Below are 121,896 nucleotides of genomic sequence, written 5' to 3'. Positions count from 1 at the left end.
ACCTTTTGGCTATTAGGAATAGTGCTGCTATAAACATTCATGTACAAGTTTTTATTTGAACACCTATTTTCAATTCTTTAAAGCATATTCCCAGTATATTCTTTAGAGTGGAATTGCTGGGTGGTATGTAATGTACTGAGGAATCTCCAAACCATTCTCTGAGTGGCTGCATGATTTTACATTTCTCTCAGAAATGGACAAAGATTCCAACTTCCCTACACACTCACCAACACTTATTATTTTCCACCTTTTTATTATGACCAGTCTAGTGGGTATGAAGTGGTATCTCACTGTGGTGTTTTTTTTTTCTTTTTTTTTTTGCGGTACGCGGGCCTCTCACTGTTGTGGCCCCTCCCGTTGCGGAGCACAGGCTCCGGACGCGCAGGCTCAGTGGCCATGGCTCAGCGGCCATGGCTCACAGGCGCAGCCGCTCCTCGGCATGTGGGATCTTCCGGGACCGGGTCACGAACCCGCGTCGCCTGCATCAGGAGGCAGACTCTCAACCACTGCGCCACCAGGGAAGCCCTCACTGTGGTTTTGATTTGCATTTCCCTAATGACAGACGACAGTGAGCACCATTTTCTGTGCTTGTTGGCCATCTGTATATCTTCTTCTGAGAGATGTCTATTCAAGTCCTTTGCCCATTCCTAAACTGAGTTGTCTTGTTGCATGAAATCTATCTTAACTCCACAAGGCAACTTTCTTTTTTTAAATAATTTCTCCTTATTTTCAATACAGGCATACCTCAGAGATATTGCAGGTTTGGATCCAAACCACCGCAACAAAGCAAATATCACAACAAAGTGCGTCACATAAATTTTATGGTTTTCCAGTGCATACACAAGTTATGTTTACACTATACTATAGTCTCTTAAGTATTGCATTATGTCTAAAAAAGCAATGTACCTACCTTAATTTAAAAATAATGCTGTTGCGGGCTTCCCTGGTGGCGCAGTGGTTAAGAATCCACCTGCCAATGCAGGGGACATGGGTTTGATCCCTGGCCCAGGAAGATCCCACGTGCCGCGGAGCAACTAAGCCCGTGCACCACAACTACTGAAGCCAGCGCGCCTAGAGCCCGTGCTCTGCAACAAGAGAAGCCACCGCAATGAGAAGCCTGCGCACTGCAACGAAGAGTAGTCCCTGCTCGCCGCAACTAGAGGAAGCCCGCGCGCAGCAACGAAGACCCAACGCAGCCAAAAATAAAATAAAATAAATAAATTTATTTTTTTAAAAAAATAATAATGCTGTTGGAAAAACGGTGCTGATATGCGTGCTCAATATGGGGTTGCCACAAACCTTCAATCTGTAAAAAATGCAATATCTTCAAAATGTAAACAATAAAAGGAGGTATGCCTGTGTTTGTAGTTTTAACTTAATAAAAGATAAAGGTTTGCTTATTCCAACATGCAATATTTTTAAAAACACGGTTAAACAAAATATGTGCACTGTTTACGTAAAAGGATCAACTTTTCAGATGACATTATTCTAGTTTTCAGAAAAGAACTGAATATCCTGATTAGAAGGCATTAAATTAAACTGAAATTCAAACCTTATTATCCTATTATCAGAACAGGTGGCAAAAACACTATTCTTTTTTTTTAACGACTTTATTGGAGTATAATTGCATTACAATGGTGTGTTAATTTCTGCTTTATAACAAAGTGAATCAGCTATATGTATACATATATCCCCATATCTCCTCCCTCTTGCGTCTCCCTCCCACCCTCCCTATCCCACCCCTCTGGGTGGTCACAAAGCACCGAGCTGATTTCCATATGCTATGCGGCTGCTTCCCACTAGCTGTCTATTTTACATTTGGTAGTGTATATATGTCCATGCCACTCTCTCACTTCATCCCAGCTTACCCTTCCCCCTCCCCGTGTCCTCAAGTCCATTCTCTATATCTGCATCTTTATTCCTGTCCTGCCCCTAGGTTCTTCAGAACCATTTTTTTTTAGATTCCATATATATGTGTTAGCATACGGTATTTGTTTTTTCTCTTTCTGACTTACTTCACTCTGTATGACAGACTCTAGGTCCATCCACACCACTACAAATAACTCAGTTCCGTTCCTTTTTATGGCTGAGTAATATTCCATTGTATATATGTGCCACATCTTCTTTATCCATTCATCCGATGATGGACACTTGGGTTGCTTCCATGTCCTGTCTATTGTAAATAGAGCTGCAATGAACATTGTGGTACATGACTCTTTTTGAATTATGGTTTTCTCAGGGTATATGCCCAGTAGTGGGATTGCTGGGTCATATGGTTGTTCTATTTTTAGTTTTTTAAGGAACCTCCATACTGTTCTCCATAGTGGCTGTATCAATTTACATTCCCACCAACAATGCAAGAGGGTTTCCTTTTCTCCACACCCTCTTCAGCATTCACTGTTTGTAGATTTTTGGATGATGGTCATTCTGACTGGTGAAAAACACTACTCTTGAACGTAACAGGAGATGTTAAATACAATGGAGAAATGATGAATCTCCTCAATTAAACCTAATTAATCCTCCAAAATAATATTTTAAATGTGGGCAAAATTTCATCAAGCTATAGTAAGAAAGCTAAATTTTAATACTATTAAAATTAATCAAAAAACAGGCCTTGGCCACTATAATTCTAGGTAGTTTTTTTGCCTGCATCAGACAAACTGTATCATAAACAGGAAAATCATACCCAACATGACCAATTGAGGGATTTAACTTTTCACATACATACCAAATTGCAAACACCCAAGAGTCAGGGAACACACGAAAACTAACTCCTAGTAAATACTAACTGAATTCAACCCAGTTAGAAACCACAATTTCTCAAAGTAGAAAAACAGGCCAAAGCAATCCAACGGACTTCTTTCAAGTGCTAAATAGGTGGACAGAAAACATGTAAACAAGGATAAAATTTATTTAGTCTAGAAAAATGAGTACAACTAAGCTTTATACCAAAATCTCTTTTAAGAAAATAAGAGGTTCCTTGGCCTAAAGGAAAATTTTTCTGGAGAACTGCCTTAGAGATGAGAAACAGGGCAAGAAAAAATGGACTTCTCTTTTGATCTCAGGAATCAGGGTGCACACTTGTTTCATTTAACATATTGGTACTAAATCTGGGAGAGGAAGGTCATAGTGACATATTTAGGTTGTTTGATGAACCCAAATTGTTGTGTTATAAAAATGTCAATCAATAAATCAATAAATGTAGAAAGAATGATGGAATGAAAAAAAAATCGCAATTTGGCAACCATCTTAATAATTGATTAAGGCAAGAATCATCAATAGATGCTAAAATTATTGGGTGAAGTTTTGAAGAGTGATAGGATATTTGTATAGTCTCAAAGTATCTCCCTATAAGACATTTATTAATTACAAAAAGAACTACAGTATCTGCACAATGAAGAAATCTGGCTGACACCACCTTAATCAAGTGACCAACAGACATCATACTGAAATAATAGATACCACATACCTCCTAAGATGATGTACTGAGAAGCAGGGCGGGTACTCGGTTGAGGCAAGCAAGGCATTTGTAGTTTACCCTGTACTAGCTGAGAATGAATATCTCCTTAACTTTTGTGCACTGGGTACCTCCTTTGCCTCATCCAAGGCCCAGCCCTGCTAAGAAGAGCACGTTGCTTTTGTGCTGTTCTGGCCCGAACTGCATAACCACCTGAATCTAATCAAGAAGAAACATCAGTCAAACTTAAAAGGAAGGACGTTCTAGGGCTTCCCTGGTGGCGCAGTGGTTGAGAGTCCGCCTGCCGATGCAGGGGACACGGGTTCGTGCCCCATCCCACATGCCGCGGAGCGTCTGAGCCCGTGAGCCATGGCCGCTGAGCCTGCGCGTCTGGAGCCTGTGCTCCGCAACGGGAGAGGCCACAACAGTGAAGAGGCCCATGTACCGCAAAAAAAAAAAAAAAAAAATGAGGGACATTCTACAAAATGAGTAGCCTGTACTTTTCAAAAATGTCATTGTCACTAAAGACAAAGACTGAGCAATGGTGCCAAGTGAAAGGAGACTAAGAAACATGACACTGAATGCAGCACACAATCTGGGATTTTCTTTTTCTGTAAGAGACACTGTTGTCACCATCAGTGAAATCTGAATAAGAACTCTAGATTAGCTAACAGGATTGTGTATGATGATTATACACGAGAATATACTTGTTTTTAGGAAGTTCTGACTCAAGTATTTTGGAGCAAATGGGCATCATGCCAGCAACTTACTTTCAAATAGTTCAGAAAAACATACAGGTAAATAGATAAATAGAAAAAGATAAACTTAATGTGGTAAAATGTTAGCGTTTGGGAAATCTGGGTAAAGGCTATATAGCAATTCTTTGTGCTATCTTGTAACTTTTCTGTAAGTCTGAAACTGTGTCAAAATCATTTTTTTAATCAAATATCTAATAGGAGAAACTAGGGAGGCTAGGAGGAGGCAACGTGTACAAAGCAGTACATTTTCCAGAACTGAAGACCCAGGTCTTCAGTCTGAAGGATAAACTAAAAAGAAGACCACACCTGTGAAGACCAGAACACTGAATCTGAATAGAAAATCTTAAAGGCACATGAGAGAAAAGACAAGAGTACCCACAAAAGAATGAGAATTAGACTGGCAGCAGACTTCTCATTAGTAATTACAGCTAGAAGCCAATGGAACAATATTTTCAAAGTGCAAAAGGAAAAGCTGTACACTAGTATTCTCTACCATGTCAAACTATCTTTTAAAAGTGAAGATATATGTGTAGCTATTCAAAAACTGGGGAAGTTCACTCCCCAAGGATCCTCACTGAAAAGAACTACTTACTTGTATCATCTGAGAGAAAGGAAACTGGCTTAGAAAGATGGAAATTGAATGAGATATGAAAGGCAATGCTGGGAAAATAAATTGATCTACATGTTGCTAAATCTAAATACGGAGACTTAGAGAGACAGAGAGATGTGCACATTCTCAGCTGAGCTCAGATAAGATGACATTCTGCCTTCTTCTTTCAGCCTTCATACTGTAAACAGATGTCCTTTCTACTGTCTATTTAGTGCCGCATTTTTCACATGCTTGTGCTTTTTGTTGGTGATTTTGTGTTTAAAATGGCCCCGGCATAGTACCAAAATGCTCTGAAGTGTTTCTAAGCCCAGGAAGGCCACGATGTGCCCTGCAGGGAGAATACATGTGTTAGATAAGCTTCACTCAGGCATAAATTATAGCGCTGTCAGCTCTAAGTTCAATGTTGATGAATCAACAATATATATGAAGTAACATGTTTTTAAATAGAAACACATATTGAACAAGGTTATGTACTGATCAGTCGTTGGAAATGTGACCAGAGGCTGCAGGAGCCTAACCCTATATTTCCTCCAGCAGAAATGATTCAGTATTTGCCAATTGTGTTGGCCATAACTTTATAGAACAGTAACTACTGCAAATAATGAGAGTCAACTGTAATTCTTTTTCAGTTAACTTAAAATCTGCTGGTTTTTATGGCTCTTTATTTCTAGTTTCTTTACTTTGTGCTCTGAATTAATTAGATTTTATTCTGAGTTTCATCTCCTTTATAGTTAAAGGATCTATCTTATTAATAAAGCATAACAGAGATTATTAAGGCACACTATCTAGAGCTACAATTTGTGAAATACAACCTGTAGTAACTGTATTTCAAAACAGGGCTTTTCCTTCCTTGACAGGATAAAATGTAAGCTTGCCAACTGAATGTTCTCATTGCTTAGAATCACTTCAAGTAGTGTGGATTTACTCAAAACATATAAAGGAACCAGGAAGTTTCAAGCTATTACACTTAGCTTTATGTAAGCATGTCATTTGGTGAAAACCCCAAGTCCACAATCTGGCCCACATGTCACGAGGACCAAGCTCATTTACAGTCAGTCTGGAACGGGCAACTTCTTTTTGGGATGGGTTGCATCTCAAATTACTGAGATCAATCTGCTAAATTCAAGAGTTCTGAGTTACGTATGCAGATGACATCACCTTATGCTCATAGTAAAGGATTCAGAGTACTGTGTGCAAAAGGGACTTTTTAGAGTGATGGAGATATTTTCTATATTAATGGTGGTGGTGATGGTTTCAGGGCTGCATATGTTTGTCAGAAGTCATAAAACTGTGCATCTCAATAAGTATGACTTCAAGAAAAGAATCCTGTGGGATCTGGGGAAAAAATAATGCCAACAGAGGCTAAGCAATATGTAAGGAGATGTTTCCTTCTTTATTCTGTCTTATTCTTAGCCAAAAGGCTAAGACAGAAATCTTTATTTTTGAAAACTTACCTCAAAAGTAGTAACAGTTACTTTTCTACATTTTCTTCCACAGTACCATTCTTTATTTTGGATTTAAAATTGACTTCTACAAAAATTCAAAATTTTTCCTCAAAAAACAAAGTTTTATTTGTATCCATGAATTCAAAAGTGTTTTCAGCCATTCTCTAACGTGGTTTAAATCTTAACTCACAGAACTCATTCATTTGAGACTTTATAATCTCCCTAGTTGAATAAAGGCTTCTGACCACAAGTGAAACAGGATGATTGGGATGAGGAGGGAGGTAGAATGCTTTTGTTTTGTTTTGTTTTGTTTTTGCAGTACGCGGGCCTCTCACTGTTGTGGCCTCTCTCATTGCGGAGCACAGGCTCCGGACGCGCAGGCTCAGCGGCCATGGCTCACGGGCCCAGCCGCTCCGCGGCATGTGGGATCTTCCCGGACCAGGGCAGGAACCCGTGTTCCCTGCATCGGCAGGCGGACTCTCAACCACTGCGCCACCAGGGAAGCCCTAGGATGCTCCTTTTAAGCCATGGCCTCTCTTCAGAACTTTCCAGCCTCTGGGTGTTCACAAACATGAGAAACCTGGCCACATAAGGCTTCTTCCCCTCCCACAATGTATACAGACAGGTGAGTGAAGGAAAAGATTTCCTGTCACTTAATCCACTTCAGGAGGGGAGAAGTTAAGACACGGAGCAACGAGCCAGCTCATGTTTCTGACACTGGATGCCTCAGAAGGGCATGGAGATGAGCAAATACCTGGGCAGGTGTGGCAGGTGTGGCTCTGGAAAGGACCTCAGCAGAACAATGGTGAGAAATGGGCAGGGTCTGGATCTTAAGTTGGCCCGGATGGAGGAGGCCAGGGCTTATAACCATGATTACTCAGAGCTGTGTAGGGAGGACAGACTTCATCAGCTGATGACAGTATTCAGGCGGTTCTGAACGGTGAATTGGGGACTATGTTACTCAGATTGCATGCCGACGGCATTCCAGACCACCACACTGGGATCCAGAGAGGAAGTCCTCCTGGCTTTGAGGACTATAGAAAAGTGGAGAGGGCTATGGTGTTTGGGTTTTTTTGAATTTTTATTGGAGTAGAGTCGATTTACAATGTTGTGCTAGTTTCAGGTGTACAATAATGTGAATCATTCATACATATACATATATCCACCCTTTTTTAAAGATTCTTTTCTCATATAGATCATTATAGAGTACTGAGTAGAGTTCCCTGTGCTATACAGTAGGTCCTTATCGGTTATCTATTATATATATATAGTAGTGTGTATATGTCAATCCCAATCTCCCAATTCATCCCTCCCCTGCCCGCTTTCCCTCCTGGTGGGAGGATTATGGTCTTGTGGGAATCGAAGCTTGTACAATTTGGAGGGCCCACTTTAGGAAAATAATACAGAAAGAATCCACTTTTGCAAATGCCATAAAGCACAGGATGCTGAACAGTTTGCTAGGGCTCTGCTCAGGGCCTCGGTAGGAGCCCATGCAAAGTGGGGGACATGAAGACATACTACGGTAAGTCTACCCCTGTGTTGAGGCCAGGGCTGCAGACGCAGTCAGGAGTGGAGCTACAGAGCAGGAAGCCGAAGAGGGAGTCCAACCCAAGTTCAGCTGAGCTCATGAAATAAGGGTGAAAAGAAAGGATGTGGTTTGACGCTCACGTGGGGATCTGGGGCTCAGTTCTGATGTTCCAGGCGCCAGGCTCAGGGCAGGCAGCCTGACCTCCCTTCCACATCAGAAGGGCTGCATCGGTGGTCAGATGACGACAAGCCCAGATGAAAGCAGACGTTAGGAAGGGTTCACTGCCCTCTGTGTCCTGTAGCCACGTCAGGCAGAAGGTAAGGTCTGATAAGGACTTGCAAACATTAATTTGTTTGTTCATTTAGTCATTTAGCAGTTACTTTGTGCCTCTTGGAGGAAAAATGACTAAGGCCCTGTTTCTGTCCTCAGGGAGCTCACTGTCTAAAAGCAGTGTCTGACACCTAAACATGAAGCAGCCAGCATCCCAAAGGAAGTCACCTGTGGACCCCAAGAGTCTCTGAGTGGTGAGGAGGACTGTTCTGGTTTTAGCATTGAATGTCCTGTGTTTCAAGAAATTCCTCAGTCCCTGGCAAATAGGGACAGTTGGTCACCCTAGGAGGGAAGGACAGTGATTTGTTTCCTTGGAGGGAGGAGGGCATCGAGTGAGGTCCCTGGACTCAGCCTTGAAGCACCATCCATTTCCCTTCAGGGAGTCCCAGGGAATGCTGGCCTCACACGCTTTCTGATCCAGCCCTGAGTAACCGCATCCACGTTTCTCAAGAGCCTGGGAGGCTGGTGCAAGTTGTAATTCTGGGCCTGCTGCCAGAGGAGAAAGGGTAAGGAGAGACAGTGGTGGGGAATGCGCCTGGGAGAAAGCCTCAGTGGCCACCTCTGGGCCAAGCCCAGAATCTAAGCCAGAGGCAGACCAAGGCCATCAGGTGATGGAGCTCAGAGCAGCAGTGGCCTCTGAATCCAGAACAATGAACTGACCCACTAGCACAAGGGACTGTCAGAGTTTCTGAGCTCTGTGCCCGTAGCCACTTGCTCCTTTCCCTGAGGGCGGAGCAGGGTAAGAGGCGCTAGCAGAGAACAATGAAGGAGGAGGAAACACAGTATCCCTTTGTTCCCCCAGGCCTCTCCTAGGCAACAGTCTGTCCAGGTTAGGGAATTCACTCTGGATTTTGAATCTGAGATATTCATGTTTAGTTTATCCCACACCCACCTGAAACCTCATGCCAAGTATTGTGTATATAAGCATGTTCTTGGGAAGATAGCGTCATCAGGATCTCAAAGTTGTTCAAGATCAGAAACAGATTAAGAAACACTAGACTAAGTGGTTGCTAAGCTCCCTGTTTTCACAGTCTATGATTCTTTGTTAATACTCGAGATCACTTGATGCGGATGTACAAAAAGAATCACAAAAGAAGTTACTGTAGGTGTCCAAGAAGCCCAAGAATTATCACTTTGAGAAATATGCTAAATGTTCATATCAGGAATACAAAACAGCTTTCTCTCTTGTGAAAGGGGACCCGGGATGGTTAATTTTATGTGTCAACTTGACTAAGCTAGTGGGCACGCTATAAAGGTGCCCAGTTGTTTGGGCAAGCACCAATCTAGATGCTGCTGTGAGATATTTTTTAGATGTGATTAACATTTAAATCAATAGACCTTGAGTAAAGCAAATGACGCTTCACAATGTTGGTAGGCCGCATCCAATCAGTTGAAGGCCTTAAGAGCAAAGATCGAGGTTTCCCAAAGAAGAATTCTCCTTGAGATTGCAACATAGGAACCTGCCTGCGTTTCCAGCCTACTGCCCAGCAGAATGTAGACTCAGACTGTAACATCAACTCTTATCTGAATTTCTAGACTTCCAGCCTGCCCTAAAGATTTCTGGGACTTGCCAGCCCTCACGAGCATGTGAGCCAATTCCTTAAAATAAATCTCAATCTCTATCCTATTGGTTCTCTTTCTCTGGAGAACTCTGGCCAGACTACGTGACTCATTAGTCATTTATTTCAAAATCACAATACTGGGGATTAACATAGTATATATGACTCACCAAAATGGTCACCACTGGTGAAGGCAGTCCTGGGGCCATTTGGAACGAATGAGTACTATCAGAGAGTTACAGGGTACAAAGACAAAGATTAAACACAAAAACAAAAACCATGCTCTTCCAGGTGCTTGTTCCAAGTTTCAAGTAATATGGCCAAAGAACCATTGGTCAAAGGCCATTGGTCAAATGGGCTGAAAGCAAGTGGGTTAACATGACAAATTGTTCAAAAGAACGATTTGGCTCAAAATGAATATCCCTTACTTTTTTTTTCCTTACTTTTTAATTGATATACCACTCTGCACTGTGAAACTTTTTCACAAAGAGCACATATCCATATTACTTTCATAATTTTACAAAAAGAAGACATTGAATATTTTCAGACACTGGTATTTTTGGACTGCTGGTGTGGTGATGGTGGAAAGGTGGCTGAAGCAGGCATTAACGCCTCCGCACTCCCCGCCTGTAAGGACCACCCCATGGGAATCCCGCTGGGCTCGAGGCTGGTGACCAGAGCTGCAGGAAACTCGAAATTTCCGCAGGCCTCCTTCTCTGTCCCCTGCGTGGAAGAGCCCACGCTCTTTGGGCAGGAGTGAAAGGTAAAGGGCCCTTGAGGGACTTCCATGTTCCTGAAAAGGCAGTCGTTGGGGTGGAGCTTGATGGTAAAAACAGCCACCCCTGGCTTTGTCCCTTCTTCCCCACCAGAGGGCTGGGGAATGTTCAACTCATTTGAGTGTTTATTTCATTGAGCAAGTATTTTTTGATGTGTATTATATGTGCAAACCTGACCAGGTTTTCTGAGAAGTCTTGGGGGTAAAACCCTCAGTTTATTAATGAATACCTTCGGCGGAATTTTGAATTTCTTTTCTTTTAATTTTTCTTAATAGAGATTCATAATACGTAATTGGGTTGAAAGAAATGCAGGCACTGCCGCAGGCTACGTGGAGTTAGGAGGGAAATCACGAAAATTACGGGCTAGGGCAACGTTGAGAGCTGCCGGTGTTTGGAGAACCGGGCGGCACGGGTGACCCGGGACTCCAGGGACCCACCACCTTCCTGCTCGCCTCCACGTAGCCCACGCTGCCGCCGAGACCGCGCTCTCTCCTGCAAAGGGTTCCTGCGCCGCCGTGACGTCACGGCGTCGGGGCGGAGCCCGCGGCGGGGGCGGGGCTGTTCCCGGATCTCGCGGAGGGGGCGGGCCGGGGGCGGTGGCCCGGCGGGGAGCGCTCAGCCTCTGAGGTACAGGCGTTTAGAGCGCGCCCGCTCGGCCGGAGGCAGGTGCGGAGAGGCGTGGGGGTCGGGATGCCAGGGCCGCCCACAGTCGCGGAGCAGACGCGCCCCGAGCAGAGCGCACCGGACCCGCGACGCGCAGGCTTCGTGCTGGGGCTGGACGTGGGCAGCTCGGTGATTCGCTGCCACGTCTATGACCGCGCGGCGCGGATCCGCGGCTCCAGTGCTCAGAAGGTGACCGAGGAGCTGGCGTCGGGGCAGCGGGTCTGGGTCGCGCGGGGCACCCGGGATCGGGTCGCGGGGGGGCGAGAGGGCGGGACCTCCTCATGCGGCTTGGACGCAGCCACCTGCAGCACCGCGGGCCCTCCGACCTGAGCGGCGCGCTGGGACCGGCCAAGTCTCCGCATTCCCTCCCCGGGCAGGGCTGAAACCTGCGCGCCCTTCCGGTCCCGGCTGAAGATAGCAGGGGCTCGGTTTGTGACCTGGGGTCGCTCACTCGCTTCCGCTCACCTGAGGATTCGCCTCTCTGGCCTCACCTGGGTGGGACTGCGGTGACTCCCGGGGCAGGGCAGGGCAGGCTGGCTGCGCGTATCCAGTCAGAGGGTGCTTTGTGACTTGCTTGGTTTCTCCTGTACTTCCTTGATAGGCATCCAACCCTGTCTTTATTTACATTTAGGATTTTCAAATCTTGTTGCAATTTAAGTTTATGTTCGTAATTCAGTTATCATCATTAACTGATTCTCAAAGTGCTGAGCAACTGATTCCCAGAGATATGAGAAGTATTGGACAAGTTTCGAAGGCTGTGTTGTCATTACTTTTCTCATTTCCATCTTTGACAATTCATGAAAGTATCTTTTTTTCTGGTTTGAGAAACCTATCAAGTCATTAGTTGTTATTAGTAAAGCAACTAACAGATTGGTATTCTTCTGTTCTCGTTTTAATGAAGTGCTGATTTCTACACAGTTGACAGCATGCCAAAAATAATGTTGATTCCATGTGATGTTTCTTATTTACTCTTCTTTCCAATACCAACATCTTTTTATGTTGGCGGTGTTGGGGGAACAGGAGCTATTAGTTACCTAACCCATTCCCAGCAGCACTGGACTCCCTCATTTGCTTGGTTCCCACCCTTTTCCCCACCCCCTTAGAAGTGTTTTTCAGCTGCAGGGGTTGCCCAGGAGCAGGTCCAGCCAAAAGACTGCTTTGAGCGTTTGATTTCAGGACTTCCTCATTCTGGTTTCAGGACCAGGACAGGGAGCTGGGACTAGAGCAGCTCCCTGGTCCCTCTTCTGTTCACCTCTGCAGGAACACTGCCCACCACCCACACACCCCACCTCTAAACCCACCTGAAAGGACCCAGCTGAAAGGCGGATTCTGTCCTTCAGCGACTATGTCCTCCTTATCTTTTTATGAGTCTTTATCAGAACACGATGATACTTTACATACAGTCTCCCTTACAATTCTAGACACAAAGTACTTTTGTTTAAAGCAGTGATTTTTTTTCAAAGAAGTTGAAGTGTTTGAAACCGAAGGGATGCAGGAATTGTTAGAAGATCAAGTTTCACAGTTGCTATATAATTTGGGGGGAATCATTATTTTTTTAGAAATGAGGTAAGAATCTCAAAGATGAATCGAGATTGCTGTGAGCAGCATTAGACTAGAATGGTTTGGTCAGACTCAAAACTGTGGCGAAGGTGTCTGGAAAGGTATGTGAGTAAATAAAAATACAAAAATTCCTTGCCCTCAAAGGATGAAGTGCTATGTCTTAAATTAGGAGTTGAAAGCAGTGCCTCCCAACCTGTGATAGGAGTTTACAGCAGTGCTTCTGAAAGTGTGGCTCCCAGCTGCTGGGGTTGAAGAGAAAAACTAAGATGTAGAAACTTGTGTAGCAACTTGGCAGAGTCATTTTATGTCTGTTGACCTCAATAATAAAACACTTGGGATTTTACTTTGTATGTCCTTTTTTCCTAGAAAGTTGTTTTAATTGTGTCTTAAAAATTGTTGGTTCACAATGAATTACAAATCAGAAAAAAACCCAAACAACAACTGGTCCTTTACTTCAGATGGCTTGAGTTCTTTGGGAAGAATGGTCTTGTTGGTCTACATTGCTTCTTAGCACCAGGCTTATTACTTCATGAGTACAGAATAAATAACTGAATTGCATTTAATCAAAGTATTAGGAAATCAGTTTGCTTCATGGGACTCTATGGATTAAACACGGAACTTGTGTTTATTTACTCAAGTGAAAATCACACCTCTGCTAAATTATGTTGGAAAGAATGTATAATAGAAACCCAAACGTCTTAGTATAGGATTTGATTGATATTGCTACATAAATAGATTAAAAAGGAGAGAAAGAAGAACTGAACAGATCACCCTTTAGAGATAAGAACAAAGTAGGTTTTGTTGGTCTTTTAATTAAAATTGAAATCCCAAACTGGAGGCTTTACATTAGAAGGCTAGTACTAGGTCTCTCAGAAGACTTTAATTTTATCTCTTATCTCATTTTTTAATAGCAGAGGCACATTTTTAGCCTTTTTCTATAAGTTGTATTTTTAAAAAAATCTTTCTATGGACTCTTAAATATTGGCATTATATACTAGAGTAGTATTCACAGTTAGAAACCCCACATGTGAATATTTGATATTTTTAGTTTTTCAAAATGAAGAAGGTTCATCATGTTCCCCATTGAAACATCATGCCATTGTGAGAAACCGTAAAAGATGATAACATCTTGGTTGGAAGAACAGGACAGAAAGGCCACTCCAAAGAAAACAGTGGACTCTCCAATACTGTGTACCCTCTGGACATTCTTGAAAAACACTGGTTGTTGTCTTGTTGTTTTTAATCAACAAAACACGTTTTCTTCTTAGCTTTGATTATATTCTTGATCTAATTTCGGTTTGGTCTTCTAAACTATTGTGACATGTTTAGGGATGGTGAGCTGTCCGGGTTGGTGGAGTCGGGGGAAGGGACCCTGAAGTGCCAGGGACCCTGGTTTGTAGGCTTGACGCGATTATGGCCACAGGGTACGCGGGCCTCTCACTGTTGTGGCCTCTCCCGTTGCGGAGCACAGGCTCCGGATGCGCAGGCTCAGCGGCCATGGCTCACGGGCCCAGCCGCTCCTTGGTATGTGGGATCTTCCCGGACCGGGGCATGAACCCGTGTCCCCTGCATTGGCAGGTGGACTCTCAACCACTGCGCCACCAGGGAAGCCCAAAAGTTGTATATATTTAAGGTATATAAATTGATGTTTTGGTATACGTATACATTGTTAATTAAATAACATAATTAATGTTAATTACTCATCATGAGTATACAGATGAGATACTCATCATCTCACATGGTGACCATTTGTGTGTTTGTGTGTGTGGGTGTTGAGAACACTTGAGAACTACTCTCTTAGCAAATTTCAAGTGTATAATACATTATTATTAACTCTAGTCACCATGGTGTACATTAGGTCTCTAGACCTTATTCATCTTATAACTGAAAGTTTGTATCCATTTCCCCCACTCCCCTAATAATTGTATTTTTTAATCCTGAAATTGTTAGAATTTCTTTTTTCTTTTGTTTTTTTTTGGCCATGCCGCTCAGCTTGTGGAATCTTAGTTCCCCGACCAGGGATTGAACCTGGGCCTTGGCAGTGAAAGCGCCAAGTCCTAACCACTGAACTGTCAGGGAATTACCAAAATTTTGTTTTTCTTCATGTCTTTTATTTCTTTGCTGAGACTTTCTATCTTGTTTCAAAAGAATTCACCCTTACTTCTTGGAGCATTTTTATAATAGCTGCTTTAAAGTCTTTATCAGATATCTGTGTTATGTTGGTATTGGTATCTATTATCTTTTCCCATGTGAGCTGAGATTTTTCTGATTCTTAATATACCTTGTAATTTTGGATTATATCCTGGGCATTTTGATTATCATGTTATAAGACTCTGGGTCTTGTATAAAGTCTATGACAAATGTTGATATTTTTCTTTTAGTAGGCAGTTAATGCAGCTGTGTTCAGGCTACCAATGCTGACCAGCCTTCCTTTGACTTTGGTTTCAATGTTAATTCTGTTTTTAAGATCTTGGAGGTACTATTTGGATCTGCCCTGTGTAGTATGTGCCACCTAGAGGTCAGTCTGGGACCTGGGCAGTGGTCTATTTTTTCAGTTCTGCTTTTAACATCGTTGCTATGCTGTCTGCTATTATATTCATATGTGTGCAGCTTCCAGGTGAGCCTAGGAATTCATCCACAACTTTCTGGAGTAGCTTTCCCAAGCTCTTCCCTCTCAGATCTTCCTGGGATTTTTGGTTCCCTGAGCCTCCCCCTTTTGGGTCCTCTTGCCAGAAGCTGGAGCTTTCATTATCCCATTCTGCTGGACACTTCCTATGTCCACAGCTGAGGCTAGGCATCAGGAGCACACAGAAAAAAGCCATCGGGGGTTCACCTTACCCTCTTGGGCCCCCAGCTCCTCTGATTAGAGAGGAAGTTTCACCTCCCTCAGTATTTTGGGTGCTTGTGGTTACTGCTGCAGCCACCACGATGGGATAGCCAGGATATAAAAGTATGGAGGCGGGTGTGGGGGGATAAAAAACAAAAGTGAGGGATTTCTCGCATTCCCTCTGAGTGTTAGCAAAAACTCTGCAGGCGTTTTCACTGCATCCTGATACCCACTTCTGGTTTTCGGGCTGCCTTGAGTCCAGGCCAGGGGGTATCAGAAGAAAAGTGGGAAACTCACCACCAGTTCAGTGGTATTCTAATTCTTATCTTCTTCCCCAGTCTGCCTGCCACCACATGCTTTTTGCAGTCCACAGATAGCTGCTCCATGCATTCTGTCCAGGTTTTATATCTGTATTCAGTGGGAAAGAGGGGTGGAGTGTGCTTACTCCATCATAGCTTGAACCAGAACTCAGTACTTTATTTGCTAATTTAAGGTTTTTTTTTAAGTTTGACTTTATTTTAAATTAAAAAACAACACATCTTCATTGTAGAAAACCTGAAAAATAAAGGTAAACTTAGAAAATAAAATAAAGCTAAAATCTTCTGTAAACTTATGAACTGAAGAAAACTGTTATTTTGGTGTATCCTTTTTTATTTCATATGTGTATTTTTAAAAATTAATTAATTTATTTATTTTTGGCTGCATTGGGTCTTTGTTGCTGCGCGCGGGCTTTCTCTAGTTGTGGCGAGCAGGGGCTACTCTTTGCTGCAGTGCATGGGCTTCTCATTGTGGTGGCTTCTCTTGTTGCAGAGCATGGGCTCTAGGTGCGTAGGCTTCAGTAGTTGTGGCACGCAGGCTCAGTAGTTGCGGCTCGCAGGCTCAGTAGTTGTGGCTCGCGGGTTCTAAAGCTCAGGCTCAGTAGTTGTGGCACAAGGGCTTAGTTGCTCTGCGGCATATGGGATCTTCCCGGACCAGGGCTCGAACCCATGTCCCCTGCATTGGCAGGCGGATTCCTAACCACTGAGTTACCAGGGAAGTCCCTGTATATGTATTTTTTCCATGTTAACAATAAAAATGAATTAGGTAATTAATAAAATCTTGTTTTAAATTATTTTAACCAGTAACCTTAAGACCCAGATGTTATTGACTTGATCTAATGTTGTTTATACTAAATCTTCTCTTTTCCTAAATAGGTAAAAAGTCTTTATCCTCAAGCTGGCTGGGTTGAAATTGATCCTGATATTCTCTGGCTTCAGTTTGTTGCTGTAATAAAAGAATCTGTCAAAGGTATTTGGATTTATAGAAGTAAAGATAGGCAGTAAATATGTTTTGTGTGTAATAAAGAGTTTTCCTCAGGCGTCTGTAGAATTTTGTGGGTTTCCTAAGTTACACATACAATATTTTATTGGGGTCACAGTTTCCCAGTAGTTTGGGGAGGGGAACATTTGTGGTTTACACTGAACCACTTTGTCAAGGAAAGGTAACAGCAGCTCTGTGCTCTGCTTTAACTCTTTTTGAGCTGCAGTATTAAAGTCTCTCCTTCCCTCTTGGTTCCCTGTTGTAGCTAGTGCCGATTTGATTTCCTGTTGTGTTTAAAATACCAGAGGGTTATAAACAAAGTTACAACACACAGTTCATGCTCTTAGGAGTTTACAACTGAGTTACCTTTATTGCAAAATAAGTTTTTTTGTTTTTTCCTGAGCAGCCTCTTAATGCAAAGTGCTCTCCTGGCCACAGCCAGGGTAAGAGATCTTAGCTCTTTAAGAACATTTGCAGTGCTGCCTTCTTTAAGAATATGGCGAAAGAGTACTTGTCAATTCGAAAAGGTCTTTTACTTCATTTTTCTGACTGAATTGCTTCTCCTTATCACCTTTCTGGCTTGAAATATTTCAAAACCTATAAAAAAGAGTTCAGAGAATACTACATTGAACAGCTGTGTACTTTCTCCTAGATTCAAATGTATTTTACAGTGTTTACATTACCATCCTCTACAAACTATTTTTCTTTTTGGCTGACCAATGTGAGAGTTGGTTGTGATGTAATAACCTGTCATCCCTAAATACTTCATCATTACCTCCAAAGATAAGGAGTATTCTCAAATGGAAACACAATGCAGTTATCACACAGGAAATTTAACATTAACCCAGTGATATTTTCTAATACTTGGTCCTCAATATTCCCCTCTTATCTCAGTCTTTTTTTGTTTTTAATCTTAGTCTTGAATAACTTTTTTTTTCAATCCAAAATCCAACCAGAGATAAGGCATTGCCTTTAGCAGTCAGTCTGTTTAGTCTCCTTTAATCTAGACCATGTTCTTCATGACACTAAGACTTTTTAAAAGTACGGAAGAGTTAAATAGACTGTCCTGCATTTGGAGGTTGTCAGATTATTTACTTATGATCAGGTTAGGTTAAATATTTTTGGAAGGAGTACTGAAAAATGGGGGGATGTGTCTTCCTCAGTGCTCAAACTGAAGTTGTCCCTATGTTGTTCAGTGGGATAAATTGCTTTTTAAAAAGAATATCACGAAAACACTTAAGCTGCTATATTTTAAGCCTTCCAAAAACCCAAGTTTTTATTTGCATTCTAGCATCTGTTTGTGTGGAAAATAAGATCTGTGCTTCAATATTTATACTACTTTCCCTGAGGACTTTCTCTTGTTGCCATCAACCAGCTTCCATTGTGGCTGATCTTTGCTTAAATTAAGATCCAATTTTTTAGTATCAGTATTATCAAGAAGAAAATACAATCTGACTTACTGTAAGTAGTGTTTGTTTTTTTCTAATCTTTAAAGCAAAAATGCCATTTTATTATTATTAGATTATAACCTTTTTTCCCTTTAAGTAAAAAAATACTAGAAAATCATCCTGGTAATGCTTTATTTATTAGCTCCAATTGTGTTATTAAAATGCTAAGCCCAGTTGTTTTTCTTAAAGATTATATTAAATGATTTCTTTTCCATATGATAATATTATAAAGAAAAACTTCCTGGGCTTTTAAATGTATCTTTTCTATCTTTATTTTTAGCTGCAGGACTAGAGATGAATCAAATTGTCGGTCTTGGCATCTCAACACAGAGAGCAACTTTTATTACGTGGGACAAGTAAGTGCATTGTGCAATAAGAACTCTAATGCTGGGTTCATACCACGGTGAACACATTGCTGAGAAACCTGTTTGGGTAGTTTTAAATTTTTGAAGTAAGAACAGTTTTGCTTGATTAAGAGGGATGAAGGTGGACCTACTTTCTGGCTTAATTAAATATGCTTGCTGCCAACATTGTTCTCAACGGTGAAAAACTGCAACCATTTCCACTAAGATCAGGAACAAGACAATGTTGCCCACTCTCACCACTGTTATTCAACATAGTTTTGAAAGTTTTAGCCACAGCAATCAGAGAAGAAAAAGAAATAAAAGGAATCCAAATTGGAAAAGAAGAAGTAAAGCTGTCAATGTTTGCAGATGACATGATACTATACACAGAGAATCCTAAAGATGCTACCAGAAAACTACTAGAGCTAATCAATGAATTTGGTAAAGTTGCAGGATACAAAATTAATGCACAGAAATCTCTTGCATTCCTATACACTAATGATGAAAAACCTGAAAGAGAAATTAAGGAAACACTCACATTTACCATTGCAACAAAAATAATAAAATACCTAGGAATAAACCTACCTAAGGAAAAAAAAGGCCTGTATGCAGAAAACTATAAGACACTGATGAAAGAAATTAAAGATGATACAAACAGATGGAGAGATATACCATGTTCTTGGATTGGAAGAATCAACATTGTGAAAATGACTCTACTACCCAAAGCAATCTACAGATTCAATGCAATCCCTATCAAACTACCAGTGGCATTTTTCACAGAACTAGAACAAAAAATTCACAATTTATATGGAAACACAAAAGACCCTGAAGCCAAAGCAATCTTGAGAAAGAAAAACGGAGCTGGAGGAATCAGGCTCCCTGACTACAGATTATACTACAAAGCTATAGTAATCAAGACAGTATGGTACTGGCACAAAAACAGAATTATAGATCAATGGAACAGGATAGAAAGCCCGTAGATAAACCCACGCACATATGGTCACCTTATTATTTATTTATTTATTTATTTGCAGTACGCGGGCCTCTCACTGTTGTGGCCTCACCTGTTGTGGAGCACAGGCTCCGGACACGCAGGCTCAGTGGCCATGGCTCATGGGCCTAGCTGCTCCGCGGCATGTGGGATCTTCCCAGATGGGGGCACGAACACATGTCCCCTACATCGGCAGGCGGACTCTCAATAACTGCGCCACCAGGGAAGCCCTGGTCACCTTATTTTTAATAAAGGAGGCAAGAATATACAGTGGAGTAAAGACAGCCTCTTCAAAAAGTGGTGCTGGGAAAACTGGACAGCTATATGTAAAAGAATGAAATTAGGTCTTCCCTGGTGGTGGCAAAAATGAACTCAAAATGGATTAAAGACCTAAATATAAGGCCAGACACTATAAATGTAAGGCAGAACACTCTGTGACATAAATCACAGCAAGATCCTTTTTGACCCACCTCCTAGAGAAATGGAAATAAAAACAAAAATAAACAAATGGGATCTAATGTAACTTAAAAGCTTTTGTACAGCAAAGGAAACTATAAACAAGGCGAAAAGACAACCTTCAGAATGGGAGAAAATATTTGCAAATGAAGCAACTGACAAAGGATTAATCTCCAAAATTTACAAGCAGCTCATGCAGGTAAATATCAAAAAAAAACAAACAACCCAATCCAAAAATGGGCAGAAGACCTAAATAGACATTTTTCCAAAGAAGATATACAGTATTCTATCCGCCGCAGATCTCTTTTCATCTCCACCATTCAGGCTCAGGGACCCTGCGACCTTGGAGCTCCTCCTGTCTCCTGTGAGCCAAGATGGGCGCTTACAAGTACTTCCAGGAGCTGTGGAGGAAGAAGCAGTCGGACGTGATACGCTTTCTGCTCAGGGTGCGCTGCTGGCAGTACCGCCAGCTCTCGGTGCTGGACCGGGCCCCGTGCCCCACCTGGCCCGACAAGGCGCGCAGGCTGGGCTACAAGGCCAAGCAAGGTTATGTGATATATCGTGTTTGCATGCACTGCAGTGGCCGCAAACGCCCAGTCCCGAAGGGCGCCACCTACGGCAAGCCCGTCCACCATGGTGTCAACCAGCTCAAGTTTGCCTGGAGCCTTCAGTCTGTTGCCGAGCTATCAGAAGAAACCCTGACACCCAGTGGATCACCAAACCAGTCCACAAGCACAGGGAGATGCGGAGGCTGACGCCTGCAGGCAGGAAGAGCCGTGGCCTCGGCAAGGGCCACAAGTTCCACCACATGATCGGTGGTTCTCGCCGCGCAGCCTGGAGAAGGCGCAATACTCTCCAGCTCACCGCTACCGCTAATATAAGTAATGTTTGTAAAATTCTTACCTAATAAACAGTTTAGGACATCCAAAAAAAAAAAAAAAGAAGATATACAGATTGCCAACAAAGTCATGAAAGGATGCTCAACATCACTAATCATTAGAGAAATGCAAATCAAAACTACAATGAGGTATCACCTCACACCAGTCAGAATGGCTATCATCAAAAAACCTACAAACAATAAATGCTGGAGACGGTGTGGAGAAAACAGAACCCTCTTGCACTGTTGGTGGGAATGTAAATCGATACAGCCACTATGGAGAACAGTATGAAGTTTCCTTAAAAAACTAAAAATAGAACTACCATATGACCCAGCAATCCCACTACTGGGCATATACCCTGAGAAAACCATAATTCAAAAAGAGTCATGTATCACAATGTTCATTGCAGCTCTACTTACAAGAGCCAGGACATGGAAGCCACCTAAGTGTCCATCGACAGATGAATGGATAAAGAAGATGTGGCACATATATACAATGGAATATTAATCAGCCATGAAAAGAAACAAATTGAGTTATTTGTAGTGGTGTGGATGGACCTAGAGTCTGTCATACAGAGTGAAGTAAGTCAAAAAGGGAAAAACAAACACCATATGCTACCGCATATATATGGAATCTAAAAAAATACATGTTCTGAAGAACCTAGGGGCAGGACAGGAATAAAGATGCAGACATAGAGAATGGACATGGGGAGGGGGAAGGGTAAGCTGGGACCAAGTGGGGGAGTGGCATGGACTTATATACACTACCAAATGTAAAATAGATAACTAGTGGGAAGCAGCCCCATAGCACAGGGAGATCAGCTCAGTACTTTGTGACCACCCAGAACAGTGGGATAGGGAGGGTGGGAGGGAGATGCAAGAGGGAGGATATATGGGTATATATGTAGATGTATAGCTGATTCACTTTGTTATAAAGCAGAAACTAAGACACCATTGTAAAACAATTCCAATGAAGATGTTAAAAAAAAAATGCTTGCTGCATGTCAGCTGGGCCTAACTTATATAAAGTAATAGTAATAAAAAGACTGTTGCTTTCATTAAAATTCAAATAAGCATGGATTGAAGATCTGAAAAATCAGTTTATACCTAAAGAGATTCAGGAGAACCTGAAAAATTTCTAAGACACAAGACTATATAATATGAGTTATATTTTCAGTCTACTCCAAATTTAATACTGAAGTACCTACAGCATATGAGGTATGTATGGATTAAACACAGTAATAATACCATAATGCCTACCATATAGTGATTACCTGTGATACTTCCTTCAGGTTCCAGTATCCTTACAACAAACCTGTTATTTAGTTGTTAAGTGTATTTTTACAGAGAAAGAAACTGAGGATCAGAGAAATAAGTAAGTTATTCAAGGTCACTCAGTTAATTAATCAAGCCAAGATTCCAAATTATCTTTTTGATCCCAAAGAATATGCTCTTTCCACTATCCCCATATCGCGTTCAACAGGTGTTTCTTGTCTTAAAAACAATAACAACAGAAATGCTGTAAAATGTTTCTCTGTTACAAAGCCCTAGATTCCAAAGGGCACCTTGAGCTTGGGGCAGTGGGGAAGAAAAGTGGTGGATGTGGAGATAAGGGTGAATTCGTGTGGACTTGGCCTTTAATTCAGTGTTAGGAAAGAGGAAGAAGTTTAAATTTTCCAGTATTTGACTGGATGGGATCAAGATGGTGGAGTAGGTAGACCCTGAGCTCACCTTCCCCCACAAACACATCAAGACTACGATGACATATAGAACAGCTCTCTCTGAGAACAGCCTGAAGACTAGCAGAATGGCTCTTCTACAACCAAGGTTATTAAGGAAAGTGGAGTCTGGTAGGAAGGAAGGAGAAATGATCTAATCGGGACCCACACCCCTAGTGCTAAGAAATAAGAAAATATTTATTTGAAGGAAAAATATCTCACTGATATATGTAAATATATTGTAAAGGCAGTTGATCAACCACTTAAGTAAGCTACTATGAAGGTTAAAAGACAAAATTGTAAAATCAACCATTAATCAACTATAACTACAATAAACAGTTAAGGGATATTCATAAAAATGTAAACTATGACACCAAAACATAAAATGTTGGTGGGGGGGCTTAGTAAAAAAAAAGTAGGGCTTTTAGAATGTGTTTGAACTTAAATGACTGTCATTCTAAAACAAGTAGATATATTTATAGATATGAACCTCATGGTAACTGCAAATCAAAAACCTACAGTAGATACACAAAAAGCAAAGAGAAAGGAACCCAAACATAATACTTAAAAAGTTATCAAACCCAGGGGCTTCCCTGGTGGCGCAGTGGTTGAGAGTCTGCCTGCCGATGCAGGGGACACGGGTTCGTGCCCCGGTCCGGGAAGATCCCACATGCAACAGAGCGGCTAGGTCCATGAGCCATTTGTGAGCCTGTGCTCCACAACGGGAGAGGCCACAACAGTGAGAGGCCTGCGTACCGTGTACTGCCAAAAAAAAAAAAAAAAAAAAAAAGTTATCAAACCCAAAGAGAAGAGGTTAAAAGAAGAAAAGAACAAAGAAATACAAAAACAACCAGAAAACAAGTAACAAAATGGCAATAGATACATACCTATTGATCATCACTTCTAATGTAAAATAGACTAAATGCTCCAATCAAAAGACATAGGGTAGCTGATTAGATTAAAAAAACCAAGATCCATGTATATGCTGCCTACAAGACACTCACTTCAGAGCTAAAGACACACCCATTGATAGTGAAGGGATTAAAAAAGATATTTCATGCAAATGGAAATGAAAAGCTGGGGTAGCAGTACTCATATCAGATAAAATAGACTTTAAAACAAAATCTGTAACAAAAGACAATTTAGGACATTAAATAATGATAAAGGGGTCAATCCAAGAAGAGGATATTAGACTTGTTAACATATATGCACCCAATACATTTATGCACCCAATATATAAAGCAAATATTAACAGACATAAAGGAAAAAATTGATAGTAATACAATAATAATAGGGGATTTTAATTACCCCAATCACATTAATGAATACATCATCCAGACAGAAAATCAATAAGGAAACATTGGCTTTAAATGACATTTTAGACCAGATGGACTTAATAGATATCTGTAGAATATTACATTCTAAACCAGCAGAATACACATTCTTCTCAAGTGCACATGGAACATTCTCCAGGATAGATTACATGCCTAGGCCACAAAAGAAGTCTCAGTAAATTTACGAAGATTGAAATTAAATCCAGCATCTTTTCTGACCACAGCAGTGTGAAACTAGAAATCAATAGCAAGAAGAAAACTGGTAAAAACACAAACAAGCGGAGACTGAAAACATACTATAAAAAAGCCATTGGGTCAACAAAGAAATTAAAGAAGAAGTCAAAAAATACCTTGGGATGAATGAAAATAGAAGCACAACGTCCAAAATCTATGAGACACAACAAAAACATTTCTAAGAGGGCAGTTTATAGTAATAGAAGCCTACCTCAAGAAAAAAGAAAAATCTCAAATAAACAACCTAACTTTCCCTCTAAAGGAATTAGAAAAGAAGAACAAACAAAGTCCAAAGTCAGTAGAAGGAAAAAAACAATAAAGATCAGAGTGAAAATAAATAAAATAGAGACCAAAAAACATAGAAAGGATAAATGAAACTAAGAGCTGTTTTTTTTGAAAAGATAAACAAAACTGATAAACTTTAGCCAGACTCATTAAGAAAAAGAGAGAGTGCTCAAATTTAAAACATAAGTAATGAAAGAGAAGTTACAACTGATATCACAGAAATACAATCATAAGAGAATAATGCAAACAGTGATATGCTAACAAATTGGACAACCTAGAATAAGTGGATAAATTCTGAGAAACATACAGTTTTCCAAGACTGAATCAGGAAGAAATAGAAAATCTGAATAGATTGATTATTAGTATTGAAATTGAATCAGTAATCAAAAGACTCCCAACACACAAAAGTCTGGGACTAGATGACTTCACAGGGGAATTCTACCAAATATTTAAAGAGGAGTTAATATGTATGCTTCTCAAAATGTTTCAAAAAATTAAAGAGGTGGACTTCCCTGGTGGCACAGTGGTTAAGAATCTGCCTGCCAATGCAGGGGACATGGTTTTAGCCCTGGTTCAGGAAGATCCCACATGCCACGGAGCAACTAAGCCTGTGCACCACAACTACTGAGCCTGCTTCTAGAGCCTGTGAGCCACAACTACTGAGCCTGTGTGCCACAACTACTGAAGCCCACGTGCCTAGAGCCTGTGCTCTGCAACAAGAGAAGCCACCGCAATGAAAAGCCCATGCACCGCAATGAAGAGTAGCCCCTGCTCACTGCAACTAGAGAAAGCCTATGTGCAGCAATGAAGACCAATGCAGCCATAAATAAATGAATAAACAAACAAACAAATAAATAAATAAAAGAGAAGAGAACACTTCCCACCTCATTCTATGAGGCCAGCACTACCGTGTTACCAAAATCAGATAAAGATACTACAAAAAAATGTACAGGCCCATATAGCTGATGAAATAGATGCAAGAATCCTCAACAAAATATTAGCAAACCAAATTCAACAATATGTAAAAAGGATCATACATCATGATCAAGTGGGATTTATTCCCGGGATGTGAGGATGGTTCAATATCTGCAAGTCAATTAACATGATACACCACAGATACACCACATTAACATAACCAAGGATAAAAATCACATGATCATCTCAATAGATGCAGAAAAAACATTTGGCAAAATTCAATATCCATTCGTGATAAAAACTGTCAACAAAGTTGGCATAGAAGGAACAAACCTCAACATAATAAAGGCCATCTGACAAACCCACAGCTGGCATCATACTCAGTGGTGAAAAGCTGGAAGTATTTCCTTTAAGATCAGGAACAAGATGAGGATGCCCACTCTTCCCACTTCTACTTAATATAGTATTGGAAGTCCTAGCCACGGCAATCAGACAAGAAAAAGAAATAAAAGACATTCAAATTGAAAGGGAAGAAGTAAAACTACCACTGGTTGCAGATGACATGATACTATATAAGGAAAACCTTTGACTCCACCAAAAAAAACTACTAGAATAAATGAATTCAGTAAAGTTGCAGGATACAAGATTAATATAAAGAAATTTGTTGCATTTCTGTACACTAATAACAAAAGAAATGAATCCCATTTATAAATCAAAAAGAATAAAATATCTAGGAATAAATTTAATGAAGGAGGTGAAAGACACATACTCTGAAACCTATAAGACATAGATGAAGGAAATTGAAGAGGATAGAAATAAATGGAAATATATCCCATGTTCATGGGTTAGGAGAATTAGCATTATTAAAATATCCATACTACCCAAAGCAATCTACAGATCTAATGCAATACCTATCAAAATACCCATGACATTTTCACAGAACTAGAACAAATAATCCTAAAATTTGTATGGAACCACAAAAGACCCTGAATAGTAAAGCAGTCTTGAGAAAAAAGCACAAGGTTGGAGGTATCTCTGCTCTCTGACTTCAGACTATACTACAGAGCTAAAGTAATCAAAACTGTGGTATCAGTACAAAAACAGATACATAGATCAGTGGAACAGAATAGAGAGCCCAGAAATAAACCCACAAACACATGGTCAATTAATCTATGGCAAAGGAGGCAAGAATATATAATTTTTTAAAAAGACTGTTCAATAAGTGGTATTGGGAAAACTGGACCAGCTACACATAAAAGAATGAAATTAGAAAATTTTCTCACACTATTTACAAAAATAAACTCAAGATGAATTAAAGACCTAAATGTAAGACCTGAAATCATAAAACTAGAAGAAAACATAGGTACTACACTTTTTGACATTGGTCATAGCTATATTTCTTTGGCTTTATCTCCTTAGGCAAGGGGAATAAAAGCAAAAATAAACAAATGGGACATAATCAAACTCAAAAGCTCTTGTACAAAGGAAACCATCAACAAAACAAAAAGGGAACCTACCAAATGAGAGAAGATATTTGCAAATGATACATCTGGTAATGGTTTACTATGTGAAACATATAAAGAACTCATACAACCCAATATGAAAAAAAAATAGCCAACTCAATTTAAAAAGGCCAGAGAATCTGAACAGACATTTTTCCAAAGAAGACATACAGATGGCCAAAAGGCACATGAAAAGATGCTCAACATCACTTATCATCAGGGAAATACATTTCAGAACCACAATGAGATATCACCTCATACCTATTAGAATGGCTATTATCAAAAAGAAAAAAAATAGCAAATGTTGGCAAGGATGTGGAGAAAAGGGAACCCTTGTGCTCTGTTGGTGGGAATGTAAATTGGTGCAGCCACTATGGAAATCAGTATGGAAGTTCTTCAAGAAATTAAAAATAGAACTACCATATGATTTAGCCATTCTACTCCTGGGTATTTATCTGATGAAAACACTAATTTGAAAAGATATATTTACCTCAGTGTTTATAGCAGCATTATTTACAATGGCCATGACATGGAAGCAACCTAAGTGTCCATCAATAGATAGAAGGATAAAGAAGATGTGTTATATATATAGAAACATAGGAATATATATATATGTGTGTGTGTGTATATATATATATATATATATATATATATATATATATAAGATTATTACTCAGCCATAAAAAAGGATGAAATTTTGCCATTGGAAACAACATGGATGGACTTGGAGGGTATTATGCTTGGTGAAATAAGTCAGACAGAGAAAGACAAATACTGCGTTTCACTTAATATGCAGAACAAATGAAACATATACAAACAAATGAACAAATAGAACAGATACTGAGAACAAACTAGTGGTTACCAGAGGGGAGAGGTGTCAGGGTTGGGCCAAGATAGGTGAAGGAGATGAAGAGCTACAAAATACCAGGTGTAAAATAAATAGGTTACAAGGATGTTATGTACAGCACAGGGGATATAGACAATATTTTATATCTTCCTATAGCATATATTTTATAAAAATATTGAATTACTATGTTGTACACCCAAAACTAATATAATATTGTAAGTCAACTATACTTCAGTTAAAAAAATTAGTTCAATTTAAAAAATTAACTTACCACTATTTCTGGTCTTGATGTTTGGGAGGACGTGAAAGAAATTATAGAGAACATAAGAGGAGGAATGAGTTAGGTGGTGATGAGGGTGGGTAGAAGGAAACATGATGAAGTGTTTGGTTTGGGACATGTGAATATGGAGATATCCCACAGGTTTAGGCAGGCATGGCTCATTTCCTCCAGAGAGGTACTCTTCCTTTTTCTTGTTTTGTTTTGTTGTTGTGTTGTTTTTATTTTTGGCTGCACCGTGGGACGTATGGGATCTTAGTGCCCCAACCAGGAATGGAACCCACACCCCGTGCATTGGAAGCACAGAGTCTTAACAACTGGACCACCAGGGAATTCCCTAGGTACTCTTTTTTTTTTTTTTCAGCTGCATTGGGCCTTTGTTGCTGTGCACAGGCTTTCTCTAGTTGTGGTGAGTGGGGGCTGCTCTTTGTTGCGGTGCGCGAGCTTCTCATTGCAGTGGCTTTTCTTGTTGTGGAGCTCAGGCTCTGGGCATGTGGGCTTCAGTAGTTGTAGCATGCAGGCTCAGTAGTTGTGGCACTTGGGCTCAGTAGTTGTGGTGCATGGGCTCAGTTGGTGTGGGATCTTCCCGGACCAGGGATCTAACCCGTGTCCCCTGCATAGGCAGGTGGATTCTTAACCACTGCACCACCAGGGAAGTCCTCTTGCTCATTGTTGAGAGAAAAAGAGAGACAGATTTGACCCTGTGGAACAACCTATTGTTCATCCAGCCCCAGCCAGCGCCTGCTGTTCCCAGCTCATTGTTTTTTCCTCCAGCGTCTATGGTGCATTCTGTCACCATGGCCATAGAAACTTTGTTTTCCTTAGAATTGCTGTTAGGATGTCTAAAACTTTGAACTTTCTTTTTTTTTTCTTTGTGGTACACGGGCCTCTCACTGTTGTGGCCTCTCCCGTTGCGGAGCACAGGGTCCGGATGCGCAGGCTCAGCGGCCATGGCTCATGGGCCCAGCCGCTCCGCGGCACGTGGAATCCTCCCGGACCGGGGCACGAACCCGTGTCCCCTGCATCAGCAGATGGACTCTCAACCACTGCACCACCAGGGAAGCCCTGAACTTTCTTTTTATTTTTCTCCTTGTTCCCCCCCACCCCTCAGATGCCAGAAAACTCTTTTTGTTTGTTTGTTTTTATTTCTATTACTCTAGGAGGTGGGTCAAAAAGATCTTGCTGTGATTTATGTCAAAAAGTGTTCTTCCTATGTTTTCCTCTAAGAGTTTTATAGTGTCCAGTCTTACATTTAGGTCTTTAATCCATTTTCAGTTTACTTTTGTGTATGGTGTTAGGGACTGTTCTAATTTCATTCTTTTACGTGTACCTGTCCAGTTTTCCCAGCACCACTTATTGAAGAGACTCTTTTCTCCATTGTATATCCCTGCCTCCTTTGTCATAGATTAGTTGATCATAGATGCATGGGTTTATCTCTGGACTTTTTATCCTGTTCCTTTGATCTATATTTCTGGTTTTGTGCCAGTACCATATTGTCTTGATTACTGTAACTTTGTAGTATGGTCTGAAGTCAGCGAGTCTGACTCCTCCAAGTCCGTTTTTTTCCCTCAAGATTGCTTAGGCTATTCAGGGTCTTTTGTGTCTTCATACAAATTTTAAGATTTTTTTGTTCTAGTTCTGTAAAAAATGCCATTGGTAATTTGATAGGGATTGCATTGATTCTGTAGATTGCTTTGGGTGGTATAGTCATTTTCACAATACTGATTCTTCCAATCCAAGAACATGGTATATCTCTCCATCTGTTTGTGTCATCTTTGATTTCTTTCATCAGTGTCTTATGATTTTCTGAGTACAGATCTTTTACCTCCTTAGGTAGGTTTATTCGTACGTATTTTATTCTTTTTGTTGCAATGGTGAATGGGATTGTTTCCTTAATTTCTCTTTCTGATCTTACATTCTTGGTGTATAGGAATGCAAGAGATTTGTGTGCCTTAATTTTGTATCCTGCAACTTTACCAAATTCATTGATTAGCGCTAATAGTTTTCTGGTGGCATCTTTAGGATTTTCTATATATAGTATCATGTCATCTGCAAACAGTGGCAGTTTTACTTCTCTTTCAATTTGTGTTCCTTTTATTTCTTTTTCTTCTCTGATTGCCATGGCTAGGACTTCCAAAACTATGTTGAATAATAGTGGCAAGAGTGGACATCCTTGTCTTCTTCCTGATCTTAGAGGAAATGCTTTCAGTTTTTCACCATTGAGAATGATGTTTGCTGTGGATTTGTCATATATGGCCTTTATTATGTTGAGGTAGGTTCCCTCTATGCCCACTTTCTGGAGAGTTTTTATCATAAATGGGTGTTGAATTTTGTCAAAAGCTTGTCTGCATGTATTGAGATGATCATATGCTTTTTATTCTTCAATTTGTTAATGTGGTGTATCACATTGATTGATTTGCATATATTGAAGAATCCTTGCATCCCTGGGGTAAATCCCAGTTGATTATGGTGTATGATCCTTTTAATGTATTGTTGGATTCTGTTTGCTAGTATTTTGTTGAGGATTTTTGCATCTATATTCATCAGTGATATTGGTCTGCAATTTTCTTTTTTTGTAGTATCTTTGTCTGGTTTTGGTATCAGGGTGATGGTGACCTCATAGAATGAGTTTGGGAGTGTTCCTTCCTCTGCAATTTTTTGGAAGATTTTGAGAAGGATATGTGTTAGCTCTTTTCTAAATGTTTGATAGAATTCACCTGTGAAGCCATCTGGTCCTGGACTTTTGTTTGTTGGAAGATTTTTAATCACAGTTTCAATTTCATTACTTGTGATTGGTCTGTTCATATTTTCTATTTCTTCCTGGTTCAGTCTTGGAAGGTTATACCTTTCTAAGAATTTATCTGTTTCTTCCAGGTCGTCCATTTTATTGGCACAGAGTTGCTTGTAGTAGTCTCTTAGGATGCTTTGTATTTCTGTGGTGTCTGTTGTTACTTCTTTTTCATTTCTAATTTTATTGATTTTAGTCCTCTCCCTCTTTTTCTTGATGAGTCTGGCTAAAGGTTTACCTATTTTGTTTATCTTCTCAAAGAATCAGCTTTTAGTTTTATTGATCTTTGCTATTGTTTTCTTTGATTCTATTTCATTTATTTCTGCTCTGATCTTTATGATTTCTTTCCTTCTACTAACTTTGGGTTTTGTTTGTTCTTCTTTCTCTAATTGCTTTAGGTGTCAGGTTAGATTCTTTATTTGAGATTTTTCTTGTTTCTTGAGGTAGGATTGTATTGCTATAAACTTCCCTCTTAGAACTGCTTTTGCTGCACCCCATAGGTTTTGGATCATCGTGTTTTTGTTGTCATTTGTCTCTGGGTATTTTTTTATTTCCTCCTTGATTTCTTCAGTGATTTCTTGGTTATTTAGTAATGTATTGTTTAACCTCCATATGTTTGTGTTTTTTACGTTTTTTCCACTTGTAATTGATTTCCAATCTTATAGTGTTGTGCTTGGAAAAGATGCTTGATATGATTTCAGTTTTTTTTTTTTTTAACATCTTTATTGGGGTATAATTACTTTACAATGGTGTGTTAGTTTCTGCTTTATAACAAAGTGAATCAGTTATACATATACGTATGTTCCCATATCTCTTCCCTCTGATTTCAGTTTTCTTAAATTTACCAAGGCTTGATTTGTGATCCAAGATGTGATCTATCCTGGAGAATGTTCCTTGTGCACTTGAGAAGAAAATGTAATCTGCTGTTTTCGGATGGAATGTTCTAGAAATATCGATTAAATCTATCTGGTCTGTTGTGTCATTTAAAGCTTATGTTTCCTTTTAAATTTTCTATCTGGGTGATCTGTCCATTGGTGTAAGTGAGGTGGTAAAATCCCCCACTATTATTGTGTTGCTGTCGATTCCCTCTTTTATAGCTGTTAGCATTTGCCTTATGTATTAGGGTGCTCCTATGTTGGGTCCATATATATTTATAATTGTTATATCTTCTTCTTGGATTAATCCCTTGATCATTATGTAGTGTCCTTCCTTCTATCCCGTAATATTCTTTATTTTAAAGTCTATTTTATCTGATATGAGTATTGCTGCTCCAGCTTTCTTTTGATTTCCATTTTCATGGAATATCTTTTTCCATCCCCTCACTCTCAGTCTGTATGTGTCCCTAGGTCTGAAGTGGTCTCTTGTAGACAGCATATATATGGGTCTTGTTTTTGTATCCATTCAGCTAGCCTGTGTCTTTTGTTTGGAGCATTTAATCCATTCACATTTAAGGTAGTTATTGATATGTATGTTACTAGGACCATTTTCTTAATTGTTTTGGGTTTTTCTGGTTTTTTTTTTTTTTTTTTGCGGTATGCGGGCCTCTCACTGTTGTGGCCTCTCCCATTGCGGAGCACAGGATCCAGACGCGCAGGCTTAGCGGCCATGGCTCATGGGCCTAACGGCTCCGCGGCATGTGGGATCTTCCCAGACGGGGGCACAAACCCGTGTCCCCTGCAACGGCAGGCGGACTCTCAACCACTGCACCACCAGGGAAGCCCTGGGTTTGTTTTTGTAGGTCCTTTTCTTCTCTTGTGTTTCCCACTTAGAGAAGTTCCTTTAGCATTTGTTGTAGGGTTGGTTTCGTGGTGCTGAATTCTGTTAACTTTTGCTTGTCTCTAAAGCTTTTGACTTCTCCGTCAAATCTGAATGAGATCTTTGCTAGGTAGAGTAATCTTGGTTGTAGGTTCTTCCCTTTCATCACTTTAAATATATTGTGCCAGTATGGCTTGTAGAGTTTCTGCTGAGAAATCAGCTGTTAACCTTATGGGAGTTCCCTTGTATATTGTCATTTTTCCCTTGTTGCTTTTAATAATTTTCTTTGTCTTTAATTTTTGTCAATTTGATTACTCTTTGTCTTGGTTTGTTTCTCCTTGGGTTTATCCTGCCTGGGACTCTCTGCGCTTTCGGGACTTGGGTGGCTGTTTCCTTTCCCATGTTAGGAAAGTTTTCGACTATAATCTCTTCATATATTTTCTTGGGTCCTTTCTCTCTCTCTTCTCCTTCTGGGACCCCTATAATGGGAACGTTGGTGCATTTAATATTGTCCCAGAGGTCTCTTAGGCTGTCTTCATTTCTTTTCATTCTTTTTTCTTTATTCTGTTCCATGGCAGTGAATTCCACCATTCTGTCTTCCAGGTCACTTATCTGTTCTTCTACCCTAGTTATTCTGCTATTGATTCCTTCTAGTGTATTTTTCATTTGAGTTATTGTATTGTTCATCTCTGTTTGTTTGTTCTTTAATTCTTCTAGGTCTTTGTTAAACATTTTTTGCATCTTCTCGACCTTTACCTCCATTCTTTTTCCAAGGTCCTGGATCATCTTCACTGTCATTATTCTGAATTCTTTTTCTGGAATGTTGCCTATCTCTATTTCATTTAGTCATTTTTCTGGGGTTTTATCTTGTTCTGGTACATAGTCCTCTGCCTTTTCATTTGTCTGCCTTTCTGTGAATGTCGTTTTCGTTCCACAGGCTGCAGGATTGTAGTCTGGTGAAAAAGGCTATCTAAGAGCCTTGTGCAAGCTTCCTGATGGGAGGGACTGTTGGTGGGTAGAGCTGGGTGTTGCTCTGGTGGGCAGAGCTCAGTAAAACTTTAACCTTCTGTCTGATGATGGATGGGGCTGAGTTCCCTCGCTGTTGGTTGTTTGGCCTGAGGTGACCCAGCACTGGAGCCTACAGGCTCTTTGGAGGGGCTAATGGCGGACTCCAGGAGGGCTCACGCCAAGGAGTACTTCCCAGAACTTCTGCTGCCAGTGTTCTTGTCCCCGTGGTGAGCCACAGCCACACCCCGCCTCTGCAGGAGACCCTCCACCACCAGCAGGTAGGTCTGGTTCAGTCTCCCTTGGGGTCACTGCTCCTTCCCCTGGGTCCCGCTGGGCACACTACTTTGTGCGTGCCCTCCAAGAGTGGAGTCTCTGTTTCCCCCAGTCCTGTCAAAGTCCTGCAATCAAATCCCGCTAGCCTTCAAAGTCTGATTCTCTGGGAATTCCTCCTCCCATTGCTGGACCACCAGGTTGGGAAGCCTGACGTGGGACTCAGAACCTTTACTCCAGTGGGTGAACTTCTGTGGTATAATTGTTCTCCAGTCTGTGAGTCACCCACCCAGTAGTTATCAGATTTGATTTTACTGTGATTGCGCCCCTCGTACCATCTCATTGTGGCTTCTCCTTTTTCTTTGGATGTGGAGTATCTTTTTTAGTGAGTTCCAGTGTCTTCCTCTCGATGATTGTTCAGCAGTTACTTGTGATTCTGGTGCTCTCACAAGAGGAGTGAGCACATGTCCTTCTACTCTGCCATCTTCTGCCTATTCACCGAAACTCATTTTTTTTTTTTTAACTCTTTTCATTCCTTGAGTTTTCTTCATATGCTTCAGGTTAAAATTTTTTTCAACATATTTGATCAGTGGTTGTGTTTAGCCTGTTTTCTAAAACAACTGTAAATGATAACTCCTCCATTTTGGTTGTTTTAAATTCACTTTGTTCTAAAAAAAAAATCTTGAGTTGTTTTCTTTCTTCTGACACTGTGTCTCTCAGGGAGGCTTCTGCCAACTAACCTCAGATCAGGGTGTGTGCCAATTAGTAGTATAAGCCATGAGTCCCTGCACCGGGATACACTTGGTAACTGTTTGAGGGCTCATCGCAAGTAAGGCATTGTGCTAGTTGCTGATTTGAATATAAAGATGCATCAGAATAGCAGCCCTCCAGGAATTTACAGTCTCATAATGCAAGTATCTAAATTAGTCTGCATTCACTCAGCACCAAATCTATCTTTTATTGTGGCACCTGCTACTTGTGTTAATGGTTCTTAGCAATTATTTATGGCACAAAATAGATTCAGAGCCAAGAATGGTACACTGTGTTAGAGAGGTTTAAGACAGTTCATTTACAATACTGCATTCTTGTTTTCCCTCTCTTTTTCCTTTTACTGTTGATAGAGCTAAAACAAACGTAAGTCACCACAAGTGAATGTTAAAACATGGGCTATTACTTGAGATCAGCATTATATATCATCTTCTATCCTGTTATGAGTTAATGATGCCACATTCACTTTGTGATCTTCTCCCCTCTTTGTTCTTCAGCTACACCAGCCTTTAACACATCATGCCCCATCCTGCCTTAGCACCTTTGGACATATAATACATTTTGTTGGGAATGTTCACCCTCCTTGTTTGTTCCTACTTATCCTTTGGAGCTCAGTTCTGTTGTCACTTTTCAAAGAAGGCTTTCCTGACCTCCCAGACTAGGTAGAGTCTCCCCGTTAAGACACTCATGGTACCCTTCATGGACTTGTTCCTTTTGTAAGTAAGCAACTGAGTAATTGATTATTTGTTTGACTGCCCTGGTAGAAAATATATTCATAAGGGCAACGATGCCATGTCTCTGTTCACAGCTGTATCCCCAGCTTCTGGCAGAAATTGCTGTATAAATATTTGATGAACCAGTGAAAAAATCAGATTTAAGTGTGTAAGTAGATGCTGTTGTAGAATGGCTCCAAAGAATCATATATCAATAGATTTCATTTCTGACAAACCCAGTCTGATAGTTCTCATTAGCAGAGCAGCGTTTATTCATTTATCAGTCAAATACCTCTTTCGTATCTGGGCTAGATGGTGAGAATCTGAAAGTGAATTCACTGTTCCCTCAGGAGGCTCACAGTCTAGTGTTAGATACAGACGTGTACATAGTGAGGGTGCAGCTGACAGACGTCTGCTCTGCAGGACTGCTTTATACCTTAATGAGGGAGCCGGAGGGGGTGACTGAATAGCCTAGAAGTGGGAGTTAGGGAACGTTTCACAGAGCCAAGTCTCGAAGGATGAGTAGGAGTTCCCTTAGTGGAGAGAGCAAACCACTGGCAGAGGCGGGAGATGCAAGAGCATGGTGCGTCTGAAGCATCTAAAGGACTCTGGAAGGAGTTCCCTGGCGGCCCAGTGGTTAAGACTCCGTGCTTTCACTGCTGAGGATGCGGTCCAGCCTCTTGTTGGGAAACTAAGATCCTGCAAGCCGTGCAGTGCAGCCAAAGAAACTAAAAATAAACAAGATAAAGGGCTCTGGAATTCAAGCAGTGACATCGGGAAGGCACCACACCCAAGTGTTCTCACTCCTTCCTGACTCTAACCTCATCTCTGACCAACCCTCCTGCTATGCTCTGTGCTGCAATCGCCCCACGGCCTGCTTCTTGAACGCTCTCCACCGATTCCTGCCTTCGAGCTTTCTGCCTGCTGCTCCCCCTGCCTGGAGCTCTGTTACCCAAGATCTTCCCTTTCTCATCATTTGGAGCTCACCTCAAAGATCACTTCTTCTAAGGGAACTTCTCTGCCCATTTTATTTACCTGTGACTTTACCATTTTATTTTCTTCCTATCACTCATCACTAAAATTTTTCATATCTAAAATCACTTCATGTCTAAAATTTTTATTTACTTGTTTACACATTTTAAAAACTACATCTCTCCCATAGAAGTAAGAAGTTCCATGAGTGTTGGGACTTTCATCTGCCCTGTCCTCACAGGGTCCTTCACACCGAGTACAGTACCTGGCACATAGTAGGCATTCAAGGCTTTGATTGCGATGAACCTGGAGAGGAACGCAGGGACCCAGACCAGAGAAGGCCATTGGTTGTGGTAAAGAGTTTACCCCTTATAAGCAGTGGGAAACTCAAAAGCTGTTAAGCAGGAGAGCAGTGTGACCAAATTTATATTTTAGAAAGAGTATTCTTAAAGCAGCATGGACAGTGGGTTTGAGGGGAATGAGGCTGAAACTGGAAGTCTCTTTGAAAGCTGTTGCTTATTCAGGTCTCTGATCTCATATCAAAAAGACACCTCAGGACTTCCCTGGTGGCACAGTGGTTAAGAATCCACCTGCCAATGCAGGGGACACGGGTTCGAGACCCTGGTCCAGGAAGATCCCACATGCCGCGGAGCAACTAAGCCCATGCACCACAACTACTGAGCCTGCGCTCTAGAGCTTGCGAGCCACAACTACTGAGTCTGCGTGCTGCAACTACTGAAGCCCGCGCGCCTAGAGCCCATGCTCCGCAACAAGAGAAGCCACCACAACGAGGAGCCTGCGCACCACAACGAAGAAAGTCCTCGGAGATCCAGTGGACTTGGCACTTTCACTGCTGAGGGTGAGGGTTCAATCCCTGGTCGGGGAACTAAGATCCTGCAAGCCACTCGGCCAAAAAAAAAAAAAAAAAAGAAAGCAATACTAAATAAATAAATAACTACATTGATGAACGTAGTGAATGTAATTTTCATGAATGATTGGGAATCTAAATTGCATTTGAATTGTATGTAGTTGAGGTAGTAGGAAGTGATACGGAAACTGAGAGGGCTTAGTTGGGTGGGGAGGTATCGTGGGTCAAAGATGGGGAGATTTAAGCAAGTTTAGAGAAGACAGTTGCAGGAATGTTTGCGAAATGAAGTAATAGAAGAGACAGGAAGGCATGGATAAAGAGAGTACAGGTGGAGGTGCCAGCCTTAGACTTGGAGAGGGAAAGCTTCTCCTCTGACCCAAGAGTGAGATGCACCATCGCTGTAGGTGTAGCTGGAGGAGTAGAGAGTTGAGGAAAGTCATTTCCTGTGTCCTTACTTCCCTTGAGAAACAGGAGGCAAGTGGTGGCCTAGGGCTTGAGAAATCTAGTGAAAAGTTAGATGTGCCATTGGTGGGGAGTGGAGAGGAAACTAATTAGGGACAAGAGAGAGACTTTCATCATTTTAAGTGACTTTGAGAGAGCAGACGAGCTTGTATCTCATAGGTATGGTACCAATTCACAAGGTTATGGGACTTTCCTCCAACTCCTCTCAATGGTTCTGACATTGAAAGTGAACCCAGAAGAAAGTTAGATTAATCCCAGATTAGGTATTGAAAAGGTACATAGTTAACTTGTAAGTCAAGGGGTAGAGAGTGACATCACCAAAATAGTGGAGTGGGAAGCTATAGGGGTTGGTCCCTCCACCAAAGCAATTGTTGATTTGGAGAGATTGGAATAAGCTCTTTCAGAACTCTGGAACCTGATCCGACCTTATAACAGCTAGGGGACTGCTGGATAAAGGTAGAGGCTGCTATCCTTGGGTAAGAGAGGACATGTGCAAACCAGCCACCAGCCTCCATTCTTCAGCCCTACTGCACATGTGGGGAAAGCGGCCCACATTCCAGGAATGAGGGCTGAGAACTTTGTCCTACCAAAATGTGGGCCTATGTACTTTGGTAGATTTTGCAATGCCCTGCAGAACTGGCACAGATGCTTACCTAGGTTCTGGCCCTCTCAGCTGCAGTTGCTTCCTTTGGCAGCGGCTGTTGGAAGATTTAAAGGGCCAGTATCTTTTGGGGGTTTGCAAGGCCACACATTTTAGAAAATGTTCGTCAGATCACTAGCCGATCACAGAGAAAACATAACAGACGTTTCAGAAACTTCAGCGACCACACACCAACAAGGAATACATACTTTGCCAAAGTAGTTTGGAAAAGTCGCAAATTGACAGCCCTCAGCCAGGAAGAAATGGCAATCCCTGAGGAGTGGGAAAAGCAGATTTCTAGAGTTATTACACTTATTTTCAAAGGAATAAAACTTGAAAAAATCTCACTCACCTGAGTTAAGTAATTAGTCAACTTAAGGAATGTTTGAATTTATCTGTTAAAAACTGAAATTATACATTAAGGTATAATACTACACATTACAAAAACTGTATAAAACCATACAGTTCAGGATTCATGCCTTTCCTTAAAACCTTTTCAACTCCCTTAATTACTCGGTCTTTCCTGTAAACGGCACCTCCCAGTATTCAACCTCACAAGTTATTAAAGCAAGGTGCATTTTTATACCTTAATCTAACAAAAAGAAAAATCAATGTGTGTGAGATTATGACAGATTTGTTTCACTCATGCATTACTCTCATATTCTATAATATATTCATGTTTGCTTTCATCTAAAATTAATGTCTCCAAATACTTATTAAGGAAACCTGTAGTTCCAAACACTGCCTATGCACCGTCTGGAAGGGGCAGCCTAGCTGAGAAGGCATTTAACTGTGTGGCATTAAAAGTGTTAAAACAATCAATATGCAATATTGATTATAAGAGCAAATATTGCAGGTTTCATCACATTTGAGGAGCTGGAAAATTGTCTTACTCTTTGACTTAGTAATCTCACACTTAGGAGCGAAGGAGATTTGGGGGAAATAACTTAACAGCAGTGCCTCAAAACGTAACCTTTGGAAATAGGGTCATTGCAGATGTAATTATTTAAATTAGGATGAGATCATAATGCAGGATGAGGTGGACTCCTCATCAAATATGACTGGTTTCCTCATATGAAGACTGCCATGTGAAGACAGACACAGGGAGAACACCATGTGAAGAAGGAAAGATTGCTGCAAACTACCAGATCCTCCCAGGCAAGGGAGGATCCCCTTACAGGTTTCAGAGGGAGGACGGCCCTGCTAACACCATGATTTTGGACTTCTAGACTCCAGAACCGTGAGACAATACATTGCTATTGTTTTAGTCACCCAATTTGTGACCTTTGTTATGGCAATCCAAGGAAACTAATACGGTGGTCACTTGGTTTTATACCAGGGAGCCATGACCAGACAATAGGGAAAGAACAGTCTCTTCAACAAATAATGCTGAGAAAACTGGACACCCACTTGCAAAAGGAAGAAGTTGGACTCTTACCATATACCACATACAAAAATTAACTTAAAAAAATGGATAAAACACTAACTTTAAAACAGAAAACTATAAAACTCTTAGAAGAAAACAGAGGAAATCTTCATTACTGTGGATTTAGCAATGACTTTTTTTAAAATTTATTTTATTTTTGGCTGCGTCGGGTCTTCATTGCTGCCCCGTGGGCTTTCTCTAGTTGCAGTGGGCGGGGGCTACTCTTCGTTGCAGTGTATGGGCTTCTCATTGCTGTGGCTTCTCGTTGTGGAGCACGGGCTCTAGGAGCACAGGCTTCAGTAGTTGTGGCTCACGGGCTCAAAGAATGCAGGCTCAGTAGTTGTGGCTTGCCAGCTTCAGAGCGTAGGCTCAATAGTTGTGGTTCATGGGCCCAGCTGCTCAGCGGCATGTGGCATCCTCCCAGACCAGGGCTTGAACCTGTGTCTCCCACATTGGCAGGCAGATTCCCAACCACTGCTCCACCAGGGAAGCCCCAGCAATGACTTCTTAAATGATATCAAAAATACAGCTAACAGGGACTTCCCTGGCAGTCCAGTGGTTGAGATTTTGCAGGTTCGATCCCTGGTCGGGGAGCTAAGATTCCTCATGCTGCACGGCCAAAATAAATTTTTTTTTAAAAAAAAGAAAAAGTGCAGCTAACAAATAAAAAAAATAGGTAAGTTGAATTTTATCAAAATTAAAAACTTTTGTGCATCAAAGAATACTATCAAGATATTTTCTTCTATTTATTATGAGTAATTTTTCTTTAATTTTCTTAACTATTGGAACTGTCCAAAGTAGAAACTGAGAAGAGCCCTAAATTTAGTACAGAATAATAAGAAATAAAGTCATGCTGAAATTATTTTGACATAACGTATAATTTGCATTTTAAAAATGTCTGAGGGCTTTTCTGGTGGCGCAGTGATAGATAGTCCGCCTGCCAATGCAGGGGACACGGGTTCGTGCCCCGGTCCGGGAGGATCCCGCATGCCATGGAGCGGCTGGGCCCGTGAGCCATGGCCGCTGAGCCTGCGCGTCCGGAGCCTGTACTCCGCAACAGGAGAGGCCACAACAGTGAGAGGCCCGTGTACCACAAAAAAAAAAAAAAAAAAAAAAAAGTCTGAAAAAATTTATAGCCATTGATATCTTAAATCTACAGTTAGATATCTGAAAACTGACTGAAGCATATAATATGGAAGGTATGTGTCTTGGTATGTTTGGTTTGTAATTTAAGATGGAGGACTAAAACAATAGGAGAGGAACTTCCCTGTGGTACAGTGGTTAAGAATCCACCTACCAGTGCAGGGGACACAGGTTCGAGACCCAGTTCGGGAAGATCTCACATGCTGCGGAGAAGCTAAGCCAGTGCGCCACAACTGCTGAGCCTGCGCTCTGGAGCCCGCAAGCCACAACTACTGAGCCCATGTGCCTAAAGCCCGTGCTCCACAACAAGAGAAGCCACCGCAGTGAGAAGCCCGCGCACCGCAACAAAGAGTAGACCCCGCTTGTTGCAACTAGAGAAAGCCTGCACACAGCAACGAAGACCCAACGCAGCCAAAAATAATTAAATAATAATAATAAATAAATAAATAAATTTATTAAAAACTAACAATAGGAGAATCACTTCTCTGATTTGTAGTAACGATAATCGTGATTGTTTGGATCACTAAAGGAAAAAGACGTACCATATTCATGATGTATGTGAATGCTGTGATCCCATTAAAAAAGGTGAAAAACAGAAAGAAAAGAAAAAGGACACTTTAAAGTAAGTGAAAACTCATAAAATGGGAGAAAATATTTGCAAATCATATATTTGATAAAGAATTAATATCCAAAGAATATAAATAACTGACAGCTCAGCAACATCACCAAAGCCTAAACCTAATTCATAAATGGACAAAGGGTTTAAATAATATTCAAATGGTCAACTAGCACATGAAAAGGTGCTCAATATCATTAGTCATGGGGGAAATGCAAATCAAAACCACAATGAGATACCACTTCACATCTCCCAGGATGGCTATAATTTTTTAAATGTAAACTAACAAGTGTTGGTGAGGATATGGAAAAATTGGAACTCTTACATACTGGTTGCTGGAATGTCAAATGGTGCAGCTGCTGTGGAAAACCGTTTGGCAGTTCCTCAGAAACTAAACATAGGGGACTTCCCTGGTGGCGCAGTGGTTGAGAGTCCGCCTGCCAATGCAGGGGACACGGGTTTGAACCCTGCTCCGGGAAGATCCTACATGCCGTGGAGCAACTAAGCCTGTGCGCCACAACTGCTGAGCCCACGTGCTGCAACTACTGAAGCCCATGAGCCTAGAGCCCGTGCTCCGCAACAAGAGAAGACACAGCAATGAGAAGCCCTCGCACCACAGCAAAGAGTAGACCCTGCTCACCACAACTAGAGAAAGCCCACGTGCAGCAATGAAGACCCAACACAGCCAAAAATAAATAAATAAATAAATAAATAAGAAACTAAACACAGAATTATCATATGACCAAGCAATTCTAATCCTAGGTATATACCCAAAAGAATTGAAAACAGGGACTCAGATATTTGTACAGCAGTGTTTATAGCAGCATTATTTACAGTAGGAAGAAGGTGGAAACAGCCCAAGTGTTTGGAAATAGTGCTGATGGTTACACAACATTAATGCCACTGTACTGTGTACTTAAAAATGGTTGAAATGGTAAATTTTATGTTATGTATATTTTACCACAATTTAAAAGAGAGAGAGTCGAGGGATAGAGAGTGTGTGAAGGCAAGTTATTAAAAGTAATAGACCATGTAAGTAAGCCTAGTAGGAAAGTAAGCCTAGGAGGGGTTGGTAAGAAGGAAAGGGAATGTTTGAGGGATTAAAGGATGCAGTAAGTCTGAAGGGAAGGTATTTAGGGAGTAAGATTGAGAGAACTGAAATAATAGCAAGAAGTATTGACTGATATATTAGAATGTTAGGATTTCTTTTTCTTTTTGGTTAATTTGCCTTATTTATTTATTAGCAAATTGGGATTGCAATATATGTAAAGTTTTTATCCTGATTTTTTTCCCTTTAATATTATACTGTGGGCATTTCCCCGTCATTAACCTATTGTTGTATAGCAAAGGTGTATAGCAAAGTGATAGAATTTCGTGGTAGAATGTTTCCAGGTGATAGAGTTGAGGATGTGACCATGGGTGAGGACTGCTTAAAAAGAGTGGGAAATGACAGTCTTGGGAATTGAACGTGGTCACAGTCACATAGGAGGAGGCCTGGAGGGAGCACAGAAGGCCAGCCTGGGCTGGATGTTGAAGCTGAGTGGATGGCAGTGGTTGATTTGTAGGAGCCTCAGAGGAAAAAGGGTTTATTTCTACTCTATTTCTTAGTGCTGTGCTTTTATTGTAGTATTGACCCAGAGTTTGTTGAATTTCTTTTTCTTGGACAAATTTTGGGAAGCCTGGGAAGGTTGCCAGTCAGGGGCTGAACCAGTCCTAAAGTTGAGAGGTTTAAAACAGGCTCAGGGGTTTCCCTGGTGGTGCAGTGGTTAAAAATCAACCTGCCAATGCAGGGGACACAGCTTTGAGCCCTGGTCCGGGAAGATCCCACATGCCACGGAGCAACTAAGCCCATGCGCCACAACTGCTGAGCCTGTGCTCTAGAGTCCGCGAGCCACAACTACTGAGCCCGCATCCCACAACTACTGAAGCCCACATGCCACAACTATTGAAGCCCACGCACCTAGAGCCCGTGCTCTGCAAAAAGAGAAGCCATCACAATGAGAAGCCCGTGCACCGCAACGAAGAATAGCCCCCGCTTGCTGCAACTAGAGAAAGCCCATGTGTAGCAACAAAGACCCAACGCAGCCAAAAATAAATAAACTTATAAAGAAAAAAAACAGGCTCAGGCTACATTTTAGCTGTTCTGTAGGTACAGAAGTTTTTATCTGATTGTGTATATTAAGATAAGTACAATGAAAAGAGAAAGTATTGGCTTCTTTGTCTTGCTTTTAAAATTGTATGAGCAAGTCTTTGAAGGCTTTTCATCAGTTTTGTTTTTGGAAGTGTATACATTGTAATGCTTCAAAAAGAAGATTTTTTTGGATAGAATCTGATCTAAAATTTTATACTGTACATCACATAATTGTTCCAAAGTGTGTTCAATTTATCAAATCAAAGAGAAGAAGGCATTCAGAAAGCCCCAATTAATTAAATCATATGTTGAAATTACAGTTTGGCTTCTAATTTTGTTTTCTTTTGTGACAGATCTTTTATATAATATAGTCTCTGATTTATATTGAGTCTCAAAATACTGTTTCCATTTTTCTTAGGAAAACGGGAAAGCATTTCCACAACTTCATTAGTTGGCAAGACCTAAGAGCTATTGAACTTGTAAAATCTTGGAATAGTTCTCTTTTAATGAAGGTAATATTTTTCTTATGTTCGGTGATTTGGTTGTTGCTGTTTTTTCCTGTAAATGTCCTTTAGCCGTAGGCAGAATTGTATCATCGACTGATGATGTCTTAGGACATTAAGCAGAAAATACACACATGCACACTCCCCACCCCAGTGAAATTTAATAGTAGTCACCCAAGAGCGTGTTGGTGGACCGAAGTCCTTAACAGCTGCACATCAGGAACTGATGAGGAGGTTTGGGGTGGACCAGAGGTTCACAAGTTAGTGAGAATTCATTTCCATTCCTGGAGAAATTGAAAAAATACGGACTATGTCCAGAAAAGGTACAGACTATATCCAGGTTTTATCATCTTTTGCTATAAAAATGGTTAATGGATGTTGAGATAGATAACTGGCTGACTGCCACAAGCTTTCACCATGATGCCTGGCAAATGATGATGCTGATGACTACGGTGACAGCCGTAGTAGCATCTCACTCTGAAGTGTGAGACTACCGAGTTAAAGAGCGAGACAATTTTCCAGCTCCTCAAATATGTTGAAACCTGCAATATTTGGTCTTACAATCAATATTGCATATTGATTGTTTTAATGCTTCTAATGCCGCACAGTTAAATGCCTTCTCAGTTAGGCTGCCCCTACCAGGTGGTGCATGGGGAGTGTCTGCAGCATCAGTTTTCCTTGGTAAGTGTTCGGAGACATTAATTTTATATGAAAACGAACTTGAGTACATTATAGAATATGACAGCAATGCATGAGTGAAACAAATCTGCCATAGGCCCACCCACAATGATTTTTTTTGTTAGTTTAATATATAAAAATGCACCTTGCTTTAATAACTTGTGAGGCTGAATACTGAGAGGTGCTGTTCATGGGAAAGATAAAGAGAGTTGAAAGTGGTTTTAAGGTAATATTGTGAACTTTGAATGATATAATTTAAAATTATACTATTTATAATGTGCAGTGTTATACTTTAATATATAATTTTAGTTTTTAATAGGTCAAGTCATTAGATGTTCCTTAAGTTAGTCAGTGAGGTGTTTAATAAAACTTTTATTCCTTTTAAAATAAATTGTGAAAACATTGATTTCTGTAGTATAAGCCCCAGATCTCAAATCGTGATGAAAAACTGACATCAAGCACAAAACTAAGCATTTAAAGCACTTGTCTACTTGATATTGAACAGGTATATGATATAAGTTTTGGCCTCTCTTAGCAGAGAAATGCACGCAAACAGACTCATGGAGTTTAGCACACAAAATTGCAGAGCTGGTCCTGCCAGTGAAGGAACCCTACCCTATAATCATCCTTTTCCAGATGCTTATGGTCTGTTGACTCAGGTTCTTGGAAATGTTTAGGGAGGATGTGCCAAAGCGGGCACCAAGGTCATGCGTTTAGCCAAGGCTACCCACAGGCAAAGTGGTGAAGTAATTGGGGCGTGGTGGCACCACAGTTTCCTCCAGTCACGCCAGGCACCCATGCTTCCTCTCACTGTTCCGATTCTTGCCTGTTGGTTGCTAAGTCTTCTCTTTGCTTTCAGCATAAAAGTCCCAACTCCTTACCAGAGTTTGACCCTGTCTCCAGCTCTGACCCCTTCCCAGACCCCTCTCTCCCTGAAGTTGCTAAGGATGAGGCTCCAGCTTTGTCAGCCCTCAAGCCCTTTCTTACCTGAAGGCCCTCGTATCTGCAAGGGGCTCTCTCTGCCACCATGGCTGGATCCTTCTCATCCTTCAGGGCCCAGCCTCACCACCACCTCCTCTGTGGGAGCCCTTCTCTGCCATCCTATTCATAGTAGCACTCCTCACCCCCCCAATCCGATCTCTATTACTGTCCTTTATTTCTTTCACAGCACTCATCAAATTTCAGAGACTCTGAGATGTACATTTCTTAATTGAAGTTTTAATTGAGGTCATTGCAGATTCACATGCAGTTGTAAGAAATAATAGAGATCCCTTACAGGCTTTGCAGTTTCTCCCAGGGGTAACATTTTACAAAACTATAGCATAGTGTTACAACCAGGATATTGACATTAATATAATCCATAGATCTTATTCAGATTTCCCCAGTTTTACTTGTACTCAGTTCCATCTGTAGGTATGTGTATGTGTTTTAGTTTCTGTACAGTTTTTTCCATATGTTCACGTATCTGTCACCGCAAGGATGATGAACAGACGCGGAACTGTTCCATCACTACAAGGATCCCTCCCTCATGTTGCTTTTCATAACCACATCCACCGCTCTCCTGTGTACCTCCCCACCCTCTCCCATCCCTAGCTCCTTGCAACCACTAATCTGTCCTCCATTACACATTTTTCTCATTTCAAAAATGTTATATATGTGGAATCATGCAGCATAAAACATGTTTTTGATTTGCTTTTTTCACTTAGTATGATTCTCTGGAGAATGCAGGTTGTTACATGTATCAATAGCTTGTTTCCTCTGTATTGCTGTGTTGTATTCAGTGGTACAGATGTACCACCTGTTGAGGGACATCTGTGCTAATTCCAGTTTGGGGCTATGACAAATAAAGCTGTTATGAACATTTGTTTATGGAATTTTATGTGAACATAAGTTTTCATTTCTCTGAGATAAATACCCCAAGAGGATGATTGCTAGGTTATAGGGTAACTGCATGTTTTATTTTGTAGGAAACTGCCATACTTTTTCCCCAAGTGGCTGTACCATTTGCATTCCCACCAGCAATGTATGAGTTATAAGACATACATTTTTTTTCCAATTTTGAAAAGGATGATTTTAACTAGGATACATTTTTTAATCATCAGGGGTTTTTTGGTCATTTTAACCATAATTTATATCTTACAATTATGTCATAATTTAACTAGCAGGATTTTTTACTTTTTTGCTAGTACGTTAAATAGTGGTTCATCTTACAACCAGTGTCTTCTTAGATTATCTCATTTATTGATTTGATTACGTATTTGTCTGTCTCTTCCCACTAGAATGTAAATTTCAAGAAGGCAGGGATTCTGCCTCTTGTTCACTCTATTTTCTCAGGACCTAGCGCACTTCTTGGTACGTGGAAGGTACTCAATAAATATTTGTTAAATATATGAACAAAAGTGTTCCTCATTCATATGTTGACTAAAAGTACAGGTATTAGAACTCTTAGTACTTTTTGTGTGCCCCTGCCAAAGTATCTGCATTTTAACAGAAGATCCCTGAAGGATCCTAAATCTAGGTTTTTATACGGAAAAGTATAGTTGCTTATGGAAGAAGAACTCATTTCAGTTCGAAATGTTTCTTAACATATAACACATCAGAAGAAGGATTCTGGGTGTTCACCTTAAATACTTTAAAAAAGTCTTATATTTAATAAGTAATGTAAAATATAAAGAAGTGCAGAAGATTTGAGTACTGAACAGGGTGAAAAGGAGGGTACAGACTTTCAGGTATAACAATGAATAAGGTCTGGGGATCTAATGCATAATATGGTGACTAGTTCATAATACTGTATCGTATAACTGAAATTTGCTAAGGGAGTAGAGCATAAATGTTTTCACCAAAAAGAAAAAAAGGTGAAAAAAATTAAAATGAGCCTCATTGTTCAAAAAAAAAAGACAAAACTGAAATGTAGAGAGAACTGAGTCTACACATTTCTTGATTGATGCATTATGCTAAAAATGAAAGAAAAATAAATTTATTTCTATTTTAAATAAATAAACCAAAATCTTTCCATTTATTTTGGGGAGGGGTGGGAATTTTAGGAAAAAATGCATAAAGTAGGTAAATTCTCTATAAATGAATGTTTTGTCCAACATCAGTTTCAGAAGTTGGATTGTCCATCTGCATCCTTCTAGTTAGGTAGCAGGATAAGGGTTCATTTTGTTGTGGTATTTTGGGGTTTCTTTAGTATGTCTTACAAACCTTAAAACTCAATGCTAGTTTTCTGTATAAGGCTTTTTTTTTTTTCAGCTAAAGGTTTTGCATACGAAAAAGTAAATTGAAAACTGTATGTTTCATCTTCAATCATTAGATAAATATAAATAGTATTAAATAAAATCTCTTATCCCAAATTTTAAGCACTTAACGTGTAGGGGGAGCTTCCCTTCTGAGTTAATACTAACTTGATTAAAAATATATTTCTAATAGAAAAATAGCCTTCTCCCTTGACTCTCTACCTTTACTTCCATAGTTAAAAATAGGTAAAGAGGTAGAAAATAGTTATTTTTAAAAGACTTTTATAAGTACTTGAGCCTCTAGTGTTTGCTAAAGAAGTTCATAGTAGATGTGTCACATTTCATAATTTAGAATGCAAATTGTCCTCTTAGGGTGCTTTGCTCGATCTCCTTAAGTGCTGAGAACACTTTATAAGTAGTTAAATAAATTGTTTGCTATTGGGTTTGTTTGCATGTGTATGAAATTTAATATAGAAACATCAAACACCATTAAATGCATTTTCCTAAAATATCTTTTTTTTTAAAATAGCTCATACACAGCTCCTGCCGAGTGCTGCACTTTTTCACTAGAAGTAAACGATTTTTAGCAGCCAGTTTGTTCACTTTCACAACCCAACATGTTTCTTTGAGATTGGCCTGGATTTTGCAGAACCTGACTGAGGTAAGGAAAGAGTGTGTGTGTGTGTGTGTGTGTGTGTGTGTGTGTGTGTGTGTGCGTGTCTAGATTATAGGGATGAAAAAAATGCAAGGAATAAAGATAATAATTTGCTTATTTGAGGGAAAATTAAGTGTCCACTACATTGGGATGGAAGACAAGGAATCCTTACTCAGTTTGTTTTTTTAAAACCTTTTTATTGTGAGTCATGGCACATATAGAAAAGTGAACAAAACAAAAATGTACCACTCAGTGATATTTTGTGCAGCAAATATCTGTGTAACACTACTCGAATCAAGAACTAGAACACTGTGGCACTATGTATTACATTTTCTTTCCACTTTTGCAATTTACATGTTTATTCCTCAACACTACACTTTAGCTTTCTTTGCCTGAATATTTTTGAATTTTGTAAATGGAATCATACAGTGCTTATTCTTTTGTGTCTGACTCCTTTTGCTTAACATATTTGTGAAATATGACCAAATTTTATGTAAATTAATTTCCTTCTATTTTCATTGCTATTTAGTGTTCAGTATATGATTTTACATAGTTTATCCATTTACCCATTTTGTTCATGTACAGTTGAGTTATTTCCAAATGTACATTTTGGGCCATTATGAATAATGCTATGTAAATGCATTTCTGCTGTATCTATACATGGGAATCGAATTTTTAGGGCATGAATGTGTATATATATTTTCACCTTTAGTGGATAATATCAAACATTTTTCCACAGTTTTTGACAATTTACACACCCCTCATCAGCAAAGGAGGGAATTTATAATTTCATTTACCATCATAATTGATATTATCAGTCTTTTTTTTTTTTTTTTTTTGCGGTACGCGGGCCTCTCACTGTTGTGGCCTCTCCCGTTGCGGAGCACAGGGTCCGGACGCGCAGGCTCAGCGGCCATGGCTCACGGGCCTAGCCGCTCCGCGGCATGTGGGATCTTCCCGGACCGGGGCACGAACCCGTGTCCCCTGCATCGGCAGGCGGACTCTCAACCACTGCACCACCAGGGAAGTCCTATAAGTCTTTTTAATTTTAGTCATTTTGGTGGGTAGGTAGTGATATTTCATTGTGGTTTTAGACTGGATAAAAAAGCAAAATCAAACTATATGCCGCCTTATGGTAGACATACTTTAGATTCAAACATACAAATCAGTTAAAAGTAAATGGATGGAATCTATGCAACGGAAACAGACTCACAGACATAGAGAAGACAGGCTTGTGGTTGCCAAGGGGAAGGGGGAGTGGGGAGGGAAGGATTGAGTGGTTGGGATTAGCACATGCAAACTAGTATATATAGGATGGATAAGCAACAAAGTCCTACTGTATGGTGCAGGGAACTATATTCAATATCCTGTAATAAACCATAATGGAAAAGAATATGAAAGAGAATGTATGTATATGTATATAGAATCACGTGGCTGTAAGGCAGAAATTAACACAACATTGTAAATCAACTATACTTCAATAAAATATTTTTTTAAAAAGCAAATGAGTGGAAAAGATTTCCATGCAAACAGCAACCACAAGCTAAGTGACTAATATCAGACGAAACAAACTTTAAAAACAAACAAAAAAAATGTTGCTAGAGAAAATAAGGGCATTTTATAAGAAGAAGAAGTCCATCCATCAGAAATATATAACAATTGGGACTTCCCTGGCATTCCAGTGGTTAAGACTCCACACTTCCACTGCAGGGGGCACAGGTTCCATCCCTGGTCAGGGAAGATCCTGCATGCTGAGCTGCGCAACCAAAAAATATATATATGACAATAATGCACATAATAACAGTGCTCCAAAATACAGGAAGCAAAAACTGACAGAACTGAAGGTGTAAATAAACAGTTCACCAGTGGTAGTTAGAACAACTAGAGAGAAGATCAACAAGGAAATAGAAAACTTGAACAGCATAAACCAACTAGACCTAATAGACATTTATGGAAAACTAATAACAGCAGAATATACATCCTTCTTAAGTGCACATGGAACCTGCTCCAGGATAGAACATATGCCACACTATAATACAAGTCTCAATAAATTTAAAAGGACTGAAATTATACAAAGTATTCCTATGACTACAAAGGAATGAAATTAGAAGTAAGTAGCAGAAAGAAATTTGGGAAGTTCAAAAATATGTGGAAGTTAAAGCACTTTTAAATAATCAATGGGTAAAAGAAGAAGTATCAAGAGAAATTAGAAAAATTTTGAGATGAATGAAAATGAAAACACAGTATACTAAGATATGATGTAGCAAGAGTAGTCTTTACAGGGAATTTTAGAACAAGACTATATTACATAGAGAGACTACATGAAAACAAATCTAATATTCTCTCTTAAGACACTGGAAAAAGGTGAGCAAACTAAACCCAAAGCAGGCAGAAGGAAAGTAATATAAAGGCTAGAGTGAAAATTGATGAAACAGAGAATAGAAAAACAGTTGAAAAAATCAACAAAACCAAAAGTTGGTTTGAAAAGATTAGCTAGACTGACAACGAGAAAAAAAAAAGAGAGAAAGATCCAAATAACTGAAATTATGAATGAAAGAGGGAACATTAATTCCAACTTCACAGAAGTACAAAGCTCTATTAAGCAATACTATGAACAAGTGTATGCCAAATTAGATAACTTAGATAAAATGGAAAACTTCCCAGAAATGCACAGACTATCCAAACTGACTCAAGAAGACACATACAAGCGGAATAAATCTTTTGTCCTTTAAAAAAATTAGTACATGTTAATTTTAGAGGAGTTTTAGGTTTACAGAAACATTGAGCAGAAAGTACAGAGTTCCCATATTCCCCCCAACACGGTTTTCCTGTTATTAACATCTTGCATTAATATGCTCCATTTGTTGCAATTGATGAATCAGCAGTAACACATTATTATAAAATATTATTAATGTAATGTATCTATGATTACAGTGTCATACAAAATAGTTTCATTGACTAAAAATCCCCTGCACTTCATTTATTCATCCCTCTCCTCTTACCCCTGAAACCCTGGCAACCACCGATTTTTTTTTTAACTGTCTTTATATAGTTTTGCCTTTTCCAGAATGTTGTATAGTTGGAATCATACAGAATGTAGCCTTTTCAGACTGGCTTCTTTCACTTAACAATATGCATTAAAGGTTTCTCCATGTCTTTTTGTGGTTTGATAGCTTATTTCTTTTTACCACTAATTAGTATTTCATTGTGTAGATGTATCACAGTGTGTTTATCCAGTCAGCTATTGAAGGATATCTTATTGCTTCCAATTTTTGGCAATTATGAATAAAGCTGCTGTAAACATTTGTGTGGAGGTTTTTGTATGAACAAATTTTCACCTCGTTTGGGTAAATACCTAGGTATGTGATTGCTGGATCATATGGTAAGACTATGTTTAGCTTTGTAAGAAACTGCTAAATTGTCTTCCAAAGTGGTTGTACCATTTTGCATTTCTACCAACAATGAATGGGAGTTGCTTCACATCCTTGCTAACATTTGATGTCAGTTTTGGATTTTAGCCATTCTGATAGGTGTGACATAGTATCTCATTGGTTTAATTTGCAATTCCCTAATACAGGGGTCCCTAACCACTGGTACTGGTCAGTGGTCTGTTAGGAACAGGGTTGCACAGCAGGAGGTGAGTGGTGGGCAAGCGAGCGAAGCCTCATCTGCTGCTCCCCATCGCTTGCATGACCACCTGAACCCCCCCCCCAGCCGCCGTCCATGGAAAAATTGTCTTCCATGAAACCGGTGTCTGGTGCCAAAAAGGTTGGGGACCCGCTGCTCTAATAGCATATGATGTAGAAATGTGACTCTACTCTCATTTCTTTTCCTTTGCATTGACAAGGACCTCCAGGATATATTGACTAGAAGGGATGACTACAAACATCCTTTTCTCATTCCTGATCTTGGAACAAAAGCTTTCAACATTTCACATTTAGTATAAATTTCTTTAGCTATCCTTTAACAAATTAAGGAAATTCTCTACTTTTCCTAGTTTGCCAAGACATTTTGTTATGACTGGATGTTGACTTTATCAAACACATTTTCTGCGCTTATTATCTAGGTGTGACAACCTGCTTGGCGTTTGTAGGGCATCTTAAATTCATTGTTTGATATCTGTTGTTGATTTGGAAAATTTCTCAGCCATTATCTTCAAATATAAATTGCTGCTGCATTCTGCTTATCTTCTTTCCTTCTGAAAATCTGATTACATGTATGTTAGACCTTTTGACTAAATCCCTTTTGTCTCTCACTCTGTCTTACATATTTTCTATTCTTTGGTCTCTATGGACTTTATTCAGGATATTTTCTTCTAACCTTTCTTCCAAATCTCTTATCTCTTTGTTTCTAATATGCTATTATGAAAACCCGTCCATTAAGTTCTTAATTTTTTTAGTTCTAGAATTTCACTTGTTTTCCCCACATAATTAGCATGGTATTTTAAAAGTCCATGGCTATTAATTCCAATATCTATAGCTCCTATGGACTGTCTCTTTCTCCTCCCCCACCCCCTGCAATGTTCTCTTGTTTCCTTGAATGCCTGGTTACTTAATTGGTTTTTTAAACAATTTTAAGCCACTTTATTGAGGTATGATTATTGGCATACAAATAGCTATGCATATTTAATGCATACAACTTGATGAGTTTGGTGAACCTGGCTACTTGTTTGTATGTATGTGTGTGTAAATATATATACATATATGTGTGTGTGTGTGTGTATGTGTGTGTATATATATATGAACTAGACATTGTATTTGTGAGCTTGTGTGTAGAAATTACGAGAGCCTTAACATATGTTGCTCTGGATAGGATCTATGTATGCTTCTTCCATTCTTCTATGCACCAGCATTATCTCAATTCAATTTAATGATTGAGATGGTTCAAAGCTGAGTTGGAGTTCCTATAAGAGCCCATCCTTCTAGTTTACCCTTTCTCTGAGGGTAGAGCCATTTGGAGTCTTAACCCAATGTGCAGAGGATTGCCCTTGGTCCTCCTACCTTAGGAAGCCCTGATACCTACTCTGTGTCCATCTAGCCTCACAAGGGCCTACTACCTATCAATCAGAGGGCCTGGCTCTCAAATTTTTTTTTTAATAAATTTATTTATTTTATTTACTTATTTTTGGTTGCATTGAGTCTTTGTTGCTGTGTGCGGGCTTTCTCTGGTTGCAGCGAGCAGGGACTACTCTTCGTTGTAGTGCGCGGGCTTCTCATTGTGGTGGCTTCTTGTTGCAGAGCATGGTCTCTAGGCATGCAGGCTTCAGTAGTTGTGGCACCCAGGCTCAGTAGTTGTGGCGCACGGGCTTAGTTGCTCCGCAGTATGTGGAATCTTCCCGGACCAGGGCTTGAGCCTGTGTCCCCTGAATTGGCAGGCAGATTCTTAACCACTGTGCCACCAGGGAAGCCCTCAAGTATTTTTTGAATGAGCAAATGAACTTACTACCTGGCACACATTATTGCTACTTGCTGAAATACAGATTAACCTTTGTCTAATCTGAAACAAATTTTAGAATCACAATTTCTAAATTTAAGAAGAGTTTGAAATCTAATAATATTACTTTAAGTACTCCATATTTAAGTGGTATAGTACTTGACTCTTCAAAATACTTGTTATAAGTAATCTACAGATGACTTCTTTTTTTGGAACTCATGTCATCTGTCTTCATTTTTTTTTTTTTTTTTGCGATACGCGGGCCTCTCACTGTTGTGGCCTCTCCCATTGCGGAGCGCAGGCTCAACAGCCCTGGCTCACGGGCCCAGCCGCTCTGCGGCACGTGGGATCTTCCCGGACCGGGGCACGAACCCGCGTCCCCTGCATCTGCAGGCGGACTCTCAACCACTGCGCCACCAGGGAAGCCCATGTCTTCATTTTATTGATCCTTTCTACTGTTAAAATATGATTCATCCTTAAATGTCTCCATTTGCTGTTTTTTTAAATCTTATTTATTTAGCAAGCTTTATTTTTTTAACGTCTTTATTGGAATATAATTGCTTTACAGTGTTGTGTTAGTTTCTACTGTATAACAAAGTGAATCAACTATATGCATACGTATATCCCCATATCCCCTCCCTCTTGCCTCTCCCTCCCACTCTCCTTATCCCACCCCTCTAGGTGGTCGCAAAGCACTGAGTTGATCTCCCTGTGCCATGCAGCTGCTTCCCACTAGCTGTCTATTTTACATTTGGTAGTATATATATATGTCATATTCCATTGTATATATGTGCCACATCTTCTTTATCCATTCATCTGTCGATGGACACTTAAGTTGCTTCCATGTCCTGGCAATTGTAAATAGAGCTGCAATGAACATTTTGGTACATGTCTCTTTTTGAATTATGGTTTTCTCGGGGTATATGCCCAGTAGTGGGATTGCTGGGTCATATGGTAATTCTATTTTTAGTTTTTTAAGGATCCTCGATACTGTTCTCCATAGTGGCTGTATCAATTTACATTTCCACCAACAGTGCAAGAGGGTTCCGTTTTCTCCACACCCTCTCCAGCATTTATTGCTTGTAGTTTTTTTTTTTTTTTTTTTTGCTTGTAGATTTTTTGATGATGGCCATTCTGACAGGTGTGAGGTGATACCTCATTGTAGTTTTGATTTGCATTTCTCTAATGATTAGTGATGTTGAGCATCTTTTCATGTGTTTTTTGGCAGTCTGTATATCTTCTTTGGAGAAATGTCTATTTAGGTCTTCTGCCCATTTTTGGATTGGGTTGTTCTTTTGATATTGAGCTGCTTATGTATTTTGGCAATTAATCCTTTGTCAGTTGCTTTGTTTGCAAATATTTTCTCCAGTTTTTTTTTTAACATGTGCTATATGAAAGGAACCCTCCTAGTGCTGGGGTTATAAACACAATCTAGTTCCTGCTCTTAAGGAGCTTAGGGAAGTAATGATGCTATGAGATAATGGCTATATGGAAGTTGCCCGTGTGGTACTGGGTTAGGCACACCCAAGAAATGCTAGTCTTGAAGGACAAATAGGAGTTGAAGAGGTGATCAAGTAGGATTTGTGGAATTGTTTTCCAGTGAGTTAATGATATCTTTACAAGCATGCCAATTTCTATTGGCTAGTTTAAAGAGGTTTTGATTCTTTTGTTTCTTTTGGTAGATTTTTTCTGTGACATTCCAGGTAAGTAATATTTTAGGCTTTAAAGGCCATGAGGATTCTGTCACAAACAGTCTGCCATCGTAGCATGAAAGTAGCCATAAATAATACATAAATAAATGAGCATGGCTGTGTTCCAGTAAAACTTTATTTAAGGACATGGAAATTTGAGTTTCATATACTTCTCATCTGTCACAAGGTATTCTTTCTGTTCTTTTAACCACTATAAAATTACAAAAATGTTCTTAACTTGAGGTACAGACAACAGGTTGTATTTGACCTATGAGCCATACTGTGCCATCCCATTTTAGACTTTCTATATTTAGACATATTTGTATATCTAAACTGAAAAAGAGATACACTTTGTTTTTTTCATCACAAAAGTAAACATTCTTGGTGTAAAACTAAAGCCTTTCATACCCTATAGTAATTGCTTAGAACCATTGGGGGTAAATTCTAGAAATTATTTCTCTATGTATATATTAATTTTTATAAAAAATGGGATTATATTGTATTTAGTGGTTGGCACTTAGTCATGCACTTAATAATTTAGCCTTTTGAATTGATTTTGTGCTGTTGTGTTTTCAAGGTGCGAAAGGCAATTGAAGAAGAAAATTGCTGCTTTGGGACTATTGATACCTGGTTGTTACATAAGCTCACAAAAGGTAAAGATGATTTGATAGATCTGTATCTCAAGTAAGTGGAATTTGACTGACAGAAATGACTTATCTGAAAAAAGTGGAAGTTTGAAACTTTTTCCCCCATATCCCAGACATACTGTTTCTTTGGTACCGTAGTTACTTCATATTATACTAAAGCTAGATTAATTTCAGATTTATTCTAAGTGGAGGGTGATTTTAAAATTGTGATGAAACCTCAAACATAAGACCGAGGAACAGTTGTAATTTTGAGAGTGGTAAGACTTGAGTTCAATTCCTAATCTACCACTTTGCAACTATACCTATAGTATAGCTGTAGGTAATCACGTTGCTTCTCTGAGCCCCTTTCCACATCTTTAAACTGGGAATCATGATATGGAAATGTGCCTGAAAGTGCTTTTGTAAAGTATAAAATTTCAAAAAGGTTTAGTGGGAAATTGCTTTGGAGACTTTGCACTGGAAATACACATTTTGGAATGAATTTGAGGGCAGACAAAGGTCGAGACTATAAACTAGGGATAGGTGTTGATTTATACTACCTGATCATAAATAAATTGTTTCCAATATAAATTTAGGTTCTGAATTTGCCACAGATTTTTCAAATGCCAGTACAACTGGACTTTTTGACCCATATGAGGTAAAGTTTTTTTCCCTTCTTTTTTCTTTTTGAATTTATTTATTTTATTTATTTTACTTTTGGCTGCATTGGGTCTTCACTGCTGCTCACGGCCTTTCTCTAGTTGTGTCGAGCGGGGGCTACTCTTCGTTGCGTTGTGCGGGCTTCTCATTGTGGTGGCTTCTCTTGTTGTGAAGCGTGGGCTCTAGGTGCGTGGGCTCTAGGTGCACGCGGGCTTCAGGAGTTGTGCACGTGGGCTCAGTAGTTGTGGCTCGCAGGCTCTAGAGCGCAAGCTCAGTAGTTGTGGTGCATTGGCTTAGATGCTCCTGGCATGTGGGATCTTCCCAGACCAGGGCTCAAACCCGTGTCCCCTGCATTGGCAGGTAGATTCTTAACCACTGAGCCACCAGGAAAGCCCCTTCCTTTCTTTTTGAGTCACCAATTTTTCTGTAATTTAGCTTGGATTCTGATGACATGTTTCTGTGCTCAGATGTGTTGGAGTAAGCTCATCACCTCCCTGCTTTCAATCCCGCTCTTCCTGCTGCCTCCCGTGAAGGATACAAGGTAATAATGAAAATCAGACATAGAAACCAGCAAAATTGTCCCTGAAATCACCTGGCCTGTGTGGGGAAAAGCATCTTATTATACGTTTGAGGTGCTTGTATGTTCATTATGTAACTTTTTGGCCTACGCTAAAAACAATTTGCTGAATTTTAGAATTAATATTTCTAGAGCTATAACTTACTTTTTAACCAATTTTATTTGAAGCCACAATTTTGGATCAGTGGATGAAGAGATATTTGGCGTGCCTATCCCAGTAGTGGCCTTGGTAAGTAGAAAACTTGAGGGCTTCTCCTTGTATAGTATAAACTAAATGAATGTATATGAATAGTTAGGATTAGATTTAAGAAACAAAAAAGGTCCTTGCAGAATAAAGTTAAAGTATCTTTTTTCTTTTTAACTTAAAGGGCTCTCAATATAATCAGAAGTGTTCTCCACTTTCTGGAAAAGGGACCCGTGGGCCAGTGTTCTATCATGGAAATATTTTATAACCTTTTCTGACTTCTCTATATATAGTTTTTCAGAAAACTGTGTTAAAGTTTTTTAAAATGTTGTATTTTGAGTAATGTGTGGCTTCTATTTAATACTCTGAGATAAAAAACCGTGATGGGGCCAATGCTTAGTTTATATATGACATAGTATAATGATAAACCGTGATAGGGCAATTAAAGTAAAGAAGAAATATATTTACATTTTATAAAATCCTTCATCAGCATCTACTTAGCTGGTAAAGAATTTGGATGAGTGAAAAATTAACTGTTTCTGATTTTTGAGGTTTCTCTCTTGATTATAGAAACTCAGATCTTGCCTTTAATTTCCTGTAACAGCTTAAACAGGAGGTATAGAGCATCTGTCCCTAGATGGACAGTCACTATGGTAGGTGGAGAAATCAAGTGAGGGGAGGGGAATTAAATTCTCAAGTTACAAATTCCTGGAAAGGATCAGTCTTAGTAGGCTCAGGTTTAGATTAAGGTATGGCTAGAAGACATAGATTAGTGAGAAAGCATTCTTCAGATGAGTTTTGGTCCTTAAAATATTGCTGTATATATATCTACATGTAGTTACATTAACCAAATGTGATAGGGAAGTCCCTGGTGGTCTAGTGGTTAGGATTTGGCACTTTCACTGTCATGGCCTGGGTTCAATTCCTGGCTGGGGAGCTGAGATCCTGCAAGCCGTGAGATGTGGAAAAAAAAAAAAAGTTATAATTATTTTTAACAAAAATGTTTGTTTGGGAAATGTATATTTTTAACCTACATCTACTTATACACCTATCTCTCTTATTAAAAGAGAAATTTGTGTGGCCAGTTATTTTGACTAATGAATGAAAATGCTTGCAAGTTGCAAATGAACGATCTTAGTTGTTTTTTTCTGGACAAATTCTTTTTTTCTTGACAAATTTTATTCTGACTTTTATTTCTAAGATTATTCTTATGATACTTAAAAGTGGTGACATAGGTAGACTGCTGAAAATTCCTGAGACACGTTAGTTATCCCCATAACATTAGTCCTAGAGAGACTCCTATCATATAGTTGTTGCTCTCTGTTTCCTTTTTTTAAGGAAAAGGAAATAAAATGGTGAACCATGAGAATACAATAAGTAAGACAGTGGGATACAGTGAAATGGAACACTGCTAAGGGCCCAAGGTCTTATTTTGAATGTTTTTGGCAGGTTGCTGACCAGCAATCAGCCATGTTTGGAGAATGCTGCTTCCAGACAGGAGATGTGAAGTTAACCATGGGAACTGGGACATTTTTGGATATTAATACTGGAAATAACCCTCAACAGAGTGTTGGAGGTAGGTAGTTAGAATATATCCTATTTATTAATAAAATATCCCTTCTTTTTACTTGTTTAACTTTTGTGACACTATTTTCTTATTTTATATTAAGGATATTGTCTAATATTTTTCATTATTCTTCTTAGAGACAGTTAATCCCCATTTCCCTTTTTTCTTAAATTAAAAGCACTAAAAAATGAGAAAGATTTTAGGGAAAAGTTCAGAAAGACTAGGGTATTTTGGTCAGCTTTCCAAACATTTACCTATAATACATGTTATATTTGTTGAAAACATCTTTCTAGGCCTCTAAAATTTGTTTTATGTGTTAGAATTTCTTCTTTTTGTGATACTTTTTGGCGGTGGTACTTCTCAACTAGTGATCCATGCATATTTAGGGTTTTAATGACAATTGCTAAGAATTTGCTCTCTCTAATGGAGGAAATCCTGGAATGCACAAACCAAGAAATTTAGATTGTGTAACTACACCCAGGAGAGCTTGGGGCTCTTAGTCTGAGCTCTGGTCTCCTAACATGGTTACTAAGAGGTGGATTTAAAAATGTTTTTCTTGCCTTTCATCCCCCCTAAAGTTCTTCCTTTTTCCCTAACTGGGAAAATGAAAGCTGGAAAAATGATCATTATAAAAATTAAATTAAATGAAAAAAAAAAAAACAGAAGAATGATCATTGTTTCTATTTAGGAACGTTGTTTAGCAACTACAGATAGGGGACTTCCCTGGCAGTCCAGTGGTTAAGATTTTGCCTTCTAATGCAACAAATTCAATAAAGAGTTAAAAAAAATTAGTAACTACAGATAAATGCAATAGCATGGTTAGTTGTCTGACAAACCAATCTCATAATAACCTTTAATTTCTCAATTAAAATATTGTTTCTGTGTTTCTAGAGACACAGATATGCTTGTAGCTACTAAAAGCTAATATTTATTGTTCTTTTTCTATGCCAGGCACTGCCCTAAGTCCTTTTTCAGTTTATTTTCACAGAAGCTCTCCGAGGTAGACCACTTTACAGTCGAGGAAACTGAGACTAAGAAACTAGAAACTTGTAAGACCACAGCTAGAAAATGAGAGAGGGCTGGGATTTGAACTCAGGCAGTCTGACTCCACAGGCATGTTGCTAGTTTTTGAGATAATCAAATTGTTCCACTGTAGACTTCTCTGTAATTAATTCACTATTTATTGTGTAACTTATATTGTTTATTTGTTTTTAAGGCTTTTATCCATTAATTGGGTGGAAGATTGGGCAAGAAGTGGTGTGCTTAGCTGAAGGCAATGCAGCAGACACCGGTACTGCCATACAGTGGGCTCAACAGTTAGGTGAGTCGTCTGTTTCAACAGATTTCATAGGCCAGACATAACTCAGGAAAGCCACAGGATCGCAGATCAGCACGAATGGATGATTCAAATGAAACGAAATAAAATGACGTGCTAGAAGAAAATACAGGATGTTATTTTTATGACATTGGGATGGTAAAACGCTAGGCATTAAAGCCAGATACCATAAAGGAAAAGAATAATAGATGTAAGTATAGAAAACATTAGAACGTGTAGGGAGAGATGCTGTAGCAAAGTTGAAAGACAAACTGGTAAGGACAATTTGTAGCATATGTTAGAAAAATTTAAAAAGATGACCAAAAAATTGGACAAAAGGCAGAGGAATAGGTATTTTTTAAATCAAGTGACTGTTAAAATATGCTGTTTAAATTCAATAATCAAAGAAATACACATTTAAAAATTGATGTCTCCTATGATTGTCAGAAGTTAATTACTTCTACGATGCTCAGCATTGATGGAAACGTAGAGAGAAAAGTATTCTTGTTTTCCATTGTGATGAATGTTAATTAGTATGGCCTTTCTGGAGGGCAATTAGGCAACATGTATCATTTTATAGAGTACAGACCCTTGGCCCTCAGGTCTATTCTTTGTTTCCTAAGAAAATAATCATACAGGTGTGCAAAGACATGTGTACATACATGGGTGTTTAACACGGCAATTGGAAATAAGTTCCTGTCTAATAATAAAGCATTAAGTAAGTAAACGTCAGTACATCCATATAGTGGAACGCTGTACAAATAAGACAAATACTGTAGTCACAAATAACCGTGTAGTTGCACATCTTATTGACATGCAACATTGTCTGTGATACATTAAGGAAGGGGTGAAGCAGTCGCAGAACAGCCTGTATGAATATTTTTTGCTTTTTTTTAAAAACAGCTTTTTGAGATATAATTCACATGCCAAATAATTCACTTACTTAAGGTGTACAATTCAGTATTTTTTAGTATTTTCACAGGGTTGTGTAGCCATCACCACAATCTAATTTTAGCATATTTTTGTTCTCCATAAAAGAAGCCCCCCTACCCCTTGGCGGTGACTCCCTGTGCTACCCCCCAGCCCTAAGCTACCATTAATCGACTTTCTGTCTCTATGGATTTGCCTATTCTGGACATTTCATATGGATGGAATCAAACAATATGTGGTCTTTTGTGACTGGCTTCTTTCACTCAGCATGTAATGTTTTCAAGGTTCACCCATGTTGTAGCATGTATCATTACTTCATTTCTTTTCATTGCTGAATAATTTTCCACCATATGGATGAACCAGCATTTATCCATTCAACAGTTGATGGCCATCTGGGTTGTTTCCACTTTTTGACTGTTGTGCATAATGAAGAGCCTATATATTATATAACCATATTTAATGCATACAGTATGTAGTGTTATATACCAAAGTATTAACAATAGTTATGTCTGATGATTAAATTATGAGGGGCTCTGCTATCTACTTTGCTGATTTGAACTAAACTGATTTGTTTAAAGACAAAGATAATTCTGTTGGCAGAAAACATACACTTCAGGAGGAAAATGCCAATCCATTTCTTCCTTTCTCTCTCTTTCTCTATAAGCCTGCACCTGCATTATCATCATAGGATTACTTATTAACAACAAGAACAAATTGTTTATTTGGAAGCTTTTTATCACTTAAAAGTCTCTTCTTCCTTAAATGTACTTCTTTTAATTTTTTTGGACATGTATCTTTAGTCAACTCAGAATTATCAGAAATAGAAAATATAGGTTACCTATTTCTTCTCTTTTAGTTATACCTTTTATTAATTTTACTCCTTCCCCCCGCCAAAAAAAAAGTGCAAAGAAAAAGCAGAATAATTTCACATTCCTCGTTAAAAAAAAAATCTTTCCCAAGTCCTTTGACATCATGTACACATTATCAGGGGGAATCATTTGCACTGCTTTGCTGGGTTGGGGCTCATTCACTGTGATTCTCAAATGATGAAAACTCTTTTCTGGGGGATGGAGCTAAATGGCCCTGACCTAGAAAAGCGGTGTGATTTCCAGTGGACACATAAGCCCCTCCTAAAGACCAGTCCCATCTCTGGCAGGAAGCAGGACCATTTGTCTGACTGGAGAGAGAGAGAATTCAGAGTTGAATTATTTACTTAAAAATTTCAATCATTGGCAGAGCTAAACATCACTGGTATACATCTGTCTGAAATGTAAAAAAAAGTTGACCTTTGTTTGAATATATCTCTTTCTGTTCTGAGAATTCACTTTAATGAGTATATTGAGAAAATAACTGAATTATGTTCAGGAGAAACACAGTGCATAAGAGCCTGAGTGACCCTGTCATTTCCTTGAAGATGTGTATTCTGAGAATTTATGTCTGTGTGACATGCTGGGTTTGTTCCACTCTGAATGGTGGCTTCCTCCTACCCCTTTACTGGGTTGAATGCCTCAGTCGAGCTCAGGCACGAAAGCTCTTTTAAGCCACTTTCATCTTGGCTTTCAGATTTATTTTCTTAATCTTTTTCACACAGGCCAATTCTCTCACTTTTTTCCCCCTTGAGTCCCTATGGGATCATCTCTTTTTCCTTTTCATCTGGTCCATCTCGGCTCCCCTTCACTCTTTGTTCTCTATTTTGCTATCTCAATCTTAGAAATATTTCTATGTCTTCCAGCTTTTATTCAGTTAACAAGTAGTTAAGTGCTAAGTACGAACCTGGACCTGTACATGCTAGGAGACACCAGTGGATGAGACAGTCACTCCCTGCCCTCACGGAGGTTATAGTCTAGCAGGAAAGAAGTATATTAAATGAATAATGGAAAAAACCAAAAGAAATTAGTGTTAAGTACCAGGAAAGAGAAGTAGAGGTAGAATCAGTGATCTCTTTCTAAAGGGAGGGCTTTGTTTGGTCTGGGGAATCAGAGGGCTTCTTTAAAGAAGTCATGTTTCAGGCTTCCCTGGTGGTGCAGTGGTTAAGAATCCGCCTGCCAATGCAGGGGACACGGGTTCGAGCCCTGGCCTGGGAAGATCCCACATGCCGCGGAGCAACTAAGCCCATGCTCCACAACTACTGAGCCTGCACTCTAAAGCTCGTGTGCCACAACTACTGAGCCCGTGTGCCACAGCTACTGAAGCCCACGTGCCTAGAGCCCGTGCTCCGTAACAAGAGAAGCCCCTGCAATGAGAAGCCTGCGCACGGCAACAAAGAGTAGCCCCCGCTCGCCGCCATCAGAGAAAGCCCCTGTGCACCAACGAAGACCCAACGCAGCCAAAACCAATAAATAAATAAATAATTTATTTTTTAAAAAGTCATCTGCAACTAAAAAAATAAAAAATAGAAAAAGAAGTCGTGTTTCAGCTAGGACTGAAGTTAGAACAAGAGTGGCTGAACAGACGGGAGAAGCACTTGGTCAAGGAGCAGCCCAAGCAGAGAGGACCAGTGAAGAAGGCCCTGAGCAGGGAGAAGCATGGCCTATTTAAGGAACTGAAAGAATGCCCTATTTCTTTTCTACAACTGAGACAGTTCCCGTCTCTGTTGTCCTCCGGTAACTTGGGTCAGGGGACATCGTTTCCCTAACGGTTCCACTTTTAATTGCTACATGTCACATCTGCCTGCTCCAGGCAAGCCCCATCAGACTCCCAGTATACATTGTAAATTACCCAGGACTCTTGTTTACTAGAAATAAAGGAAACTGATTTCTTCTCTCTGGGTCTCTTCCGAAGAGAGATAACAGCCTCTCTCATTAGAGGAGATGAGATAAACATTCTCTCATCTAGGAACTAATTAGGTGGTGGTGAATGGTTACATGCTATTGCTAGTGAGTAGGGTTTTTGTTCATGGTCTTGCATCCCCCTTGCTTCCTGCTGGGATGACACACAGTAAGATAAATATGGCTGCAGCTGGAGTGGAACCCAGCCATGAATGAAACTTTGAGTTGTCAAGGAGACTGTGCAGACCCAGGGTCTGTAGAGGGCACCAACGGAGTGTTATTGGTGAAAATACCAGAGGCTGGTGAGGACCCTGTAGATGTTCTCTATGGATCGAGCCGGCTGAGTCAAGAGAAAATCCCCTCAGATGTGGAGAAGGAAAAGCTGGGCCTCCCCACTCCTGGGAGAACCTGATAACAGTGGACGTCAGTACTGATTGGTCTGAATTGCTCCTCTTCCAGGATAAGTGGAGAGGCCTAATCTTTCTCATACTCTGAGAAACCCAAGAGCCAAGGGTATTCATTCCCTTACCTCTCACTGCCTGCCAACCCCATAAGCCTGACCTGAAGGAGAGCACAAAGCATTCAAGAACATCCAGTACCTTGAAGGAGGGTGACCAAGTTCGATAAAGCACAACAGGTGGCTCCCACAGAGGCAGATGTCATGGAGGAAACAGAAGATTAAAATAACAACAACAGTGGGCTTCCCTGGTGGCGCAGTGGTTGAGAGTCCACCTGCCAATGCAGGGGACACGGGTTCGATCCCTGGTCCAGGAAGATCCCACATGCCACGGAGCGGCTAGGACTGTGAGCCATGGCCACTGAGCCTGCGCGTCCGGAGCCTGTGCTCCGCAATGGGAGAGGCCACGGTAGTAAGAGGCCCGCATACCACACACACACACACACACACACACACACACACAAATATATATATATATATATATATAACAACAACAAAAATAAAACAGTAAATGGATAAAAGAAAATATTGCAAAGAAATGTTGGGAACAAATAAAGAATTTCAAAGGACAAAAACCGTGACATATAATATGTAAAGAAATTAATAAAATGTAAAATGGACAGTACTGAAAACCCAAGTAGGGATCAGGAAGAATTTAACAACAAAAAGGAAAAAAATAGAAAATAAAGCTGAAAGGTAAGATATATAGAGGAAAGATCAGAGGAAAGAAATATGTGACTAATTGTCTCTTTTCTAGAATATGAAAATGGAATTATGAAAATGTAAAAATTGAAGAGAGAATTGAAAATAAATGTCCCTGAACTGAAGAAAGACCTAAGTTTTCAGAGTGAAATGGCTTTACCAAGTTTAAAAAAGTCGCACACTAAGACAGTCATATGTAGATGAATTGTCTGAATCCCAAGAATAAAGAAAAGAGTTGAGACAGGAAGAATAGTTGATTTATAAAGAGAAGAGAATCAGACCGGCCTGGAAGTTAGTTGTAAAATTTTGAAAGTGGAACAACATCTACCCATTACAGAGAAAAAAGAACAGGGAGCCAATATTCCAGGGTCTGGCTAAGATGTCATTCAGATTAAGTGCAAAAGGCACATTTCTTGGCCATGCAGTATATACTTTCTGAAGAAATTACCCAAAATGATCTAGAACAAAGATCTCAAAATGGAGAAAGCAAAGGATACAAATAAAGTGTTTTCCAAATAAAAATATATTTTTTTCCTGGTAGTAGGCCAGACTTCTCTTTGTTCTATTTTATTTGAGCTGTTCTTAGAGCAAACTGATTTAAGTTTTCTTACTGTAATGTAAACACTTTATTTCCATACATTAAGAACATAGTTTTGGGGCTTCCCTGGTGGCGCAGTGGTTGAGAGTCCGCCTGCCGATGCAGGGGACACGGGTTCGTGCGCCGGTCCGGGAAGATCCCACAGGCCGCGGAGCGGCTGGGCCCGTGAGCCATGGCCGCTGAGCCTGCGCGTCTCGAGCCTATGCTCCGCAACGGGAGAGGCCACAACAGTGAGAGGCCCGCGTACCGCAAAAAAAAAAAAAGAACATAGTTTTGGATATCCTTTTAAGAGATTGAAATGATCTTAACACTAAAAAGAGCCCCTAATTAAGCTGGGCTTAAAGATTTTATGTGTGTGCATGCTTGCTCTACAAAAGAAAGTAATGTTCCTGTCCAGTGTTTCAAAATGGTATTTTTTTTTCCGTCCCATAAATGCTTTTAATTCTGTGATGTGTAATTTATGGGGCAAATTGTTGGTCAAGAATAGACAATGGAGTATACATCTTTTCTGTTGTTCATTCTTCTTCCTGTTCATCTATGTTTTTATTTCAAGTCTGTGTAAATCCCTTTTCACACACACACACACACACACACACACACGCACAGAACCAAATCCTTTTCTCAGTGCCATACTTAGACGCAAGAGTGGAACATGTCAGGGCTTCCCTGGAGGCGCAGTGGTTGAGAGTCCGCCTGCCGATGCAGGGGACACGTGTTCGTGCCCCGGTCCGGGAAGATCCCACATGCCGCGGAGCTTGCGCGTCTGGAGCCTGTGCTACTCAACGGGAGAGGCCACAACAGTGAGAGGCCTGCGTACCGCAAAAAAACCCAAAAAAACAAGAGTGGAACATCTCAGCCTGTTATGTAATACAGTTAGAAATGAATAGTAAAAACAGTATTTAAATGGTACTTAGCCACATGGAAATTTGAAATGTCTTTTCTTAAGTAGCATAGGGCCAAGGAAAACATTTGAAACACAATTTAATAGTGTCCAGAAAATAAAGAAAATGACTATAATTCTGTAAAAATTAGTACTTAGATGAAAATGATGAATGCTTATTAATATGCAAATAAAGAGAAGCATTTTAAATTTCCAAGCCAAAAATGATAATGGTATGCAAATCATAAAAGGTAGATTGATAAACTAAATCTCTTTTAAACATATCTAAGTTACCCTATATACATTTCAGTGAGTGTATATATGTATATGTGGGGGGGGTGGAGAAAGAGAAAATGAGAACTGTTTTAACTTTTTGTTTTGAAATAATTTCAAACTTGTAAAAATAGTACAAAAATTCTTGTATACCCTTTATCCCAGATTATCCCTATGTTTCAACATTTTGCCATAATTGCTTTACCTATGTATCTATTACCCACCCATCCATCTATCCATCCAATATGCTGTAGGATAGATAAATATCTATATAATTTTCTGAGCTCTTTGATAATAGCTTGCGTGCATCTTACTTCTTTCCCTGTAGTATTTCACTATGTAGTTCCTAAGAACAAGAATATTCTCTCACATAGCTAAAGTATGGTTATTAACTTCAGAAAATTTAACAGTGGGTACAATACTTTTGTCAGATGTCCCAATCCTGTCCTTCATGGCAATTTTTTTCCAATACAGGGTCCAGTTCAGGATTGCTTATTGTATAATTTCCTTTAATCTAGAACAGTTTCATCAACTTTTCTGTTTCTATTGACATTTTTGAAGAATATAAGTCAGTTATTTTATAGAATGTCCCTCAATTTGGGTGTTTCATGTCTAGATCCAGGTTATATAGTTTGGACTGAAATTATACATAAGTGATAATGTGTCTTTCTCAGAATACATACCTGGAGATGCAAAGTGCCTCTTACTCCTGTTTTGGTTCTGTCAGTTTTGTTCAAGTGCATAAGATATTTTCTGATTTCTCCATTGTATAATTAACATTTTTTTGTAATAAATAATATGTGGCGAGATACTTTGAGATTAGCTAGATACCCCTTTTCTCACCAAACTTCCCCCATCCCCTAAATTTAGCTTTCATTGATGATTCCTACCCGGATCAGTCTTCACTCTGATAGTTGCAAAATGGTGCTTTCTAACTCCATTTTTCCCTCTGTTTGTTAGTTAGCATTCTGTTATATAAGGAAGAGCTTTCCCTTCTCCTCTGTTAATTTATTATTGGTATAAACTCATGGTTTCTTATTTTATTCAGCAGGTTATAATTTTTACCGTTCTTATTTATTTTTTTTCATGCTCAAATAGCCCCAGATTTGGCCAGTGAAAACTTCCTCAGACTGGCTTCTATGTCTTTGAAGTGTCTATCTGTATTATTTTTGAGCACTTTCTTAATTTCTGGCACAAGGTGGTTTTAAGCTCATCTTGTGTTTTTTGTATCCCTGCCCTGGAATTAGCCACTTTTCCAATGAGCCCTGCCTCCTTTTAGTGGGAAATGGTATTTAAAAGCAATGAGGGACTTCCCTAGTGTGCAGTGGTTGAGAATCTGCCTGCTGATGCAGAGGACATGGGTTTAAGCCCTGGTCCGGGAAGATCCCACATGCTGCGGAGCAACTAAGCCCATGGGCCGCAACTATTGAGCCTGCGCTCTAGAGCCTGCGAGCCACAACTACTGAGCCCGCGTGCCACAACTACTGAAGCCTGCACGCCTAGAGCCCAAACTCTGCAACAGGAGAAGCCACTGCAATGAGAAGCCCGCGAACCGCAATGAAGAGTAGCCCCCGTTCACTGCAACTAGAGAAAGCCCGCGCTCAGCAACTAAGACCCAACAATGAAGACCCAATGCAGCCAAAAATAAATACATAAATAAATACATTATTAAAAAAATAAAAACAATGACTGGGGGAATTCCCTGGTGGTCCAGAGGTTAGGACTCTGTACTTTTACTGCTGAGGGCTCAGGTTCAATCCCTGGTTGAGGAGCTAAGATCCCACAAGCTATGCAGTGCAGCCAATAAGTAAATGTACAATTTGATAAATTTAAAAAAATTAAAAAACATATAAGAACAATGACTGGAATGCCTTTGTAGCAGAGCTGGAAATGTGTGTGTGTGTGAGAGAGAAGAGTCCCCGTTCTATATTTTTGTCTCCCACTTGTTTTTTCTTGACGTGGAAAAAACCACGTCGAGAACCTGGCTCCCAACAACATTAATATTATGTACTTATTTGCTCAATCTTAAAATATACACCAAAGAGTTTGAGTTACTAGACCCATACCACTCCAACAAACAATGTTCAAAGGTTTTTTTTTCTTTATATTAAGGGTATATGGTCCAAGCATGCTATTCAAATTACCTGGATTAATTCTTTTTCTTCTCCCTTCGGTGAGTTTATTAATTTGAAAAGAACTGGGTTCATTTGTTTCTGTTACTATTCATTTTTAGTTTTTTTCCCTCTGCATCCTTTTTAAAAATATTTTTTAATGTGGAATTTTAACATGATTTCCAAGTCAAATTCATAAAAGAAGGAGCAGTTGACTCCCTCTCCTCTCCCTTCACCCTGTCTTCCTACCTCTTGTAGATAATCACTACATTTGTTTTTGGTTTATCCTTCCTATTTGTTTTTGCAAAAACATGAAGATACAATGTTTTTTCTCTCTCATTCAGGTAGAATGGAAAAACATTCAAAAAACAAAAAAACAGGATCATTTCCCCACTCTCTGTCCTGTGGAGACCCCTGACTCTCACTCCTCAGACCAAAAAGAGGGGCTTCTTCAGAAGCTCTTCATATTTGTACCTGGTGTACAGACCCAAGTTTCAGGTTTCAGGCTGTCCCTGATCCTAGGACAGGAGATATCAGAGAAAATAAAAAACAGGAAACTCACTGCTGGTTTGGTGGTACTCAGAGTTCCTTGGTTGGACTGCTAGCTTATTCTTTTGAGTCTTCAGATAGCTTTTCTGTGTATTGCATCCAGGATTCTTAGTTGCATTCACTGGGAGAGACAGAGTGAAGTCTGCCTACTCCACAGGACTTTCCATTAATCAGCTCATTGGTGAGCATTTTAGGTAGAAGATTGTTTAGAGAAATTCTTCAAGCAAGGACAGAACAACCAGTAAAGAATGTGGACAAACTTGATTTTCTTCCCCCTGTTTCTTTGTCTGTTACCAAAAACTTTCCTCAAACCAGCCATCTAGTATGTTTTTCACATCTTGGTTGAAAAATTTAGACATTTAGACATGATTTCTTCAAAGTATAGATTTTAAGAGCAGTGTTTTCTTCTTAATATATTAGTTTTTGAAGTGCTGTCTATTTTGATGTGTTATTGGACATTTTGAACAAATGAATGTAACTTATGGATCTGATAACTGTCATTTTGAGTAAAATTTGTAATAATTATTGAGCAATCCTCATTAACCATAGTTTTATCATAGGTGTTCCTTAAACGTCTTGTCTTTAATCAATTCTTTGTTATAAGAATCACAAAACATACAAGAAAATAAAACCAACTTAAGTATTACTGTATAAGGCCAGCAATATTTATTACGACCAATTCCTGATCTTTTGCATCTGATCTATGCTGTCAGTCTCACATGCTTATTCAGGAGTCACATTACAAACAAGGGTATCCAAATGGCCAATGAAAAGGATTTCAACTTCATTAGTCAACAGAGAAATACAAAATCAAGCTATTGTGCAATACCACCAAACAGTGAAAATGAAAACCATAGACAGTATCAATTGTTAACAAGAATATGGGATAACTGGAACTCTCATATGCCTGGCAAGAGCCTTAAATTGGCAAAACCACTTTGGAAAACGATTCAGCAATATCTGCTAAAGCTAGTCCTAAATGTGAAGATCCTAGGACCAGCAATTCCATCCCTTGGTATATAACAAACAGAAATATATACATATGCTTACCAAAAAGAAGGTACATGAGTGTTCAAAGTGGCCTATTTATATTAGCCCAAAACTGGAAACTACCCATATGCATATCAGCTGTAGAATAATTGAATGAACTGTGTATGGTGAGAATGGAATACTATACAGGCATGAGAATGAATGAAGTACAACTACTTGTAACAAAAGAATCTCACAAACATGATGTTGAGCAAAAGAAGTTGGTGTCTTGACCTAGGTGTTGGTTTCCTGGGTGTATTCACACTGTGAAAATTCATCCAGGTGTACATTTAGCATTTGTGCATCTTCCTATATGTCTACTTCAATAAAAAAGTATACTAAATAAATTAGATCTTGATTTTTTGTTTGTTTTATAAAGATTGACTTTTAGTGTATCTCTGTGTTACTGGCCCTTTACTGAACTCCTTAGATGGAATAGTTTTTCAGTTGACTCTCTTGTTTGTTATAGGTAGATGATCTTTTCATCAGAAAACTAGAATGGGTGTAACCTTTAGGAGAATAAAGTTTTTAATGCCAAAAAACACATAGAATTAATTCTTAAACAGCCCAATTATCTTTAAAGGAAAAAAGTAAGGCCCGTTACATCCAGAGCCCATTTAAGAGGGTCTTCTGTCTCCCTTGTCCTTTCCATGGGCCATAAACCTCTGCAGTGGGAGAACCCAGATAGCACTAGAGCAGATTGCCTTTGTGCTGACCCTTTTAAGTGAGCGACCTCTCACATTATATTTGTAATAAATGCTGATGTAGGTGAATACTAGTCGTATAACATAATTCTGTTTGTCCCTCCCCAACCCCTTCGTTTTGTTTTAGGGTTTTGTTGTTGTTGTTTGTTTGTTTTTGTTTTTGCAGATCTGTTCACAGATGCTGCTGAAACTGAAAAAATGGCCAGAAGTTTGGAAGATTCTGAAGGAGTTTATTTTGTTCCATCTTTTAGTGGATTGCAGGTATTTTTTTTTAAGTTAATGGCAATTACAAACATTTCCCTCTTCATACTCACACCTAATATTATGTATCTGAAAATGTGGGCACTGAACAGAACTGAGGTGAAAGGTACTTTCTAGGGCTGAGAAGTTGTGTTTTGACCTAGCATGAATTCCACGAGAGGGCAGGGCAAATTCTGTTGGCTTCTGCTCAGAACTCCATCTCTGTGAAAACTAAAAGTTGGCAGGTTTATTATAGAACTTTTACATAAGACCCATGGTTACTTTATCATGACCAAAAATAGCCATTTACCAGTGGGGGAAAATAGATCAGCATTCTTTAGTTAGAGGAGGTGTACCACCGAGAATTAGAAAAATAATGTTAAGGTATATATTATACCTTATTTTTTTCAGTTGTTTATAAGTTTCATTAATTTTTTTTTCTTTTTTTTTTTGGCTGCATCAGGTCTTCGTTGCTACGTGCAGGCTTTCTCTAGTTGCAGCGAGCTGGGACTACGCTTTGTTGTGGTGCATGAGCTTCGCATTGCCATGGCTTCTCTTGTTGTGGAGCATGGACTCTAGGCGCGCAGGCTTCAGTAGTTGCAGCATGCAGGCTCAGTAGTTGCAGCACATGGGCTCAGTAGTTGTGATGTGTGGGCTCTAGGGTGTGCGGGCTTCAGTAGTTGTGGCGCATGGGCTCAGTAGTTGTGGCGCACGGGCTTAGTTGCTCTGCAGCATGTGGGATCTTCCCAGACCAGGGATCAAACCCGTGTCCCCTGCATTGGCAGGCAGATTCTTAACCACTGTGCCACCAGGCAAGTCCCTAACATTTTAAAAAAACATCAGAATTTCTTTTCGTTAACCGTTATGATGTGCGATGTTGGTTACCTTGCCTAACTAAAAAGTGAACTCAGTAAAATACTTGATTGTGTAATATTTAACTTTGTATTTAATTGAAAGATCTGTTGATACTACCTTTAATTTTAGCATAGTGTTACAAAGACTTTTACAAACTGTTTTCAAGTATATTATTATAAACAAAATTCCTTTTTGGGGGGATAATTAGTCCTTTAATACTCCTCTAAATATTTTTTTCTTTCAAAAAATAAAAATTTCCCTTTCTTCTAGTCCATCTATACTCAAGCAATCAGTTACAAAAAATCCAAAATTTAAAAGTTTGGATAATACAATGTAGAACCTGGTGAAAGGAGTTAGATCAGGGTTTTTAGGGTTTTAAATCCCTAAAAATACCATATTTTCAAACTAGATTTTTAAATGAACATTATTTTAATATCTGTAATAATTTCCTTCTACATACTTTATCACAAAGGACTAAAAGTTTATTAACTACATAAAGAGGTTGCATTGCATCCTCTTCAGAGTGATGTGAGGCACCTAAATGGCATCCATGATAGGGCAGGTAATGAAGAATATTTGTCTGATTGAGGTTTAAGGAGGAAGGTTGGATGAATAGTTGTCATCAGCAAAGGGAGGGTTTAACTAGGTTACTGTGGATTCTTCCCTTTTTGAAAAATGTGCTGGGGGACCTAGTTGTGACTCTGTCTTGGCAACTCTAACTTCTCCACCAGTTCATATGCCTGTAAAAATAATGTAAACTATGTGATTAGAAAAACCAAAGTATAGCTAAAGTCTAAAAGATTAGACAACACTATCACAGATGTGATTTTAATTTCATGTTGCTAACAAAATGTCCCTGTGCTGCCATGATTGCAACCTGGCAGTATGTTGAAGTGGGTGGGGTGGGGTAGGACCGCAGGCTCGTTATTTCCTGAAGTAAAATGAAACTCTTAATTGGAAACCAAAAGTTAATTCAAACAACAATAGTGTGTTGATACTAAGCTGTTCAGAAAATAGTGGGGAGATCACCTGTAAGTTGCCAACGTCAACAACTAGAGAAAATGTGGGCTAGGAGAATGGAAGGAAGGAAGGGTCAAGTATCTATGATACTGCCTTTAATTTTAGAATATTGTTACAGTTGCAGGTAATGGGGGGCAGGATATTGAAGGCTCCTAATAGCCTCAGGGGCGTCATCTGAGAAAGGGGCATTGGAGGAACTTCGAGGACAGGGGGAACTTGTGGGGCAGCCACTTTAGGGAATGGGCTGGAGCATAAGGCTGTACACAGAGTGGCATCGATTGGTGCAGCCATTGTGGCTTTGTCTAGGTTTGGGGAGGGGCAGGCTAGAGCAGAGCATCCCTCACAGGTATCGGAGGCAAGAATCAGTGGTCATCTACCTGACGTTAAAGTTACTCTGATGTTGGCCATACATAGTAGGATGGCAGGACCGTGAGCCAAGTGCCAGTCTTCAGCGGATGAGGAGTCATGCTCCAGTGAAGGTTCTTGGGTTTGCAAGGAACAGGCTTGCTTGAGCGCCTCCCTCTCTCCCCCTGCCCACCCAAGAGGAGCTGGCTGTTCACACACTCCTGAGCACCAGGATTGGAAAGGAGTTGGCAACTGACGTAGCAGTTCTCAGTGTTCTTCTCTGTGGTTTCTGCCTCTCTGTGGCTCTGCTTTTCCCTTCTCCTTACCAGCTTTGCTCTATACCCTTTCTTCCTCATAACTTCTGTTTAACTGTCATTCTTTTCCTTATACTTTCTGCCTTTTCACAGTTTGGATATAAACACAACAACCTTTTTCCATCTTGCGCATCCTTTTCGCGTCTGTTCCCTCTGAAGCGCTTCCTCTTTCAGATTCCAGGGGAGGGAATCTGATTGGGCCACCTTGTCTTTTCAAGCCTTGGACAGACTTGTGCTCACCCGCTGCAGTTGTGGTGGCAGCAGTAGGACTAGGGCATGAAACATGGCTGCTTTAGACAAGGATTCAAGCAGTTTACTGAGAACCCCTCCCCCTGTAATTCCCCCTCTAGTTCTGTGCGTGACTGGGACATCTGAGCCATGGAAAGGCAAAGGGATATAAAGCACGATATTGATGCAGACCTAAGCAAACACGGGGGAGGCGACGCGTCTGCTGACAGCAGATGCATGGTGGCTGACGGTGGTCATGGGAGGCTAGAACAGTCCTTCTGGTCCTTGTGTATGGAAGCCTGTGGACCTTCCACTCCATAGCTGCAGCTGAAGCCATTTGCCCAGCACAGAGCCAGGCTCGTTATAGCAACCAACCACAAAATCAGTGGAAGGCACGTCTCAGAGTTGTTTAAGAGTTAGAGGAGTTTATTGACAACAGAAGGAAAAGTTGAAAAGGCATAGTAAAATAGTTATGAAGAAAGTGAGTAATAGTGGGAAGGCTTTGAGTAAGAAATGACAATTAAAATATAAATTATAGTGGCAGCTAACCTGTGAATACTCGCTATGTCTCAGGCACTGTCCTAAATTCATTTCACGCGTCGGTCTCATTTAATCCTCAGTCACTCAACAAGGTAGAAGATACTCTTATCATCCCATTCTGAAGCTGAGGTTTGGAGCAGTTCTATCACTTGGGCAGTGTCACACAGCTAGTGAGTGACAGAGCTGGCTTTAGGACTCCGGAGTCCAGATTCTTAACCGCTCTGCTGTTTCCTGGGAGAGCATAAAATACTCTGACAACAGGAATTCATAACTGGAGCCAGAAGAACTTACTTTTAGGGTCCAGGTTGACAAGGACAAGAGGCATGGTGGCCTTAACCATTGTGCAAGTCCCCAGCGGATTAGGCTGAGGTTCCAGTGGGGACAAGGACCTGTGGCCCGGGCAGGAGTCTGCTGGTTTTGCTTAGAGAGCCACACACAACTTTGCTGAGTCCTGCTGTTCTGGAAAGCTCACTTGATGGGCCTGGCAGTGATAGATTGGAGGTGTGGCTGGAGGCTGTCTGCCCTGGCAAGGTGTGACCAGGCCCTTAAAAGTACCTTGCCAGTGTTTTTCCTACTTTATCATCCCAAAGAGAGACTCAGTTGGACTAACAAATGCAGGGACATTGTAACCTATTAAGAAATTTTTAGGTTTCTATGGAATTTATAACCCCTCAAGTTGGCCTATTACTAACGGTAAATTATGTTCATAGCTATTTGTACAAAAGTGATTTCAGGCCAGGATTTTATGTGGTATATTGGAAGAAGTAATTTTTACGCAGAAAAAAACCATAGCAAAGGAATTCCCTGGCCGTCCAATGGTTAGGACTCAGCTCTTTCACTGCCGGGGCCCAGGTTCCATCCCTGGTCGGGACCTGAGATCCTGCAAGGCACGCGGCACAGCCATAAAAAACACAAAAAATCCATCACATACTACTAGGGACTAATTGAACCGGCTGAGTCTGACCCATCTTTGTCATACAGTATTATATCACTTGGTATATAGACCAGCTTTACTATATAACTTAGCTTTTACTGAGTGAATCACCAAAAGATGTTTTAATAAGTTTGAAAAATTCTCTTTCAAAATAAATTTGAAAGATAAGATCACAAGGAGGAAAATCATGGCTATGATAAAGATAAGATGTAATATAGAATTTCTTCATTTAAGGCATTAGGAAAAGTATTATTTGTTCATGGATTCAACAAATGCGTATTGATCCCCTGTGTGGGGCTAGGTGCAGTGCTAGGCCCTGGAGACACACCGTGAGCACATCAGATACGTTTCTGCCTGTGATGCTAACAGTGTAGCACAGAAGATGGAGTTTCAACAATCACACAAACATCTGTGATTATAAACTGGCACATGATATGATGGGAAGTTACAAGGTTCCATAAAAATGGATAGTGGGGAACCTGACCTAGTTTCTGGGATTTGAAGTTTTCCCAGAGGAAGCGGAGCCAAAATTTGGAAGGGGAGTAGGATTAACTAGGAGGAGGTGTGATAGAAAGTTTTCCAGGGAAAGATGGTATGTCAAGCTCTGAAGCCTTCTAGAAGGAGCTTCTGGGAACCATCATTTCCTGACAACACTAGCCTGTCCCTCTGTCATGACCTTGCGTAGGTGTGTTGGGACTCTTCTGTCTGTTTCCTTGTGAGATGGCAAGGCCTGACAGGGATCTTTGTGCTTCATCTTTGTGTCCCAGAATCGTCTTGCATTTCTGGCTACACAAAGATGAATACAAACTTCATCTGATGAATACATACTTCCAGCTCAAGATTATGCCTTTTAAACGCAGATGTTAGGCAGGGTCATTTCTTTTCTTTTCTTTTCTTTTAAATCTACAGCTCTATGTTCTCTTTTTTAATATAAATATTTATTTATTTATGGCTGCATTGGGCTTTCTCTAGTTGTGGCGAGCGGGGGCTTCTCTTGTTGCAGAGCACGGGCTCTAGGTGTGCGGGCTTCAGTAGTTGTGGCACGCGGGCTTCAGTAGTTGTGGCTCGCGGGCTCTAGAGCACAGGCTCAGTAGTTGTGGCGCACGGGCTTAGTTGCTCCGCGGCATGTGGGATCTTCCTGGACCAGGGCTCGAGCCTGTGTCCCCTGCATTGGCAGGCAGATTCTTTAGTGTTATTGCCTAATATCATAAATGACCCAGCCTAGGACTTCCCTGGTGGCACAGTGGTTAAGAATCCGCCTGCCAATGCGGGGGACACGGGTTTGAGCCCTGGTCCGGGAAGATCCCACATGCCGCGGAGCAACTAAGCCCGTGCGCCACAACTACTGAGCCTGTGCTCTAGAGCCCGCGAGCCACAACTACTGAAGCCCGCACACCTAGAGCCCGTGCTCTGCAACAAGAGAAGCCACTGCAATGAGAAGCCCGTGCACCACGAGGAAGAGTAGCCCCCGCTCACCGCAACTAGGAGAAAGCCCGTGCCCAGCAAAGAAGACCCAATGCAGCCAAAAATAAATAAATAAACTATATAAAATAAAAGAAAAAACACTATTTAAGCTAAGAAATAGAGTTTACTTTGAAAGTCTGACAACATATTGGGTGTAAGTTATGATACTGGAAAACACTTTTTTTGCTTTGAAGTTTTTTTATCTTAAGTCTAACTTAATATCCTCAAAAAACCACTCTACATAGTAAACAGTTTCAGTGTAAACACTTTACAGTTGGAGAAAAGGGGAAATACTGGCATTGCTTTCCATTTTCCTCATATATCAAGCTAAGCATTTCATAATCTATTACTCTGGGCTTCAGTCCCTTTTCTTGGTACAGGTGCAAACAGAAGATCCAGCCCATATGTCTGATATCTGTGACTCATCCTTGCTTAAGTCCTATCAAAAGGTTATTTGAATAGTTAACATCATTTTGGGGCTATCATTTATGTTAAAACTATTTATCTCTAAATGAGCATTCTTTTTTTTTCTAACATGGCTATGCTTTTATTGTGTAATATACCTTCAAGTCTATAGATATAATTTAGAGCAGTAATAATATATTACTGTCTTTTACTTCAGGCTCCATTAAATGACCCCTGTGCATGTGCCTCTTTTATGGGTTTGAAGTCTTCCACCAATAAATACCACCTTGTACGAGCAATATTGGAGTCCATAGCTTTCAGGTACCAGAACCTGCCCGAAACTCCCCCCTCCCCATACAGTATCGCTATTTCCTTTTATTAATTTCTACTAAACTAAATTTTTAAATTTCTTAATTTTAACTGTTTATACCATTAGTTTAATTCATACTGTATATGATATAATCTATTCTTATTACTAATTTTTTTGCCTCTCTTTTTTTTCACATTTAATAGTACCAGTACCACTTAGATTTGATATCTGAAAACTGAATGATTTTTAAAATATCCAACTTATTAAGCATAAAGGATTCAAAATTTGGACTTTCAAAGTCTTTTATTTCCTTATTCATGAAGGAGAATTCTAACTAATAATGCTTCTTTTATACTCAAAGATTGACTCATCAGAATTATTCTTTATGTATATTTCTTTTGGTCTTTTTGTTACGGGGCAGGTGTAGCTCATTAAAATTAAAAACGCAGCTGTCATGAATGGAACAAATGGAACATTTGTAATGTTTAAAATAACATTTTCTCTGATTACAAAATCATTATTTTTATATTTGATTTCTATTAGATGCTATTTATGGTGTGTCATCCATACCTATTAAATGGATGCTTGCTTTAAATTTTTATTTGCAGGAATGGTAATAGATTAAATTTAGTTCTGAAATAAAAATTATGTTCTTTTGCATCAAAGTGAAAAACAGAAGGGCCTGAACCTCTTGTTTACTTGACCATCTGTTATTGACATCCAGTTAGCCTAATATATTTCTTTAGTGTTTTCTTTTGCATATTTTATAAATGTCATGTAAATAAAACCACAGTTATTATTCTAGATTGGAAAAAAACAGAGAATTATTATGATATGAACTGCCTCTAAATAGTTTCCTTGTTTTTTTAACTAGAAACAAACAGTTATATGAGGTGATGCAGAAAGAGATCCACATTCCTGTAAGAAAAATCCGGTAGGTAAACTTTGTTTCTAATAGATTTAATTAGAAATTGGAAGTTAAGTGGTAGCTGCTGTTGGCATTTTCATGATTATGATTATTCAGGATTTCAAAAAGAACTTATGCTTACCTTCTTTGCAACAAAATTCTTGGTCATAGGAATTTGGAGAGGAAGGAAAGCTAATTTTGGATTTAAGGAGAATAAAACCCAATATGGAATCTGAGAGGATCTTAGCACCCATATGTGTATTATAAGAATCTTTAAACTTTAAAAATAAAATCAAGGATCTAAAAAAAAAGTGTGGCTTTTTAAAAAAGAATTAATAATGTATTTATGCTTTTGTTACAGTAGTTTATCTCCAATATCTTTCTCCCCACAGAGCAGATGGAGGAGTTTGTAAGAACAGTTTTGTCATGCAGATGACTTCAGACCTGATTAATGAGACCATAGACAGACCCGTCCACGTTGATATGTCCTGCGTAGGTGCAGCTTCTCTAGCTGGCCTTGCTGTTGGTACGTGTGGGTTTTATTGAAACGAGAGCTGTCTTGCAAAACCATTTCTTACAGATAGCATTTCTCCTCCCAAATCACAAAATTATAGATAGAGAGGGTCTGGAAAGGCTTGGTGTCCATTAGACCCCATACACATATGCACATCACTCGCAAAATGTTCCAGTGATCTCTTCTGTGGGTGGGCCTGGTTGCACCTCCTCCCTCCTTGGTGCTCTCCTTCAGTCAGAAGAATGAGACCAGGAAAGCTAATTCTCAACTGCTCTGGTCTTTAGCAAGGGAATGTCTCCAGGTAAACTTTCTGATTAGATAAGCTTGTCTTTGGCATTAGAAACCACTCCACTCTTTCATTTAGTGAACGTTTGTTGGGCACCTGCTTCATGAGAGTCGCTGCTGGGAATAATAGAGTTTAAATGATACAGTCCCTACTATGGGAGTCTCCAGTGGGAGCAGTCAAGCAAGTCAACCCATTATTATTCTTCTGTGATAAGCCCAGCAAACAGCCACAGTATCAAGCAATTGGTGTAGGCTTTCCCAGAGGCGACAACGTATAGTTCAATTTTGAAGGGGTTAGCAGACAACCAGGTGAGAGAATAGAGGTGAGTGGTCCAGTAGAGAAGGCAGCTCGTGCAAAGGTACTGGCCCATTATGGTGCTGATAGGATGAGAGCAAGAGGGGAGGCTGGAGAGGTACATAGAGGTCCAGTCATGGTGGCCTCTTCATATAGAGGAGATTGGACTTGATCTTGAATGCATTGGAGAGCCACTGAACAATTTTAAGCAGAAGGACATGGTTAGATCTATATTTGAACAAGTCACTTTGGCAATTAGTGTTTTCACTAATTAGTTGGGAGGAGTAAAGAACAGACATGGGGAGGCCAATTAGAGGGCTCTTTAGGAGCAGGATGTCGCTTGGGACACTGGGAGTGTTTTCCTGTGTTCCTGTGTGGAAGGGAGGAGTGTTTGTACAAAACAGGATATCTTACACTTAAAAGTTTAGGCTGTTATTTAGCAATTAAAGTTATGGACCCAAAAAGCATCAAATCTTGGTAAGTTCACCTTATACTTTATTCTACTAAAAATCTGTTAACTTTGAATAAAATTGAAACAATCACTTTCATTTGTTCATTGATTGGTGTTTGATTAATTCAAGTTGAAGAAAATAACTTCCCCTTAAATAGTCATTCCCGTTTACAAATTTGTTACTTTGTGTATTTCAACTCTTAAGTACAATATAGCTGATGTTATTTTTAATAATTTCACATGACTAATTGAGCAAACTTAGAACTATAACAAGGAAATTTCTCCAGTACTTAAACAACTCTTGAAAAATGAATAAATTAAGCTTATCATTACAGTAAGCCAAATGCTCATAAGCATTCCAATATTGTTTTAAAGTTAATCAAATTGATCTACACTTATCACCTTATAAAGCTAAACATGTCAAATTCTCTTGAACATTTAATACACTTTAAATAACAGACACATGCAAGTTATTCTTACATATAATATAGTGGCTTGAGTTGTATCTACTTCATTTTATCTGTATTTAATTTCAAAACTTTTCAATACAAAGATACTTCACTAACTACAGGGAACAGTTTTACCTCCTCAGAGAATCTGAAATTTCTGGTTGGATTACTTCTCTCTCAGAAATATGAGGCATGGGGCTTCCCTGGTGGCGCAGTGGTTGAGTCCACCTGCCGATGCAGGGGACACGGGTTCATGCCCTAGTCCGGGAAGATCCCACATACCGTGGAGCGGCTGGGCCCGTAAGCCATGGCCGCCGAGCCTGCGGGTCCGGAGCCTGTGCTCCGCAACGGGAGAGGCCACAACAGTGAGAGGCCCGCGTACCGCAAAAAAAAAAAAAAAAAAAAAAAAAAAAAAAAAAAAAAAAAAAAAAAAGAAATATGAGACATGAAGGCTACGCAAATTCTCTGTATTTTCAAAATTCACCCAGAAACTGGGTCTGTTCAATACACATTTAATAAAGTGACTTTTAAGAGTATGTATGCCATTAAGTGTAAATAATAAATTCTGGAAATAAGAATCTTAAGAACATACTTATTTTCATGACTAGATATATCTACTTGTAGTACACTAATAAAGATTATTTTTAGTCTTTTAATAACTTCCATAAAATAATTAATATCTTTAAATATAGACAGTCTAAAACACTGACTTTGTAAATAGAATGTGGCCTGATGGAAACTTTTAGAAGAAAGAATTTTATGTGTCAGCTTTATTGGTAAGAGAAAAATGTACTTCTTGAAGACTTGTCAACCATGTTAATACTTCAGAGTAAGTGAGATGTACCAAGTTTATTAACAAGGGATCGCTACCATTTCAGACTACGTATGATCGTAGTTATAATATGTTTTCTTGCTGCTTTTTATTATAAATGATCCTCTTTGTAAAGAACAATATATGCCAGAACTACAAGATTATCTTGAACTGGAATTTAAAAGCCTTGTATGAAATGCAATAGTTTGAAAAAGAAACTATTTTTTATATTAATCCCCAACTTTGAATTTTATACATATCCTGAGGAGTTGCCTCTTACCTCAAGATATATGACAAAAATCTTAACTTGGGGGATTCCCTGGCGGTCCAGTGGTTAGGACTCTGTGCTTTCACTGCTGTGGGACCGGGTTTGTTCCCTGGTCGGATAACTAATATACTGCACAAGTTGCAGAGTGTCGCCAAAAAAAAAGAAAAACCTTAATTTATCATTGTTTTGCTTTGGTTTTTTTAATAAATAAATTTATTTATTTATTTATTGGCTGCGTTGGGGCTTCGTTGCTGCACACTGGCTTTCTCTAGTTGTGGTGAGCTGGGACTACTCTTCATTGCAGTGTGCGTGCTTCTCATTGCGATGGCTTCTCTTGTTGTGGCGCGTGGGCTCTAGGCACACGGGCTTCACTAGTTGTGGCATGTGGGCTCAGTAGCTGTGGCTCACAGGCTTAGTTGCTCCACGACACGTGGGATCTTCCTGGACCAGGGCTCGAACCTGTGTCCCCTGCATTGGCAGGCAGATTCTTAACCACTGCACCACCAGGGAAGCCCTATCATTGTTTTTTTTTAAATTGTATAAAAAGAAAGTATATCATTTCTTTTTTTTTTTTTTTTAGATGTTGGGGGTAGGAGTTTATTAATTTATTAATTTATTTTTGCTGTGTCGCATCTTCGTTTCTGTGCGAGGGCTTTCTCTAGTTGTGGCAAGCGGGGGCCACTCATCATCGCGGTACGCGGGCCTCTCACTGTCGTGGCCTCTCTTGTTGCGGAGCACAGGCTCCAGACGCGCAGGCTCAGTAGTTGTGGCTCACGGGCCTAGCTGCTCCGCGGCATGTGGGATCCTCCCAGACCAGGGCTCGAACCCGTGTCCCCTGCATTAGCAGGCAGATTCTCAACCACTGAGCCACCAGAGAAGCCCCTACTATTTCTTACTTGGGTTTTTTTTCTTTCTTTCTTTCTTAAGAGCTAGTCATGAAATTAAATGATGGCAGGATGTGGTTGCTCTAGAAATGATTTGGTGCCCTTCCACACAGAAATAAAGCTGCTAGTTAGATACCAAAAGACTTTTAAACCCTGATGTATTTATTCCCAGGGATAGTCAATCTAACCAAGCTCAAAGCAACAAAATAGTTTGAACTGTGTTTTAAAGTAATAACTGTTCACCTGTGCACCAGTTCACATAGGTTTGTGGATAAACTTTACGGACTCATTATGTGCCTTAAAACTTGAGAGTAAATTTTTTCATCTCTAGGGTTTTGGACTGACAAGGAGGAACTAAAGAAACTGAGGCAAAGTGAAATAGTTTTCAAGCCACAGAAGAAATGGCAAGAATATGAAAAGAATATGGGAAACTGGGTCAAAGCAGTGAAACGCTCCATGAATTGGTATAACAAGACATAGCACTAACGGAATGACTGAAACCACACATGGCTGGTTGCTGTGATGTGCAGATGAGACAAAGCTCAGGGACAACAATACGACCATGAATGAGAGGAGAAGACTGGAGCTGAGCTCTGCAACCGGAGAGAAAAAGCACTGCTTTTTTGAAAACAAAACAAAACTCCTCATTGAAAAAATTCTAAACCTTGGTAAGATTGTAAGGCAACAATACCTCAGAACTTTTAAATCTTCTGTTTTGTAGCAAATTCCAAAGGACGCTAGCTATTTCCAGCCATGTTTTGACAGTCACGGGTCCTCCTCCTGTTTGTACTGGGCCAATATGAACATAATTGTTTACTATCTGAGTTAATAGTTCCGGGTCAAGCACTGTTCGTGTTTTGTTCCAAAATGATGTGAAAAGTGTTTCCTTAATTCTTTAAAATGAAGTGGGCTCTTTGAAGTCCATATAGTTAAAAAGAAAGAATAACCAAGAAAATGTGGAATTTTGATATTTGAATTTTAATATTTTCTATTTAAAGCCATAATTGTTCAGTGTTGTATCCAAATGTTAGCTCAATATGTCTCTCTTAGATAGGCTCATTTGGTAGTCGATTCTTTCCCTTATTGGGTTTAAAGACACTGCCTTAATTTTTCCTTGTTTAACCAAAATCTGAGCTTTCTTTATATATTGAAAAACACTGAAAAAAATCATTTTAGTTAGTAAAACCAAAAAGGGTATTGATTCATTGGGTATTGATTCATAAGGAATAGGAGAATACTTTCCTTCTCAGATAGCATTCTTTCAAAAATTTCTGGGTAAAATATAAAATCTCATTTTTTACAAAATACACGTAGTAAATATAAATCTTGCCTTTCTTCTCTTCTTCTCTATCCTTCTTACTTGTTGAGATGCTGGTGTAAACGTCTTTTATTTTTATTAAGTGCCTAGTCGACAGAGGTTAATTTGAAGAAAGTGCCCTAATTTATTGCTGACTTAAGAATTGCCTTCATTGGGGTATTTTGCTTGTCCAGGTATCTTTCTTGTTTTTGTCCAATCTACTCATCTCTCTGAGATTTGTGCAGTGAGGTAGCTGACAGAGGGGATGGGAGTGTAGTCAAGCTAGTGACTGCCCCTCAGCCACTGAGCCAGAGATCCACAGAGAGGAACAGCATGAGTCCTACATTTTCAAACTCACTTGATAGAAACAAGGTAGAGTAAGGTAAGAGCTAAGAGTTGTGAGTAGCTTCAGGCCAGATATAAACTTGTCCTAAGGCAAGTTGACCACCTTCCAACATGTTCTCATGTTATTTGCCCCTCCCTGTTTTGGGGCTAGGTTCCTTTTAGATTTGCAGCAATAATGTATTTATTTCCCTCTTGGTCAGGCTTTATCATATCACATAAAGTCCTACTGTTGTAGAACTCACTGTTAAATAATAATGTAATTAAAGAAGTGACTGTTATAGGGAAGTTGGCTGTTACTATCATGTATGTCCATTTCAGAGACAGGTAATAGATACTAGACTTGGAAATATTTTTGTTAAGTCAAGGTGTTTTGTTTACTGTAATAAGTCAGATCCCCTTATGTAGATAACATCTTACTCATTTCATTCTTTCTGTTATTCACATCCTTTTTTACAAAGCTTAGTGGCCAATTAAAAGCTTTCTTATCAAAGTCATATGAAAGCCACTCTGTTTTACTATTTCTTATAGCGTCTGCTCCTCAGTGGGTATGATGTCCATAGGAAATAATTGTCTTTTTGTATTAGGATGTACTGAATTGTGATATTATTAATACCTAAACATTTGTTATTTCATTCATTTTCCACATTGTTCTTTCTCATCATGAAACCACAAAATAAAGGAGAAATATCTTTTAGATAATGTGGAAAAATAACTTTGAATATCTTTCTACTGGAATTGAGCATCTCCTCAAAAATCAGTGGCTAATTTTTTCTTCCATTAGTTTAGAAGTTAATCTTCTATTTTTAATATGTCTGGCCTTTTTTTTAGTAACACAGTTTACTAGATCTTTTGTCAGATTTGACCTAAATCAGAAACATGACCACATTTGCTTTTGTGGTTGTAGAAAGCGCTGATTATCAGAATTAATTGAGCAAAAAATTGTCCTTTCAAGTTTATTTTTCATACGTATGCTAATAATTGAGGTTAAAAAAATTTCTATGCTAATATTTCTCAGCATGTTTTATTTCCTCACTATGGGTCTATCAGATAATTTTAGGAGATCTGTAGCTATCTTATCAAGGAGAATCTTCCTGTACAATCCTTCCTAAAGTGGTACTAAATGCTTTTATACTATAGACTTACTGATTTTTAAATTTTTTTATATCCAACCATGACATGGTTTCTCAACCTCAGCATCATTGACATTTGAGGACAGATAATTCTTTGTTTTTGGGTGCTATGTATTATAGGATGTTTACCAGATCCCTGACCTTTACCCACTAGCATCCATCTACTTAATGATGGCAAAATGTCTCCAAACATTGCTAAATGTCCCCTGGGAGACAAAATCACCCCCGCAGTTGAGAACCAGTGATGTCGACTGTTGGAAGAAAATTGAAGACTCAGTGAATGTAGAGTGTCTATCGTACTCCTTTTCTCTCTGCTTCATTTTTACCTTAGGAAATAGTTGTTAGCAAAAAGAAGTAGTAGTATCTTAAAATAAATAGCGTTTCTGCTTTGCTGGTTAATGAGGTGGGGAAAAAATGTCATGCTGTAATTGTCTTCTGCTGTTTTTATCCACCTACCCTCACCCCCATGTCTGCATTCTCTGTGGTCTTAATGAGTGAATTTATGACTTCAGTATGGGATTAATGTAGTCTCCAGATCATCTTTGATTTGATCTGCCTTTTTGTTTCCTTTTCATCTCTGAACAAAGGAGATGATTACTCTTTTATCTGCCTCTGGGCAAGCCTCCACCAAACTAGAAGTTCCCTGAAAGCAGAAAACATGTCTGCTTCCACAGAACTTAACTCTGTGCCTTCATATTTGTGGGATGAATTTGTACTTTGTGTTTGTAAGTGCAACTTTTTTTGCGTATACATTTTGTCCTTGATGTTACATGTGTTTCTTGATAGGGAAATTTATATCATGTTTCTCAATTAAAATTAAAAGCCCAAAACACACCCTGGATCTATCTGGTCCCAGAGTCCTCATCTTGCATACTCAAATCCAGGTCATCTGGTTCAAACCAGCCTAAAGGGGTAACTCCAGAGAAGTCAAATAGGCCGTTGAGAATCACATTGTTTTTTAAAGTTTGGGATCCTCATAGCTGTAAGTATTTTGGCACCAGCATCTACTGTGAGTCACTGGTTATTTTGTCACCATATTCCCATGGGACCTTTGCCCCTAGAAGGATGCAGGAATGATCATGGGAATGGGAATGATAGAGGCAGGAACCTGCAGAATCGGATGTTTCGGAAATTCTCTGTTAGTCTATTTCCATTGTCTTTCCCCCCACTTTACATTACATTTGGTTTATTAAAATAAAATGGATGTGTCTGTATAGATACCTATGTTGTGTAGAAAATAAATGATAAGGTTTCCAATTTAAATGAGCCGTATCTTTACAAGAAACCGCCAAACTGTTTTGCAGAATAGCTGCACCATTTTACATTCCCACCAGCAATGTATGAGGGATCCACTTTCTCCACGTTGTCACCAGCATTTGATGTTGTCACCGTTTTTCACGATTGTCCACTGTGATAAGTGTGTGGTTTTCTCATTGTGGATTGAATTTGCATTTCCCTAATTAATAATGATGTTGAACATCTTTTCATGTGCTCTTTTGCAATCTGTTTATCCTCTAGTGAAATGTCTGTCCATATCTTTTGTCCATTTGCTAATTGGGTTGTTTGCTAAAGGAGCCATATCCTTAAAGGAATATCCTTTTTAAAAACTTAAAAAAAAAAATCAGTCCAGTGACTTAAGAAGTCATTAAGTAGCATTTTCAAATCCTTCTGGGCAAAATGTATATAGCATTTGAACATGACTTTGTAATGTACTGAGCAGAAGAGCTCTTGTATTTCTTACATACTTATTATGTAGTGTGGTACTAACACTGTATAATAGCAAAAAAGTTTCAAAGACACCTTTACTTAGAATGTTAAGTAAAGTGTACAAATACATGTTTTGTACATAGGTATCATAATCCTAAAAATATTTTTTATTTAAAATAAGCTGATTTGTGTAAATATTTCAGAATGATTTTGTGGAAAATTAATTCAAAATTTTCCTATTTGTGTAAGACAGTTAATATAGATTCCAATTTGTATGCATCAGTAAATTTATAATTTTATTTCTCTCATGTTCTTTATGAATTTCATAGTTTTATTAAATGGTCATTGAGAACATCATAAATCATTGTTAAAATCTATAGATAAAATCAAGGATGCAGAATAGAAGGAATCTTTTTCATGTGTATGGGAATTTTCCCGTTACCTTTTGTCTACTTTAACTTTTGGATTTATTTTTAAATTTTACCTGGAAGTTCTTATTTAATACCATTTCTTGTTTTGGTTTCTGCGCATTAAGAACGTCACAGAGAAATAAGCATATGTTAACTTCGGTTGTGACTCGAGATAAATTTGGGCTTGTGTTTCCCTTTTAACTGGAAGAAGAAAAAAATGAGGCTTAATATGGTTAGAGAAGGAAGGTTTTCTGTAACCCTGCCTCTTCAGATCCTGTTTAGGCTTATTCTATATTCTGTATTCTTGCACAGAGGAAATTACTAGAGATGAGAGTTAATTCTTTGTAGTGGAAAAAAGATGGTACAATCTATTGTGAAAATATACTGTATATTTAAATGTTTAGAAAAATTTTAAATAACTGGAAGAAACATACTTTCAAATGCTAATGTGACGGAATTAACCTAGCAGCTGTTAAAATCCATTATGAAAATTATCATTAAAATTATTTGGGAAATTATAACGAAACAGTGAGTGATCTGTACATATTGTGTATTAAAGCCATTTTTTTTTAGTGTTTCTCTCTTCGTTGCTTCACATCCGCGCACATAAATAGCGACATCCCGATGATGATGGCAGAGGATTCAGTCGGACAATCTGGATTCCATTCCCTGACCGAAGGGGAGCCCATGGTTCATTCTGTAGTAGGGATTTTGAAGGATACTAAACATTCAATTATTTGAAGAAAGAAAGGGGTATGGTTTTGATTTTATTGTTGTTCAAAGTCATATTAGTCTAATGAGGAGGACAGGAAGGGGCAGGTATGTGGAGCTGACTTTTCTGAAATGTATGTGACTATAAATTTATTAAATATTATAAAATTATTTTTAGGGAATTCGCTGGCGGGCCAGTGGTTAGGACTCCGTGCTTTCACTGCCAAGGGCCCAGGTTCGATCCCTGATTGGGGAACTAAGATCCCGCAAGCCGTGCAGCGTGGCCAAAAATATACATATATATATCTGTGTGTATATATATGTGTTTTTTATATATATATATATATATATATATATATATATGTAAAGAATCTGGCTATGTAAAAGAAATTGTAGGAAAAAAATAAATGAGGGTGATAGGGACTAATAGTGGATTCTTTGCTATTTAGAAACAACCCACTAGGATGTGGAGATTGTAAGGCAAATACCTTAGATTTACTAAATTACCTCTCCCTCTTCCCCACCACTTGGGCAAGGTTATTAGCCACCAGATCCCAGGGAATTCTCATATTCTTTAACCCAGCCCACAGGGTTGTCCTGTCTCTCCCAGAAGGTCCTGTCTCTGTCAGCATCCCAGTTTCATCACCAAACTCTGTCAAGAACTGAGAAGAGTTTGAAGTTTTTCTGTACTTGGAAGCTAACGAGTTAGCCTCCCACAGCTCCATGGATACTGGCAGCAGATATGAGACTCCTGGGTCAGAGACTAAAGACTTTATTCCTCATGACATCACAAACGTCATAATCTTCATATTTGCATTGGTTTCCTTTGCCTCTTAACTCCTGTGTGGACTGTCTGGGTTGATGCTGTGCACACAGTGGGTTTGCAGTACAGCTGAGCGATCTCGAGCTTAGGAAACTTGAGTCTTTTGTAATGGGCTGCAAGCAAGTGTGCCCGATGCTTGCTCCAGAGGAAATAATTTTTATTATATTGGACAGGAAACAAAACTGCCCTCTACTCTGGAGGGAGACACTATCTCAGTACCTCTGCTTACCAGACAAGCAGAAACAAGAAAGCCGTGTAGAATTGCCTGCCAACCATAAATTCATTATCTTGATTGTGGGAATAGTTTCATGGTATATACATATGTCAAAACTCATCAAGTTACTCACTTTATGCATAGTTTATTGAGTGTCAGTTTCACCTTAATACAACAGGAGGGAACAAGTCTTGCTACTCAGATATGTTGTTGGGACCAGTAGCCTCCGTGTCACCAGAGTGCTTTTCAGAAGAGCAGAACTTCAGGCTTCATTCCAGGTGTACTGAAACAGAATCTGTGTTTTAATAAGATCCACCAGGATTTAGTTTTTTTTTAATTGAAATATAGTTGATTTCCAATATTTAGCTTTTTGGCTTTCTATTTTGAAATAATTTTAGACTTAAAGAGAAGTTGTAAAAGTAGTACATAGAGTTCTCCTTTCCCCCAGCTTCTCCTAATTAACACGTCACTTACATAACCATACTATAACTACTCAACATGGGAAATTCACATTAATACAGTAGTATAAACTAATCCACAGGCCTTACTTGAATTTTGTCAGTTTTCCAACTCTTGTCCTTTTTCTGGTCCAGAATTCAATCCAGGATCCCACGTTGCATTTAATTTTCATGTCTTCTTACTCTCCTCCAATCTGTGATAGTTCCCTAGTCTGTCTTTCTTTCATGACCTTAACATTTTTTAAGAAGATTGGCAGTTATTTTATAGAATGTCCCTCACTTTGGGTTGGCCTGATATTTTCTTGTGATTAGGTTAAAGTTCTGAATTTTTGTTAGAATCCTGCAGAAGTGATGTCCGTGGCCTTAGTGCAGTCTATCAGGAAGACATCAATATGTCTTATTATTGTTGTTAACCTTGATCCTTTGATTAAAGGGGTGTCTGCCAGGTTTTTCCATCATAAAAGTACTATTTTCCCCTTTGTAGTTAAGTATCTTGTGAGGAAATACTTTTTTTTTTTAATTTTTGTTGGAGTATAGTTGCTTTACAATGTCGTGTTAGTTTATGCTGTACAGCAAAGTGAATCATTTATACATTTAAATATATCCACTCTTTTTTAGATTCTATTCCCATATAGGTCATTGCAGAGTACTGAATAGAGTTCCCTGTGCTATACAGTAGGTTCTCATTAGTTATCTATTTTATATATAGTGGTGTATATGTATCAGTCCCAATCTTCCAATTCATCCCACACAGGAGATACTTTTAGACCATGTAAATATCCTGTTTCCCAACACACTTTCACTCACTAGTTTTTAGTATCCCCAGATGCTTCCTGTCTGCAACAATCATTTCTGTAATATTTGCCTAATAATGGTGATTTTCTATTTCCATTATGTCTTTACATTTATTCATGGAATTCTACTGTAAGGAAGAGTTGTTGCCTGTCCTCCATTTATTATCCAATTATTTATATCAGTATTGGTCATCTCTTGCCCCACTTCACATCCTGTTAGCCCACTTTTTGATTCCAGTTGTAGCAACCAGGTGTAACCTGACAGCATCTTACTTTACCATATCTCTGGTTTTATGAGCTGGGATTTCTCTGCCTCCCAGCTTGGAATACTCATTTGAACTCATTCTGTCATTTTTCACCCATGGTCAAGCCTGGAATGCTAGAGAGTTGACACCATATGGGTAATGTTTAAACAATGGGGCCAGGAGCCAGTGTGTAAATGTGCTCCTCTGTATTAGTTAGCAGATGTAATAGTTTGCGTCTGCTAATCCCAACCTCCCACTCCATCCCTCCCCCATCCCCCTTCCCCTTGGCAAAAGCAAGTCTGTTCTCTATGTCTGTGAATCTGTTTCTGTTTCATAGATAAGTTCCTTTGTGTCATATTTTAGATTCCACATATAATTGATGTCATATGATATTTGTCTTTCTCTCTGACTTCCTTCACTTAGTACGATAATCTCTAGGTCCATCCATGTTGCTCCAAATGGCATTATTTCATTCTTTTTTATGGCTGAGTGATATTCCATTATGTTATATATGTACCACATCTTCTTTATCCATTCTTCTGTCAATGGACATTTAGGTTGTTTCCATGTCTTGGCTATTGTAAATAAGTGCTGCTATGAACATAGGGGTGCACGTATCTTCTTGAATTATAGTTTTGTCTGGATATATGCCCAAGAGTGGGACTGCTAGATCATATTATCATTATTTCTTATACCTCACATATAATTTATATTTTTAGGATAAATAAGATATTTATCTTAAAATAATTTTAGGTTTGATATTAAGAAAAGTTTACTTCTATTAATGGTGGCTGTGTAATCTTTCCACTGCCTGAACAAAGTCATTCCAGAAATGAACTCAGGAGAAAGCTGTGTCCCTCACTGAGGAAATTCCAAGGCTTTGATTCCACTCTGCAGTTTAATGTGACTAAACTGCACATAATACAACTGTCTCTGGAAGACAAGGCCTTGCTGTAACACATTTTTCACTTAAGTGTTATTTCTTTTGTCCGTCACTGGATGGATTGGGTGTGAAATCAGGATGCTTTTTAGAAAGTCATCTGCAGGATTTCCCTGGTGGTGCAGTGGTTAAGAATTCGCCTGCCAATGCAGGGGACACAGGTTCGAGCCCTGGTCCCACATTCCACGGAGCAGCTAAGCCCGCGTGCCACAGCTACTGAAGCCTGCATGCCTAGAGCCCGTGCTCCACAACAAGAGAAGCCACTGCAATGAGAAGCCCGCGCACCACAGCGAAGAGTAGCCCCTGCTCCTCACAACTAGAGAAAGCCTGCGTGCAGCAACGAAGACCCAATGCAGCCAAAAATAAATAAATAAATAATAAATTTATTTTAAAAAAAAGTCATCTGCAACTACAAAAGTGTAGACAACTATGGATTTTTGGGAATGGTAAAAAGGTGTCACTAAGGTCCTTGTCACTCAAACTGTGGTGTTTGCTGAAGCAGCAGCATCACCAGTTGGGAGTTCGTTGGAAATGCAGACTCTACCCCCACTCTGAGGTGGGGTACCTCAGACCTGCTGATCTAGAGTCTGCATTTTAATAAGATCTCTAAGTGATTCCTGGGTACGTTAAAGTTTGAGAGACATCGGTCCAGGAGCACTATAGCTACGCCTCTAGAAACAGCATCCAGCTTCAGGAGAGGGGCAGCACAGGGAAATTCCTCAGGTTTAATTTTAGCAGATCTGTCTCTTTCATGGCCGTCTGTTTGTTGCCCCGCATATACAAGTAGAGACTTTATGTATGCTCGTCTCCTCTTTCCAACGTGCTAGGCTGTGGCACACTCATCCATTCAATAAAAACTTACTGAGCTTCCCTCAAGCACCGAGGATAATGTAGTGAATAGAATGGCATAGATCCGAATCGCAGGGAGCTTACAGTCTAACAGGATACAGGTACTAAATGAGTAATCAGAAGTTTGATGAACGTTAGAAAGACAAACAATTTTATGGGCCAAGGGCTGGAGACGGGGAGTCAGAGGAAGCTTTTCTGGAGAGAGTGTTGTTTCAGGTTAGATGAGAAGGCATGTGTAGATGAGGTGTGGATGAACTGGGGGATTGTTCAAAGCACAAGGAACACCCATGAACAAAGCTCTTTGGACATTTATGTGTGTATTTCCAATGCCTAGCACTGTTGGTGGCATACAATAAGCGCTTAGTAAGTGTTTGCCAAATCAGTAAGTGTTCTGTCGTGTTTCAAACATCTACTCTCTTGCTTTGGAGATAGTGGAAGCTTTATTTTCCTTTTCAAAGGAAATCAGATCTTTTAATGGGGAAATGAGAAGGAAGAGAGAAAGCTGACTGTTGTGCAAATTGCTAAATTGGAACTGTGAGTGGGAATGAAAAATTGATTTACATGAATTTTCCTCCCTGAAGCAACTTGACAATTTATTCTGTTCTGGGGAATTTTCAGTTTTTGGCTTGAAAACCAAGCTGTTCCTTATTCTGAATTTCTTGGCCTGCCGTGAAACTAGCATTTTGTGTCTTTTACAGCATACCCTGATTAGGTCATGGAAATTCACAGCTAGATCAAACCAGTATATGGAAAATTTGAAACTTGCACTGCCCATTTTACTTCAAGGCGTTGGAAGGTGTTATGAAACATTGACTTTTAAATCATTCTTTTCAAAAGCACTATTATCAAATGATCATAATAATCACCATTATTTATTGAACACTTACTATATGTATTGCATAGCAAAATCCTCATATTAACTCTACGAGTCATATGAAAATTGCCAAATATTAACAATTTCATGTGGTTTAACTTAATATTATCTTCCGACTCTCACCTTAAAAATTTACAAAGAGGTTTGAGAATCCCTGATTGCCATAGCCTTACTCCAAAATTTAGCACTGAGTTGTCTTCATAGATAAAGAGATTCCGAGGTACAGTTCCTTAATAACATCCACTGCTTCTCCCTCCCCCATTAGCCCAAGCACAGCTCTGCATCTACTTCTACTTGGACAGTTTACACTTTGACCTGAGGTGATTAACAATCCATCTCTCCTGATAGACTGAGCTCCTTGAGGATGGAGGTTTCCGTCTGTTTTCCTCATTTTTGTATCTTTGTGCTTACGATGTTTGAAAAGTATTTAAGTTGAAACCACACAATTTCTGTGGAAACTAAATAAATCTTATTGATTTGTTATTGCAAAATGCAAGGTAATGACTCCATTGGGGCTTTTGCATTTTAGAATGAGTCCAAGGAGACTGCATTCAGCATTCTTGACCACCTAGGACTTTATCTACGTACAATTATGCAGAAATTATCTCTCCACTCCACCCCAGAGAAAGGTCCAAAGGTGCTTTCTCACCTCCCCCAGTTCCTTTAGGCATTTATTTAAACGGCGCCTTTCCTGCTGCCTTCACTGAGCACTCTATTTAAGTCAAGCCATCCCTCAAACACCTTCTCTGCTACATATTTTCCCCAAAGCGTGTCCCAGCATGTAACATAGCTTATATTTTGCTTATTTCTTTTGCATATTGTCCTTCCCACCCCACTAAAATGTAAGCTCACACATGGTTTTCAGATAGGCACAAAATGTATTAATATTGAACTAAATGGACAGGTATTTGGGGGGTGGGAGCTGCGATTTTCTCTTCAGCTTCCACGTGACATGGTGACCTGGCCCGGTTTGGATCTTACTTGCCTGTGTACTGAAGAAGCCACATGCCCAGCGGTCTCTAACCCCTGTCTGAATAATTTACCGCACACTCGTCCCCACACGTGGCCTCAATCACTCGTCCCCATGCCCCTCCATGCTGCTGCCCCGGAGGTGACCCATCAAGTGACTGGGGACGGAGTTGTGCTTGGGAACTAGGGATGACCTAGTTCCTCCTTTTCTAAGAGAGATGGGGGTTTTCCTGCTTGGGCCCGGGGGGATGGGGGTGGATGGAAAAGTCAAGATTCCCACCCAAGCCGGGGGAAGGGGCGGGGAAGGGTGTGTCTATAAATTTTAGGCCTCAGGCCTGTAGCCTGCCCCGGAGGCGGCTGGGGAGCCGCGTTGGCGAGATCCCTGCGGGGGACCCACTGAGAACCTCCAGTGGACAACCCAGGGACCCGGCACAGTGCCTGACGCCCCGCTGCTACACCTCGCGGCCCCCTCCTCTCTTTGGGAAGCCTCGGGGCGGGGTTTGTTTACTCCTCGCACGCACCGCAGGCCTGGCCAATCCGTGGGAAGAGGTGCCGTACGACATTCATCCCGAGGGCCAATCGGCGCTCACCGTGCTGCTCCGCCGCCAAAGCTCGCGCGGGGGAAGCGGGGCAGTGGCTTGGCCGGGCGAGGGCGGACGAAGCTGCCAGCGGTCTCGGCTGCAGCCGCCGCCGCTGCTCGGTACGCGGGCGCGCCCTGACCCTTCCTCTTTGGGCAGGCTCAGGGGCGCGCGCGCGGTCTGCGTCCCGGGGCCTCGAACTCCAGGGCCTCGACTAGGCAGGCCGCGGATCGCCAGCCTGCCCGGCGTGCGAGTCGGCCGGGACCCGGCCGCCGCCAGCCGCGGGCGCCACTGGAGCGGCGGCGCCCGAAGACGTGCCCCAGTCTCGAAGAACAGCCCTGGGCGGTCGCCTCGTTTTCTGCAGCCAAGCGGCGGTAAGGTTCAGGGTGCGGGCGCGGGCTCCGTGCCGAGGGCCTCTGGACCCGGCCCGGCGTGTTCCTGGCCAGTTCCCCTCCCTGCGCCTCCGGGTCCCCTTGTCACCCCGAGTCCCATCTGTTTATTCCCACGCATTCTTCCAGGCCTGGCCGAGTAACCCTTGAATGTCTGGGGAAGAGAGTCGGAAACCGGAGACCGCCCCTCCCCCCCCCGGTCCCCCCAGCCCCCCAGCCACACACAGACACACAGAGCAAATTGGGGGAGGCACCGTCCCTGAGTCACGCCTCGTGGAAGAGAGGAAGGGCTGCTTTCTACTTTCTCGGTATCTTCAGGGGAGAAGCATAGCTTCTGTGTCTGGTTTTCCATCTCTACCAGGTGTATTTCAGAGTTCTAAAGCCTCGTGCGCTTGGAAGAGCCTCGTAGCCTCTATAAGGGAACTTTTCTCTCAAGTAGAGGGTCACTTTTGGGGCCCAGACTCCTTTGAGAAATTCCGGAGAGCCAAGGTCTCTCTCCACAGAAAAGGGTAAAGATTTTTATAGGCTCTTGCAGGGAGACAGTGCAACTAAGGGGATGAGTGCTCCGTCTCTGGTACCAGTCTCTGTTACCTGGCGTTGTGTGGTCTCAGTTTCTTCATCTGTAAAAGAGTATCCACCTATTGAGGGTGTTGCCAGGAGGAAATGGACTAATCGGTGTCACCATTTGGAACAAAGCTCACCTCCTATTAATTGCCCTGCCCTGCTTGAGTTAGGCATTTAACTGACCCCCGTGAATGATGGTTTAGAAAACTTCCCCGTATTGTTTCTCTTTTTCCGTTGAAATGGTTAACAGGCTCATCCCTTTCCGTATTCACTGCTGAAGCTCCCTTTGAGGCTTTGAATACTTTTCCTCATTCTGGCTCTGAGGGCTCAGACTCCCTGTCCCACTTCTTTGCTCTCTTTTTAGTAAGTCAGTAGCTCATTCCCTTCCTTCCCCTTTCTCCCCCAAATCTTAGTGTTGTGTTTTTTCATTTGATTTCTATAGCCTAATTTTTTTCTGGGCCACTTTTCTTTTCTCTTAATGGCTTGAAATCATCTTCACCTAATAGGTATAGTCGAGGTTATTCATCTGTCCTCTGTACGGTGTAATCATGACCCTAACTCTGTACAAAATTATACAGAAAATAATTTAGTTGATCTGATATTGCATGTTGCTTTTCCATTTCATTGGTTGGCCTATAATTTAGCTAAAGCTTTATCACTATCCTGTTACTGTAATAAATCTTTAATGGCAGTGTCCATTCTCAAGTAGCACCCGGAGAAAAATCAAATGCCTAGACCCCGGATTCTGTCACACTTCTGTGCTGGCTCTTGATGCATTTGTTATTTATTAGAACATCTTGTGCCTGGAACTAGAGTCTAGTCTCATGGCAGACATGGTGTCTGTAGCCCTGTTATGGCAGTACAGTTGCAGTTTCAGCAATGTGGTGCTTATATTTAATAAAGGCCCGAGACTCATTAAACTCTTATTTTGGAGTTCTCTTTATGTCTAGTTGTTTAATTAAGAGGGAAAACAGAAGTTTCAAGCGTTTAATACTTCACGTTACCATTTTGTGATCATGTACTTTTTCCCCCAACTCTTGGAAATGTGTCCTCCGACTGGCACCTTCAGGTTTTTCCCTTGCACCCCAAATTCTTAACTGTGAGCTATGTCCCCTCAATACAACTTGAAATTGGGTGCACAGATATGTTTATCCTTAATGTGGAAAGCATTTGTGGATGGAAATTATACATTAAAACAACCTGAAGGATTCAAAGATTCCTTTTTGTAATTAGGAATTGAAATGTGAATATACATTTGCTTTTTTTTTTAGCATTGTAGAAAGACAGGCTTTGTTTTCTTGCTATTGATATTTTATGTTTTATGCATAATGCATGAGTCATATATTTACGTTGCACTTCACCATTTTTATTTATTTTTAACATCTTTATTGGAGTATAATTGCTTTACAATGGTGTGTTAGTTTCTGCTTTATAACAAAGTGAATCAGTTATACATATACATATGTTCCCATATCTCTTCCCTCTTGTGTCTCCCTCCCTCTCACCCCTCTAGGTGGTCACAAAGAGCTGATCTCCCTGTGCTATGTGGCTGCTTCCCACTAGCCATCTATTTTACATTTGGTAGTATATATATGTCCATGCCACTCTTTCACTTTGTCACAGCTTACCCTTCCCTCTCCCCATATCCTCAAGTCCATTCTCTAGTAGGTCTGTGTCTTTATTCCTGTCTTGCCCCTAGGGTTCTTTATGATCTTTTTTTTTTCTTGGATTCCATATATATGTGTTAGCATACGGTATTTCTTTTTCTCATTCTGACTTCACTCTGTATGACAGACTCTAGGTCCATCCACCTCACTACAAATAACTCAATTTTGTTTCTTTTTATGGCTGAGTAATATTCCATTGTATATATGTGCCACATCATCTTTATCCATTCATCTGATGATGGACACTTAGGTTGCTTCCATGTCCTGGCTATTGTAAATAGAGCTGCAGTGAACATTTTGGTACATGACTCTTTTTGAATTTTGATTTTCTCAGGGTATATGCCCAGTAGTGGGATTGCTGGGTCATATGGTAGTTCTATTTGTAGTTTTTTAAGGAACCTCCATACTGTTCTCCACAGTGGCTGTATCAATTTACATTCCCACCAACAGTGCAAGAGGGTTCCCTTTTCTCCACACCCTCTCCAGCATTTATTGTTTCTAGATTTTTTGATGTTGGCCATTCTGACTGGTGTGAGATGATTTCTCATTGTAGTTTTGATTTGCATTTCTCTAATGATTAATGATGTTGAGCATTCTTTCGTGTGTTTGTTGGCAATCTGTATATCTTCTTTGGAGAAATGTCTATTTAGGTCTCTGCCCATTTTTGGATTGGTTTGTTCGTTTTTTTGATATTGAGCTGCATGAGCTGCTTGTAAATTTTGGAGATTAATCCTTGGCCAGTTGCTTCGTTTGCAAATATTTTCTCCCATTCTGAGGGTTGTCTTTTTGTCTTGTTTATGGTTTCCTTTGCTGTGCAAAAGCTTTTAAGTTTCATTAGATCCCATTTGTTTATTTTTGGTTTTATTTCCATTTCTCTAGGAGGTGGGTCAAAAAGGATCTTGCTGTGATTTATGTCATAGAGTGTTCTGCCTATGTTTTCCTCTAAGAGTTTGATAGTGTCTGGCCTTACATTTAGGTCTTTAATCCATTTTGAGTTTATTTTTGTGTATGGTGTTAGGGAGTGTTCTAATTTCATACTTTTACATGTACCTGTCCAGTTTTCCCAGCACTACTTATTGAAGAGGCTGTCTTTTCTCCACTGTATGTTCTTGCTCCCTTTATCAAAGGTAAGGTGACCGTATGTGCGTGGGTTTATCTCTGGGCTTTCTATCCTGTTCCATTGATCTATGTAGCCTGCCCCGGAGGCGGCTGGGGAGCCGCGTTGGCGAAATCCCAACTTTTTTGTGCCAGTACCATACTGTCTTGATTACTGTAGCTTTGTAGTATAGTCTGAAGTCAGGGAGCCTGATTCCTCCAACTCCATTTTTCGTTCTCAAGACTGCTTTGGCTATTCGGGGTCTTTTGTGTTTCCATATAAATTCTGAAAATTTTTATTCTAGTTCTGTGAAAAATGCCAGTGGTAGTTTGATAGGGATTGCATTAAATCTGTAGATTGCTTTGGGTAGTAGAGTCATTTTCACAATGTTGATTCTTCCAATCCAAGAACATGGTATATCTCTCCATCGATTTGTATCATCTTTAATTTCTTTCATCAGTGTCTTATAATTTTCTGCATACAGGTCTTTTGTCTCCTTAGGTAGGTTTATTCCTAGATATTTTATTCTTTTTGGTGCAGTGGTAAATGGGAGTGTTTTCTTAATTTCACTTTCAGATTTTTCATCATTAGTGTATAGGAATGCCGGAGATTTCTGTGCATTAATTTTGTATCCTGCTACTTTACCAAATTCATTGATTAGCTCTAGTAGTTTTCTGGTGGCATCTTTAGGATTCTCTATGTATAGTATCATGTCATCTGCAAACAGTGACAGCTTTACTTCTTCTTTTCCAATTTGGATTCCTTTTATTTCTTTTTCTTCTCTGATTGCTGTGGCTAAAACTTCCAAAACTATGTTGAATAATAGTGGTGGGAGTGGACAACCTTGTCTTGTTCCTGATCTTAGTGGAAATGGTTTCAGTTTTTCACCATTGAGGATGATGTTGGCTGTGGGTTTGTCATATATGGCCTTTATTATGTTGAGGAAAGTTCCCTCTATGCCTACTTTCTGCAGGGTTTTTATCATAAATGGATGTTGAATTTTGTCCAAAGCTTTCTCTGCGTCTATTGAGATGATCATATGGTTTTTCTCCTTCAATTTGTTAATATGGACTTCACCATTTTTAAAGGCTATTTAGGTATATGAAAGTTCGTAGAATGTGGTGAGGAAACAGACTAAGCCAAAATTAAATTCATGACAAAAATAGTGAAGTAGAACCTAGTATTCTGACTTCTAGTCCATTGTTTCTTAGTTTGTCAACCTTAACAATTAATCGGGACTAAAAGATGAGAAGGGAGAGTTTAAGATGAAGTCTTAAAGGCAGAGGGGGAAACTTTCTAATTTGGGCATTAAATATTAGTTATTGAGTAGTATATTAGCACCTCATCTTTTAATCTTTAAAATTAGGTATGTTTCTTTTAAAGATGAAATAGTAAGCCATTATTTCTTACAGTCAGAACTTACTTATAGTCAGTTTACATTGTCGCTTGGCAAACTTGATTTCACTTTTTTTCTGAACCTGTCATCATATTTTAAGCTCTTATTGTAACATGTATCTTAATGTGTCTTAGAGGAAACTAGAAAGCATGAAGTTCAGTGCTTTTTAGATCATAAAGTTTTAAGCTGTAATCAGTTTTAAAGATTATTAAATATATTTGCCTCTTCATACTTGAATCTTTTCTGTTTTAATTTAGGATAAATGATTCTAAGGATGGGGCATGAATACATTAAAAGTAGATTTGTGAACCCTTGGAAATTTTATGTGCATTTGTATATTTTTCTGGAGAGAGGATTCATAGTTTCTGAGGCAAAGATATTTGGACAACTCTAATTTTTATAAAATTATTTCTTTTACTGAACTAGAAGTTATATCTTCACTGGTTTTAGTTCTGTCCCCTCTGTAGTGGGTTTTCAAATATTTGAAGATACTTCCTATACTCTCCTGATTCGTTTCTTTTCTAGACAAAATATTCTCAGTCTTTAACCTCCTCTAATGATTTTGTTGTTTTGATTTGCACCTCCTCAAATTACTTATGGCTCATTTGTGGGTTTGTGTCAGTTCATCCATATTCTTCTTAAAAGTGTAGTACCCATAATTAGATATTAACCAGTAGAGAAGACCGTAAGTTACCTCTCTGATTTAAGATGAAGGGTAGACTTGCTTCTTTGGCAATCATGTGGCACTGTTAATTTACAATCATGTCCTGTCAAGAAGGCGAACTCTGGGGCTAGCCTGCCTGGGTTTAAATCCTGGTTCTACAGTTTATCAGCTGGGTGACCTTGAGTAAATTATGTAAACATTTTGGGGCCTCAGTTTTCTCATCTGTAAAATGGGGTTTATCATAGTACCTATCTGATAGGGTTCTTCTAAGGAATAAATGAATGCATATATGTAAAGGCATTTAAGTGCTATGTGCATTACCCATTATTGATTTTGTACTCACCTAACATTCTTGAGTTGTTTTGTCCATGCTCTCCCAGTTCTTTAATAGAATATTTTTTGGTAGGACTTCATATTTATCCCGATTAAATTTTATCTTGTCAGATTGGTTCTAGTATGTTGACTCTAAAAAAAGAAAAAGTCTTGATTTGGTCATTCAATAAAAAAGTTTATTTGTTTATCCATAGATTTGATAAACTGTAGTTTTGATAATGCTGACATAGCCTTCATGCAAATATTATTAAAATGTTGACTAGATGGGCCTAGGAGCAGAGCTCTTAACCCTGCTAGAGACCTCATAATGCTGATTTTTAAAAACCTGTTAATTCTTTGATTCAAGTTGTTCAGCTAATTAGAAATCCAGCTAATTTATCATTATCTACCTCAAATAGTTTTAGGTTTTCACAAGGAAAATATAAGGAACTTTAACAATTGCCTTCCTAAAACCCAGGTAACTTTATATATACTTCATTAAAAAAATCCTATCTGTTTAATAACTGTCAAAAAAAAAAAGAGCATTAATCTGTCATTACTCATCCTTAATGAAACTACACTGATTTCCAGGAGCATAGGTTGGTTATTGCTTTTTCTGTGTTCATAGACTTCTCTCAGTAATGGCTCTAAAATCTTGTCTAGAGTTACATTTAACTTCGGTGATCAGTAGTTGGCAGGATCCCCTTTCCCTAGCAGCTGCATGGACATTTCATCGGGAGTGATACACCTTGTTGAAGGTTTCCTTAGAGCAGTTAGGAACTCTCTTTAGAATCTTCTCATCTATATTGAGCTTTGGTTTCCATTAATTCATTGATTAAATTTATTAAATGCACATTTTGTGCAAGATACCGATGCTCGTTTAACCCCATCCAATCGGAAGAGAATTTTTCTTGACAGAGATACCTGAAGCAAAAAGGTAATCCATGTCCGTTTCTTGCCATTCCTACTGTTGTTACCATAGTCTGGGCCTCCATTCCTTTTCTCTACAATAATAGCTTCCTTTTGACCTTCCTTCTTTGATCTTTTTCTGTCTCCAGTCCTTAAGCATTGCAGCCAGAATCATCTTTTTTGTTTTGTTTTGTTTTTTTGCTGGACTGCTCAGCATGCAGGATCTTAGCTCCCAGACCCGTGCCCTCTGCAGTGGAAAAGTGGAGTCTTAACCACTGGACCACTAGAGACGTCCTTCATGTTTTTTCCTTAAATTAATTAATTAGCTTTTGGCTGCGTGGGTCTTTGTTGCCGTGCATGGGCTTTCTCTAGTTGTGGCGAGTGGGGGGTCACTTTTCGTTGCAGTGCGCGGGCTTCTCATTGCTGTGGCTCCTCTTGTTGTGGAGCACGGGCTCTAGGCACGCGGGCTTCAGTTGTTGTGGCACGTGGGCTCAGTAGTTGTGGCTCGCGGGCTCTAGAACACAGGCTCAGTAGTTGTGGCGCACGGGCTTAGTTGCTCCGCATGCGGGATCTTCCCGGACCAGGGCTCAAACCCGAGTCCCCTGGATCGGCAGGCGGATTCTTAACCACTGCTCCACCAGGGAAGTCCCTGTTTTTAAAATGCATGTATTTCTTTAAAGTATTTTCTTCCCCACTGGAAAAATGTTTAATGATCTAATAAGATTTTAATTTTTCACTACTTTCCAACTCCTTTATTCTGTTTACTAGCCTTTTAAATTCAAGCCTCCCCCGCCCTCTTTATTTTTTACCTTACTTATTCTTAGAGATGATATGAACCATCAGCCAGATAGTAGGCATGGAGCAGTGGTGATTCCTCAGCAGCTGGTCTGTGTGTGAGTCACTCAGCTGACAGATACGGAGCGCTTACTATCTTACAGGCACTGTGTGAGCCACTGAACTGACAGAAGAGCATGACATGGCCTCAGCCCTTGAAGAATTCTAAGTGCAGGGAAAGATAGAATAGGGGAAAGTATTTGGAAAAGAGAAATCTTTCTTTTTTTTTTTTTTAATACTCAAAAGCATAATAAGTTTATGTAACAGATTCCGTTTTATTTTGAAAAGAACCAAGTATGTTGTTGTTAAAGAATGAGTTTGTGGGACCTGCCTGGCGATCCAGTGGTTACGACTCCGTTCTGGGACTTCCCTGGTGGCACAGTGGTTAAGAGTCCGCCTGCCAATGCAGGGGACACGGGTTCGATCCCTGGGCTGGGAAGATCCCACATGCCACTGAGCAGCTAAGCCCGTGTGCCACAGCTACTGAAGCCTGCTCTCTAGAGCCAGCGAGCCACAACTCCTGAGCCCGTGTGCCACAACTACTGAAGACTGCGCACCTAGAGCCCGTGCTCCGCAACAAGAGAAGCCACCGCAGTGAGAAGCCTGCGCACCACAACGAAGAGTAGCCCCTGCTCACCACAACTAGAGAAAGCCCACGCGCAGCAACAAAGACCCAACGCAGGCAAAAATAAATAAATTAAAAAAAAATACATAATCACTATGCTCACAAAATATTCCTACTTGTAAAGACTTTGTAGCTTAAAATGTATCAATTAGTGCAGAATCATTTATCTAACAGTTTTTCCAAACTTTCTTTAGCCTAGAAATGATTTTATTGACTGTTATTTGTTAGTTGCATATGTTCTTTTTCTTCCAGTTTTATTGAGATATAGCTGTCAAAAGCACTGCAGAAGTTTCGGTGGACAGCATGATGATTTTTCTACATACATCGTGAAGGGATTATCACAATAAGCCTAGTGAATATCCATCATCTCATACAGATACAAAACTAAAGAACCAGAAAAATATTGTTCTCCTTGTGATGACAGCTCTTAGGATTTCCTCTCTTAACAACTTCTGTACATGCTTCTCATTGCAGTGGCTTCTCTTGTTGAGGAGCACAGGCTCTAGGCGCGCGGGCTTCAGTAGTTGTGGTGCACGGGCTCAGTAGTTGTGGCGCACAGGCTTAGTTGCTCCGCGGCATGTGGGATCCTCCCGGACCAGGGCTCGAACCTGTGTCCCCTGCATTGCGGTGCACGGGCTGCTTATTGCGGTGGCTTCTCTTGTTGTGGAGCACGGGCTCTAGGTGCGCAGACTTCAGTAGTTGTAGCTCGTGGGCTCTAGAGCACAGGCTCAGTAGTTGTGGTGCACGGGCTTAGTTGCTCTGCGGCATGTGGGATCTTCCTGGGCTCGAACCCATGTCCCCTGTATTGGCAGGCAGATTCTTAACCACTGCGCCACCAGGAAAGCCCCGTGATTATGTATTTTTGAGTTGAACACATCAGTGTTCAAAGGTAACAGAATATATTACCTGTGGAGACATTCTGAGAAACATACACTGAAAATCTTTGTGAAAAACGCCGTAACTTCTTCCATTGACCTTAACATTTGAGCAAATACTTGCTAACTTAATTAATTAGTAAACTAGTTAATTACAGTGTAAAAGCAGCTAAATATTTCTTATAAATGAGCTCTTTCTGAAAGAACTTAAAATATTCCTTCTTCCCAAGTCAAATTATTTTCTTTTATTGTTATTATATCAGATCCAGCAGTATTCTTGGGATAATCTGGACTATTAGATACTATAACTCTAAGATCTGTTCCGAGTTATTAATTTCATAGGCTAATTGAAGTTACACTCTGGGGGAAATGTTCAAGACAATTGAATTTCTTCTCTTGATATAAGCAACATAAAATAGGAATAAATTTGAAGAAACTGAAATACTAAGCAAAAGCATGTGAAACTAATGCTAAGGAAAAGACTTTTTAGAAAGGGGTCACTACCTACAAAACCCTTCTTCCCAATAAAAGAAAGTAATTTCAAGTGAAATGAGAAAGATCATAGTAAGTAAAGAAAATAAGAGATTCTAATATAAGCAGCTCATTGAAAAAAGTGAAATCCTGTTTACAAGGCTGTTCTTTCATAACCTACAAAATGTAAAAGACCACAACATATTTTCAAGGATTAAGTGAGAAAATAAAGATCCAAAATCTGAAAGCTTTGTATTCATTATGAATTTTAATGGCTTACTTTGCGAACACTGACAATGTGCTGAGGACCTCATGTAGTCCTGCCCAGCAGTGTGTGAGATAGGTTTAATTGTTTTTCATGTTATAGGTGAGGACATAAATTGTTTTACTGGGATTAGAAAGAGTGATGGCAGAGCTGGGGCTCAAACATGAATCTGTCTGACTGTAGTGCTAGCCACTCCACTATATTATGTCACTGAAATGTTTAGGCCTTTTCTTCCGTATTTGGCTGTACAGCAGATATTAGCACAATCTTGTAAATTACCTATACTTATGTTAAAAAAAAAAAGTTGGGCTTCCCTTGTGGCGCAGTGGTTGAGGGTCCGCCTGCCGATGCAGGGGAGACAGGTTCGTGCCCTGGTCCGGGAAGATCCCACATGCCGCGGAGCGGCTGCGCCCGTGAGCCATGGCTGCTGAGCCTGCGCGTCCGGAGCGTGTGCTCCTCAACGGGAGAGGCCGCAGCAGTGAGAGGCCCGCGTACCGCAAAAAAAAAAAAAAAAGTCACTCTGATCACCCAGCTAAATAAATAAATAAATAAATAAAAGTTTTGCAAAAATAATAATAAAATAAAATAGACCTTCAACATTAATGCAAGAACCCAGACATCTTTATAGGGTCTTCTTAGTTGAGTCTTTCCAGTATAGTTTCTGTTTTTCCTAGAGCATTGTGAATTGATCCTAATATAAGTAAGTGATTTGAAAATTAGCCACCGTTTTTGATTGATCATCCTTTCTCTAGCATCACTGTTTACTATAATTTAAAAATAGACCATTTCTGTATAATGTTGTGATATCTTCATTTCAGCTGTATTTCAGTTAATTGGTTAAATCCTGATTATGACTGTGTGAATATGTTATAGTGACTGGTTTACTGTGAATAGAAACAAGGACATGCTTAGATAAGACGTTAACCTAACTCCTTTGTAACATAAATTTTTAATTTATCTTAATGCCTATGTTATATGCTACCATGTCCTTTTGACTTGTTTAAAAATTAAATATGTATGGGCTAAAAGAAAAAAAGTTGGGTATTATGAAATGATGTAAAATCTTAAAGTTGTGACGAAAGAAGAGAAAAAGGCTAAAAGTGTTCTGAAAAGTAAGAAAAATAAAAATATAATAGCAAATAATAGGGGCAGTGTTTACTGTTCGTCACAGAGCAGGAGCGCATGTATTTCATAGTCAAAAAAAGCAGTGGGTAATGATGCTGTTATCAACAGGGCTGTGGATATGCCTGGTGAATTGAATATGCAACAAGGAATGTGTTTTGTTGGTGTTTTTAAACATCTTTATTGGCGTATAATTGCTTTACAATGGTGTGTTAGTTTCTGCTGTGTAACAAAGTGAATCAGCGCTACATATACATATATTCCCATATCTCCTCCCTCTTGCATCTCCCTCCCACCCTCCCTATCCCACCCCTCTAGGTGGTCACAAAGCACCAAGCTGATCTTGAAAATAAGAATGATAGTACATATCTTTTTCACCAAAGTAGAAAATATTGTACAGAAGGATTTTTTTTTTTTCTCTTCACGTTTAACTCTAGGTATATATTGAAGCATTCTGATCAACTGTAGCATAGAGCTCAGACTGTCTAGTTAGGTATTATCTTAGGGTCAAAAGCCTCTGACTTATTTAGTACCTCTTCCTGTTTGTGTAAAATTCACTCCAGTACTCACCCCGGAAAGAAACACTTTGACTCAGATTGACCTTGAGTGGAAACAGGGAACTATGACACTCGTTTGACTTAGTAATTTGTGTAAAACTTTTTCTGACTGTTTTTTATTATCCTAATTATATCAAGGGTAGAGTAATTCTCAGATCACCATCTAGTTATATTTTAGACTTTCTGTAACAATATGAAGCATTTTTTCATGTTGTGACTACTAGCAACTTAGATGAATTTTTCACATTGAATCTACATCTATCTTAAGTAACCAGTGTGTGTTTGGTAAAATTTTTATGTCCGATATCAGAAGCTCTCTCACAGTTTACATTATCTAGTGCTTACTGTGTGAATCTTGTTGTGTCTGATAGTTCCCTTGAAGATACTCCCTGTTAATTAATTAATTTATTTTTGCTGTGTTGGGTCTTTGTTTCTGTGCGAGGGCTTCCTCTAGTTGTGGCAAGCGGGGGCCACTCTTCATTGCGGTGCGCGGGCCTCTCACCCTCGCGGCCTCTCTTGCTGCGGAGCACAGGCTCCAGACGCGCAGGCTCAGTAGTTGTGGCTCATGGGCCTAGTTGCTCTGCGGCATGTGGGATCCTCCCAGACCAGGGCTCGAACCCGTGTCCCCTGCATTAGCAGGCAGATTCTCAACCACTGCCCCACCAGGGAAGCCCGATACCCCCTGTTATATCTACTCTTAGTCTTAGCTCTTGGTTATCTTGCACAAATCCCACTTTTTCTCAAGAGGAATATAGGAGATCAGTTGCTGACGACGGGGAAATAAAATAGACCAGTTGTGCTTTCTATATTCTTCTGGGCTTAGGGTCTCATGCTTGCCTTTCTGACTTCTTGTATTAATATTTGGCAGTTACCGATTTAAAATTTTCTGAAAAAGAATCTTCATATTTTTCATCTCACTATCCAGAGGTAAAACTATGTTTTTAAAAACTGCTTTTTTACTGAAAGATGATAGATACCTAAAATTGGACAAATTTTCACTAACTAAATAACACATCAGTGTAACTAGCACCCTAGATCCAGAAACAGACGATTAACAGCACCCTACTGCCCTTTCCAGTCACGAACACCTCTTCCCCAAGGGGAACTATCTTGATTTCTAACAGCATGAATTAGTAAAACTACCTTTAACCATATCTGCTTTTAGTTCTTTTGATGGTTATCACTCTTAGTGGTATAATTATTGCTGTATTTCTTTTTTTTAAACTTTTTTACTTTAAACTAATTTTAGACTTACAGGAAAGATACAACTTCCTAATGTTAACCTTTTCATAACCATAGCATAATTATCAGGAGCAAGAAACTAACATCAGGACAATATTATTAACTAAACTACAGACCTTAATTTGAATTTCATCATTTTTTTCTGTAATGACATTTTTCTGTTCCAGGATCCTGTCTAGGCTCCCACATTGCATTTAGTTGTTTCTCCTTAGTATTTTCTATTCTCTAACAGCCTTCAGTTTTTCTTTGTTACATGACCTTGACACTTTTGAAGAGTACCGATCATATATTTTCCAGAATATCCTTTATTTGACTTTGTCCAGTGTTGTCTCATGATTGGAGTATGGTTATGCCTTTTTACTAAAAATACCACAAAAAATGATGTGTCTGTCTGTCACAGAGCTCATCAAGGGCTTCGTCATGTCAATATGTTTTATCATTGGTGATATTTACCTTGTTTAACCTTGTTTACCTTGGTTAAGTTGATGGATGCCCACTTTCATTTTTTAAATCTTGATCTCTAATCCTTTTGGAGTTTATTTGTGTGTATGGTGTGAGATATGGATCTAATTTTATCTTTTTCAGAATGACTGCCCAGCACCATTTATTAAAAAGTTCATCTTTTCAGTTGATACTGAAAAGTATTTGACTAAATTCAACACCCTTTATGATAAAAACACTCAACAAACTAGGAATAGAAGGAACTCCCTCAACATGTAAAAAGGCCCTATAGGAGAAGCCCACAGCTAACATCACACTGAGTTGTGAAAGACTGAAAGCTTTTCTTCAAGTTCAGGAACAAGACAAGGATGTCTGCAGTCACCACTCTATTTAACATAGTACTGGAAGTCCTAACTGGAGCAATTAGTCAGGAAAAAGAAGTAAAAGACATCTGAATTGGAAAGGAAGAAGCAAAATTTTCTCCACTGGCAGACAATATGATCTTTATATGTAGAAAACCCTAAAGATTCTACATACCCAAACCTATTAGAATTAATGAACAAATTCAGCAAAGTTGCAGGATAAAAAAATCAACACAAAAGAATCAGTTGCATTTTTACACACTAACGTAGTGAACAATCCAAAGGGGAAATTAAGAAAACAATTCTGTTCAGGATAGCATGAAAAAGAAAAAAGAAGAAAATACTTTAGGAATAAACTTAATCAAGGAGGCAAAACACTGGTACATGGAAAATTACAAAACATTGCTGAAATTAAAGAAGACACAAATAAATAGACAACTTGTGTTCCTAGACTGGCAGACTTAATATTGCTAAAATGTCAATACCACACAAAGTGATGTACCAATTCAGTGCAATCTTTATCAAAATCCCAATTTCTGTTTTTTAACAGAAACAAAAATCCATTCTAAAATTCATATAGAATTTCAAGGGACCTCACATAGCCAAAATAATCCTGAAAGGGAACAAAGCTGGCGGACTCAGACTTCCCAATTTCACTACTTATTACAAAGCTACAGTAATCAAGCAATGTGGTACTAGCATAAAGACAGACATAAAAATCAGCAGAATATAATAGCCCAGAATAAACCCTTGCATATATGGGCAAGTTATTTTTGACAAGGGTGCCAAGACCATTCAATGGGGAAAGGGTGGTATTTTCAACAAATGATGTTGGGGAAACTGGATATCCATGTGAAAAAAAAAAAAAAATTGGGCCTTTATACCATATATGACAATTAACTCAAAATGAATCAAAGACCTAAACTTAAGAGCTAAAAGTATTAAATTCTTAGAAGAAAACATAGGTAAGAATCTTTATGATGTTGGATTTGGCAGTCATTTCTTGGACATGATACCAAAAGCACAGGTAAGAAAAGTAAAAATAGATAAATTGGACTACATCAGAATTAAAAATGTCTGCATCAAAAGACACCATTAAGGGTGAAAGGCAGCCTATGGTATGGGAGAAAATATTTGCAAATCATATGTCTCATAAGGCGTTAATATCTAGAATATATAAAGAACTTCTACCAGAACCCAAACAACTTGATTCAAAAATTGGCAAAAGGACTTCCCTGGTGGTGCAGTGCTTAAGAATCCGCCTGCCAGTGCAGGGGACATGGGTTCGATCCCTGGTCCGGGGAGATCCCAGATGCTGTGGAGCAACTAAGCCCGTGCACCACAACTTCTGAGCCTGCGCTCTAGAGCCCGAGAGCCACAACTACTGAGCCTGTGCCACAACTACTGAAGCCCGCACCCCCCAGGGCCCGAGTGCCACAGCTACTGAAGGCCGCATGCCTAGAGCCCGTGCTCTGCAACAAGAGAAGCGACAGCAGTGAGAAGCCCATGCACTACGACGAGGAGTAGCCCCCGCCGCTTGCTGCAACTAGAGAAAGCCTGTGTGCAGCAATGAAGACCCAACACAGCCAAAAAAAAAAAAATTGGTAAAAGACTTGAATAGACATTTCTCCAAAGAAGATATACAAATGGCCAAAAAGCACATGAAAAGATATTTAACATCCACTAATCATTAGGGAAATGCAAGTCAAAACCGCAGTGAGAGGGCTTCCCTGGTGGCGCAGTGGTTGAGAGTCCGCCTGCCGATGCAGGGGACAAGGGTTTGTGCCCCGGTCCGGGAAGATCCCACATGCCGCGGAGCGGCTGGGCCCGTGAGCCATGGCCGCTGAGCCTGTGCGTCCGGACCCTGTGCTCCGGAACAGGAGAGGCCACAACAGTGAGAGACCTGCGTACCCCCCAAAACAAACAAACAAACAAAAAAAACAACGCAGTGAGATACCACCTCATACCTATTAGGATGACGCCTATTAAAAAAAAAAACAATAAAACAAAATAACAAGTGTTGGTGAGGATTGGAACCTTGGTTGGAGAAATTGAAACCCTTACCCTGTCGGTGGTAAAATTTATAAAATGGTACAGCCAGTGTTGAAAACAGTATAGACGTTCCTCAAAAAATTCAAAGTAGAATTACTATGTGATCCAGCAATTCCACTTCTGGATATAATACTCAAAAGAATTGAAAGCAGAGCCTCAAAGAGATATTTGTACACTCATGTTTACACCCATGTTTATAGAAGATAGAAGCAACCCACGTGTCCATCAATAGAGGAATGGATTAGCAAAATGTAGTATATACATACAGTGGAATATTGTTTAACCTTAAAAAGGAAGAAAATTCTTACACATGCTATAACATGGATGAACCCTGGGAACTTGTTAAGTGAAATAAGCCAGTGACAAAAAGACAAATACTGTATGATTCCATTTATATGAAGTACTTAGAGCAGTCAAACTCAGAGAGACAAAGCAGAATGGTGGTTGTCAAGGGCTAGGGGGAGGGGTGAATGTGGAGCTATTGTTTAATGATTATGTAGTTGCAGTCTTTCACGATGAAGAGAGATCTGGAGGTTGGTTATACTGCAGTGTCAATGTACTTGATGCTGCTGAACTCTAAACTGAAAAATGGTTAAGATAGTAAACTTTATGTTACGTGTATTTTACCACAATTTTTAAAAAATCTGAAAAGAGTCCATCTTTACCCAATGATTGGGGATGCCAACTTTGTCATATACTAAATTTCCATTTGTATTTCGGTCTAATTCTGTACTTTCTATTCTGTCCACTGGTCTACTGGCCTATTCGTGCATCTGTACCACAGTGTTTTAATTATAGAGGCTGTATAGCATATTTTAATATCTGGTAAGGTTATTTTCCATTCATAGTTTTTCTTTTCCAGTACTTTCCTAGTTATTCTTGCATGTTTGTTTTCTATGTCAACTTTATTTTTAAAAATTTTTAAAAATTTATTTATTTATTTATTTGGCTGTGTTGGGTCTTCGTTGCTGCGCGTGGGCTTTCTCTAGTTGTGGCTAGCGGGGGCTACTCTTTGTTGCGGTGCACGGGCTTCTCATTGCGGTGGCTTCTCTTGTTGCGGAGCATGGGTTCTAGGCGCGTGGGCTTCAGTAGTTGTGGCACACAGGCTCAATAGTTGTGGTGCATGGGCTTAGTTGCTCCATGGCATGTGGGATCTTCCCGGACCAGGGCTCAAACCTGTGTCCCCTGCATTGGCAGGTGGATTCTTATCCACTGCGCCACCAGGGAAGTCCCTCTATGTCAACTTTAATATCAACTTGTCTAACTCTATAAAATGGGTTGTTAGTATTTTTATTGGGATTACATTGAATTTATAAATTAACTTAGGGAGAATTTATATCCTTATAATGTTCAATTGTCTTATCCAAGAACAGGGTATGTCTTTCTGTTGTTCAGATCTTCTTTAGTATTGAAAAATTTCCTTTTTTTTTTTTTTTTAAAAGCTTTATTGCATTATAATTGTCATAAAATTCACCTTTTAAAGTATATGATTTGGTGGTTTTTGATATATTCACAGAGATGTGCAGCCATCACCACCACCTAATTCCAGAACATTCCCAGTAACCCGAAGAGAAACCTGTGCCCTTTAGCAGTCACTCCTCATTCCCTTCTCCCTCCAGCCCTGGGCAACTACTAATTTACTTTATGTTTCTTTGGATTTGCCTCCTCTGAATAGTTCATATAAATGAACTATTCATGTATAATATCTAAATCATATTTAAATTAAATCATACAACATGTGGCATTTTGTGACTGCCTTCTTTCACTTAGTGTAATATTTTCTAGGTTTATACATAGTGTAACGTAACAATACTTCATCTCCTTTTTATTGCCAAATAATATGCATTCCGTTGTATAGATATAGTCCTTTTTATTTATCCATTCATCAGTTGGTAGACACTGAGTTTGTTTACGCTTTTTGGCTATTATAATAATGTTGCTATGAACATTTGTGTGCAGGCTTTTGTGTAGACATATGTTTTCAATTCCCTCATACAAGTTTTTATACATTTCTTGTAATTTATTATTATTTAATCTTTCCTACTATTGGACTTTCTTTACCCTTGTAATCCTCCTAGTGTTTATTGATTTTTGTGTTTTTCTGTATTGATTTTGTTGCTGTACGTAAGTTAAACTCGACTGTAGTTTAACATATTGTTCCTATTATCTGGCTTTGGTGTAAGGGTTATACTGAGCTCATCAAATGAGGCATTGTTTTGAAGAGAATTCTTTGGAAAACAATGTGTATTCTCCCATTTTGGGGGCAGGTTGGTACATATGTCTCTTAGACCACACTTACTAATTGTGTTGATGAAATTTTGTGTATACCCTTACTGACTTTCTTATTTTGTCTGTTCGACTCATCATTACTGAGAGGTGTATGTTAAAATCTCTTTTATAGTTGTAGATTTCTCAGTTTCTCCTTGTAAATTTGTCTTTTTTCTCTTTATACATTTGTGAACTGTTATAAAATACATTCAAATTTAGAATATTTGTGTCTTCCTGCTGAAAAGAACCTTTAATCGTTATATCCTCTTTATCCTCTATAATGCTCTTACTGTGAAGACCCTTTGTGTGTTTATAGAGTCACATTGTCTTTTTTCATTCTGTTACTTTCTGTGGAGGTATGTGTTAGATACTGCAAAGAGCAGTTGGATTTTGTTTTCCATTTTATTGTTTATTTTAAACCCAATGTGACAATCTTTTTGACTAACGAGTTTATTCATGTATTTGCATTTCTTTCTACCATCCATTTATATTGCTTTTTCTGTGCTGCTTCTGTTTTTCTATCCTACCAGCTTTTGATAATTCCTTTATACTTTAAGTGGTTGCCTTTACATTTTTAGTGAGCATATTTAATTTAACACAGTATTTTCTAAACAGCACAAGGCCCTTTAATTCTGATCAAATGCCTCCCTTCTTATATTATTGTTGTCCAGGCATATTTCCTCCTGTTCTTCCCCCCACTTTCTTCATCTTCTAAAATTATTCAGTATAACTGTCATACAGATGATGTATGTTTATATATACTAGTACCTTTTTTATTTCTCTTCCTTGAATTTCTTTTGCATTTTCAGTTTAGTTTTCCATTTTCCTGAAGTATATCCTTTGGATGCCTCTTTATTGAATGTCTGTTGAAGGTAAACTCACTGAAAGTGTCTTTTATTTCACGCTTATTTTTAGGTGAAAACTATTCTAAAATAGTTTAGAATTCTAGTTTGCTATTATTTTCCCTTAACACCTTGAGGATATCACTTCACCGTGTTTTTGCTTTTACTGCTGCTGAGAAGTCTTCTGCAGTCTAATTGTCATTTGCTTGTAGATAATCTGTTTTTCTCTCTGTGTTCTTTTCCCCAGTTTTAAAAAATTGTAGTAAAATACACATAACATAAAGTTTACTGTGTTAACCATTTTAAAGGATACAGTTCAGTGTCATTAAGTACATTCATATTGTTGTGCAATCATCACCACCATCTCCAGAACTCTTCGTCTTGAAATCTGAAACTCTGCACCCATTTTCCCCTTCTCCAGCCCCTGACAGCCACCATTCTACTTTCTGTCTCTATGATTTTGATTACTCTAAGTAGTCATATAAATCATAGAATCATACAGTATTTGTCTTTATGTGATGGGCTTATTTCACTAAGCACAGTGTCCTCAGAGTTCATCCATGTTAGAGTACGTGTCATTATTTTCTTCTTTTTTAAGGTCGAATAATATTCCATTGTATGTGTATAGGTAGCATATTTTACTCATCCATTCATCTCTCTATGGATACTTGGGTTACTTCCAAATTTTAGGTGTTGTAAATAATGCTGCTGTGAACATGGGTGTACAAATATCTCTTTGAGACCCTGCTTTCAGTTTTTTCGAGTATATATCCAGAAGTGGAATTTCTGGATCACATGGTAATTCTAGTTTGAATTTTTTCAGGACTTCCATACTGTTTAAACTCCACACTAGCTGTACCATTTTATATCCCCACTGGCAGTGTACAAAAGTCTCGACTTCTGTACATCCTTGTCAACGCTTCTTGTTTTGAGGGTAGCCATTCTAATGGGTGTGAGAGAGAACCTCACTGTGATTTTATTTTGCCTTTTTCTAATGATTAGTGATGTTGAGTATCTTTTCATGTACTTGTTGGCCTTTTGTACATATTCTTTGGAAGAAAGTCTATTCAAGTCCTTCGCCCATTTTGGAATCGGGTTGTTTGGCTGTTTTTTTTTTTCTTTTTTTGGTTGTTGAGTTTTAAGAGTTCTCTGCATATTCTGGATGTTGATCCCTTGTTGGATGTATGATTTACACATATTTTCTCCTGTTCTGTGGGTTGCTTTGTTACTTTGTGGATAGTGTCTTTTGATGCGCAGAATTTTAAATTTTTCATGAAGTTCTGTTTGTCTGTTTTGTCTTCTGCTGCCTGTGCCTTTGGTGTCATTCTCTGCTTGTTCTTAAGATCTCTTTATTTTTAGTGTTTTGCTGTGTCTGGATGAATTTTTTTTTTAATTGGAGATCATTATGATACCTGAATCTAAGGATTTTTAGGAGACCTCTTTTTCCCCTAGTTTCCAGAGCTAGATAGAGACATTTTCTTGTCTTTGCTGGTGGTTGATTTCCTTCTCCTCCCTTAGTCCATCCTTTCACTGAGAATGTTTGAAACGGGGTGGGAAAAAAAAAAAAAAAAGGGAGTGGGGCCTTAATTCCAACTCTTCACTTCATGTGATTCCCAAAGCCTCGTCTCTTGTCACTTTAAGGCCATTAAAAGTTAAAAGTTTTGGTTATTTGTGTTGACAAATTCCTCCATGGCAGCTGAAAACTTTGCTTTCTTGTGAGCTTAGCATTTGAGAGAATATGTATTTTAATTTATCCAACATTTCTAGATATTTGTTAAGGTGAAGTTTACAGACCCTTTAGTTCACTGTGTTACCAGAAACAAATATGTCCTTTTGGGGGTATAATTTCTTTCCTTCTTTTCTCTTTTCTTTTTCTAGAATTCCCTTTTAGTTGGACATTCTAGATTTGTGATTCTTATTTTTTTCTAATTTTAAAAAGCTTTTTGTTCTAGTTTGTAGATTTCCCACTCTTCCTTTGCTTTCTTTCTCTTTCTCCCCTTCTTTTCTTTCTTTCCTCTTCCTTCCTTCCTTTCTTTTCCTTCTGTTTTGTTAATTCAGTCTCTATTTCATGTTAGAGACTTTCCTCATTTGTTCAGTAAACTTTGGCCATCTGTTTAAAGAGTGAGACAGTAAAAACTCTGTCCGTGGGGAGTTGTTAACTGCAAGTCTTAATACAGGGTGATGGAGTGATTGAGGGTCTCTTCTCTTGGGTCAGATTCCCTATGGAGGAATCTCCTAGTCTCCTGCTTGATTGGCTTGTGTTCTAGAAGCAGATTTGGGGAAGAGGGCTGGGGTCCACTGTTCAGCATGTGAATCTTAATTTAATCTCTTTGTGGTATGCTGTGACACACAACCCCTGTGTGTACCTGGTTTCTACATCCTGTCTAGTTCAGTGTCTTAAGACAAATCACTTGTCTCTTGCTAGGGTGCAGGAGAAGCAGTTTCTTGGCTACATGATAAGGCTTCTGGGTGAAACCTGTTCCTTATACAGCCTTTCAACCAATTTTCCTATTTTCAGCCCCGACCCAGATGTCTCCATTCTTAAGCCTTTCTGTTGTGTTTGCAGCTTATTGGTTTCATACCCTCACCTGCCCTCACGTGCATATAGGGTTTGGCTTGTTCTGTTTTACCAAGCCAAGTTCAGCTACCCTCTATCTAGCTTCAATAAGCTGTATTTATGTCCCTGATGTTTCCTTTCATGCTACATATGTATATGTTTTTTAAAAAATATTTATTTATTTGTTTGGCTCTGCTGGGTCTTAGTTGTGGCATGCGGGCTCTTACTTGTGGCATGCGGGATCTAGTTCCCTGACCAGGGATGGAACCCAGGCCCCTTGCATTGGGAGCGTGGAGTCTTAACTGCTGGACCACCAGGGTAGTACCAATATGTATATTTTTTTGATGGTTTTATCCTTTTTTAGTCCTTTAGTCTTCATTTTAGTGTAGTTTCAAAAGAGAATGGATATAAACCTGTGTTTTCATATTTAACAAAAGAACCTTATGGACAACTACATGTAAAAGAAAGATATTAGAACATTTTTTCACACCATATACAGAAATAAACTCAAAATAGATTAAAGACCTAAATGCAAGCCTGGAAACCATAAAAATCCTAGAAGAAAACATAGGCAGAACATTCTTTGACATAAATTGTAGTAACATATTTTTGGATCTGTCTCCTAAGGCAAAGGAAACAACAGTAAAAATAACCAAATGGACCTAATTAAACTTAGAAGCTTTTGCACAGCAAACGAAACCATCAACAAAACAAAAAGAGAACCTACTGTATGGGAGAAAATATTTGCAAATGATATGACTGGTAAGGGATTAATACCCAAAATATATAAACAGCTCATACATGTCAATCTTAAGAACAAACAACCCAATCAAAAAATAGGCAGAAGACCCAAACAGACATTTTTTCCAAAGAAGACATACAGATGGCCACCAGGCACATCACAGGATGTTCAGCATTGCTAATCATCAGAGAAGTGCAAATCAAAACCACAATGAGATACCACCTCACACCTGTCGGAAATGCTATCATCACAAAGACCACGAATAACAAATGTCGGCCAGGATGTGGAGCAAAGGGAACCCTTGTACACTGTGAGTGTAAATTGGTGAAGCCACTGTGGAAAGCAGTGTGGAGGTTCCTCAAAAAAATAAAAATAGAACTACCATATGATCCAGCAATTCCGCTCATGTGTATGTATCTGAAGAAAATGGAAAACACTAATTCAAAAAGATGCATGAACCCCAGTGTTCATAGGAGCGTTATTTACAGTAGCCAAGATATGGAAGCAGTCTAAGTGTCCATCAACAGATGAGTAGGTAAAGAAGATGTGGTACACATCAATGGAATACTACTCAGTCGTTAAAAAGAATAAAAATTTTCCATTTGCAACAACATGGATGGACTTGGAGGGTGTTATGCTTAGTGAAATAAGTCAGACAGAGAAAAACAAATACTGTATGACATTATTTATATGTGGAATCTAAAAGATGAAGTAGTGAATATAACAAAAATGAACCAGACTCAGATATAGAGAACAAACTAGTGGTTACCAGTGGGGAGAGGAAAGGGAGAAGGGGCAAAATAGTGTTAGAGGATTAAGAGGTACAAACTAATGTGTATAAAAATAAATATGCTACAAGGATATATTATACATCACAGGGAATATAGCCAATATTTTATAATAATTATAAATGGAGTATAATCTTTAAAAATTGTGTATCACTATATTGTATACCTAAACTTATATAAAATTGTAAATCAACTACGATTTTAAAGCAAAAGGAACCTTATAATACATTTTAAATATGTTGTATTCACTTAAAATAGTATTGTTATAAATTCAGGAATTTCTTCTATCTTCCTTTTCCACTAATGTTTATTTCAGTTTCATATCTTGGGTGAAGAGTAGAAGGATAGGTAAATACAGGCACGAATGCAGAAGGGCAACAGGACAGAGACATAGAGAAAAGGAAAAACAGGTCTCTTAATAAGACCTTGAGAGACTTAGATGTAGGTACCAGTGAGACTTTAATGAAGTAATAGTGCCATCTTCTGGCTTTTTAAAACCTGTGTTCCTGTAATTTTATCTTGGAATCCCACATGTCGCTACATTGCACTGTGTGTCAGATATGGTGAATTTGGTCTTGTTTAGTTCTCTACCTTATTGTAGAAAAAGGCTTTTCTTTACATAGGATTTGATTAGAATACAATAATTCTGGTTTTTCAAGCTCCTTAAGCGAGGATTCTATCTAAAATGTTACAAAAACCATACCCTGACTCTGTACTTCAGATATTATTTCTACTTATTTTTTGAAAGCAGTATCGTTTCTCTCTCTCTCTCTTTTTTTTTTTTTTGGCTACATTGGGTCTTCATTGCTGCCCACGGGCTTTTCTGTAGTTGCGGTGAGCAGGGGCTACTGTTCATTGCGGTGCATGGGATTCTCATTGTGGTGACTTCTCTTGTTGCAGAGCACGGGCTCTAGGCATGTGGGCTTCAGTAGTTGAGGCACGTGGGCTCAGTAGTTGTGGCGTGTGGGCTCTAGGGCACGTGGGCTTTAGTAGTTGTGGTGCACAGGCTCAGTAGTTGTGGCTTGCAGGCTCTAGAGCACAGGCTCAGTAGTTGTGGCCCACGGACTTAGTTGCTCCACAGCATGTGGGATCTTCCCGGACCAGGGATCGAACCTGTGTCCCTTGCATTCGCAGGTGGATTCTTAACCACTGCGCCACCAGGGAAGTCCAGAAGTATTGTTTCTGTATGAAGGAAAATACAGAATTAAAAATTAAATTGGTGTGTTACATAGGTACTTTGTGTTTGTAGGAAAAATACAGAATGTATAAAGGATGTAAGTAGCTCATCTTATTATTTCATTAAAATTGATCAAAGAAAAGAAAAATGTGTTCTTCCCACTCTTTGCCATATGTCCAGCCAGTTCCTTGCCTAGGAGGTAGTCTTTTTATACAAATGCTAGTATGCTTCACGTACTTCTCTTTAACTTGCTTCCTTTCACTGAAAGGTTTACATTGGAGGTCATTCTTTATTAGTTCACAATGTGCTCCCTTACTTCTTGTTTTAGGCCATGATTTGTTTAACTAGTCTAATATTGGTAAACAGGGTTTGTCTTAACTTTTGCTATAAAAGTGACACCATAGTGAGTATCTTTTATATCTATGGTTTCACATGACCCTAGGAAAAAACCTCATGGGATATATACATGTATAATTTTCATAGATATGGTGAAGTTACCCTGCATAAAGACTGTACCTATTTATTCTACCACCAGCAAGTATGATAAAGTCTGTTTTCCCTCCTTTTTCTCAGTACAGTATACCAGTGTCAGTATTTTTGATCTTGTGTATTACAGCTTTATTTTGTATTTCTCTTATGAGAGAGGTTGAATATATTTTATGTTTAAAAGCCATTTGTGTTTTCTGTTATGTATCTTTTGTCCATTTTTCTTTAGACTCTATTTATGTTCTGTTTATTTATAGGAGCTTTCATAGGTTAGAAATTAACTCTGTTTTTGGAATGTGAATTGCAAATATTACTTTCCAGTTTATTTTTCTTATGACTTGCATTGTGGTGTTTTCTTTAAATATAAAAAAATGTAGTCATATCAGTTTTCTTCCTTTGATGACTCCTGGGTTTGGGTTCATATTTTAGAAGAGGTTTCCACACAGATTAAAAAATCAAGCTCCCATGTTTTCTTCTAACACCTAAAAAATTGCATTGGATTTTTTGATCCGTCTGGAATTTGTTTCAAACAAGGTACAAATTATGGCTCCAATTAATTTTTTAATATAAATTTATTTTATTTTATTTATTTGTTTTGGGCTGCGTTGGATCTTTGTTGCTGTGTGGGGGGCTTTCTCTAGTTGCGGCGAGTGGGGGCTACTCTTCATTGAGCTGCGTGGGCTTCTCATTGCGGTGGCTTCTCTTGTTGTGGAGCACAGGCTCTAGATGCGCGGATTTCAGTGGTTGCAGCATGTGGGCTCAGTAGTTGTGGCTCGTGGGCTCTAGAGCGCAGGCTCAATAGTTGTGGCGCACAGGCTTAGTTGCTCCATGGCATGTGCGATCTTCCCGGATCAGGGCTCAAACCCACGTCCCCTGCATTGGCAGGCGGATTCTTAACCACTGTGCCACCAGGGAAGCCCTCCAATTAATTTTTTTAAGATGATTACTCAATTGTCTTGTATCCTATTGCTATTTATTGAGTAATCTACCTAAACCATTTATACCTAACTAATATGAAGTGTCAACTTTGATATATACTAAATTTCTTTGTAGATTTAAACCTATTCTTGCACTTGTTTTTTGGGTCCATCCATCTATATGCTTTTGCATTTACAGTAGATAACATTTTAATTGTTGTAACTTTATAACTGGTTTTAATAATTAGATGGGGCTAATCCTTACTCTGTATTTTCTAGAATTTGTGTGGCTGTTTTGCTTACTTTTCCGTGTAAAGTTTTTTGTTTTTGCTCATCCCCTACTTTATTGTCTATCCATTAAAGAAATTTTTTTTATTGTGGGTAAAATACACATAACATAAAATTTACCACTTTAAGCCTTTTTTACTATGTAGTTCATCATATCTATAACTCTTCATCTTGTAAAACTGAAACTCTATACACATTAAACAGCAGTCCCCCATTTCCATCCCCTGTCCCCCAGCCCCTGGCAACCACCATTCGGTATACATTCTGACTCTCTGATTTTGCCTCTACTCTGAGTACTTCGTGTAAGTAGAATTACAGTATTTGTCTTTTTGTGACTGGCTTAGTTTGCTTAGCAGAATGTCCTCACGGTTCATTCATGTTGTAGCATGTGTCAGAATT

At 39.4% G+C, this 121,896-nt stretch overlaps 2 protein-coding genes and 1 pseudogene across 6 annotated transcripts in view; all 3 read left to right on the top strand.

Moving 5' to 3' along the window:
* The first annotated feature begins 11,103 nt into the window (after window positions 1-11,103).
* Window positions 11,104-88,711, top strand: GK5 (glycerol kinase 5). Of its 2 annotated transcripts, none has more exons than XM_027091766.1 (16): window positions 11,104-11,315; window positions 16,707-16,800; window positions 18,541-18,616; window positions 44,019-44,112; window positions 48,547-48,678; window positions 56,374-56,449; window positions 57,019-57,080; window positions 57,550-57,623; window positions 57,828-57,888; window positions 59,293-59,419; window positions 60,627-60,731; window positions 71,893-71,987; window positions 78,289-78,392; window positions 79,256-79,315; window positions 79,681-79,814; window positions 83,577-88,711. In XM_027091766.1, the coding sequence occupies exons 1-16, from the start codon at window positions 11,154-11,156 to the stop codon at window positions 83,723-83,725; spliced, it is 1,605 nt and encodes a 534-aa protein (XP_026947567.1). In that variant the 5' UTR covers window positions 11,104-11,153; the 3' UTR covers window positions 83,726-88,711. The 2 variants fall into 2 exon arrangements, with proteins under 2 accessions (XP_026947567.1, XP_026947566.1); XM_027091765.1 differs by having other exon boundaries at window positions 11,118-11,315; window positions 71,854-71,987.
* Window positions 20,242-20,992, top strand: LOC113612132 (60S ribosomal protein L15 pseudogene; annotated as a pseudogene).
* A 6,954-nt stretch (window positions 88,712-95,665) lies between the features above and the next one.
* TFDP2 (transcription factor Dp-2) overlaps window positions 95,666-121,896 on the top strand; it is a 171,714-nt gene continuing 145,483 nt past the window's right edge. For 2 of the 4 annotated variants that reach the window (XM_027091588.1, XM_027091587.1), the window contains exon 1: window positions 95,668-95,963. The gene's annotated coding sequence lies outside the window, so the exon portion shown is untranslated. Of the gene's footprint in view, window positions 95,964-121,896 lie in introns of all 4 variants that reach the window. The other 2 variants (XM_027091591.1, XM_027091589.1) reach the window with 2 other exon arrangements.

The sequence above is a fragment of the Aethalodelphis obliquidens genome, unplaced genomic scaffold (genome assembly GCF_003676395.1).
Source record: "Aethalodelphis obliquidens isolate GAN/ISIS:26980383/991018 unplaced genomic scaffold, ASM367639v1 scaffold72, whole genome shotgun sequence".
NCBI classification, from domain to species: domain Eukaryota; kingdom Metazoa; phylum Chordata; class Mammalia; order Artiodactyla; family Delphinidae; genus Aethalodelphis; species Aethalodelphis obliquidens.
The sequence above is the reverse complement of the archived record's forward strand: the minus strand, read 5'-3'. Positions and strand labels throughout refer to the sequence as shown.

Excerpts from the sequence above, each read along its gene's own strand:
- GK5 (XM_027091765.1), top strand. The coding sequence starts at position 11,154 with ATGCCAGGGCCGCCCACAGTCGCGGAGCAGACGCGCCCCGAGCAGAGC. Across the intron at positions 16,801-18,540 it reads AATAAAAGAATCTGTCAAAG|CTGCAGGACTAGAGATGAAT; the intron begins GTATTTGGATTT and ends CTTTATTTTTAG. Across the intron at positions 48,679-56,373 it reads TTTTGCAGAACCTGACTGAG|GTGCGAAAGGCAATTGAAGA; the intron begins GTAAGGAAAGAG and ends TGTGTTTTCAAG.